General features: G+C 44.8%; 12 protein-coding genes across 24 annotated transcripts; 5 read left to right on the top strand and 7 right to left on the bottom strand.

The window, feature by feature from the left end:
• Window positions 1-23456: 23456 nt before the first annotated feature.
• Window positions 23457-31330, bottom strand: meox2b (mesenchyme homeobox 2b). The gene is made up of 3 exons (XM_062445719.1): window positions 30407-31330; window positions 27175-27347; window positions 23457-24276 (listed from the first exon to the last, which is right to left on the bottom strand). The coding sequence occupies exons 1-3, from the start codon at window positions 30879-30881 to the stop codon at window positions 24052-24054; spliced, it is 873 nt and encodes a 290-aa protein (XP_062301703.1). The 5' UTR covers window positions 30882-31330; the 3' UTR covers window positions 23457-24051.
• Window positions 31331-47742: 16412 nt separating this feature from the next.
• Window positions 47743-49414, bottom strand: sostdc1b (sclerostin domain containing 1b). Its single transcript, XM_062487067.1, has 2 exons — window positions 49061-49414; window positions 47743-48747 (listed from the first exon to the last, which is right to left on the bottom strand). Exons 1-2 carry the CDS (start codon window positions 49251-49253, stop codon window positions 48296-48298), a joined length of 645 nt encoding a protein of 214 aa, XP_062343051.1. The 5' UTR covers window positions 49254-49414; the 3' UTR covers window positions 47743-48295.
• Window positions 49415-51128: 1714 nt separating this feature from the next.
• LOC134041076 (ankyrin repeat and MYND domain-containing protein 2-like) lies at window positions 51129-57344 on the bottom strand. The gene is made up of 10 exons (XM_062487320.1): window positions 57216-57344; window positions 56741-56805; window positions 55709-55847; window positions 55482-55580; window positions 54944-55104; window positions 53263-53477; window positions 52882-53017; window positions 52588-52716; window positions 52266-52389; window positions 51129-52073 (listed from the first exon to the last, which is right to left on the bottom strand). Exons 1-10 carry the CDS (start codon window positions 57280-57282, stop codon window positions 51889-51891), a joined length of 1320 nt encoding a protein of 439 aa, XP_062343304.1. The 5' UTR covers window positions 57283-57344; the 3' UTR covers window positions 51129-51888.
• Window positions 57345-57641: 297 nt separating this feature from the next.
• On the top strand, window positions 57642-66823 carry bzw2 (basic leucine zipper and W2 domains 2). Its single transcript, XM_062486817.1, has 12 exons — window positions 57642-57766; window positions 60845-60915; window positions 61781-61957; window positions 63991-64094; window positions 64257-64322; window positions 64410-64545; window positions 64707-64816; window positions 65152-65322; window positions 65490-65636; window positions 65888-66026; window positions 66173-66295; window positions 66424-66823. The coding sequence occupies exons 2-12, from the start codon at window positions 60852-60854 to the stop codon at window positions 66450-66452; spliced, it is 1266 nt and encodes a 421-aa protein (XP_062342801.1). The 5' UTR covers window positions 57642-57766; window positions 60845-60851; the 3' UTR covers window positions 66453-66823.
• A 476-nt stretch (window positions 66824-67299) lies between these two features.
• tspan13b (tetraspanin 13b) lies at window positions 67300-71613 on the top strand. Its single transcript, XM_062486815.1, has 6 exons — window positions 67300-67770; window positions 68894-69061; window positions 69898-69978; window positions 70458-70571; window positions 70688-70798; window positions 70984-71613. The coding sequence occupies exons 1-6, from the start codon at window positions 67708-67710 to the stop codon at window positions 71056-71058; spliced, it is 612 nt and encodes a 203-aa protein (XP_062342799.1). The 5' UTR covers window positions 67300-67707; the 3' UTR covers window positions 71059-71613.
• An 810-nt stretch (window positions 71614-72423) lies between these two features.
• Window positions 72424-74736, bottom strand: agr2 (anterior gradient 2). Its single transcript, XM_062486816.1, has 8 exons — window positions 74595-74736; window positions 74221-74353; window positions 73921-73984; window positions 73739-73791; window positions 73283-73359; window positions 73076-73139; window positions 72889-72972; window positions 72424-72728 (listed from the first exon to the last, which is right to left on the bottom strand). The coding sequence occupies exons 2-8, from the start codon at window positions 74336-74338 to the stop codon at window positions 72679-72681; spliced, it is 510 nt and encodes a 169-aa protein (XP_062342800.1). The 5' UTR covers window positions 74339-74353; window positions 74595-74736; the 3' UTR covers window positions 72424-72678.
• A 1909-nt stretch (window positions 74737-76645) lies between these two features.
• Window positions 76646-87784, bottom strand: ppp1r10 (protein phosphatase 1, regulatory subunit 10). Of its 7 annotated transcripts, none has more exons than XR_009927970.1 (20): window positions 87720-87784; window positions 85691-87550; window positions 83508-83616; window positions 83173-83259; window positions 82581-82716; window positions 82217-82268; window positions 81975-82064; window positions 81725-81862; window positions 81515-81620; window positions 81290-81393; window positions 81084-81193; window positions 80809-80968; window positions 80523-80678; window positions 80162-80408; window positions 79946-80021; window positions 79644-79862; window positions 79414-79543; window positions 78904-79290; window positions 77019-78813; window positions 76646-76983 (listed from the first exon to the last, which is right to left on the bottom strand). XR_009927970.1 is itself a non-coding variant. In XM_062445813.1 (20 exons), exons 4-20 carry the CDS (start codon window positions 83612-83614, stop codon window positions 78644-78646), a joined length of 2475 nt encoding a protein of 824 aa, XP_062301797.1. In that variant the 5' UTR covers window positions 83615-83616; window positions 85691-85774; window positions 87256-87550; window positions 87720-87784; the 3' UTR covers window positions 76646-78643. The 7 variants fall into 7 exon arrangements, 6 of the variants coding, with proteins under 6 accessions (XP_062301797.1, XP_062301795.1, XP_062301801.1 ...); XM_062445813.1 differs by having other exon boundaries at window positions 76646-78813; window positions 85691-85774; window positions 87256-87550; XM_062445811.1 differs by having other exon boundaries at window positions 76646-78813.
• A 129-nt stretch (window positions 87785-87913) lies between these two features.
• mrps18b (mitochondrial ribosomal protein S18B) lies at window positions 87914-90280 on the top strand. Of its 2 annotated transcripts, XM_062445819.1 has the most exons (8): window positions 87914-87932; window positions 88449-88534; window positions 88804-88966; window positions 89052-89149; window positions 89255-89323; window positions 89499-89565; window positions 89674-89733; window positions 89881-90280. In XM_062445819.1, the coding sequence occupies exons 2-8, from the start codon at window positions 88454-88456 to the stop codon at window positions 90075-90077; spliced, it is 735 nt and encodes a 244-aa protein (XP_062301803.1). In that variant the 5' UTR covers window positions 87914-87932; window positions 88449-88453; the 3' UTR covers window positions 90078-90280. The 2 variants fall into 2 exon arrangements, with proteins under 2 accessions (XP_062301803.1, XP_062301802.1); XM_062445818.1 differs by lacking the exon at window positions 87914-87932 and having other exon boundaries at window positions 88028-88534.
• Window positions 90281-90353: 73 nt separating this feature from the next.
• On the bottom strand, window positions 90354-97904 carry abcf1 (ATP-binding cassette, sub-family F (GCN20), member 1). Of its 3 annotated transcripts, none has more exons than XM_062445808.1 (27): window positions 97674-97904; window positions 96966-97015; window positions 96765-96842; window positions 96449-96581; window positions 96237-96271; window positions 96044-96136; window positions 95481-95540; window positions 95052-95147; window positions 94901-94957; window positions 94642-94725; window positions 94278-94376; window positions 94063-94185; window positions 93872-93972; window positions 93682-93767; window positions 93451-93590; window positions 93127-93275; window positions 92866-92949; window positions 92655-92779; window positions 92419-92531; window positions 92141-92315; window positions 91953-92027; window positions 91788-91858; window positions 91670-91702; window positions 91397-91565; window positions 91205-91269; window positions 91049-91121; window positions 90354-90820 (listed from the first exon to the last, which is right to left on the bottom strand). In XM_062445808.1, the coding sequence occupies exons 1-27, from the start codon at window positions 97732-97734 to the stop codon at window positions 90648-90650; spliced, it is 2601 nt and encodes an 866-aa protein (XP_062301792.1). In that variant the 5' UTR covers window positions 97735-97904; the 3' UTR covers window positions 90354-90647. The 3 variants fall into 3 exon arrangements, with proteins under 3 accessions (XP_062301792.1, XP_062301794.1, XP_062301793.1); XM_062445810.1 differs by having other exon boundaries at window positions 94901-94948; XM_062445809.1 differs by having other exon boundaries at window positions 96966-97012.
• Window positions 97905-98273: 369 nt separating this feature from the next.
• On the top strand, window positions 98274-100418 carry rpl14 (ribosomal protein L14). The gene is made up of 6 exons (XM_062445904.1): window positions 98274-98399; window positions 99226-99327; window positions 99447-99541; window positions 99682-99781; window positions 100103-100156; window positions 100322-100418. Exons 1-6 carry the CDS (start codon window positions 98397-98399, stop codon window positions 100382-100384), a joined length of 417 nt encoding a protein of 138 aa, XP_062301888.1. The 5' UTR covers window positions 98274-98396; the 3' UTR covers window positions 100385-100418.
• A 2821-nt stretch (window positions 100419-103239) lies between these two features.
• On the top strand, window positions 103240-114286 carry LOC134040826 (SNF-related serine/threonine-protein kinase-like). Of its 4 annotated transcripts, none has more exons than XM_062486950.1 (9): window positions 103285-103388; window positions 103765-103858; window positions 105192-105532; window positions 105636-105854; window positions 105976-106222; window positions 109455-109596; window positions 110139-110351; window positions 110838-110972; window positions 111501-114286. In XM_062486950.1, the coding sequence occupies exons 3-9, from the start codon at window positions 105410-105412 to the stop codon at window positions 112927-112929; spliced, it is 2508 nt and encodes an 835-aa protein (XP_062342934.1). In that variant the 5' UTR covers window positions 103285-103388; window positions 103765-103858; window positions 105192-105409; the 3' UTR covers window positions 112930-114286. The 4 variants fall into 4 exon arrangements, with proteins under 4 accessions (XP_062342932.1, XP_062342934.1, XP_062342933.1 ...); XM_062486949.1 differs by having other exon boundaries at window positions 103765-103862; XM_062486948.1 differs by lacking the exon at window positions 103765-103858 and having other exon boundaries at window positions 103240-103388.
• Window positions 114287-118687: 4401 nt separating this feature from the next.
• On the bottom strand, window positions 118688-121656 carry LOC134006902 (1-acylglycerol-3-phosphate O-acyltransferase ABHD5-like). The gene is made up of 8 exons (XM_062446018.1): window positions 121494-121656; window positions 121221-121306; window positions 120665-120750; window positions 120097-120511; window positions 119829-119983; window positions 119625-119736; window positions 119212-119392; window positions 118688-118977 (listed from the first exon to the last, which is right to left on the bottom strand). The coding sequence occupies exons 2-8, from the start codon at window positions 121259-121261 to the stop codon at window positions 118888-118890; spliced, it is 1080 nt and encodes a 359-aa protein (XP_062302002.1). The 5' UTR covers window positions 121262-121306; window positions 121494-121656; the 3' UTR covers window positions 118688-118887.
• Window positions 121657-135856: the final 14200 nt, after the last annotated feature.

The raw sequence follows: 135856 nt of genomic DNA, 5'->3' as shown, positions 1-135856 counted from the left end.
GCTCAACAGAAACGTGTGTGGAAAAGCAACTTGGCTCTCCAGGCCTCATCGTATCTCAGTGTCTCTGCTAACGTCCTGATGGTGCTAGGCCTTTGATCCTGACCGGGTCTCTGGGGAAGGTCGGGGGGGGGGGGGGGGGGGGGGGGGGCTGGGCATAGAGGCATATTTCACACGTCCGCCCCTCTCTACGTCAAGACCTATGCTGACTCCTTTCCTGTTTGGGCGCTGGGCCCTTTCCCCGGGCACGCGCTCTGACAGGACCCCTCCTGGCCGTCCTGACTGGGACCCTGCTCCGATGTCTGACACAGCTCTGGATGTCCCGCCCCCCCCCCCCCCCCCCCCAAAGATGCTGCCCCTTACGTCTGTGAGGGGGGGGGGGGGCGAGTGGGTGGGTGGGTGCGGGGGGATGGTGGGGTGAGTCAGGGCGAGTGTCATGGGGGGGGGGGGGGGGGTGTTTGTGTCTGGGACCACATCCTGTGCTGCTTCCCTCTCCCTCACAACACAGAAACACGGAGCGTTAACCCTCTCCAGCTGCTTGCTGTGGCACCACAAGTACACACAAAGACTCGCATTCACACAGTGGCTGAGGATTTCAATACACTCAATGGGATCGCGATTGAAATTGTGATAAGTGATCATGTCTCTGTTCGCTGACACAGTGGCCTTGTGCTCCACTAGTCGCCAGTCAGGATGCTCGGTCTCAGTCCACACCACTTTACAATGAGAAGCCTGGTGTGTGGAGTGATGGTGACCTGGCATGCGACGGTTATCTCTGCTCTGAGTTTAAGCCACACTGGGGCCCACTTGCATAACCTGCTTTCATATAATGGACTCCCCTACAACAGTCATATGTATGCTTCCAAGGTTAAGCCTTTCAGACAATGTTAGGATTTACTTTCAGCACGGGCTTAAGGCAGCCTGGAGATACAAGCTTGGAAGGCTGTAGGTTAGTATCATTTAGTTTTTCTGGAGGTCCATTTTATTTCGTATGCTGTAGGTTTGTATAGTGTGATGGGGAGGGGAGGGCGTGTGGAGTGTGTGGCTTTCTGCCCCAGACAGTACAGACACAGTTCTCCTTACACTCCATGGATGCTATTGTACATTTGATCTTTTTTTAAAATAATTTTCTGTGTTTTATTGATCCAAGTGCTCTCACACGGTGTGACACAGTGTAGCTCAGCACCTGGCGAGCTGCTGACCATGTGATTCAGCGTGATGTTGGCGGGGCGAAGGGGGGGGGTGGATTAGGCAGGGGAATGTAAACATCTGAGAGAAAGAGGGAGAGAGAGAGATGAGAGATGAGAGAGAGAGAGAGAGAGAGAGAGAGAGAGAGAGAGAGAGAGAGAGAGAGAGAGAGAGAGAGAGAGAGAGAGAGAGAGGAGAGAGAGAGAGAGAGAGAGAGAAAGAGAGAAAAAAAGGAGAACAATTGATTTAAAAATTGGAGAGAAACAGTCAGTGAGAGACTCACACAGAGTGTGTATGTTTGTGTGTGTATCTGTTGGATAAGTGGATGGGGGATACAACCAGGGGTAGGCCTGTCTGTCAGAACCCCAGTCTCAGTGCAACAACCTCGGGGAGAGAAAAACAACAGATGGGGGGAGGGGGGAAGAGTGTACGGAGGGTAGTCTGATATGCTGCAGTGCATGATGGGAAGGTCTCTGGGACCTGGGAGGCCTTTGACGTGCTCGCTCTGAGTTTGTTTTTGGTGATTGCTTGCTGATTCTTCCTTGTTCAGTCTGGCTCGTCCTCAATGGCTCTGTCTCCCACCAGAATAAATTGCATGGAGTGAATCCATGATATGCATGCAGGGTTGGATAAAGCAGATATCAAAGCTAGGGTTGCTTTCTTTCAGGAGGCACAGTGTAGGTGTGACAGACTCACGGTGATCCCTGTTGCTTCCTGCCATTTTAGAAAACACTTCTTATGCCAGTCACACACCCGTATCCACATAACACTCTCAGAGTATTTGATTTTATATTTGTTATTTGGGAGAGCTTTGAGAAAAAAATCTAAACCATGTACAAACAGTGCATGTAGCAAGTGCAGCATATAATCGGACCAGAAGTTCACAGTTGTAACAATATTTCAATGGTTAGTGTTAAGGATTATTTTGTATTTTCACTAGTCCTTGTTTGCTCGATACCACACTGGCTAAAATATCATCATGCAGGAAGAAACTTAATGGAGTTACCATTAAAAGTTATCGTGACAAATCAACAATAATCATCCACAACACTTCAGCTGCTGGTTACTCGTCTTTTCCAGCTCTTCTGGGCTTTTCCAGGTAGGTTTCCCACGACATGCGATTCCTCTCTTCGATGTTGACTTCCCACTCAGGTGAGAGTGACTTTACAGCTTCACCTCTGAGGTAAAAAAAATGATGCCCTGTCAAAACACACTGATACCCCCCCATACCCCCTGTCTTAGCACCTGGGGCCCCCTGACTGATATTTCGACCATCATGTGAATCACTATACATACTTTCTGCATGTGTGTATTTCCTTCATCCCTCCCTCACTTCCTGTTTCCTCGTATGCCAGGCTCAGAGTGCACAAACCTGTGACAGGGCGCCATAGGTTCTCTCGACCTGAAGCTCAGCTAGACCTCTCTCACCACCTTGCCGTGAATTTCACACGTGTTCTACATCTGTCTCAGATCCGATGTGCTCACAGGTCTTCAACGCCGGGATCTGGCCGGGCCTGGGGGGATGGGCGAGAGGGTATTGGAGGGGAGTGAGGGGGAGTGGAAGAGAGGTATAAGACAGCAGAGCAAGAAGGAGAGGAGAGGGGAGAGGCGGATGGAGGACAGGACAGGAGAGCACAGTGAGGTTAAAGGCTTATCACTAACAGATGATTTAAGGAGCGCTGGGTGACTCAATGTGCCAGTAAACACACGCAGTATGTCTACTGGAAAGCAAGGCGGAATTCCACTCGAGTGATGTTGAAACATCACAACATGTTTTGATTTGGCTTCTTCACATTTGTTGACATCATGCCATCTTCCCATCATGCAATAAAGGACCCTCAGACTGCATCGCACCCACATAGTAGATCTGAGGGAATATGGATGGAAGATTTTCTTCTTTCGTCTTCAAAACATCCAATTATATTAGGCCTCAACCAGTTTGTTACCGCATCTCAGACTTCCTCCTCCTTAGACATTTCCTGTCCTTCCCTCTCCAGGAGTCCGGAATCTTCCTCGGGTCACACATCCAGACAGAACGGACACACAGGGAACAGAGAGGATCCCTCCAATCGTATGGGAGGCCTCTATCCGATATGAAAACACAATGTCTCACTTTTCATAAAAGGAGATGAAAGCGGCGTGGAAGGGTCTATCTGAATCGAGCTTAAAGACCCATTTCCCAGCAAGGCCCCAGGGCGAAAAAGCTCTTTTTGTTTGACCCAATCATTTCAAAGCTCTTCGCTAGGCTTCAATGGTGAACACAGAGATTACGCAAAATGGATCTTTTTAAATAATTCTCACTGGTGTGGGCAGCCACAATGAGCTTTCAGAGATCTTTCAAAGGGACGGCTTGAGTGAGTAATCTCAGCACTAAGTACTAGAAGCTCTAAATATATGTGAGTATTATCTTGGAGGACGGAGAGAGGGAGAAAAAGTACAATATAGACATCCAGGCAGCACGCTTTGAGGATGCTCCATGTAGTCTCTTGAGCTCAAACTGGAAGATAAGTACAACTCCACACATTCAGAGACTATTGTAGACTAGTAGTTAGTAGAATATTGTAGCCAGGAAGCAGTCATGGCCAAGTGTGCAACTGAGGGCCATTTTGTCCAGTTCCATGGTTACACCGCCATCTAGTGGATACAAATACACAACGTTGAGTACAAAGTTAACGTAAACTTGACAAACTGTAACACCCAGGCATGATAAAGCCCTCTATAGCTGTATAACTTACAATATACCTTTGTGTGATCATATATTTATCAGTTATTGATTACCGTTTCCCCCCCCCCCCCCCACACTTAAGATGTGGTTCTCAAGTTACCACATGGGGGTGCTGTCACTTCAGGAAATGGTAGACTGTTGATATGCTCATTTCAGCCCTGGGTGCTCGAGTACTGATTTTGAGCACTAATGCAAAAGATAACCTACCTGGTGAATTTAAGATGACATACAAGTTAAATAACATGCTGTAGTATCTTTATACTGTTTCATGACTGCTTGTTATGTTCAACCTGATGCTGTGATTGTTTTAACAATAGTTACATGATGTGCTACAGATGGTTACACAACCACGGCTATCGAAACTCAGAGGAACTAAACGTCAAGTCGTTTCGGTCATTCTTAAACATTGACGGTTCTTGAATTCCTTGTATGGACTCAAGTCATTTTTCCATCTCAGAAGGGGATGACAAAAATTGTACCATTAATATTTCCCAAAACATACAAACGCACATACAAAAGCAGATTCTGCTGAAGGGCGGTCTACGTGTGCGCTTTTGGAAGACTCAAATGAGATCTTCTTTCTCACAGCTCAGTCTGAAAGTACAGTATTCCTACCAAGCATAACAAAGCCCTACAAAGCCAGAGACCCGGAGCGGAGGAAAACCCAAAATAGGCCGAACCCGGGACCCAGCGAGCCAGGAGTCATGTTAGATTTTCCCAGATGAAGAACAGTGGTCCTCCCTGGGTTGTCTCTCCGGGCTCCTCAGGCCTGGTTCCTCACCAGCTGCCAAGTTCGCTCACATGCAGGACACCCCGGAGACCCAGAGGGTGGGTGTGTGCTGTGGTGTGGGTGTCTGTGTGAGTAGGAAGTGTGAAAAGCATGTGTGTGCGTGGATGCGTGTGAGAGGTGTGTGTGTGTGGAATACAATGAACCTCATCCAGAAAACTACAGGCTTCCTGTCTCTTCTAGTGATGGTGACCTAGACGTAAAGTTAGGGTCATCATAATCATGAGAAAGTTTTCCATCTTGCATGTTTTAGATCAATCACATTTAGATGAATTAAAGGGTTTGGAATCAGGAAAGGCCAGTTGATTCAGCTATGCTCCACTAGTCTGAACTTGTCAATATCTTCTTTTTTCTTCAAAAAATTGAAAGATTTATTTCAGTTTCCTGCCCGCCCTGTGGTCCCAGGAGGGAGATAAGGATGGTTTAGTATTTCAGCAAAGGTATCATTTGACATCTTTATGTGGCATGCTACATTTCTGAATTTTGTCCTGTTTCGTTCCACCGTCCGCCTCTGAATGAGCACTGATGGAGTCGTCTTCTGGGGATGACTTGCAGCAGTTCCAAAGGCATTGTGGGATAGTAAAACTTGGACCAGCGCGTGGGTTAGAAGTATGAGACCTCCTCCACTTTCTTCCTCTCCACCATCTCGCCCCCTCTCATGCTGCTCCATCATGTCTCCCTCCCTTCTTCCTCTCCTTTTCTCCTCCTCCTACCTCTTCTCCCTCATCCTCTTCTTCCCCCATTCCCTTTCCTCCCCTCCATATTCACTGTTTCCTCCTCCCTCTAGGTTCTGATGCAGACTAGTGTTCCCACACATGATCACTCCTGGACTCCAGCACTCCGATTGTATTTCATTCACTTCAATTCCCTCTTTAGAAAATATAAACAATCAGAGAGAGAGAGAGAGACAAACAGAGACGATAGAGAGACTGGGCAGACAGAGGAAGAGCGTGAGACAGAGAGAAACAGAGACAAACTAGGTAGAGAGATTGAAACAAAGAGAGAGAGAAAAAAAAAGTCACAGAGAGAGAAAGGGAGAAACAGAGAGAGGCCGGATGGCTCACATGCAGTAGGTTCTGAGGAAGTGTCCCATGGTATCCGTAAAAACATTCCCTTGGTCAGACGCTTCTGTAGAGGATGAGGGAAAAAACAAGAGAAAATCTCCAAACTCCGACAAACGTCCATGTAGTGAACTATGGAATGAAATGCTAATATTGGATGAATAGTTGGTGGAGGAGCACCGTTTCAGCTAGATAACCTGTAAAAGTGAGATTTCCCAAACCCACTTTGACAAGCAGGTGTCGTCCTGGTACTTTGAGGACGGCGAGTCAGGCTGAGGGGGAGATGGTGTGGCCGGTAAGGGGTTAAGCGGCCAGGGTCTGGGTGCAGCTGCACTCGTGACTGAAATCAAAACAGGCCGGAATGGGGCCTGTCAGGCCTCTGATGTACGACTTGTAATGGGATGTTTCCAAACCCTCCTGTCCATATGGCTGCCGACACGTTCAGCAACACCCACCGCCTACAGAGCGAGGGACTCTCACTGCTCCACATCTGGTAGACAGGCACGCACATACACACACACGCGCGCGCGCACACACACATATGCATGCAGAGACACACACACAGCATAACGCGTAGCACATAAATGTGAGCATGACACTTAAACGTGCTTACGCACACACAAGGACATGGTCACACACAAGGACAGGGTCACACACAAGGACAGGGTCACACACAAGGACATGGTCACACACAAGGACAGGCTCACACACAAGGACAGGGTCACACACAAGGACAGGGTCACACACACACAGACGCCACTGATACTGGTGCAGTCGCCCTCTAGTGGGTTTGAGCGATCCACTCCACAAGACCGAAGGTATTGGGGTGTGTGCACTCACGTCGCTGTGTGCGTGAGAGAGAGCGTGTGTCAAGATTTATGGGAAAAATACATGGGAAATATTGATATGTGTTTACAGAGAATGTGAACGTAGAGGAGGGAGCAGACAGCAGCATCTCCATCCTCGGTGTGTTGTCCCGGTAACCCCCCTGCAGCCCCTGTGTCACAACAGGATCCCACCCTGGAGGGGAGAAAGCGGCCCCTCCCCCTCCCTCCCTCCCTCCCCCCTCCCCCCAACCATAACACCTCCAGCCCTCACTGCTTCTCCAGCCTGGGATACATCAACACCGACACACCCGGCTGTCCATGACCACATCCTCTCTCAGCCTAATGGGCCCTCACAGCATGTTCCCCTCAAGGACCCCACCACTACAGGCAACCCCCTGGGAGGGCTGCCCAGAGAGCTGCCTGCTAGGTACACAAACAAGGTGTTAGTCTCCCCGCTTGCCCAGATGAACTAAATAAACCTGATCCTGGGATATAAATAAAAGGGTTGTAGATGAAATTCCGATGTTCTAATTTATTTTTAATTTAATCTTTCTTGTTATTCTTTAACCAGGAGATATCCGCCGAGACTCTTTCAGGGTAGTATCGTGCATCCATTTCTTCCACAGTGTGGGCCGGCAGCGGGCCACCTCAGCAGGATCACACAGGTCAACTCCAATCCAGGACACAGACCCAGGGCTATATTTCCTCCTCACTGCCTCCTTCAGTGACCCCAGGCATTAAAGCACTAAACACCCTTTGAGACCAGGGATGACCTGACCCCCTTCCATCCACACACACACGCCCACTCACACATCCACACAAGGGCATGCGCTACACACACACACACATGCCCATTCACACACACGTACACACACACGCACACACACCACACACACACACAAGGGCTCGAAATAGCCTCAGATGGGGTGCTCCTCCCCTCAGCTCTGTGAGGATGGGAGAGAACACCAACGCAGAAGACGAATGTTCCCCCTCAAAATATGATTTTTCCTGGAGAGGAAAGTCAAATGTTAATTGCGGTCCAACATTTTTAGAGCTGCAATTAAACAGTGGTGATACATTAGCTCCAGAGCCATGGAATAAGCAATAAAAAGTTGATTTAATATGGAAGCAGCTCCAACCCTCCAGTTCCGTTCTTCTTCATACTTAACACAGTCACCACACGAGATGTTTACACAATTGTCTCTACTGACCTGGGAATGTCTTTACTGTGTCTCTACCGACCTGGAAATGTCAGCCACGTGATAAAACGGGTGTCTGTTTCCAGCTGACCTCCAACTGAGACCGAGCCTGAGCGCTCAGTCATGTGACCTGTGACTGTGGCGCACCGCTGCCGTGTCCCCCTCCATGGCTGGCCTCGCAGGGCTGGGCAGGTGGGTTTTTATTGGCTGTCCTCTACTCTGGCTATGAGCTCATTGGTGGGAGCGGGCCAGATGCCATCACACAGATTTGCTAGGTAATTACTACAGGACGTGCTCAGCCTTCGAATGTCTCACACCGGGCCAGGTGTTACATCATTACAGACCAATCAGACACACTCGCACGGGCACACACACACTGATAGTTCCCTTATAAAATGACTGGAGGCTCCATTACAATTCAAAATGATTCCTGTTCATACTGTACATATAGATGTACTGTATATTTAACGCTGGAGAGACATTTAATTTGCCCCGCCACTCTCACAGCGAAAGAGCAGATGTGTGTGTGTGTGTGTGCGTCTTTCCAGTCCAGACTCAAGGCTCGGCCAGGGAGAACCCCTGCTTCACCTTAACTAGCGGTGTTACTTCTGAAAGAAGCTGTAGATCACACGGGCATGGCATTCATTCACTGCCACGCTCTGGTCTACACTTTACGTTTTCTAGAAGAAAGAATGCAATTAAAGTCTCCCCCACCCCCACCCCCCCCCACCTCCACCCATAAGTCCTTGGTCTTTGCCACAGTTAATCGACTGGCACAGCTTCAAAAACGCCTTCCTTGAAGTTGTGGCCACGGCCAGTCACCATCAGGGCCCGACATATTATGGGATATTATATGTCGTTAACGTCTTATTCCAACCTTGGGAACGGTGGCTGGTTCTGTTAGACGAAAAAAATCATTATAGCTTTATAAGTACATTTTCTAGCGGGGGCTGACAGTCTCGTGCTTTTTAACAAGGCTTCACCATATCACTGTTGAAGAGAAAAACTCTTAAGTTCTCAACCAGCAATCGCACATTTATAGATAAACTGTATTCCTTCATCTGTGTCGATCGATTGGCCCCATAAATCAGAAGGAATTTATGTCTTGTGCTCGAATTGTCTCACAGAATTTTTCTTACAGACAGTTACAATCGCTTCTCATTCATAACCTGCTTGTGAGTGACCGTGGCTGTGATAGGTGTGTGTGAGTGTGTAAACCCTACAGGGAGGATCTTCTCAAGGGGCTTTTCCACCTGAGCCTGCAGACGTGCACTAACACAATAAAAGACGCCCCTCGGACGCACGTGGGAATCCCATCAGGCCCCTCTCGTTAGCGCCAGACATGTCTAATTGATTCCAGATGCGGGATGGCAGGGGAGGAAGCCGAGTAATGAGAGGTCGCTCGCTCGCCGTTCACGACTCGCCGTTGCCACCACGGCTACAGAAAAGCGCTGCAATTTTATGGTCAATTGGTCCCTTCGTCTGGGTCCATACATCACGCAGCCTCTACGGTGGGAATCTGAACCCAGCTTCAGCTATGACACACACTTGCTCTGACACACACTTGCTCTGACACACACTTGCTCTGACACACACTTGCTCAAGGGCGCACGCACGCACAGACACGGACACACACACTGCACGCATGCACACACACACGCAGACAGACACAAAGACATTCTTTTGAAATGTAATTCTGCAGTGTCAGCTCGTGTGAGATTACTTTGATTTGTACGCATAAGAATGATAGATTTGACAACATGGTTGAACTTTGAAATGTTCCACCCGGAGCATAATTGAATTCTTTCATCTCTTGTAAGTGAACCTCACCACAATCAATGGAAACTGGCTTTGAGGGGGCAAAGGAGTCCATGTCATCTCATTCTAACTGTCATTCCAACAAACTCCTGAGTGTATTCATTAGATGGAAATCTGCGTGTCTTTTTCCTTACATAGACAAACTGCCATATAGTCCTGTCACCAGGCCCCTCAGACAAACTGCCATACAGTCCTGTCACCAGGCCCCTCAGACAAACTGGTATACAGTCCTGTCACCAGGCCCCTAAGAGCTGGTCCTCTGTTCACTGGAACTCAGAGGAAATAGCGCAGAATGAGTTGGAGTGATGCAATCCATGTGTGCTAAAATTAGATGATTTTGAGAGGAAAATCCCAGCTGCAACTTCTAACACTCTGCGGGCTAGGACTCGTTTCTGGTTCCCTTTATATCTCTGCTTGGGACGGTCGTAGTGCGACGCTGGCGCGATGATGTCATGTAAACAGCACACAGGATTACTCAATGTATATATACTTTTTATAGCCCGTTGGCCCCCGTCCTTTAGAAACGTACCAACGCCTACGTCGTTGACCACCGAAAAAATAATAAACAGATGAGGCTCGCCGCTGCCGGCTGTGTGGCCAAACTCTCCACGGCAGCCATGTTGGTTCAGAAATGCTGTGATTGATGTGTCCTGGAGATAATTTGGACAGGAAATGGTTTGCCTTAGCACGCAGATATTTTCATCTTTCTCGCTGACCACCATGGGCCTTGTTCCATAGGTTGTGTTGCATCAGTAGAACCAGGAGGAGGTCTTAAGGAGATTCAGTAGATAAGGCCAGGGTCATCTGCTAGTAATATTAGTACTCTCCAGTGTTTACAACCCCTTCACATGAGCTAGAGTTGGGGCCCCATGACTATCAATGAACAAAGTATTTATTGCATCTTGAAAATATTAGGCTACAGCAGCACACACTTTTGCACTGTGGTGATAAAAAATGATACAGTCAAAGGCGTTTATCTGGAATTTCCGCCAACTTTCCTATCAATTTACAACCAGTTACCTAAAAAAATACAAATAATCACTGTTGAATGAGTAGGGAAAAGGAGTTGAATGCATTGCTACTGCACTGGTTTGTTTTCAATAACATTAGATTCGAAAGGGTTTCTCTTCTGGATGGACAGGAAAGCATAAATTAGAACCAATAAAGCTTCTCAGCTTTCTTTAGTTATGATTAATCTGATGAAAAGCATCCTGTCTGATAAAGCCAGAGCTGTAAATTCCAAGCAGCTCCCCTGACTCGCCAACAAACTGCAAAAACAGATACACACACCCACTCCAATGAAAGAGTACACTGCCGCTTCTCACTGCAACAATAAAAGGCTTATTGTTTTCGTGTTACTGGAGACACCAGTCTGAATGTAGCTCAGTGGCCATTAAGACTCCCACCAGAAGCTTGCAGGAGGATAGCTGCGGCTCCTGCCAGAATCTCAAGTCCCCTCAGATGAACAGGAAATGTCTATTGGATATTCTACTCCAGTCAAAGGCTTCTGGTGGATTATCATACCCCAGTGTCCAGAAACGACTCGGTTATTCATTGGATCTCCAGTGTCCCAACAGGATGATCCGATGTTTATTTAGGGCTGTGAAGGGGGATTTAAATGACAACCATCTTGTCTAATCATCACCTAATCCCTATCTATTGAGTGTTCATTTGAGATGCCTGTTTCAAGCTATAATTTTGGTTAATATTATGGCTGTTGGCTGAAAATCTGTGAGAATTTGCATGGAGACCCATCAGTCTGCTCCAGTCAAGTTGGTCTGACCTCCCGTTGGACTCAATCTGGGGTCATCTGGCCAGGAGGCAGCCTATGTTCAGCTGGACCTCCTACTCTGCTCTCTGCCAGGGGATGGTCCGCTCAGTCGCACCCCAACAATGCTGGCTGCTACGCTCCCAGAACAGAACAGACGGATGACATCCCTCAGGGGACATCCAAGTTACAGTCTCACTAATGCACAAAAAACTATCCTGTCATAAATGTCAAGTGTTCTGGGCCAGAACAGAATAATCGGCAAATGAAACATTATTATTTCACAGAAAGGGAAGTAAATCATTTTTGGTTTGTCAGATTTGTGGCAGCACAACGATAGCATAATATGTGTGCTTTAACCCGCGCCAGCTTGTCACTGTTGCGTCTTGAACTTAAGTTCTGCTCTGACAACAACTCCAGCTACAGCTAGCTAGCAGGACTCAGTCTCTGAGCAGCGTCAACGGCAAGTCTAAAGCCCTCTGGCTGAATCCAGGTTTTTGTGAAGTGAGAGTTTTTTACAGACTACTTCTCATTTCGGCCCAGCATGAGCCAGGATTATGGGAAGCCATGATGAGCGCCTTGTAAAGTGAGCTCTCGCTCCCGCAGATGGCGAGCAGACCGTCGTAACACAAAATTCAGAGGACTACATCCTTCTTCCATGTTGTGATAATGGCAGTGTGTCCCCTCCGCCCCTACCCCGGCTCCTCAGCCCCGTGGCGTGCCTCTTCCTGTGCTGGGTTGATGATATGGCCGCTGAGTTTCAGAGGGCTCTTGAGCCGTCTCTGCGTCGACCACCCATCCGACCCTCTCTAGGCGCTCTGGCAGCATAGCAGTCCTGCACAGGCGCCTCCAAGACTGGTCTAACCCCTTGCTCTTGGGAGAACCACAAAAACGATGACAGGTTATCTCTTTCTGCGAGGCCACACAATATGTTCAAAAGTGCTTTTTTTGCTGTATGGCCAACATACTTCTTATCAACATATAATAAATAGTCCTACTTTCCTAGTAGAGATTGTCATTGTTAGAGTTATTTCACTTTTTACACAAGGTATTTCCAGCCTGTGAACTGGATGGGATTTTTGTGCCAAGCGAAATACACAGGCAGGCCTTGCCAACCAAACAGAGCAGCATAAGCTGAAAGGGCTTTTGAAATGTGTTTACAGTGTACTGTATGAGCTGGCTGCCTTTCCGTTTTTCGGGAAGCTGGAAAATCGGAAAATGTTGAATAGTCCGTACGGTCGTTTTACAACTCTGGTTACTGAAGTGTTGTTGTTTTAATGAGATAACAAGTTGCTGCTGAGGTACCACTGAGAGTTCTTCCTGAATGATCAGACAGTTGTTGATTTCCAATGATTCCACAACAAATGTGTCTGCATAAATAAACCCCCACTACCCAGCCTCAAACACCAGTGACTGAGAGCTGAAAGATGAGTGTTGACTCCTTCCAGTTCTCTTTCCCTGGACAGTTTCTGATGGAAGATTGATGTGAGGTGTCATTGCAGGGTTGACCAGGCCAGACCAGACTTCTATGCATGAGACTGCCTTTGCTCCTTTACGCAGCGGGGCACAGAGAGAGAGAGAGAGCAGAAGGGGAGAGAGGGAGGCAGGGAGGGAGGGATAGGGGAACGCAGACATCAGAGAGAATGGCACAGGAACTCTTTCAGAAAAGAAAAAAGCTGAGTTTCAAATCACTTGTTGCCAGGACCCTGTCGCTTCACTCGTAGCTTAGGAACACTGACTTATGTGCAAGGAGAGGAATGTGAGCCTGTACACACACACACACACATACACACACATACACACACATACACACACACACACACACACACACACACACACACACACACACACACACACACACACATACACACACATACACACACAAACTCCACACTTTGTTTCACAAAGAACAGATCTGATCCATATATTGTCAAAGCAGTGAATTGGAGAAATGACCTCTGCGTTGTAATCACGTAAATATGCAGTTGCCGTGTAGTCACCAGTGGCATTAAACGAGCCATTGATTTGCAATCTGCTGAGTGATTGGATTCCTCGTCATTCATGTTATCAATGGGGTGTGAGAGCTTTTGGTATTTGACACATGAGATATCCTCAGTCAGAGAGCCAACCCAAACAACAGCTTCAGCCCCAGGACACTGGACAAACCGTTCTCTGTCATCGCAATACTTCACGCTGTCTCCGCCGCTCTCCGGCCAAAAATACGCAGTGCACATTATGTGGAAGTCAAAGACTCTCCTCACTAACTGCCACAAACAAAACCGCTCCGTCAAAAAAGAAAAGCGGAGCTGGAGCTGGAAATGGAGGTAGACAGGGATTTGCTTTATTAATCCGTATAATAGGCCATTGACATGTCTCATAAGAGGGAGAAGAAAAATAAACCTAGTGCCGGGTTTGGAAGGAGAGTAAATGGTCCTACGCATGGTTAAGACTGAAGTTCTCCCACTGCTTTGCTGAAGCAGTTCGAAAAGGTGATCTACTGTGTGTTAACTGGGAGTATTTTCCACAATCTCAGCAATTACTTTTGGTCATGATAATATAGTGGTGGGGCTGTATTCAGTGTCGTTTCTAACCTTGTTATTCCTCAACAGATCTCTGTGACACAGCCTTTTCATCTGTTTTATGCAAGGAAGTTTATAGTGTGTGTGACTGTGTGTGTCTGTTTGTGACTGTGTGCGCGTGTGTGCGGGTGCGTGTTGAGGCTGGTCTATTTTGTGTTTGTCTTCTCAAAAGCTCTCTCTCTCGTATTCCCATGAGAGAACACACGAGGGCAGTCTAACCTCTGGGAGCAGGGTTAGCCAGGGGGCTTGCTACTGCCCCAGCAGGCCAAGTCCTCCAATTCCCCTTCCCAGGGGACCTTCCCAACCCAACACAGACACAACACACACACACACACACACACCCTCACAAACGGTGTCTGTATATAACAACTCTGTTGACCTAGAAATTAGCGCATCTGTCCCCACCCTGCACCCGTCTGCACAAGACGAGACCCTCCTCAATTGCGACCGTGCCGTCCACACATGTCATGCGACCCCCCGTGACCCCAACCGGCGCGAGCCGCCCGGAGCTCTGTTGATGTTGTTTCACGGCCCCTTGGGCGCCGCTGCAGCGCTGTTCCCCCACATCCTGAGCGCAGCTTTGGTGTTTTTGACCGCCCTCCAACCTGCTCGGCCAGGAACTTCCAGTCACGGAGAAGATTTATGAAGCCCTCACTGTCGGGGGGCGAGCCCCCCCAGCACCGGGCCCATGGGTTTGTTCTTTAAACAATAACATCCAGCCACAGCCTCGCCATCACTGCTCTTTATAGTTGGTTTGTACAGAGAAGAGCTCTGGACTAGGCGTGGTTAGGATGGGCTAGGTGGGGGTAGGATCGGGCTTGGATGGTCTAGGCTGGACTACTCTTGGTTAGGATGGGCTAGGCAGGGGTAGGATCAGGCTGGGCTAGGCGTGGTTAGGGTGGGATAGGTGGGGGAAAAGGGCAACGGGGTCATGCTCTGTTTGTCCTCTCATCCACAAGTGTGCTTCTGGCAGCCTGGGCTGTCACACAGCGACCACACCCAGCGTTCGTGACCAAGCAGGCAGCACTAAGCACAACACACCGTGGGCCAGTTTATAGCCATATTGATCCTGGCGGTGTAATAGAGAGTTCACGTTGAGTGTACAATTCAGACTGAGTTTACCAATGGAGGCTTGGAGATGTTTGTTTTATTTTGTTCTGTGTTATATGTGCTTTTCCTCCCCACCTCCCACTCCTGGTTCTGTCTGCTTGTGCCTCCCACCCCCCTCCCCTTCATTTCCCTCTCTCTCTTTCTTTCTTTCTTTCTCTTTTTCATGCTCTCTCTCTCCCTCTGTTCCGGACAGTTTAACACATGCCAGACCTCTCCAGAAATGTGTGTGTGTGGGGGTAGTGGGAGTGATGAAAGACCAGTCAAAACATGTGCGAGAGACTGCCATTAGCACATGGGTTTCTTTCATACATGTCATATTTCATATTTGGGTTTTCATGATATGGGTTTGAAATGAATAGCTTTCGTTTATTTTGCAACCAATAATTGCTATTGATGGAAGAGAGGCGTGGGATCAAGATCCTAGCAGGTGTGGAGATCTTTGTATCAGCGTGCTTTTCGACAGGCGAGCTCGGTGGATGGTGCTCGGAAGCGCCAGTGATTTGTTTGAATAAACCCAGGGTCACGGGGTGAAAGGTCACTCTCACTCAGACACATGAGGAGGTGTTAAAGGAATGAGAATGAGATGGAAAGAGAATAGGAGCGGTGTACATGAACTGTCAATACACTCAGGGCTAAGTGGCTAACTAAGGGTCTAAAAACATGTCTTGCTTCCTCCTGCAGGTGCAGAAACCAAGTACCATCTTTGGCACAGTCAACACACATGAGTTAACGATGTGGATTCAGTAGCGCAAGCCTATTTTTCAAGTGCAGTTCTATTTTCAACTTGAAGTCAACTAAAGTTGGCCATCAGTATTCAAGGTCAAATGAAAGACAAGTTATTCAATAAATGTCAAATATCGTGAAATAGTCTGTTGGACTGGTGATATGTCCTTCTCTAGAGAATACCTTTTCTGAAGACTCATCTGGGCTCCCCAGGCTATCCTAGCTGCACTGTCTCCACCAAGCCTGTAAAGTGCTTACGGCTCCACAGCCACAAAGAAAGCCCTGGTCACTCACGCTATATCTCCCATGGTATTTGTTTATAGTCTCCCACCTCAACCTTACCCACCTCGGTTTTGCGGCTCCCTTCGCTACTCCAAACTGTGCCCTCTTCAAATGCCTGCGCCCCTCCCCATACCCCCCTTTCCTTCCACATCCCCTATCCCTCTCAATCTCACACGTTGGTCGCAACTGGTCGCACTCAGACCATGGAGCTGCATAAAACTACAGTCCTCAGGCACACCTTCTGTTGAACCCCTATTGCTGTGACTGTCTTCATTCTTACCCCATGCTTAAACTGCAGCCATAGACTATTTTGCGGTAGAATGTTAGTTTTACTTGCGTTTAATCTGTGATCTGACTGACAGGCTTTGAGCATCTTGAGGCCCACCATGAGCACGAGATTGGTCAGAATGGCAGTTTTTTTCTAGCCTCAGACAGCCTACACCAGCCAGACTTTCCCTGAGCAGGGAGCCCCAGTAGTGGGATGGTTTGTCTGTCAACAACCTGCTCTCTTTCACTTCCCTCCCCCCCTCCTCCCTCCCCTCCCTCCCTCCCTCCCTCCGGTCTCAGGCTTTATTTAGTCCCCAAGGACCAACCGCTGGCCCACCGCAAGTCTGCACTTCACCAAATCCCCTTTATTTAGGCCTCCACTCTCCCTCCACCACCCCTCCTCCTGTCTGCACCCTCTGGATTGTATTTTTTCGATCTGCCTTCCAAGCCCCTATGCATTGTCCCTCTACAACTACGAGCATGAGCGCGTCTCATTATTTTTGACCTTGTGCCCTGTGTTGAGAAGAGGAAGCAAAACCCTTCTGGACCGTTAGAGACCTTTCCAGAACCTTCACCAGAGCACCGGGCACGCCAACCACTGGTTCCGTGTCAGGAACTGGCGGTCGGAAAAGCCAGCAGGGCAGTGACAGCATGCGGCCCTCTGGCTCTGGCAGCTGGGAAGACGGGATCAGAACCGGCAGAACGTCTTGATGACTGGAAAAGCAAACCCTGGAAAATTGCGGCATGACTGGGAAGCACGCGCTAAGATGAGAGAAGGATGGTGAGCGGAGAAAAAGGGGAAATAGAGCCTGGAAGGGAGACACTGGAAATCCCCAGTAAAAAAAAAAAAAACGGAAAAAAAGAGAACTCCTATCTTAAATGCAATGTGGGTGACACGGTAGTCTATGACTGTGTCATAGGTCAGTGAAATGACACCGATTCACTGAAACAGGTCAGTTCCTAGATACTGCTTTCAATATCAAGTGACATAGCATATTGTTCGTTTGATAGTACAGCAGCCTAAAACCTATAACTGAACTGTAGCTTCCGGGGGGACAAAAAACCCTGCATAAGGGCTTTGAAGAATGTTGGGATGTAAATCACTGCTGGAGCTCTGATAGATGTCACAAGATAAACCAGATACAACGTTTATGTCCATCCTTTGATTGGGCAGAAAATTGACTTTCTGTCCAGACATAAATTTCGAGGAAGTTTTGCTAGAACAGTTTTCCTGCTTGATAGGATTATCAGGCCTCCGTTTCGCACAGACTGAGACCAAAAGTTGGCAGTGCAGACTGAGCCTGGGTAAGTCAGTCACCATCCCTGTGGCGTTATCGTTAACATCTCAACTATTTATGTTGTTTTTGTGCAAAGGTGCAGGTATAGGACAATCCGCCCAGCAAAAAGCCTCACTGTGCAACATCTGGACCTTCCAGAGCCATCTGGAGAGGGGCTGTAAATCTCAGTTTCCTTTTGTAAATCCACTTAAACATTTGTGCGCATTTTTATTTTGGAGCATAGCCCCCCCCCCCCCCCCCTCCCACCATCTACCCCACTCCCACAGACTACGGCTCACTGACCAATCAGATCTGTCATTTGCCACCAGGCTCCCACTGCAGGTTATAAATCCAATCACAGGGGTGAGTGGGGGGTGAAGGGAATGGGAATTGTCTGAGTTTTTTGGTCATCCATGCTATGTATGGGCATACATTTCAGCACTGTATACAGTCTGCCGACGCTGTGTAGCCAAAACTAGAACCGCAAGTCAGCATCTGAGTCCAGAACAGCATCATTCCAATCTACATCACGGCCCTCACCGCATTCCCACTGTCCTCTTGATGAGGGCACTCCAGCTTTGCTTTCCAAACCCAATCGCAGCGCAAGAATGGTGTTTCCAAATAGACTGTCTGTGGGATGAAGAATTTGAGCCCCAGGACACAAACAGTCCTCGTTTCAGTGTTGCAGTTGGCCACCATTTTCATGAAAGCCACGGATGAGAGCAAACGTAAACCTGGGAGCCTGCTGTTCTCTCACTTCATCTGGCCAGGATCTCCCTCTTGGTCACCAACAGCACACCAGGGTCTGTGTTGATTTCATCAGATGCTGGAGCTACAGTAAATCATTTGATGTTCAAGCAAATAAAAAGTGATGTTATTGTTAAGTATAATTTTGAAAAAACTGACCTATTTGGTGGCACCGATTGATTCAGTTGTCAGAGCCCATACAGTCACACAGCGGCTGTTGGCTAAATAACATTCCTGTGTTGAATAATATACTGTATGTCCTACAGTGCGGTGTGGTACTTTGAGGATAATATAGATCTCAGTCTACGCTGCGGCCCGACAGCCAGATGCTGCATTCTGCTTTCTCTGTTCTCTCTGTGGAGACAAGAGAGGGAAAGGATCTTACACAAACGTGTTATTAAACAGCCCTTCACTGGACTGCTCAGTTGACAGGAGACCCAGCCAGTCCCACAATGCAGGTGCACATCACAGCACCCAGCCCAAGGAGGGAGGGCGGGAGGCGGGGCAGAGGAAGGTTGGAGTGAGGGTACAAAGGAACGTAGGAGGGAGACAGGGAGACAGGGAAGGAGGGAAGTTGGAATAGAGGGAATGAGAGAGGGAAGGAGGGATGGAGGGAGGGAAGGATTGTGGGAGGGTGGGAGGGAGGGAGGGAAGGAGGGAGGGAGGGAGGGAGGGAGGGAAGGAGGGAGGGAAGGAGGGAAGCAGGGAAGGAGGGAAGGAGGGAAGGAGGGAAGGAGGGAAGTAGGGAAGGAGGGAAGGCAGGGAGGATGAATTGGAAGGTGGGAGGAAGGGATGAAGGGATCATCATGTACAGTACGGCTCAGACTTGACAGCAAACTATAGTCGGATCACAGTGTTCTCTAAACGTCGCTGGGATGTTGTGTAACAAAGTAGAAAATATGCAACAGCAGGCTTCTCTCCTTCACTCTCTCTCCTAAATTAACCACACGAACTACCAACCACTGTCAGTTTGGAAAGCTTCTTCCGCGTGATGCCTATCCAGACATCAATCATCACTGTGCAGAGGTTTATGTTCATGCCAGAAATGGGTTTTCCTGAGGGGTGTGTATCATTTCATTTCACAGCAGTACGCACACATACAGTATTCCAACAACTGCAGATCATCTTTCACCGGGACCGATTGCTAAATAAATATCATATAAGTTACAAAATCACAGAAAATAATTTTGTTGTTGCAAACCGACAAGCCAATTCCCTAAGACAGCTCACAGTTTACCTCAACGGCTTGGCTGTGGCCAGTCATGCTAAAGTAGAAGCCTACCTTCCACAGCCAATGGTATTTCTCCCTAGTATGCTAGGAAAACGGAATGCCTTTGCATAGTGCCTTGTTTCCCCTCTAATGTTCCCAAGAGCCTTAGCTGTTTGCTTTGGGATCAAACAGGGTTTTAAATAACACAATAAAGATGGATCAGGTCCCAAGTCAGGAGGTCTACTGTACAATAGAAACAGCTTTATCATCCTATCAAGACTGACAATGACTCAACATCTAGTCACTTTTTAAACACACATTTGATTTAATTTTGATTGGTTTCATGTGTTTCAGATTACAGACAGTGTATATTTAGCGACACTACAGCTTGTTTGATTGTAGGGTAAAACTATGGCTTTATGTTTCTATGTACAATTCTTATCACTGTACATTCTCTTCTTCTCAAACATTTCATGGCCGTATTTTCGAACTCATTTACAACATCTGTAAAAAGAAATTTTGATCACTCTTTTTTTTAATCATGTATTTTACTGTTGACACCATACAGAACACACATGCTATTTGAGTGTAGTGAGTTTTCTGTTTTCACTGTGTTAAACGAGAACAGGAGAGGCAGAGAGAGTGTCTGAAATGCCCTGTGTGAGGGACAGAGCTCTGAGTGGATCTACAGGTGGGTCCAGCGGGGGCCACCTGGGAGGTCTCGGGCTCTGGAGAGACCCAGGTCACCTGACATGGGTCTGCTTGCATGGTGGAGAGACCCAGGTCACCTGACATGGGTCTGCTTGCATGGTAGAGAGACCCAGGTCACCTGACATGGGACTGCTTGCATGGTGGAGAGTGGCAGCCGGATGTCAGACCTTCCACCCATTGTCATTTCTTCAAATTCAAACATACTTGTTTGGAGACTGTATGAATAGGGTTGTGGCGTACAAATAAGAATCCTAAGTGTTTGTCTTCTTCTGCCTTCTGCCTCAATGCAAATGCAAGCACAACATCAGCTTGCTGTGGTTAAATAGCTAATGTTGTTTAATTACATTTTCACAGAAGATTAATCTTGTACTTTATAACAAAGCCACTGAACCTCATATATTGGCTGTTAAGTTGGTGCCAAATGTTAAGACAGATGTTGTTTCATTAAATCTACAGGGTCTGGGCTCACATCTTGCATGGAAAATGGCAGCAGTTGCTAAGCAGATGTTTGTGTTTTCTGTTGTAGTGGAGTCTGGCAGGTCAGACAATGAATGTGAACTATGCTCTTGAGTAAAAAACACTCAGAAATGTAGATTTAAATGATCAAATGTGGGGAGGGATGGACTGGTGATGTAAATATAATTGCTGTTTGACATTAATCAATATAACATTATTTTAGCTTTGTTTTTACAGTATTTATAATGTTTGTGTAAATACAATAGTATCTGAAATGATAACCTGTTGATGTAAAATAATAATTTAATTTTGTTGTTGTTGAATGCATCGTATTCTGTTTGGCTTCACTATGACATGCGTGACTCAATGCTTTATCGCTCCAGGTGTGAAGTCACATTTTGCTCTTACCTTCACTTTGTGGTCCAGGCTGACAATTTCTCCTGACCAACTATTGTAAAAGTGGCTTTTATGCCAATAAATAAAGTTCTAAATGGCTAAAACAGCTGTCACTCATGGTCCCCAGCCAGTTTATTGGAGGACTTGCGGTTTCCTGCATTTCGTCATCCAATATCATCCGGCCATAATCTTCAGATTCGGAACAATTTCCTGAGCACGAGTCAACTCCTCAGGTTCTCATATTCTGTTCGTAGCATGCCATAACACTCACAAAGGTTATCAATATATTATAACGCAAATTTATTTGTTATTATTTAAACTGCAACATAATTGACAAATTTGATAATATTACAAGAGTAACTGAGTTTCAGTTTGGCAAAGTAGAGTTTGATTTATTTAATCCAGGTACATTCAGATGATACGTGAACATGTTTACCTTCAAATTTCAAGAATGTGTTGTACAGTACATCAGGCAGAATGACTGTGATCTGACCTGATCTCACAGTTCTGCCTAATTATTTGAATAAACATGTAGCAGTTTTTCACAGATGGCTTTTTTAATCTTTCCCAGATGACCCATGTCCTGGAAAACGTCCCAAAGTGTCTGTAAAAACTGTGAGAAATTCAATGCAGGCATATCCACAGGCAGCGTTAGACTAGTTAGACTGAAACTTGGTTAGAAAAATACCAATATTTCAGTATCGGTTTCATTATGTTGGTGAAGGTCTTGGATTCTGACACTTGCACCAAGCCCATCAGATATCAGACTATAATTTTACTATTCACAATAGTTTAGGTTATTCTAGTTCACCGGTCATCACCTATCAACACTTAGGCTATGCTGAGAATGACACTAAATCATTTTGTTGGAAAAGCAACATAGACGCTCAAATTCAATGTGGAAAAGTATTTAACTGACTGTGTTGTTTTTGGCCAGGCAGATTGTAATGACAACATTAGCCTTCCTGTAAGAGGAAAGCTGCTCCCTAAGGGGTCAAGGTAGAGGGTTCATCCAAGATCAAAAGTTACTCAGGCCAGAGGTATTCCCAAACAACTAACTTCTTCTAATCCCACTCTCACAATGAAAAAAAGATTTCTGATGAGGTAACTCAGCAGGAATAATGGACGCTATTTTAAACATTTATGAAAAAATAATAATTATGATTAGCAATATGAACATCTGAATTCTTAGTTAGGTTAATTTACATGTATGCAAATGTTCAATTGTAGCCATCATATACTGGTGGAGCAACCGGTAGATCAAATAACTCTTGGTCTTTTTACCATCTGAGACCATTCATATCCCCTGTAGTGTACACTGGTGTTTGCAATCAAACTGCCCATTGTATTTGTTTCTTTTGTTCATTTGAGAGGACATCCTGGGCTTTTTTATATTGTCACAAATGTGAACAAACTCAGGATTTGTTGTATAATTCTAGTTAGTAAATAAAGATAAATAACCATAACAAATATGAAGAATTCATTGTGACACTTACTTTGCTTAAAATCTGTTTAGATAACTTCTTCTGTTGTGGAAAATGTAAACATTTTAAAAGCAAAGGCTCGGTAAAGCTGTACTGTATGAGTTTAGTTTTTTGTTTTTTATGTAAAATGTAAAATGTTTTTTATGTTTTGCATTAAGTTAGGGTACTTATTTACTTGATATCTATTCTCTTGAGAGAGCTGAATCAGACTTGGTTAGGTTGGAGTTTTCACAATCTGTTTATACAGTTTCTCAAAGCTAGACCTTTGGCACAGACTTACAACTCTAACGAACGCTGTGTGCACGTCTCCAATGTATTCTCTCACAGCAAAGAGCCATTTCACCGAGAGAGAGGGCTCTGTGCTGAGCTCTGATCAAAGCATGTCACATATTCAAACATCTAAATCGGACGTCTGATCAAAAACATCTTCCATGAAGAGAAAGCAGAGTTTCACCACAACTGCGTACAAACGCGCTTTTGTCCAAGTAGTGCCTGGGAGAACTGGAAAGCCACAAATCAGCTCACTCTAAACTTGAGAAGTTATTGGATAAGCAGCTGCCTATGAGAAAGAGACTACAGCTCTGATGCCAGGACCCCGCTCCAGGAATTAGAATGCACACTCATACAGAAGTCTGAAAACTGCTGAGGCTAAATGACTTCATATGGCTTTGAAAACACACACATTCATATTACAGTTTTGCAATAGGTGATTTTTCACATAGCAAGAAAAATATGTTTATTTATATAAATATAAAATATGTTTGTCTGTTTAACAGTTTATAGAGCACAATAGTTCTGAGGGCACATTATTATGGTTGTATTCAAGAATCCTCACAGAGACAAATTGTAATTAGTTTCATTTTATTAGCTTTGGAGTTCACTCTTTTCCAGCTTTTCCAAGTAAACTTTGAAGATGTAAAGGAAGCCAAATACAAAAACCAATAGATGAACAGACTATATATTTTGATAAGAATCATTAGGTTGTGTAGTTAGACACACATGCAGGAACGAGGGATTGTATGTTGGTGGTTCCTTGCCTCTATACGCTTCAATTCCACAGCATGTTCACTTTTAAGTTAATTGTACACGCCTTTTTGAGTTAATACAGTAGAATTTGACGTAAGCAAATTCTCTACAGTGCAAAATCCAAGCCAGTTTTTCAATGCAAAGCATCTGTGGAATGTTCACAAAATCTGATTTTATCCCAATGTACAGTCTCGGGGTGGCTTTGCTCAAATCAAGAATAATATATTTTTGACACGTCTGTTCAACACATCTTGCTGCACACAACAAGTCGTTCATCTTCTCTTCCACGTCGGCGTCCGTCTCCGGTCACTCTTTGTTGATGATCAAACAGTGATCCTGAAGAGCTCCTGTAGCTGATTCCTGAGAGAGGAGGAGGCGGTGCCTCTGGCAGGTGGGCGTGGCCAGAAGAGGGGTCATAAGTGGGCGTGCTCAGAGCTCTGGTCACTGTCGTGACTGTCCTCGTTTGCGGGCGAGCTGGCTAGTGGCGAGTGATGCAATCCCACCATGCCGGAGAACTCAGACGGCAGCAACGTTCCTTTTTTCACGTTCACCAGTTCCTTCTCGCGAGCCGCAGCCCCTTGCTGACCACCCTTCACTCTCTTCCACTTCATCCTCCTGTTCTGGAACCACACCTTGACCTGAGGAGGGGGCAGCGGGCAGGAGGAAGGGGGAAGGGGGCAGCGGGCAGGAGGAAGGGGGAAGGGGGCAGCGGGCAGGAGGAAGGGGGAAGGGGGCAGCGGGCAGGAGGAAGGGGGAAGGGGGCAGCGGGCAGGAGGAAGGGGGAAGGGGGCAGCGGGCAGGAGGAAGGGGGAAGGGGGCAGCGGGCAGGAGGAAGGGGGAAGGGGGCAGCGGGCAGGAGGAAGGGGGAAGGGGGAAGGGGGCAGGAGGAAGGGGGCATGGGGCAGGGGGCAGCGGGCAGGCCAGAGAAGAGGAATATCAACAGGATGACATGTACAACATGTGATCAGGAGTACCACTCTGCAAGACAATACTAATGTTTTTAAAGCCTATTCATCGGTAGATTTTTAAAAATGTAACCCACTTGAACTACAATGAGAAAGATTGGATTTGTTTCAAGTGCTTCCTAACTTAATGACCTTCAGGTCTTCTGGTCTCAATTTGCTAGGCTGAGGATGGAGGGTGAGACCAGTGGTAACTTGAAGCCATTGTGAGAAACGTCTGCTGTGAAATTGTTATATCTTTTTTTTTCTGGTTTCTCAGTGTGGAGAAAACCTCAGTAAAACTCTACCGCCCCCTGTGCGTCAGGAAACCTCACGTCCTAACTCTGTTCGTGTGAACCCTCTTCTATCAGTGTGTGTGACTGAGAGATTTACCGGGCTAAGTGAAACAGACCTCTGCCAGCACAGCACCGGCTCTCCCACCTCTCCACTCACACGCCATGGGGCTTACATAAACCCCCCCCCACACACACACACACTCACACACAACACACACACGCACATTCACACACACACACACACACACACACACACCCTGCGACACCTCAGCTGAAACCACTGGCGTAAAAGTGGGAGATCATTATCTTTAATATCATTCCTAGTTAGAACTCCAGATTGGGGACAAACAGACAGTGTGGAAGGACAGACAGTGGAAGGGTGTCCAGATGGACAGAGAAAAGGGGAAACGGAAAGGGACTGACAGACAAACAGATATAGAGACAGACAGGCGTCTCTGAGGTTGGTTGTCTTTTGGTGGGGGTAACTGTGTGAGATAGCCAGCAGGCAGGCGAACGGCGTGGGCGTTGAGGTTGGGTTGGTGTTGGGGCATCTTATTTCCACATGGTCAGGTATGTGCTGATGCGTGGGTGACGGCGGCTCTCTGGCTCTCGTCCCCAGCCTTCTTTCCCTGACTCGACAGCTTGTTTAGTATTTGCGTCTCCCACAGTGATGATTAAGCTGCTGCCTAAAACGGCCCGCGTAGATCTGGACCAATCAACAACCCCTGTGCCCCCACCTCGTCCCCCTCGACACCCCCGGCTGCTCCCTCTTACCTCCCATCCCCTAAAGCCTCGTACCTCTCACCCCCTCTCGTCCTCTCTCTTACCACCCCCCCACCTCAGGCCCCCCCTGTCCGCCCCCAGGAGTGACCTGCTTTCTCACAGTAACCCCTATCCTGTCGGATTTATTTTAGGAAGCGCTGCATAGTGGCCCTGCCACTCAAAGACGGGGGGTTAAGTTAGCAGAGTAAACACGCGCATGTGTGGCTCGTTTTCTAATGAACGCCTCAGCCCGCACCAACTCGTATAACTAACTCTCCCGTACCGTGTTTGAGTGCTCACTGTCATTCGCAGGTCCAAACGCCAGACCTCAAGTGTGAGCCGCTCGGACTTCTGTACTGCGCAAAATAATCCCCCCACTCTGTACGTGACCTTGTAGCCAACCCCGGTTGCTCCGTCTCTTTTTGTAAAACTGTACAGTAGTGAAGGTAACAGGAGGTGTAAGACAATAGTGAGGAGGATGTTGAAATGGTTGAGATCTAGAATCAACCCCCACACACACAGATTTATTGGAGCTGTATTGGAAATGTTTGGAGAGGCAGCCAATATGAGGGGGAGTGGTGAGGGACCAGGCCCCAGGCAGGAAGATCAAAATCCTGGGTGGGTTTAGTTGGCTTCAGCCTGAGCCAAGACACTTTGATTGGATTTATACAACAGATCTCCGAAAGTACTTGTGGGTGTGCTGAGTTTGTAGGTTGCTCTTGGATTACAAAACTGCTACAAACAGTGCGATCATTGAGACCCACACAGAGAAAATAAAGGCACCGTTTTAGACTTTTATTTTAGTTACCGAGTGCCAGAAGTTGCCTTTATTCCTGCCTTTATCAGCAATCAGTAATAGTTATTGCAATACTGTGTCTATCATTCTATGGCACGATTGCCTCTTTGCTTGGCAGGTATCTATTTGCAATTGCTTACACAGCATCCCCCTCAGATTTCAACATGTTTTCGAATGCAGACAGCTGTCTTGTCCATGTCATAAATATATTTTCGACCAAAAACTTGAAGTTTCTTTTGTCTCTCGTGTTTGGTGTCAGCATCTGAAGGGAATAACAGGCACATCTGGAGCGTGACACATGCTATCTGAGACACCCAGAGCAGCAGTGTGGGGATATCAAAGAACCTCAGCAGTTTGGAATCGATTAGCCTCAGAGCATTAGTACGACATGTCTAACCGTTTGCTAATGTCAAAACACAGAGGGCTTTTTAACTCGTGACGCCTGTGTAGGTCTTAATAGAAACCACACCAACTGCTGTCACACTGTGATGTGCGGCTAAGGCTACAGGACCAAGGATCTTTGAATTATGTTGAAGAATCTTTCAGCAAAAATGGCTGTGGATGATTATAGTCATTGTGGTATTAATTCTATCATGTTGATTCCTGAGAAAATTACAGACAAGGAGCCAGAGTTGTTTTGGGCCAAATTATTGGCTAAAAAACCATTGTTCTAAGACAATGGGTTAGATATATGTGTAAATCAAGTGTGTTGTTTTGAGCAAGACTTAACAGGTAACATACTTGTCTTTCTGTTAGGTCCAGGTTGACAGCTATCTCATAGCGCCTCAGTCGTGTCAGATAGTTGTGGTGTGCAAACTCGGACTCCAGTTCCCGGATCTGTTCCTTGGTGAACGCCGTGCGCTCCTTCCTGGGTTTGCTGTTCACGTCTGACTTATAGCTCCCGTCTTGGGAATCTGAAATGAAAAACAGAACATTTTCCAGCCACAGTTAAGTCGCCAAAAAAAGAAAGAGAGAGAAAAAGGGGTGAAAAAACGGGGCTTGTGTGATAAACTGCAGGGTCCCGTCTGAAACAAAAAATAAAATGAAAGCAAAACAATTAGGAATGCCAATCACCGTTTATGATAGGGATATTGGTCATGCACAGTGCACGTGTCTAGGATGGCCTGAGAAAGCCCTGGCAGAGAACGGGTTCCCAGAGTCGGATGGCCCTGGGCTTTTTCCAACGCAGACAGAATGAGATCTCTTTCATTAATGTGTTGCAACACTTTCTGACGAAAGATGAGCCTGTGGAGTGATTCATTTTTCGGCTGTCTGTTTTTTTTTCAAATTGAAGACAAATAACATTTGTGTGATATCATTGTATCTTTCATCCAAGTTCAGGATTGTGTGTGTGTTGTGTGTCTTTGTGTGAAATCAATACAAAAGCTACCTCCTTTACAGAAGTACTTTTTCTGTCCATATTGTTTTACAACAAATTTGAGCATACATTATACAGAATGCATCCATGTTTAAATACTGAAGATTCAATGAGCAGAGATTTCTGACCATCACATTTAAAGGCGAGAAAAGACAGTTGAGAGTTGTGACATAGACACTGTTCTACAGTCCACAACACATAAATTCACGACACATTAATCCTGTTGACATTCCATTAGTTATCCAATGAATGCTAGATGTGCTCACAAATCACATAAACCAGGAAAGATGCACTGTCGCATCACTGGGACCAAACACACAGCCTCCCTATACAGCACATCAATTTATGGGGATTCCGTGTGGGACAATGAAATAAAGTAATGACACAGAAAAAAAATTAAACATAAACAAAATCTCAGTAATGGTTCATTTAAGGAATTGTATTTAATTGCTAATGAAAAAACAAGTGGGAAACCTGTTTTAGAAGATATGTGGGGTTTGAAGCGTGTATAATCTCTCTTGGTAATTTAATCAAAACCAGCTTTATTGATTTCTCCACAACTTTTCAAGATGGTCCATACACTGACTGTACTTCATGAAGCAGGAAATATTTCCCCCAAAATGTTTGCCACAAACTTTTGTGGCATCTCTCAGTGCCAACGAAGTTAACTTTAGGAAATTGGATTTGGGTTCTTAAAGACTGTGGATGTTTCTGGACATCCATCAGAGGGCTCCACCAGACATACTGAATTTGGACATTGGCACCCCTGACATAAAAATCCATTGGAAATGGAACACTCAGTTCATGGCAGTGCCACACTTCTAGTTCTTGTGAACACAGCTCAGTGAGGAGAATATCAAAGATACATCCAACGTGATCCTATAGGAGGAAAATGTTGTTGTTTTTTAATCTACAGTGAACAACAGTTCAGGCTCCAATGGTGTGAACTTACACCAACGAGGGTAGCCAGTGTTTGTCGCTTAAATCAAATCATAGACGTCAGCCACCACGGCAGTGACATATAAAGGCCTCAGGTGGCCGTGACACGTGCCGCGGGGCATTGCTCTGTGGCGTCTGCTCTGCTCTGGCCATTGCTGTACAGATTTAGCCGTCCACCATTTTACCAATGAGACCATTTTACCAATGACACAGAAAAAAACCTTAATTTTGTTGTTCAAATCTTAGACCACTCCTAAGAAGCACCATACCAGAATCTGCACAGAGAATAATTAGTCTTTATTGTTACTTTATGTTTGTACTATGTTTGTTCTAGTTATTTACCATACTCTCGTGATTTCTCATTCTATTTCAGGCTGACATACAATTTGATGGTGTATGTTATTGATTATTTCTCCTCTGGAGTCCTGAGCCTGGTTCTGAGCCCAGCTGTGCCCTGATAGGTGAGCTCTGTCTTTGAGGTCATAAACTCTGCCTATGGTCCAGCCTATGAAAAGGACCAGGTGGACAGCCATTGTAACAGTTTTTAAAAGCAGGCTTCACAAGGATTACACCTGTAGGCCATTAATGCCTTGAGGGGAAAACGTCTCAGCCAATTACAGCTCAGAGGCTGAGGAGACAGACAAAGAAACACCCGTCTACGGCAGGTCGGCCTATAAAACAACACATTATAAGAAACACTCACCGGTACTTGATTGGCATTTGTTTGAAATATCACAGGATTTGGGTGTCACTTTGAAGCTGGTATAATCAAATACGTAAAAAAAATTATGTGTTACAATATTGTTGCAATATATTATAAAAGCTATCATAATTGTGGAGATTTCGCCAACAATGAGTCCACTGACAAAGCAAGTGGAGGCGGAGATGTAGTGAGCAGCTACCTAGTTGACTGCACAAAATAGCCTCTCACATTAATACATTTAACTGAAAAGTACAAAATGTAGAATAATATTATTTAGACAAAGGTAAAGTTCCATCCTCTTTTAAACTGTACTTTTTATTGTCATCGTAAATCTTGCAGTCTAAAAATTGCAGTACTGTTTTGTTAAAATCAATCTAATGTAAAACAATAAATATCAGGGGGTTAGTTAATGCACATTTTGTATGAAAGGTATTCAATAAGGAATTTTTTATCACTGTAGGTTGTTTTGGAAATGAAACCTTTTTCCCTTGTACAGCCAAGGCATACATAATGTAAAAACAGAACTTCTCTTTTATATTTATATCAATAGCTGTGTGATTTTACCTTGACAGATTTTAGTGTACTTTTGCCTTGATAAAACTAGACTTAAATAATCTGCACATTGCTATTAAAATAACTAAATAGAAAATACAGAATGTGAAGTTTGGTGGAATAACTTCCCTTACAGTTTCGTCAAAGGATAAAAGATGCTGTGTAAATATGTACATGAACGCTAAAACAACTAAATGAAAAAGCGATGCTATCAGACCCTTTGTTTACTTCATCTGTCCCCCAGAATTGAGAGAAAATTAGCTCCAAATGGTGTGAATTTTTTCATTCAATCCTTTTCAGGCCTCATTGCATTAACATATACCTTTACATTTTAAAGAAACCAAACCAGTAATTAATTGCAAAGTTGAAACCTTTGATGGGTCAGGAAGTTTCCGTCTTACCTGAGCTATCACTCTTCCCTTTACTGTTCCGCCTGTCCGAATGCTCTGGAGATACCGTCTGGCGACCATAGTCCCCGGACACACACGCCACCCCCACGGAGTCACTGCTCCCAAGGCTGGGGTTGTTGCTGCCGCAGAGATTGGCCGGTCCCGCACAGAGTTCCTGGGCGGAGGTGTCGGGCGGTGGCAGGCAGAGGGCGTGCCTGCCGTTGGGCGAGGGCATCTGCGGCACATGCCATCCAGACTGGTGCTGCGGGTGGTGGGGATGCTGCTGGGGCAGGTGCCCTCGGTGGTGTGGAGCTCCATACACGTCCTCCCCCGGGTAGCCGCAGGTGGGCGAGGAGCCAGGCAGGTCTGGGTAGGAGACGTGGTCAGAGCGCCCGTGCAGGGTGAGGGGCGACTGCGTGAAGGCGGGGTGCAGGCCCTGTGTGGGGGCATGAGGGCTGCGCAGACAGCCGAACAGAGAGTGATCCATCGTTCGCGGTATCCACCCGGCCCTGTCCGCCTGGCTGGACCAAAGCTTCCCAAGTCAACACGAGTGAGAGCACCACCGAGAGGGAGAAAGAGGGAGCGAGAGAGTGAGAGAGCGGGGAGCAAAGAGAAAAGGGGGTGAAAGAGAGAGCACGGAGGAACGGTTGGGGAGGCGGGAAGCCTAAATCACAGCACTCCTCCACGGCCCCACTCAACTCGCACCTCCAGCCCTGTATTTCCCAGAGAATCGGGCTGCAGGAAGGCAGAGACGCTGGCGTTGAAAGGCAGGGCCTCCGATAATCCTGAGCATGCGGACGGTTGCCAGGCGGCGCGCGGGTAAACACAGGGAGACTGAGGAGGAGCTCGGGTGACAGGAGAGACGGCCGGGGCCAGTGTGGACAAGGAAGGTGGTTCCAGGGAAGTTGTGTGAGAGAGGGAAAGAGAGAGGAAGCAAGAGCGAGAGAGCGCAAGGGAGGGTAGGAGGAGGAGGCCAAGGGGGGATGTTATATATAGGGCGTAACGTGAGAGGGAGGCTGGGTCACTGGCTCACTGCGACTGACCACATGCATACGATCTTCCTCCAAAACGCAACGCACAATAAATCTGCACCATTCCGATGCTGTTGCCTCAGAAAAAGTGGCCAATTTATTTTGGACCTGAGCTATCTGACCCCTACCAACACTTTTTTTAAGGCCTGTGTTGCGTCATAGCTCAGGTTTTGGATTCGGAGGGTTCGACACATTATTAGCTGTGCGTGTATTTATGGTGCGTTGCAAGGTGAATATATTCAGTCAGGTGATTGAGTCGACTGTCCGTGGCCTGACAGCTGATATTATTTTGTGTTTTGCAATGCATTTCTCAGGCTGGTAACACAAAACACATCTCAGCAAGTATCTAACCAGTTTTTAACCAGAACTTACTATTCATGAAAGAGAGTTTCACAGTCTTCTTACTGTGAGTTTGTGTGATTTTGTGTTTTGAAACTCATATGTAAGCATCACACTCTGTGTGTAGAATACTTAACAGCAAGACACGGTTTAAATCCAATAGTTTACTCAACTAAGTTTATTTAAATGCCACACTGTAAACACACAATGGGAAAATGACAGGAGTGTTGGGGAAATACAACAGATTGAGAACATTTTATTCAGCACAATTAAATGCGTTGTTGTTGGTGAGAGTGATTTATTCTACTTTGGGTTTTTAGTATGGTTATCTGGCTGAATTGACGTATTTTTATTTTGTCCACCACGGGGAAAATTTATTTTGTGGCTAGGGAAAACGTGCAAGTATGCCTAAGGGTATGGTGTTGGGTTATGGTGGAAGTAAAATGAGTATTATATGTTTTATCACATTAGGTTTCCATACAAAAACTGGAAAGAATATCATATCAGTGTCCAGTAGTCATATTTAGTTACATTTATTTTCATTTCAGATTACTTCAATTTATTATTTCAAACATTGTTTGAAAGATGCCAAATAACTTTTTTTATAAATAAATTAAATGAAGGGTAATGTGTCTTTTAATTATTGTTTTTTTCACAGTCTATAACTATTTACATTTTCAGTCTGCTTTCAGTATGTGTTCACTACACTGCTAATTTAAAAAGGAACCTTGGAAAATTGAATCCTTTTATTTAAATATTGTTTAAATAAATGTAACATAAAAAAATGCCCACCATTTGATTTCCTATATTACCTCAATTCCATTATTTTAATAACTTTATTGTGCTGTATGATGAAAATATAAAAAAATATCTGTCTTCTTACAGGGATCTATTGATATTCCCGTGCCCTGGTTTGGACCTATAGGCTACGGCAGTGGGTAAACCACACATATGAAGTCTGGAACAGGGAGGAAATTAGATTCATTTTGTAGGAAATTGCTTTAACAGACCACCAAAAGCCTTGACGGCTGTTAGTGTTCTCTCAGTCCTGTACGAGGAGAGCGCCACATCCGGTGGTCCCGTGTTTAAGGTCCAGAAGAAAAACACTCTGTTTACCTAACAAATTAGGGCAATTAGTAGTTATGTAAAGGAATCCGTCGCTGCTGGCCCAGGGTGTGTATTAATGCTCATATGGTTTCATTTTGGCTGGGCCAGGAAAGCAATGCCAAGGCAGTACCCCCAGGGCTTGTCGTGGTGCTTCTGAACCCAGTCCTGTGAGCCCTCCCTGGGCAGGGCAGCCCCTCTTGCTCCGACAAAGACCTAAGTCTCAGTAATACTGCACCGCTAATTTGACTGCTCCCAGAGGGAGGAGGAATTTTCTGCAGGTGAGTCTTTTCACAGCGTAGTCTTTTGCAGGTGTGTATTTGTGAGTTTGTGTGTGTGTGTGCTTCTTATGTCTGGATATTTTTTAAGTCTGTGAAGAGGTGAATATGATGCTTGAGTTTAACTTACAGCTCTACAGGCATCCATCAGCAACCTGGCATTGTCAATCAGGTATACTGTAAGGTAACGCAAGCCTAGGCACAACTTACTGAACCCATGACACGTTTTCTAAAGGGACTCACATGCCCCAGCCTATTTTGTAGAAGTTGTGGTTTGTAAAATAACAATTTAAATGCATCTTTTAAACTCTTAATCGGAATACCAAAGGGTTTTCAAAATAAAGTTAATATTTGATATTGGATATTCATTTTAAAATTAATGAGATGTATTGGTTAGTCCTTAGCTTCCCATTCTGTAGATTTCTGAAATATAATTCTCTATTGAAATAAAAAATCAACAATGCCTTTAAGAGTTCATGAAGTTTTGTTATGAGCTTTTGGCTTTCTTTTAAACTGAGTTACTTTCAACTTACAGTTCAGCGCTGTCTTTTATGACTTTTTATTACTTTAACGAGTGTTAAAATGCAAACTTTCCAAATGAAGAATAGTAATGAAAAGCTAACTCTGTTATGTCTTTTCTCTTTCTTGTGGTCCGTTTACTGGTGTGTTTCAAAGCCGGTTCCACTGGGCCGTTTTTCAGTGAATTGGAATTGAAGCCTGTTGTTGTGTGAGTAGAAGAGACAGGGTAGGCGGGTGTGTAACTTCATAACATTACTGTCTTAACTCCATCTGAGATCTGAAATATATCCACAGCTACGGGAGCAAATTGATTTTACAGCAGTGTGTCTTCCATTTCCATGAGATGGAGATAATGCAATTTTAAACGTGTTAAGGTGTTCAGAGAGTTCTACGTACGACATGAAATTCATAGTATAGTCCAGCAGCTGCCTTTTGTATGGAAGGATGTGATGTCATAGGGCTTACCTTTGTGCTTGACGTATCTTTTGTGATGGAAGAGGAAGTCTCGAAAATAATCATGGATATCTGAGAGTTTCATACATTCGTCCTGCAAATACTGATGATAAATGTGAAAATACTGTGTGTGTGCGACAGACCGATGCAGTGTCTTTTTAATGTAACCATATACTGTATTTACTGTGCATTATCATATTATTCCGGGATGTGTGGTATCAAATAATAGTATTTTGAGTGAGTGCACAGGCATACAAACGTAGAGCACAGTTCATTGAGATCAACTGAGATTTTAGAATGCAAAGTACAGTTTGTACATTTTGGATACTCTATGCTATGTCTCAAGGAAAAACATCTTTTTTTTAAGTGAACGTGTCCACCAAACCCAGACACACAGCCTGTACTGATTTTAAATGAGTGGGGGAAAAGCCCTTGTCTTTCCAAGCTATACTTCACAATACCTCCAGCACACCATGCTGTTCTAATATTAGCAATATTTCAGAAAAGTAAAGTTGACATCTTATGGTTTAATGACTTCCTTCTCTTCTTAAATTATCCAGGCTCTGGCCAAGTTCCTGCATGGTCTTTTGTTCTGCCAGCACATTAGTTCTCTTGTAGTACTGTTGCCCACATAGATCTAAGCCTAATGATTTTAGTTATATTATTGTACCAGTTGTTGCTCAGCTTTATTTCTGGCAACGGAATCCGACCTATCAATTCTTTCTGAAAATATGCCACACGCATTCTGTTCAGTTGTGGCTGTAAAATCTGATCGTTAGTGTTTTGATCGTTTATTTCTCGGTTTTAACGTTTCCCTGTGGCTTGTTAAGGGTCAGTGCTCACAAACCAGTCATCTGTCTCTCACATTTTCCAGATCTGGACATACTATGGCAGGGCTTGTAGACTAACACACAAATTAGTTCCAGAGATTAGAAATGATGATGATCATATACATGATCAGATGTCAAAATAAAATGCCTGTTTCTGACCTCTAATACAGTTTTCTCAGCGCCCTTGACAATCAATGGAAAACAAACAAAGCAAGCAGGAAAAACTATATTATTGCAGCAATTTTGGGGTTCTAGGGATTTCTTCTTCCTCAAGCTACTCCTGATCTAAGATCAGACATGACAAAGAGGCAGGTGACTGGGTCACAACCTGATGCTTTAACAAGGTGCTGATGTGGGATTGTATGGCCATGCTGCCCTCTGCTGATACGGAGGAATACTACAGTAATAGAGATTTTAGAGTAACACCACCTGCATTTTGCATTGTTTTTGCAGAACAGAATCCTTTAGCAATTCCTAATTCTTAAGTAATTTTAAGATGAGTTTTATTCAAGAAGGTTCTGCTAGGACCATCAGTATCATTAGTTCAGGAACCCTTGTTCCAAAAATGGTTTTTACTATGGAAGCAGCACTGCACTTGAAGTTCATTCCCTGTTCAACATCGGTGACGACCTTTCAGAGAAGTCTACAGTGCAGGAGACAAAAACAGAAGGATTGCTGGCAGGGACACAACTCAACGTTTTCTCACGCATTGAGTACAAGGTGTGGAATCTTTCATGTTTATACATGAGGTTTTTCAAATCAGCTCTTTTAAACAACAAACCAGTAAAAACAGACTAAATGCTTAATTCAGCCTGTTAATCATGGCGTCCTCCTTCCCACATGTTCGGGCCCCTTGGTTCTGTAATCAGGACTCAATTTCCTATTTTTGCCTGTGGAACACTAATCCAGCAGGAGGATGAACAGTAAACAGTGTGAGCGGACTAGGCTGTGCCACCGTGCTCGCTGCGGGCCTTGTGGGTAAATAACACTCGTTCCTACAGAGCCCACAATCAAACGACCCAGAATGCACCATTTTCTTTGCAAATGGGCCATGTCGCACCGCCATGCCATGTTTACATTGAACAAGATTAACCTCTTTACGGGGGAATGATTCATCAGAAAAGGACTGATTATAACTTTTTTTGGTTTGTTTAACACACACTCTCTTCTTCCCTCTCTCTCTCTCTTTCTCTCTCTCTCTCTTTCTCTCTCTCTCCATTCTTCAGTCAATGCTCACCTAAACATGTGTCTACACACGCACATACCATGACCTACACACACACCCTCATACATATGCTGTATCCCTTGACTCCGTTTCAACCAACAATGTGTTTATGTCACTAAATCACAGCTTGATTGATCTGAGATCATCCTCTTCAGCCCAGAGGCTCAGACATAGATGAAAGTTTAATAGGTTGTAAATCTCGATTGTGTCTATGATCACTCTCCCATAAACAGATCTCTAGACGTGAGCGTGCGCTGCTCCTACGACACTGAGCAGAGAACTCATCCCGTCCCCGACTCCAAATGAAAACAGTGTCCTTGGATTTGTTCACTGTGAATGGGAACACTCAGAGCTGTCGTTCTAATTAGAAACTCGCATACTGCCAGATTGATGCAGAGCCAATACACACACTGAATGGTCACAGGTGTTGCTCCGTACAGACTCCCTCTCTCACTCCTAACTCAAAGTCCTTGTGACATGACATTTGGTTCTGTATGATCATTCACAGCGTCATGAAAAGTTTTGAGTGCAGCAATTGAGTGGTGAAGCAGCATCCCCTGTCTCATCACAATGATGGCTGATACAAAACTGTATTTAATCTACAGGAAGTTTGGGGTGTCATTTACAGTGTACAATTTCCCATGAATTATGTTTTTCTTTAGTCTTTTTTTTTCTTTTCTTTTTTTCTTTTTTCTTTCACCAGAAAGCACCTTTTTATGTCTTGGTTCCAGTACATTGTCTCCTTCCATTTCTTTATAATTTATATTTAGATACATTGAAATTCATATATTTTTTTATATCAGTCAAGTATATGAGGGACTTCATTTCAATCATTAAAACGCATTTGGAAAGAATATAAATGAATGTGTTGGGATAAAGAGTTAAGATCATTTGTTGGGCCTGAACAAGAGGAAGCACTTTAACTGGTCTCTTTCTCTCCAGGCTTGTCTTGCCTCCATGAATTAGGCAGAGTTAGAGAAGAAGAATATCAATCATTCTGATGTCAGCTTCCAGCCCCAGATCAATCTAGCCTCTTGGATCTGACGTTGGAAAACGGCTCAGCTTGTTTGACGTTGTTCTCTCTTCTTCTCTTCTTACACTCTTTCTGTCACTCTCTCTTTCTAGAGTTTGCGGTGATGCATTCTATAGACAGCCTTTCTCTCTCTCTATTTCACTGTCTTTCTGTCTCTCTTTTTCACTCTCTCTCTCTCCATCCCTCTAGTCCCATCCATCATGTCCATAGATGGGAGTTCCAGAGGACCTTCCAGGGGCCTCTTTCCTTCCTAAATCTGTAATTAGAATGGTGGTCCAACTAGACTGCACTCCTCCTTTCTCCTCCTCCTCCTCCTCGACCCCCCCCCCCCACACACACACACACACACACACACACACACGCCCCTCCCTTAGATCCCACAGCAAATAATATCAGGGCCCAAAATGAGGAAATGACATCATCCGTGGTTAGATGGTGGACAAAATCACTTGTGTGATGTAGACATGCACTAATGTGGAGCGGAGGCCGTGGATCTATGGCTAGGCTCACGCGACCAAAAGTCTGCGGCCGCACCAACATTCTGGGCCCCCGCCGAGACACACCACTTGTCTGGGTTGGTTCCCAAACATCCAATCACAAGCCAGAGGACACACACGGCTGCCTATCACAAGCGAGAGTACACGCAGGATTTATTAGCAGGCCCCATGCCTGGCTCAGGGCTATAATAGGCAGTTGGTGCTTGGTCACTAATCTTGGAACTGTGGTATATCACTGCTGTGTGTGTGTGTGTGTGTGTGTGTGTGTGTGTGTGTGTGTGTGTGTGTGAGTGAGAGAGAGAGAGAGAGAGAGAGAGAGAGAGAGAGAGAGAGAGAGAGAGAGAGAGAGAGAGAGAGAGAAAGAGAGCAAGAGAGAGAGAGAGAGAGAGAGAGAGAGAGAGAGAGAGAGAGAGAGAGAGAGAGAGAGAGAGAGAGAGAGAGAGAGAGAGAGAGAGAGTGTGGGGTAAACATGGCATCCCTTGGCCGTAATTACATGCTTTTTTTAGACTGAAGACTTTCCTGGTTTTCCACCCAGTATCATTCATTCAATAACAATCTGGCAGACAAACATGACACATTAGTCTTGTCTTCAATTAGCACAATATGATTACATATAGACCCAGCCAGTAGTGGTAGACCTCTAGTTCAATATATCTTTAGCATGTCATATAGGACTACACATAGGACTGTTTATTCTTTCTACAGTAGCACCCAAACATATTCTATAGAGCTGGGTAGCTACTTCCAGCAGTCCCTCTGTGTGCAATGCTATTTGGGGTCTTCAAAAAATAGAGTAAATATTGTTGATTTTCTTGAGGTTTTGTTGATGTTCATGTCTTTCTAGCAATAGATATTCTAAGGCATTTACTTTGCATTGCTAAAATTCAACAGCTTCCATAGTGTGACACACACACACACACATAAAGATATGCAAAACATTTTCAGAACTCAGAAACTTTCAAAATGCTTTATAGGAAAAATGGGAGTAAAAGGGATAGCCCGACATCGTGCCCATGGCCAGATTCACACACTGCAAATTCATTTCACAGATATTGTGTTGACAGAGTACAGAGAGCATGTAAAACCTCTGGAACGCCATTTTCCATCCCAAATAGGACTATTTATGCCATGGCAGAGAATTCACTGTTCAGGATCTATTTTTTCACTTAATGAAAATGTATTTATCTTGACAAAAGCTGCAACCAAATCACCCAAGTCTCTCAAGCACAGAGCTCCTCGGTATAGATTTGTTACCAGACGAGAAGACTTCTCAGAACAAAATCACCTAAACATGTCACCATGCATGCTCGACTTTTCCACTCTGCCTTTTACAGTAGGCTCCATAATTCAATCAACATGAGCTATACTGGGAGTGGAAATGGTTTCAGTCGACCCAAGGCTAAATACACTGGCTCTAAAATAAGGATTTGGGCAATACAAAGAGCAAAGCATTTACCCCACTAGATCATTTGAGAAATATGAATATGAAATACTTATTTATTCACATATCTGTATATATTTGTAGATTGCATGTCGCAATACTAGTTTTCATATGAATCACACATTCCTCCTCACAATATCATTGCACATTATTGACATGTAATCCAAGGGGTGAACACATAGCATTTTCATTGGCAGCTAGAAGACTCGTACAAACAGGAAATTGCTGTTGTAATGAGTGATTTCTTGGCCCATTTCGTTTTATGTGTTTTTGGATTGTATATTTTGAAAAGCAAATTACAGAACTGCATTGGCATATTTCTATCATCAGTCCTCCTTGGCCTCAGAGCAATATTTGTGTTTCTTTTCTAACCAGAGAGGTCGATAGGAACAGCAGAGGGTTCTGGGACGGTTAGTTTCTGTTGTTCTATGTCGGTCCACAGCCTTGTGGTCAAAACTCTCTACGTTAGCTGTATGTGACTTCTCCCCGACCCCTGTCCACTAAATCCCATGACTGGACACTGGGGTCCCAGTGCATCATTACCCAGATACACTAACATCAGCTTCTTCCACCCACTGTGGGTTCTGGTAAGACCCAACCATTTTAAACAAAAATCACTTGTGGTTAAAGATGCTGATAACCAGAACAGTGTTTTGTTTATCTTCAGCCGCAAGTGTGTGGTTTTATTTTGGCATGTAAGTAAATTGTTGCACGGCCATCTACTGGGCCAATGTCTCCTTCTTCTTGAAGCAGTTGATTTTTAACCACTAGGTGGCATTGTGATCCAATAGATTGTACCACAAAAGCCAAAAATAAATAATAATTAAAACACATTTTGAGCAATTTAACTCATAACAAACATGACGTGTAAGTGCAATAAAAATATGCCAACTGCATGGTGAATTGGTCTATTTGACATCCAATTCCAACATGAAATATCCGTTTTACTAACAATTAGATTTTAACATTTCAATGAAAAATGTGAATGCTGTGATGAATATTTAAAAAAAAATGATATGCACACTTTTATGACACCCATTCCATTGTTATGGAAGTGGCACACAGTACTGTATGATTTGTTCCAGGTAAGGGCATGCACAGGTAATTCAGTGTTTTGTATCTACCATGATCCACACCCACATACATGCATACATAAACGCAACTAAATCCAAATCTTATTTCTAACACCTCTATCCTGAATGGGAAATCCTTTCCTCGTCTATAGTGGCAGGTCAGAGAAAACTGAAAGCAGAGGTTTGATCAGAGAATGAGCAGACATTTCAGTGAGCAGATTCCTGAGCTCCCATTCAATGAAGAGTTTACACATTGCCATTTCACGTGCCAATGTGTTAAAATTCAGTTTTAAACGTCCACAATACAAAATAGATAGTCTCCGAAAGGCACTGTGTTACAAATGATTGCTTGACAAATTATTATATTGTGACAATATACTTTGATATATTTTTGCCACATATACAGTACATAGTCTAGACAATGTGGCACCGCCAGCAGAAATACTTTCAGAGAATTGGGGCGGATAGATTGTTAACAAGCGAGTGTAAATGTGTCTGTGACGTTTTAATACTGTGGGTCCTCTTCAGTGAGTCCAAGTGACACAAACAGATGTAGCCTAGTGCAGTCTGCAGACTTCACACACCCCACTAACACCTTGGTCCCGAGAAGAATGATGCATGCAGTGATTTGACGGATGACTCCCTGGAAGAGTGTTGTCTCTGAGTTTCTAATTGGTATCTTATGCCCATATGGGAGTTTCATACAGGGCCAACCCCTCTGCAGCGTATTTGACTAAAGTCAAACTTTGTATAACTCAAAACAGATTTTGAGAGCTGCAGTCATATTTTGTCATGGATAAAATATGCTGTCCATGGTCTTCATGTCTCCTATTCAACATTCTCCAGGATATTTTTCCATTACCAACTACCCAACTACTCATGCCCATTTCCAAATGCACTCCTGTACACACACACCAGCCACAGGCCAACTCTGGGGTTTGTCCATCATCCTCTCAGCGATATCTTGTTTCCACTTGTATTTGACCAAAGCATGGCATTAGCCCTCCTCATGAGCATTCACACAGCATCTTCTACAAACTCAACCCCAATCATGTTTCCCTTAGGGAACCACAAATTGGTTTTACAGGCCATGTCAAATTTTTATATACAAAATTAGATTATTCACAGTTAAGAGGCTTAAATAATTATTATTACATTTGTTAAATCTCTGGAAAATATAAACTTTTCTTAGAAATACAAAATGTTTTGAGAATTTACTGTAGGACAAACCTGTAACGGGCAGCAGTGACAGTAAATCTATTCTATTTTATTTTCATTTTCTGATTCAGGGTTCCATCCTTAATGGCTCTGTTATGCCTTTCATCTCCTAACAACTTCCTTTTTGACCAGGAGGATGTGTTTTGTGTGTAAACACCTGGATGTTTCACCCCAAGGATTAGAAAACAAATCCATACATCATTGTGACAAGCCTCCATTCAACCAACACTAACAGGCAGCCAGGTTCAACGCAAGCCAGCAGGATCTCATGTCACCTCCACTTGCCATGGCAACCATTGATAAGGGATTTTTTAGGGGAAGTCACTCCACAGCTGTTATAGAAGACAGGGTCATGTTACTGCTGTGAATCCAGCCAAAAAGGCTTGATGCAGTTCCTCTATACACATACACAACACCGGTAGCACTTAACAGTGCTTTTTCTCAGTAACATCAGAGCTCGGTGCAATGTAACGCGTGAAGTTTTTGTCAAAGGCGCATATCCAAAAACATGAGCTCATCGTGTGAGGAACAAGCGTATCGGGTGGTTTCTGAGCATTCAGTTGTGTCACACAATCCTCAACTAGGTACAAATGGCCGAGCTCTCCTCGTTTCCTGTCTCTCAGGATCGGGTGCCCGTCACAATGAGGCGGTCTCGTGGACAGGAAACTCTGTAGGCTTCATGTGAGCGCAGGCAGACTCCTCTAACAGTTTCATCATCAGTCGAGAGCCCTGAGATCACTCCGCTATAGTGACATCAATTGGTTTCACAGAGAACTTGTGTGCCACCATGCAGGAAATGCACATAATTACCATTATCACCATGATTACAATAGTTATGATACTTTTGATACAATGACTAATGTTGTTTACGTTTTTCTCCATCAGTATTTACTTTGTAGCCCAGATAATGAATTGGGTCCTGCTCCATTTAACTAACAGATGCTGTGATGTTTATAACATGTTAAAGACTTAAACAGACATAACTTTAGTACACTAATTTGATTAGAGGGATTCAATTAGTTGGCATATTCGTTTGCCACGAAATTCATAATATCTCCCTCACCCTCTCTCTCTCTTTCTCTTTCTCGTTTACTTTCTCTCTGATACACTTTCACTCTCTCTCTCTCACTCTCACTTTTCCTGAAGCTATCATCTGTCAATCCATCCATCAGTCTCTTGTAACTTGTAAACCATGACCCACGTAGCAATTTGTTCAGTCACATTTAGCCGCAGTCGGAGACAACCCCCAAAAACTGTGTTTAATCAGATTACAGTGTTCTCTCTGATTAAGAGGATCTCTGCCAGGAAGCCTACTGCTGCAGGCCTTGCTTCTCCCAGGAACGCTTTGTTGATTTGTAATCAAACTATTACCAAGGGTGAAACGGTTACTCTCACATGTAGAGATTACATTTCTTTCCTTTGAGTTTTCTTTGTGTGATCAGGCTACTTTGTAAACATAAAGGTATCAGTCATACAGATTCTTGTTTTTGATTTTGAATGTGTTTGATCTTGTAAAGTTTGGCGTCAAGAAAAGTCTCAGAAACCTTGATTTGGATCTTTAACCGACGAGTGATCTGACCATAATAGAACGACCTTAAGTCTCCACATTCTAAGTATTGATAAGGATTTATTTTTCTGCAATTGGCATGTGTGTGTGTGTGTATATTCAACTCAACTTGTAATGGCTTCCAATCCAACCCTCTGCATGAAGCACAGCCAGAACACGATTTTCCACACAACAAATGACAAACAAACTTCCTCCGTTGCTTGAACATTCAATGTAAATACAGAGCTATTGGACAGATGTTACCTTTATATGTTCTGGCTGTCTGAGAAACACTAGGATACACATCTGCTGTTCTTCAGACCGGCTGAGGAGCAGAAAGAGAGACTGAGCAGAAAGAGATACTCTGCGCCTCTGACTTTAATGTAAGTTGCAAAATGCATTCCCGCCAAAAGTTAATCATGATCCTTCACTGAGGGAGGAAGGAGTTCAGACAGAGAGAGAGAGAGAGAGAGAGAGAGAGAGAGAGAGAGAGAGAGAGAGAGAGAGAGAGAGAGAGAGAGAGAGAGAGAGAGAGAGAGAGAGAGAGAGAGAGAGAGAGACAGTAGGGCCAGTGAGACTCACCAGCAGTCCCCTGGACAGGCTCAGCTAGCTGTCTGGCTGCAGATATCCTCCTCATCCGGCCCACCCAAGTAGAACTTTACTGATCTCCCGTGGCGATGAGTGCTGATGTCATCAGGGCGCCCACCATCACGGCAGAGAGGAAGAGGCTTATCAAGGCTCTGGCAACAAAGTGAAGTGACACACTCCACCCTTCACAGATGAATAACCTGGACTTCATGCACACCTGTGATAATACAGGCCCTCCAACTGAAGAAGCTGGAGACCATTTTCTCCAAGCAAACCAGAAATTACATTCAAAAATCAACAACTCTCAGTTTGGACTCTCTAAATATGGCAAGATTCTTTTTGTTTTGTTTTTTAGAAAGTTTTAACAGAATATAATTGTACAAGATACAAATGGCCCCAACCAGGAGATATTGGAGGGGTTTGTGATTCACTAGAATCAAAGTAAACCCCTACTTCTATCGATACATGTCTGTAATGGAGTCTTCTCTTGATCACCTCAGCTCCACAAAGAGTCAGAATGGAAATGCTCATGGACACAGTTTGAACTTTGGTGGCCCACTTCACATGCAGTAGCCTGTTGATGTGTGTTTGCATACACACCAAGATTGTCTTGGCCTTGGTCAACCGCAAACTTCTGTTCAAGGCTAAGGCTCATTATTCCTGTTTGATTGACAGGTCATGTCAATCAAACAGGAATACTCTCATACAGTGAGGAAGGGAAGATAGGGTCTCGAACATAAATAAAAACAAATATTAGTTTCATAACAGTATTGCCGGGAAAACAAAGCCTGTGATATATACACAGTATGTGGTTTGCAAGCCTGTCCTCGGGTTATGGGAATGCGAATGGTCGTTCGGCCTTTATTTGTTCCATCATAAGAGAATCTCAGGTATCTCTTTGTGTCTGTGTCAGTCGGCTTAGAGCAGTAGTGGTGTGACATGCAAACTCAGGATCATCCAGCCATTGTTGGGGTCTCCATCTCTCTCTCTCTATGTCCTGAAGGGTTTGGCTGACAGATACTCTCAGCTCTCTGTCAGCCAAAAGAAAGGAGATCAGTGATCTGAGCACGAGCATGGCCCCTGGATCCACGCACAAGTTCACATTAACTCACCAGATTGACTGGGGCCAAACTAACACCATATTATCATGCATGGAACATTTCTTTCTCTCAGTGTAGCTGCCAGTTTCTGTGCCATGTCATTAACGAAGTGAAAAATGCCCGGCTTTTCGGATGAAGTGACAAACGCAACACTTCTCACTAATGAGGGAAAAATCCTGCAGGTGCCAGAGCGGAGAAGGACTCCAAATAAATGATAGCTCCAACTGCACGATTGACAGTGCTTTCCAGATACAGTGTAGACGTGAAGCTGTAAGGATCATAAACACAAACTCTATGATGAAGATAAACACTTCGTCACATAATGGGGGTTTATAATTACATCGCATAGGTCGGTCTGATCAACTTTGAAGTCACTGATAAGCCCTGTATGTGAGTGAATTCATTAGTTTGAATACCCCTTGCTCCATTTGGCCATGAATATGATTAATGAATTATTGTGATGATGGGAAATCACAAGGATAATCATACAAATCCTATTATGACTACATCGGTGTAAGCATTGAGGCGAGAGAGTGTATAAAGACTCTGAGAGGGTTAAACGTGTACTTATCTCAGTGATCAGTCTCTGTGATCAGGCCAGAGGCAACGATGCCAGACTGACAGGCAGTGAGATGAAACCGGAGAGACAGACAGATGAAGTAGAGAAGGTCTGGACTCGGGGTAGGGGGTCTTGGTAGCAGCAGAGGCACGTGTAGGACATTAAAACACAGTCCAGTTCCAGTAATAAGTACACTGCTGTTATCACATTTCACCACATGATGTCTGTTAACCACGTCTTCCCTTATGCAGGAAAGGTAAAGACAAACGAAAAAACACTCAACTCACCGATTTTTATCCACTGGTTTCAAATGACTTAATACCCTGGCTTCTCCTTACACTTCGAACCTGAGCTCAACAGCTAATGCCTACTCTGTTCATTTGATGGACTCAACAGCCATGTGAAGTGAAATTACAGTTTCATTTCCATAATTGGATATATTAGAAGCGCCGACCGCAGGGGCAGCTCTGTGCTGTCTGTGTAACACAGAGCGTCTTTGTTCTCCGAGGAAGAGAGAGCGAGATTCATGGGCTCAGGAACACAGAGGGACACCCCTCGTCCAGGAGGAATGAGAAACAGGTGTGTCTGAAGAAGACCAAAGGACTGAACTCCCTCTCCTGTGAGCATTAAGGAACAGAAGCCTCCATTACACACTGGCTATCGATTTCAGAACACCAATGAAGACATACATGCTGTTGTACCGAGGGCTGTCCAAAACAGAGGTTCCAAACATCTGATCTTCAAATTAAACGGATCCATCCTGTCCTGTGCTACACCTTGATCATTATATATAGATAGACTGATGGAGTGTTTTTTATGGGATCGATTTTCTCCCTATTATTTTCTCCTTTGTGTCAGACATGGTGAGCAGCTACCTCATGTATCATGGCAACAAAAGGGGAAGACCTGGAGCCGCATTGGCTCCATGAGAGGTTTGGCAGGCCGCCTGGTGTTGGCTGAATATTACGGCAAGAAATTAACTGAGGTTAATTACACTGTGAATTGCTACCACATGGAGGAAGGCAGCTTAGGCACCCAGTTCAGCAGGTCAATACCCCACCAAAACCCATCGCTTACCCATAAGCACCCTGTTCTTAGGTGCAAGCCCTGTGCAGGTAGAAGTGGGTTACAGTTTATGGGAGAGTGTCAGTCCTCTATCTCTGCATGTCAGTGGGGAAGGGCAGGATGTGAAGTCTGTCAAAAGAAAGCAGTACAAGGCAATGCCTTAAAAGTGCTTCCATAAGCATGTAATTATGAGATTTCATCTATAAAAACAAGCCAGGGTTCAAGAGAGAAAGAGGTGGGGTTTTACAGTGTCAGGCTCTGGAGTGTTGACAGGCTAAGTAACAAATTACACATTGCTGGAGTAAAGATGTGGAGACACAACCGGCCTTAGGGCCCAAATACTGTTCCTCCAGTATCAGGAGCCGGGGTTTTAAGTGATTGAAAGTTAATGCAGATGATTTCTCAAGAAATGTACACACAAGTTACACACAAAAGGCCCGGCTGGAAAGTGATACTGTTTGCTAGACTGTGACGCCCGGCCTTTTTTTCTTGCCCTGCAGTAGGCCTACACAGACAACGAACACAAGCTAATAACCGTTACTTGTCCATCGCAGTTTATGGAGCAACAGTAAATAATCTATACATTTTTTATGCGCAAGAATAACTGTCATTCAAAGAAGTGTATGTGCATTTATTCTTGGTGTTTGGAAAGGTCCTTCCCTCCAAACTTGCTTCTGCAATGAGTTTACAGCAAAACGGCATCAAACAAAAGCAAACAGGACTTGGACTTTGGCTCGGGAGACAGGGTTGCTTGGAGTGTCTTTCTCTCAGAGGAGGTTTTAGTTGAGCCCATAAATAAAGGTAGGTGGTCCTCCTATCCCGCCTACTCAGGAGGGAATCTGTTGTCAGAGATAATTACAGAGACGGGAGGTTAGACTAGATCTTGCAGCTAGAGTGACATAAGACCTGCTCTAAGATTTCCTGCCTGTCCATAAACAGTTCGTTTTTTTACTGGTACAGAAACAAAATGGTGCCATGTTGTTCTATTAGATGTTAGACAGGGTTTAGCTGCAACACTTTTAAATTCATCCAGTTTGTACAGTTAGGTCTCTGGCCTAGATTGTAAAACCTGTCAGCCCTTAGCTCAAACCATTGAACTCCAATAAGGAAGTTAAAAATTCCCACATCTGTCTGAGGAAGTGCTGTATTACTCATAGTAGACCCACTTCAACTACTAAATACTTAGCTTTCACTGTGGGTCAATGAAAGGATATGTGATACAATGAAGCAACATAACATGTCGCCGCTGCTGGAATAGCCGCAGTAGCCTGAAGGGGAGGGTATCAGGGTTTCTACTGTTGAAAGGGAGATTTCATCACTGACTAATACCCCTGTTGTCATTGAGTTCCTGTTTGCTGTGAAGCTACCCATCACAGACTCCAGCATGATCCAAAGAGAACGTAAGGATTACAATATAGAAAAATAACCTGAATCACACCAATCATTTCTAATGCACTATTTATTCAGTTGGAAAACATTGAGACAGTGATTACATTTTACCTAGCAAATGTTTTAGAAAGTACTTGTTTCTAAGTTCAACTATACCAGTAGAAAAATATATTACATCATCATAGCATTCCTTTAAAGATAAAAATGGAGTCCCCTTAAACTTACAATTATTGTATTTACATGCACACTACAATATAAAATATGTCTTTTGTGCTTCTGTGATTTCATCGTTTGATCAACATTTTGATAAGTTGTGGCTTTCATCTCATATAACTTTTGCAATTGCAAACACACATCCAAAAGCCACACAATGTCAATTACAGAAAGATGTACATAACCTTCATAGTCACTCATTCTTGCTCAGCGGTCAGTTTCTGTCTAGCTGGCCTTTTTACCTTGATATCAACGCATTATTTCTAGCATAGACATCATAGACAGAACATAACAACAGTCTGGTGGACCTCATACTACCAGCCACACAGTTGGAGATGGGCGGTGGGCAAACGGAGATCTTCCTTCTCTCTCAGGGTGGCACACCTAGTCACCCCTGACCTCAGTTGTTTTTGGGCTGCTCCTCGGGCTGCTCCTCGGGCCAGTCCTCAGACAGCCTGCTCCTCCGCTGGTCCTTCCTCCTCCTGGAGACTTGGGGGTCCTGCTCCTTGGCCTGGGCCTCGGACTTGTGCCCAGAGTCGTTGTGTTGCCTGGAGTAGCGCTTGCACTTGCAAGAGGTCACCACGGTGATCTTGTAGGTCCGCGAGCTGCCATCCTGACACTGCAGCCTGATGCGCTGTGTCCGAGTCCGGTCGATGACGCAGCGCCACTCCTGGGTCTGCCGCCGGCTCCAGTACTTCCCAGGTTGCCCTCCGCCAATCCAGTTGGGCAGGAGGTGGGCGGGCAGGCACTCCCCAGCGCACACCAGCTCCTTCACGGGGTTGAGGCTGGTGCACTGTCCATCAGAGATGTACTTGGTGGATCTTAGCTCCCTGCAGCCCATCTCACTCTGCTCTGTAACCAGTAGACATGGAGATCAAAACGTTAATAAGGTTATTACAGCTATAAGCTGTATGTACAACTTGCATTACTTTGTTGGGGCAATTACACAGCATTATAAAAGACAATTGGACAGCCTGTAATTGTTTTTAGGGCAGATTTGTTATAGCAGAGAGGACAGTTTGACGTTAAAAGATACACATTCACATTGTCCGGCAGAGTTCAATCCAATTTCCTTCTACTTTTTTTACCTAAAGACTTCAACCACCGAAAAAAACTTTTTTTTTTTCAATTATTAGAAATAAATAAATAGCAAGATTGCGCCCACCTTTGCGCGGAGCGCTACCCTGTTGTCTCCCTCCGTTACGCGCTTGATTCATCGATATATTGCTTGGAGTATCCGGTGCCAGATCGATGACTTGAGCGTTTACATTTTCCGTTGCGTCGTTTTTAACAGCTGGACAGTTCCTTATCATGAGACAGAGAGCGAAGATGTGGTACCAAAGACAAGAAAGAAGCATCGCTGCACCTTTCTTCGGCAGAAGTTTGTGATTTTGTGATCTCTGAATTTGTGATGTTCAGTTACAAATGGCAACCCTATGTGCACCACATAGATATGTTGTCGTTACTATGTTACCTTAGCTTTAGTTAAACCACTTATATACCTGTCCCCTTGTTTTGGCAACAACGTCAGCGCGGCTGGTTTCTGAATGAACTTATTACGCACGACCACGCCCACAAGGATTTTTCTTTGCTTTTTTTTTTCTTTACATATTGTGTGCTCATCTGTTAAAGAGCAGTTCACACATTTAAATATATAGCCACACATTCGTGCAATGCGATAAATGGTCAGTAAAAGACCCTAACGTCAAGAGATACACTTATTTCTAAATGTACTCTATTTCAAGTTTCATAAATGGAATATTACATTACAGAACTGATGGAAAAAAAAAACTTAAATAACTCCTAGGCAGACTTCCATAAGGAAGTGGACCATGCCAGAAACTTGGGATCAAACGATGGAACCCGATGGGAAACAAATTGTGTTGCTGTATGAATCCCATCTGCTATGTATGAGCTCACCAATATGATGTATGTTCAAAATCTAAATTGCACAGTGGCAACACAAAGAGCCCTCTCCTTCTTCATCCTGAAGAAACTTCGCCTATAAGAATTAGGTGTCCTCTTTCACCCGTTTCCCAGGGCTCTGACAATGAAGTTACCCGGACTCTCTGAGGCTATGTGTCCCTTTTGATACGGGTGAAAATAAATCCACTCTCTAACTGTCCAGCTCATGCCACTATTGTTCACGCGAAAGTTTTTTTTTTTTTTCAAAAAAAAATTTCCTTCTAAAAAGCCTTGCTGTCAAAATGATCTCTTGTTACCCCAAAAAGCTGTGTTAGTCATATTGAAGAGGAGCAGAAGCAGGGTGAGGAAAGCGGAGGGGAGGGGGGGGGGGTGAGGTGAACCTTGGGGGCTTGAAAGAAGACTATCAGTTATATGAGCCGTCACAGCGTTCGCTAATTTTTACATCTCAGAAAAACGGAAACTTGAGCTCCACCTTTTATGCCCCCCTGAAGCCTTGAGTGAGTCTGACATATGGGCAAGAAGTGAGGGAGATAATGGAGGGAGGGGGTGGAAGGATGGAGGGGGGTGAATTATGAGTCTATTGACAGGCAACATGACGGGGGGCCATGCTCATTAGTTGGTCTGTGGGCAAGAAGGTCCAGGGTTCCTCCCCATGGGATAAGAGAGTACATTCGGTACATGAAGAATGAAATCTCCCGGGAAGCAGAGCTGTATAGAAGAGAAGAGCATCGCCGTAGGATTCGCTGCGCGTCTGTGACAAGGTCTGAACACTGAGCATTGAAGTCTCCTGTTCCTCCTGGTGTGTAACCAGATCAGGATGACATTGAAGATGCACCTTAATGGGCACACATTAAGGTGTGCACATTTTAAATGTATTTAGTCATTTGGTGAAACAACATGAAGGCTCAATCAGGGCATTACGTCTACAATGTGTTCATTTCTGTTTCAGTTTAATCCGCCAGGTGACTGTTTCCAGTGTGACTGAAAATGTAATCATTTAAATAGGCAGTGATAAGGAATTATGAAAGGAGCACTACTGTACAAGTGTAGAGAGGGACATTGATATCACCATTTCATAATGTCATCCCCCGCGGAGCTATTGGGACGTACTGTACCTGTAATGTACACATACCCATTAAGTATCTGTGGATGAATATTGAAAAGAGAACTGCTGCCCCCTAGTGTCAGAGCAGTGTGAGAAAATAGCGCACAATCTTGAAATCAATAGAAATGTGGGTAACGCAAAGCTAAGACGTCGTCATTTAAGAATAGCACTCTTTATTGACAGAAGAATGAAGAATAGGCACTTTACAATTTAAGACAAGCAATTTAGAGAGGTTTTCCAACCGATAAGGAAATAGCACCAACAAGGTTAGAATGTCATTGGTGGATTGCTTGACCTTCTGAAAACTAAATAACACACAATTAAGATAAAGCATGATACACAAATTATCAACTTAAAAACATCTACATATAACACATACAATATACTTAATTTGACAAACAGCACACAATTTGGCTATGAATGTAGTTTTCTTTCCTTTTTATATTAAAGGCTCAAATTAAGCACTCATTAGTGACATTGCAGATTCACAGGAATGTTTGAAGACTTTCCACAGAGAATATGGCACAAATATTTGTGGTTTCACAATAACCATGTAAGGCATACACTGTAAGACCAAGAGAGAGAAACAAACAGCAGGTCCTACAGAATAGATACACTCAGTGCCTCTACATACATCATATACAAGTCTAAACTCCATCGTCTTTTCCTTCATGGCACTTCTATGGCTGTGAAATCTCAACTCAGCACCCACAATTCTGAAAAACCGACTTGTTTCCTCTTCTGCAAGCATGCCGCTCCACCATTGGTGCAAACACACTGGGTGTGTGTGGCACCCGGCTGTCCCTCTAGACTACTGAACCAATGAGGGCCCCAGGGGGCCCATAGCACAGACCCCATAGCTCAGCCGATAGGCTGGTAAAACCGAAAGATCGATCCCTAACGGCCTTGAGGTCACATGTGGATGAGGGGAGGGGCTAAGAATGTGCCAGGGCTCCTCCCTCTCAGTCCTGGGAGTAGGTGGGGCCTGGGGCAGCAGCGGAGGAGGAGGGAGGGGGGGTGGTAGAGGAGGTGGAGGGGCATCCTAGTAGCTCAGCGGGGCAGCTTGCAGCCGCGACCTCCTCTGCTCTCACACACAGCTCCTGGAGGAAGTTGGCAGTCTCCTTCACCAGGTCGTTCTCATCCTCCACTAAAACACAATCAGAGAACAGAACATAAGAGTAGAGCAGAGTACATTACATTTAGTCATTTAGCAGACGCCATCTGACTCCAGAGTAGAGTATAGTAGAGTAAAGCAGACCAAAGCAGAGTAGAATATAGTAGAATATAATAGAGTAAAGTAGAGCAATGCTGTCCCCCATTGATGATTAGAAGCAGTCACCATTGAGTTCTCTCAGCCGGGGTGTGTCTCTCTCAGGGCCCATCTCTTGAGCTTGCAGAGCTCTGCAGATCATTTTATGGGTGAACCAGTGGAGCTTCTGACACGACAGGCTGCAGTAAATCAGCTGGAAGACAGGTAGGATGAGGTTAAGATGAGGTAGGAGTTGAAAAAGTTGCTCTTGTCTACGTACTTGTGCGTGATTGACATATTTGACTAAGAGGAGAGGTCTGTGGCTATGAAGAGTCTAACAGGGATTTAGGTACAGAGAGAAGGACAGAAAGAAAGAGAGAGAGAAAGAGAGAGATCTAATCTTTAGCCTTACCGTTTTGCAGAGCGAGCACCGCTTATCCGCCCCCCTCTCCCCACATGTAGCGCAGTAATCAGCGTCCACAAAGGCCATCTTGCCCGTCAGAGCTTGGGTTAGCACCGAGAAGGCTGTGGGGTCGTTGCCCTGGAAACAGAAAAAGTGTTGATTGATGATGGGGCAAAAAGTAGCCACTTTAAAATGACAAACAAATAGCACACAAACAAATTGCAGCAAAGGGTGGAGAGCCAGAGTTTCTACAGAGAGAACAGAACCATGCAGCATCAACCTGTTGTCTAGAAGTTTACTTACAATCTCCACAGGGGCGATGCTCCTAACGAGCTGCTGAAGAAGCGTAGCCTCACAGTATGGAAACTTCCGGATGCAGTCCCGAATGAACTTCTCCTGGTTCTGTGGGAAGCCATCGCAATCCCTCCCTTTCAACAAGCTTGCATAAAACATTGAAGGAATAAGAGGATAAGTACTTCTCGAGATACTGTAACAACCTTAAAGCAATTTGGTTTTTAAGTATCAGTGGGTGTTCTCTGGGATGTTAACGGCATAAACATAATCTAAACATACACTAATCTGAGATATGTAGATGTTTACAAGTCATCATTTCAGTCATGCCAATGTGCATGCTTCCAGTCACCCAATCTTTAGCCAGACTCCGCCCCCTCGGGCTCCACCCACCTCTTGACAAGAGCGTCCAGCTTGTCGTCGCGCTCCAGGAGGAAGGCGAGGCATTTCTGCAGAACGCAGCTGATGTAGTGCATCTTCATGGCCAGCACTTCATTCATTTGTTGTTGCTTGACACACTGTTCACACAGCAGGTCCATAACACGGTAGCACTTCTCGAGAGCGCCAACATCCACCATCAACGGGTTCTCTTTCACTAACATCACCATCTGCGAGAGAGGACAAGGCGCAGAGGGAGGAAGGAGTCAAAGAGAGGGAGAGGAGAGAGAAAGAGAGAGAGAGATAGGAGAGAGAAAGAGTAAGTGGAGAGAGGGAAGGAGATGGGGGGAAAAAATTACTAAGAGAAACGACTTACAGAAGGTAGAGCAGAGCTATCCAGTTACTGCCCAAATGCCATTCAAATGTCAAAGTAAGTAAGTAAGTGACAGAAAGCAGAAAGAAAGTGTTAAAAAGAGGAGAGGATGCTCAACTCATCCTAAGATCTTGTTCACAGTTTATATCTCTGAACAAGACTGTTTATATCACACCCTATCCTTTGTTCTGCTCTGGTACGGCTTGGTGTGTTTGATAGGAAGCAGATGTAATCATCATGGTTCACATTTCAAAGTGGGCAAAGTCAAACAAAACATTTTAAGTGAAACGAATGACGATTTTCCAATGTTTCCAAATGCATTGCTTTCTCCTTCAGACATACACATGTGGACCAGATTATAGCTTTTGTTACTCATCACGGCGGCTAAACAAGCTACTATGACTTAATGGGTGTTTAAGTACAGTTTCCATGCCTTTGTGACAGTCACAAACTGTGCTTTTTGTGATTTTGGCAGCCAGCCAAAAAACAAAGGAGCACACCATCAGCCTTACATGCTTGAAAAGACAATAGAAAAGTTGTATTTGTATACAAGCTGAACAAAGAAGAATATGATACTTAAATGAATCAAATAATTCATAAATTCCAATTAATTCATGGACTTGCTATGTTACTGTGCAGTGTCAGTCTGTCCTGTGTACATTCCCAGTTAGTCAGATATATATAGACGATCCCGAAGAAGTCAGGATGCCAGTGGCCTGTGTCTGAGCCAACATGAATCATGTGGGTCTCATGGAATCTAAAGGGCTCAAGGCTGTCAAGGCCCAGCTATGAAATGAATTCTCCAACTCATGTTCCACTATGAGCATGTAGTAGCCGTGTACCCCCTGTTGTCAGTCAACATATCTACTTTACATCCAATCTGATGGATTTTACGTACTGCCGACCATTTATTGCCAACTAAGCTGCCTAAAAATGTTTTGGTCCCTGAGAGAACTTTTTTTTTTAAATACTTTATAATGTACAATTTGATCTCCTATGCAGTAGCAATAGAAAGTCTCTATCTCTTGCAAATGAGCTTTACTATCTCCTAGAAGGCTTTATACTGAAAATCCTAACTTCCATATAAAAACAAACAAACATTAAAGCACTTAAGAAGCTGTGATTGCTATGTACATGATTTACAGTACATTAGATCTGGAATAAAACAAAGCATAATAGACAACTCATTGATTCAACTAAATCTGTTCATTATTTACTCCACCTGTTGTATATGGAAAAAGGATTAGCTGTTAACTCCCTCAAAAAACATCATAGTGACTGTATCCTATCAGGTGTGGCATCGGAATCGAAACAGTCCAGTACCTTGACTGGGTTGAGGTTGGTGGTCATGATGATCTTGTAGAGTGGCCCAGCCAGTTTGGGGGGCAGTTTGGGTTCCCTCTCCAGCCCCTGGGGCCTGGTGAAGTACTCGAGCCTCGCTAGCGAGAAGAAGTTGTTGATCACTGTCACACAGTCATGCTGGCCTGAATAAGCAGAGGAAGAGGTGGACTGATAAAGGGACCCTCAGACAGGTTAGATCATATGCAGGAGTTGGGCTGTACTAACTTAATGAGGTGTGTTTTAAGTTTGAGTTGAGTTTATGTGCAGTTTGCGACAAGTACAGGTAATAAGTACACAAGTGCAGGTACAAGTACACAAGTGCAGGTACAAGTACACAAGTACAGTTAATAAGTACACAAGTGCAGGTACAAGTACACAAGTACAGGTAATAAGTAAACAAGTGCAGGTACAAGTACACAAGTGCAGGTAATAAGTACACAAGTGCAGGTAATAAGTACACAAGTGCAGGTACAAGTACAGGTTTTAGGGTCAGATCTTGGCATCAAAGTGCGCTTCTCACCCACAAAGGCAGCCATCTGTGCAGCTGTGCGGCCCACAGAGTTGACCAGGTCAGTCTCTGCTCCTGCGTCCAGGATCATGATGGTGATGTCTGTATTTCCTGTTGAGACAGGAACCACACATACAGGGGTATACGTAAAATGGGAAATCCCACCCATAGACCCCAGTTTCTCTTTTTAGGTCTTGTTTTGTTAGAAGTCAACTCCACATAAAGGTGCACTGACTGACCTGAAAGGCCTGCGAACATCAGTGCGGTGTAGCCATAATCATGCTCGTTGCAGTTGACATCTGCCCCGTGCTGCAGCAGCAGCCGACACATTTCAGCCTTGCCCTTGTATGCTGCATGCATTAAAGGAGTCATGCCATACTGAGAGGAGAGGAGGGGAGGAAGGAGAGGAGGAGAGGGACGACAGGAGGGGAGGAGGATAGGGACAATAGGAGGAGGAGAGAGAGGAGAGAGAGAGGAGAGACAGAGAGAGGGAGGGATGGTTAGAGATTAGACACTTGGTGGTAAGAGCTTTGTGCTATGAGAGTTAGTTTTTTAGTTAATCAGATTTTAAAATGAGTGTCTGACTAATCTCATTCACAAATTATAGCAGTGCCAGTCTGAATTATTTATGCATTAAGTGCTGCCGTAGCAACAACATGTGAAAACGTGGAGAAACACGTCAGACCTGCTATGATATAAATCCACCCGACAGTTACTGTGTCGTTAATGATGTCAAAGTCTGCTGTCACATCTGATCTTGACAGACCAGAAACACTTGCTGTTTTAAACCCACCCCCTACTCCCGGAGACAAAGGCCACTGAAGGAGTCTGAGTGGTGCATCTAGTGGCATGATGCTATTACACAATACCATGGAGAAGTGCATCCGGCCCTTAAGAGTCTTCTCCATATGTCTTCATAACAATGACTAACAGATGCTGCTTATGCGTCCCCATCAAGGTATCACAGTTGTATAAAGACAGCTAAAGTAGCAGCAACATAATTCTACTCACTGTCCCAAATATCATGAATGTCAATCAATTCTCAGTGCTCAATTATTTGTGTTTAACTGAAGTGGAAGATGTGAACAATTTTGGAGATACTTTAACTGATTTAAGTATCACTGTTTCTATTGAATTCCTCAATTATTTGCGATTTGAGGAATTTTTGTTTTGTTTTATTGTTTATTAGCAAACAACAAAGGTACCCAATCCTACCACAGCCTTCTCAGGGAAGATTGTGGACTCGTATAATAGTATTTACCATCCCATACCTCATCCAAACAGTTCACCCGGACATCATTGCTTCCAAGCAGCCTTGCAACTTCTTGTTCATCGCCTTTGTAAAAAAGAGGACAACACAAAACATTGATACAGTATATATAAATTATGTATCTTTTTACACTGAATATATAATATTCATCCCAAGGGGAAATGGCATAATTTCCTCACTCCACATTCAATCCATTAGGTTCTGGAAACAGATACTACATAATCATTGTTTTGATCATAAAAAGCTATTGACAGTAAACCTTTTTATTCATGACTGAATGAGAACCTACATTGACTCAAAATAACTTTGACCACGAACCCAAATTGACAACTAGACAAGGTGCGGTTATCATGCCATAATTTTAAATAAAGAAAAATATCGATAAAGTTATAAAGTTGTTACATAATTGAAAGGTTTGAAAAGGTAACTGTTTTCTTAAATAATTCGATATCTAACATTAAGAACATACTCCTTACCTGCGGCAATAACCTGTAATAGTTCCCTCTCTGCCGCTGAAAGATCCCCCTTTTTTGGAGCTGCCATTGTTTTACTGCAATATTCTTGTGCCAAACTGGTGCACAATCTCTTGCCGAAGATGCTCGTTATGCTAGACAGGTTACACCCTCTGCAAGACTTAGGTGTGGGCTGAGGGCTAGAGTAAGCGACTCCACCAATTTATAACAGTCACTAAACTGTTAGATAAACCTTGGAATACACCACAGAGAAGCAAAGAGGGGTGCCTTAGATTTGTCTCTGATTGAAAACGGAAATAAACCCGTATTTGTCTTAATGTATTGCGAATGATCCGTTCAAGACCAATTACTACTTGCCAGTTTTAATATTTATCACTTTGCGGAGTCATATTTGAAATTGTTGCTTTATCACTCTGTGAGGACGCCCCTATTTTAGGTACATAGGATTTTGCCGGGCTGCATATTACCGGACTGCCACTCGATGTACGTTGATGTGTATCTGAGTTCCTTTGCCTCTCGTCCACCACATCAACTTGCTAGTCACCCACTGTCAGGTAAGTCACAATTGTTCTGTTATCCTAGTAACATTCATTAGAATTGCTATATCTCAATTCAATTTCATGTCATAAAAACTTACAAGATTTAACATTTGTTGTCATATAAAAATGTGCCTATTGTTGATGATTCAGGGGCAATTAGTCCTACTCACACTAGTAGACTAAACATTAAGAGCTGACTGTATCCGTTTTTATAGACTGCAATTTAGGCCATGATATGTATTTTTGTTATTTTTTTAGCTGACTAATTTAGAATCTGAGACTGACAAAACATCACAACTCTAGTGCCACAGGTGCGCGATATTGTTCAATAACAAATTGAAGAAATGTTTGTTTAATTCGTCAAAGTGTGGACAGAAGAGGATTAATTTGAAGGGTGGATTGCTTTCCTCCTTTTCTGTTGCTCATTACAACACGCTGAGAAAAGGATTTTGGAAATTAATAAAGCACAGCATATGCACGTGTACAGATTATCACTTATCTTGAATTGACAGGTTGTCTGGGTGAAATATTTCAAAGGCATTCCTGGAATGCTGCGATTGTGTTTATAGAAAAGTGGCGCACTTCAGGCTACCGTTACTCCCTACAATTAATCGGTTGTAGTGTTCCGGTGGACCTATCTCGCCGGCGGCCAAATACAGTGCTTTAAAAGGCTCGATGTAGCTGACAGTTTTGTGCTTCCTGTTCGACCGAACTGGTAGGTATCTAGTCGAGCTCATCTTGTACAGGCCTCGTCCTTTTATTCGAGGATATAACTTCGTTGGACTCATCGTGCATTATTCACGGAAGTGGTAGTAGGGTGTGGAGGTGAGAATGAAAATCCTTCATCCTGTCTTATCTCTCCAGGCCTTCTCATCACCCTCTTGAGGGGGCACCTACATAGCCTATCAGACCACTTCAGATACTTTCCAATAGTTTGCTTGTCTCTCACTCTGGTCAATGTTTTCTGCCATGTTGGCTTTGCTTCCTGGAATTTAATGAGGAGAACATTATTTTGGGAATGGGGTGTCAACTTGGAATACAGCCCACACACCCCTGGGGGGGGGTGGATGAGGGGGGTGGATGAGGGGGTTGGAGGGCTGGGACATGACAAGTCTTTTTGATAATGCCCATGACGTATTCTCCGCACACTGTGTTATAGACTGGGGACTGTGGTGACAAACAATTTATTTGGCATGGCCATGACATATTCAAAATTCAACTGCCCATGAAATAAAAGCTCAAAATGGAGAAGAAACCTGTCAAATATGCAGAAGTGTGTGGCAGTGAGGTGTTGAGATGAACAAAGAGCTGTTCCTCATATACTCCCCTCTCAGGTAACACAATAATGTTTGTAAGATAGGATCTCTGAACAGCTGCACTATTTCTGCACAAATCACACATTTAAACTGACATGAACTCATCTATCTTTTCCTCTTCTTCTACATCCCTCTGTCTTGTTCACTCATACACATAAACACATAATTATACACAAAACCACAAACATGTACACAAACACAAACATACACACACATACAAATACAAACACACACCACTGTGAAATTCATCCATGGGTCCCAAGAGTAGACATGCTGGTGCTTAGCCCAGCTACCTCTGCTCTCCTTGGGGTGAAGAAGTGGCTCTGAGTGGGTCCCTTGGTGCTCCTTCAGGGCCTCTCCTCAGAACACTGTGTACATCAGCTGCTGTTAGACAGATCAATAGAACAAAGTGACACACACACACCAAACGGTTGTTGTGTACAAGGACAGGTGAAACATCATGGAAACGTGGCTTACAAACACGCATTTAAATTCCCTGAAATACATTTTGTTTTATTTTCCAAGTTGTCATAGTGCAAATTCAGATAATGTATTCATTTTTCAATAACTGCAGCTGTAACATTGTCAAAATGCTCTGTCAGTGGGAGCCTGTAATGGTGCTTATCTGTGTGAGTGGAGAACACTAAACCACCCACACGGTTCAAAAGAGAGAGAAAAAACATAGATTTGTACATACAAGTGTTTAACAGTGTGTCATGTACATTAGGTGATCCAGAGCTAGGCCTATACATAAAGCAATTGAAGGAACCACTGGTTTTAAGTTCTAGCATCTCTATAACAGAACCGAGGAATCTTTCAAGCCAATGTGACCGCGGTGAACCAGACAGCTTTCCTTGGAATCTGTTGACTACAGTATCCATTCAGTGGGGATAGGAGTTGTAGATTAGAACGCGCTGTAATCCTTCCCCGACCAGTTTCCTGGGGCTCTCCAAAGTAAGAGTTTGCCTGCCACAAAAATGGCTGCCCTCTCATTGAGTTTTCTGATTTGGACCAGCTGTTGGAAAGAAGTGTGCACTGCATGTGCGTTGTTGTTTGTGTGTGTGTGTGCATGTAGCATTGCAAGGGATGTCCTAGCCCAGAGAGAGACAGAAAGAAAGAGAGTGAAAGGGGGCATGTGTGTGTGTTTGGGGATGGGTAAGGGGGGGTTGGAGAGAGTCTGAAGCTCACTATATTTAGCACAGAGCACAAGGTTGGCAAGCAGGACAACTCTTCAACAGTTACACTCAGGCCGGCACTGTTACTAAGAGGAACTCACAGCTGGTTAGCGAAGGGCGGAGACCTTGAACATTGAGGCTTACAGGGTGTTCTTCAGTGGTTAGACTGAGGAAGTATAAAACCTAGGGTGATAAGATACATTTACATTTAGCAGGCGCTCTTATCCAGAGCAACTTACAGTAAGTACAGGGACATTCCCCCCGAGCCAAGTAGGGTGAAGTGCCTTGCCAAAGGACACGTCATATTGTGCGGCCGGGAATTGAACTGGCAACCTACTGATTAATAGCCCGACTCCCTAACCGCTCAGCCATCTGACCCCCATATGTTATCGGAGAACCATGTAAGCTTTGCCTAACCACTATTCAAATGTATCAAATCATTTGTATATATCATGTACTTAACAGAAAGGTTACTAATTAAACCATATCTTTATATAAAACACAAAAGGGGTTACTGGTTGGACCTTGTGTGTGTTTGTGCATGTGTGCGTTAGATGATGAAAAAGTGTTTAGTGCTAAGAAGTATTGTGTTTCCTCTTCAGGACTTTTATGAATACCGGTAAGCAGCAGAAGCCAGTGCTTACAGGCCAGAGGTTTAAGACCAGGAAAAGGGGTAAGTACCTCAGACAGCTGTCCGTGGCCGCATGCTAGCTCTTTACCAGACACGTTGGCAAGGAAACAAATGTTGTGTTGTTGTGTTGCATTGCAATGTTGCAAAGGTACTGAATGTTCTTTGCAAAGTCTTGTTACTATGAACACGTTTAGAAATATACTCCTTCAATTGTAATACAAGGTGTAAATAAACAGCAGACGATTTGTTTGATGACAGTTTATTAGTGACCAAATCCCTGGAACCTCAAGATATTTTTTGCTACAGACAAAATGTGTTGAATGTTTCACCAGTGACAAGGTCCCTCTCAACCTCTTCTGTTGGTATTCTCAATATTAGCTGGTCTGTCGACTCAATACTCCAACAGCCTACAAGCACATAGTGTACTCACACTCTTCACATATTCTCACTCCCATACAGTAAACACTTGAAGCCCTTCCCTAGATTTGACTGAGTTGCAAGGCCTGCCTGCAGTGTTAACAGGTTGTTGTTGGCATTCTCTGGCTCTTACACAAAACCTCTACACAAAACCCTGCTTGCAGGCTGGTTTGCTGGCCAGATACCCGACTAGTTGGAAGGTTGTTTTTTTGGGGTTGGCTAGATGGTTATCGGCTGGGAGGCTGGTTTATTGACCAACTGGTTGGTTGGCTGCCTAGTTTGCTGACTGGCTCTAGTTATTGACATATTCGTAGGATGTCCAAACTGCCCCAAACCCAGTGTGGCCACCTCTAGGTTATGATATTTAGATTTTTGTGAAGACACAGACAGGATTAACTGTCTCAACTGTGTTGCAAATGACAACACCTATGAACAGTAGATGTTAGTAGACATCCCCGTCCTAACCCTCTCCCTCTGCCTTCCCTCCCAGATGAAAAGGAGAAGTTTGAGCCCACAGTTTTCCGAGACACGATCGTTCTGGGCCTCAACGAAGCAGGCGGGGACCTAGATGCTTTGGCCAAGTTCCTCGATGTCACGGGCTCACGACTCGACTACCGTCGCTATGCCGACACCCTCTTTGACATCCTCATCACAGGGAGCATGCTTGGTGAGTGTGCTCTGGATGTCTGGGATGCATTAGGAAACCCTTCACAGTAGCATTCTGTCACCGGAAATGTAATCTGTTGCGATCATGAATAGATTCAAACCAATATTGTTTTCATGTCTAAGTCTAAGTGGTTTACCTCCCTAGATGGTTAGATTGTCAACAATACCTTATTAGACACGTTTCATGAAGGGTGTTAGATTAGCATAACATCACGTTAGAAAACCCCACCCCCAGGATCCATTTAGCTCGGCGACAAAGAGAGGAGCACGTGCAGACAGCTACAGTGGACCAGTGACCAGCTGGGTGCAGGGTTGTGCTCGCTCGCCCAGGCAAGGACAAAGTGATCACTGCTGGCTTTGTCAGATTAACACAGTAATGCCCCATGATCAAAGAGATCCTCTCCTCATCACCCATTACAGAGACTCTCTCTTGGAGTGTGCCTGCTTCTGTCTGTGTAAGGCTCAGGAATCTGTGCGGCTCCTAAAATGTCACCAGCACGACGTTTTACAGACTTTGACAATTAATTTGACTCTTAAGTTTTCCACATTTAATCGGATTTCCCATGTACAAGCCTGAACAATGGAAAAGGAGCTGGGCTTTAATAATCAAATATATTATAACATCAGAGCACAGGAGCAGTACAGAACAGTTATTGTGGGAAACGTAGTGGAGTTTGAGGCATTGCACAATGTATTATGTCTGTAGCTAAGCTCAGTGTGTCTGTAGCTGTAAGATTTTGAACTTCAGTGACCTGTAGGCCTAAGCTGCCCAACCCCCCCCCCCCCCCCCCCCCCCCCACACACACACACACACACACACACAGGCAATTAGATTAACACACATAAACCCAGAGTTAAATATGCACACACAAACTCACACAGACTCGTACACATACACACAGGCCCACACATGACACACACACACTCATGCTTGCATGCACCACAGACACCAAGAGGACCTTAACACACATGAACCCACAATACACACACTCATTCACATCCTGTCCCTTTAATCTGTCTCAAATTAGTTCATTTTACTTCCAGGTCTGAATCTAGGATGAAGCACTCTCTGTCAAACCAATTAGAGCTAAAAGGTTTACTTGCGTTCTATAAAAGGGACACAGTACTACAAGCTGTGGACACACAAGAAACCAGCCTCTTGAATCCTGTTACTCTGACAATGAGTGCGTAGATTATTTAAGACAATGGAGTTTGCGCATCAGATGTGATGTGATTATTTTCCTACATAATATCACATAGGGTATTCTGTTTTCATTAAAATCCTTCTAACAGGACTATAAACCTGTCCAAAAATGTCAGTACAACAGGTCAACAATGGAGAGGTATTTTCCCTGGCAGGCAGCAGGTTTGTAAGCTCTCCTGTTGTCATTAATCTACAGGAGGAGATTAAATGTCATTGGCAGCCTGAAAAGTCACAGGACACAACAACCAGATCAATGCTGAATTAATGTATATATAGCCAGAAGAGTGAAGAGGGGAGGGGAGGGGAGGGGAGGGGAGGGGAGGGGAGGGGAGGGGAGGGGAGGGGAGGGGAGGGGAGGGGGGGGGGGGAGGGGAGGGGAGGGGAGGGGAGGAAGTTATTGGGATCAGACATTTGTCAGGGAGTTTCCCAACAGAAGTGGATGGGGCTGTTAGGCATTGCGATAATGTTGTGTAATCTCATTAAAGACTGATTACCATACATCAAGCAGTGATGGGGCCAAGGGCAGAAACATCCCCACTAAGCCCCTCAGTCTCTTGTGGTTACACAGGGTTCCTAGCCAGTGCAACCCAGTTAACCACAATTTAGGATTGACCAAAAATAGTTTCAAAATGGTGTTGTTGGCATAATTAGATAAGGTAGTAGAGCATGGTTTTATCATTGTTGTGTCCGAATGCATGTATTAAATATCAGTTTAAGGCCCTGCCCATTGTTGTGACTTGTGGATATCTGGTATGGTAGGATATTCTGAGCTGTGGAATAAAAGGGTTAACAGAATTCTTTGACCTTTGATCCTGCTTTCGCTGACTCAGCTCCCGGAGGGACGCGCATTGATGAGGGTGACAAGACCAAGGTGACGGCACACTGCGTGTTCACTATCGAAGAAAATCACTCCGCCCTCAAACGCTATGCTCAGGTATGTTTCAGCAACCCCTCCCCCCCATTTATACACATGAAGTGCTCCATATTGGCACTTAGACTTTTAGGCCATGGATTATACCAGGGTGAATATAATTCACCCTGTCCACATCCTCCAGGATTGAACATTACTCTCTCACTCTCTCTCTCTCTCTCTCAGGTTTTTAATAAGCTCATTAGGAGATACAAATACCTAGAGAAGGGCTTTGAAGAGGAGATCAAAAAGGTAAAATGCTGTGATGTCATCTTTCTCATCTCATCAGTTGATGTCAGAGGACCTCATCATCCTGTCTTGTGTCACTTCCTGTTGCAGCTGTTGCTCTTCCTGAAAGCCTTCAGTGAGTCTGAGCAGACCAAGCTGGCCATGCTGACCGGCATCCTCCTGGCCAACGGAACACTGCCCCCCCCGATCCTCACCAGCCTCTTCAGTGACAATGTTGTCAAGGAAGGTGTGTATGTGTGTGTATGTGGTGTGTGATTGTTTCTCTGTGGAAGGGGAATGTTCGTGTGTGAAGTGGTGCATGTCTGTGGTCGTGGAGTTTTGTGTGTATAAATGTATTGTTGTACATGCAATGAGCTATATAACACTAATTTGAACTGTATTTTGCAGGCATCTCTGCATCCTTTGCAGTAAAGATGTTTAAGGCGTGGATAGCCGAGAAAGATGCCAATTCAGTTACTTCTGCCTTGAGAAAGGCCAGCCTCGATAAAAGACTGCTGGTGAGGATTGAGGAAGCGTAACATGTTATTTTACTCTCTCCGGAACACTCTGAGTGTTAGTGTCTGGAGACTGTCTCCATGGAGATGGTGTTCACTTGTCAGGTGCAGACTTGTGTTGTCATACATGCACTATAATTATGAAGAAGAGATGGGAGGGGGGGGGGAGTCAGTCTGTTGTCATGCTCATTGCCTCTTTTGTCAACATATAGTTGCTTTTACACCAGAGCTGCAGCTCAATAACTACATTTGCATTTTTCTTAGAATTGTCAATATTTTGTAAATGTTTCCATATGCCTCCTAGTTATGTTTATGGATTATCAATCTGATCGTTCCAGGAGTTGTTTCCTGTCAACAAGCAGAACGTGGAGCATTTCTCTGTGTACTTCAACGAAGCGGGGCTGAAGGAGTTATCAGACTTCCTGCGCGTGCAGCAGAGCCTGGGAACCCGCAAGGAGCTTCAGAAGGAACTGCAAGAGCGCCTGTCTCAGGAGTGCCCCATCCGAGAGGTAGCACGCCTCTCTCAGTGGGAGGGTGGAGTTAGAACGTCTCTCTCAGTGGGGAGGGTGGAGGTAGCACGTCTCTCTCAGTGGGGAGGGTGGAGATAGCAAAAAAAGTGTGTGTATGTACTGTATGTGTACTCTTTATCTTGTCTGTCTTCTCCATCTTGTGGTAGATGGTGGTATATGTAAAGGAGGAGATGAAGAGGAATGAGCTTCAGGAGCAGGCTGTGATTGGTCTGTTGTGGACGTGCCTCATGAACGCTATGGAGTGGAACAAGAAGGAGGAGCTGGTCACCGAGCAGGCTCTCAAACATCTTAAGGTACAGCTACACCACCTCCACCACATGCAGGAACATCACCTCCATCCACCACTATCCTAACTGTACTAGACCACAAATAAGGTGTTTCCAGCAACTGGCAAACATGTTGCAGTGCTGTAGCAATGCTGGTCTACTGTATTACTGTCCTTAATAGTGATTTTTTAAATAACCCTTGACTGTGTCCTCTCTCTCACACACTCTCTCCCTCTCCCTCTCTCTCTCCTCCCCTCTCTCTCCCTCTCTCTCTGAAGTACTATGCCCCTCTGCTGGCTGTGTTCAGCACCCAGGGCCAGTCAGAGCTGGTCCTGCTGCTGAAGATCCAGGAATACTGCTACGACAATATCCACTTCATGAAGTCCTTCTGCAAGATTGTGATGCTCTTCTATAAAGGTGGGTTTCCACAAATAATCATGTCCTGGTGTGATAATGGCCTCTTTTAGGTTCAGGTAGATTCGGGGTGACTCGGTGTACTGTGACTTGGAGTGGGTATGTGATGCTCTGTGTGCCTCTCTTGGAATGTTCACCCCCACCCACAGCTGACGTACTGAGCGAGGAAGCCATCATGAGGTGGTACAAAGATGGACACGCTACCAAAGGGAAGAGTGTCTTTCTGGAACAGATGAAGAAGTTTGTCGAGTGGCTGCAGAACGCTGAAGAAGGTAACTGAACGACTGCAGCTATCAGACGTACAACTGTCCAACACAAGCATAAACACGAGAACCGAAAACGGTTATTTCGACCACTAGAGGCCGCTAATGAGTCTTGATGTCATTGCTTCCCCCCACAGAGTCCGAGTCTGAGGGAGAGGAGGACTAACCACTGGAAAGACAGGAGTCACTCTCTACATCCTATGGCCTGTATCCTGTGTCCGTGCCCCTGTAGTCCCCACTTTGCATTTAGTGTCCAGTCACTCCTGTTCTCTTGGGCCCAGACCACAGGCCCTAGGTAGCCAAGCACATCACCAGGGCATATACCACTTGACACCTCAGCAGAAGGAGACATGTCAACCTTTCCACAAGGTCTCACACTCTGGCATAAAAAAAACTCCCTTTAACAATGTTGTTCAGGTATAGCGATAAGGACCTCATAATATGCTGTCGATTTTGAAACTTGATTTATGAAACTCGCACATATGGAACTTGGCAATGCTTTGATCTTTTTATGAATAAAGTGTTTTGTATGTATTATTTTGCTTTGTCTGATTTGAAACCAGAATACAAAACAACTTCACACACGTTTTGTGGTTAAGTAACTCAACCAGAAAATTACCTGAAATGGAAGTACCCTAAGTCCAACCAATCATTATGTTACTTCACCTTGAACATGTCTGCAAAGATAAATAGGAATGCTGGGCAGCTCCTGTGACCTCTACACACGGTCATGGAAACAGCTTTAAATGGCCTTGAGTCATGCCGTTTATATTCAAAGGTTCAACTCCCCAATTCCCGCATCAGGTAATACATCAACAACTGTAGGAAATTAAAAACTGTTTCACCTGTGGACGTGGTCGGTTACAGTATGTCCACTGGAGCCGGTGCTTTAGTTTCAGTATGTTGACGAATGCATGCAGGTCAGAGTAGGGCATTGTGGCATTCATGCTGACATCAGTTTCAAGTTGAGTCCAGAGAGGAGTAACTCACTTCGTCTCAATTGTCACACGGTTATACAATGAGGGACTTTACTTAGACTAGAGAGTTGCGTAAACTATTTTATATGATAAGTAAGTTTAGGCCATCAGACGACTGATGGAACGATGAATTTCTGACGTCATTTAAGCGGACGGCGCTCAGCTCTCATCCACCCAACTGCCAGCGTCTCCCGCAATGATTTGCATACAAATGACATACATTCTGCTTTCGCCAATCAGAGGACAAGTATCTTCGGAGAGCCCTCCCCTGCTAGTCATATGTTTGCCAGCGCCCTCCCAGTTAGACATGCAATTAGATGATCAGCCTTTATAGTGGGAAATCCTTATTTATGACTTCAGGGTGAATCGATTTTATATCAGTGATCGTTGTGAGGAGATTTTTGATCTTACTGTCATATTTTCGAGTCATCAGAATACGCCAAAATGGGCTGCGCCGGTTTCACCTGCTCCAAACATTCTCTCTGCGCGCTCAACATCCTCTATGTGGTGAGTGTTGTCAGAATGTACCATATGGATCATCCTGCCAGCTTTTGGGCGTAAGCTTTATGTTTATTCCCTGTAATGTTTTTAATGTTTGGTTAGAAAACATTGTTGCACATTGTAAACAATTCACCGGGTCGGCACAACTCAGCTTTGATCAATTATTCAGGCTGATGCATTGTCTGGAATTAGGTCTGCGTGTAGGCTACATGGATACACAATTGCAACCTCAGCTCGTAAAAATATTATACATGTACTGAAAATCTATTTTTTCTGTCTTCCCTTGACGTTTCCTTTTCCCTTCCTTCTCTAATTTATCCCTGGCACATCCTGTCATTGTTAATGGCTTCCATTCCTGATATGTGTTATCAAGTGGGTTACTTACTAAATGCAAAATTATTCAACAAATTGTGAAGCTTTGTCTCTGCCAACCCCAAAACAATATTGCGCTTTTCTTCACGTCCTAGACATGCCCACTACCAAAATGCCTCTCTGAACATACTTGATGACGAAAAGGTGACCTACATAGAAGCTGCCAAATGAGAATTCTTGAACACATAAAAGAGGGGTCATAAGTTGTATTCCAGTGACCATGTTTTCGGACGTTTGTTTGTTTTAATGGTTTAATAAGTTATAAACGTAGTTACCTGTGGCATATGTTTTAAATAGAAACCGGTTAAACCCATTGCTTCACGTTTTTATTTTATTGCGTGCCATATCGCGTATCTGATAGTGTGTGGTCAACGTCCGCTTAAAGTTACACCGTTGTTACTTTGGAAGAACAGCCTTCTGACATAATGACGAGGTAGTCAAATAATAATATGCTTAAACAGCAAATTTTCCCTTAAAACATAGAGGACATTATATAGTACTTATAAATATCTGATTTAATACTATATTTAGGTCTGCAAAAACAACATTGGGTAAATGTTTTCAAGCTGCCAGTAATGTGATTCTCAAAACCAAGGACATTGTTTTTATGTCATGTGACAATGCTCACTTACTCATAGAGGGAGGAGAAGGGCAAAATTCCTGCATCTTGTAATAGGCTTGATCTGTGTGACTGCCAATGGATAGCTAGTCTAGGGGCCTCTCACCAAATTATTCTTCACCCATACCTCTCTCTCAGATGGTGAGTCTTCTGATGATTGGCATCGCAGCGTGGGGGAAGTGGTTTGGCCTGGTGTCTAGTTTCCAGGTGGTGGGGGGAATCATCGGAGTGGGGGTCTTCCTTTTCTTCGTGGCCCTGGCCGGGCTCATCGGAGCCATGAAGCACCACCAGGTCCTCCTTTTCTTCGTATCCTTCCCCAAGTCTGTGTGTGTGGCCGTCAGTGGGCTCTGAACCAGCTGCATGGTAAGGGGTCAGATGGCTGAGCGGTTAGGGAATCGGGATACTAATCAGAAGTTTGCCGGTTCGATTCCGGGCCGTGCGAAATGACGTTGTGTCCCTGGGCAAGGCACTTCACCCTACTTGCCTTGGGGGAATGTCCCTGTACTTACTGTAAGTCGCTTTGGATAAGAGCATCTGCTAAATGACTAAATGTAATGTAAATAACCTCACACAGCTCTAGATCCTCATACAGGTCCATGTTACACAGTTAATCATACTTGGCTGGTTGTGTGATGATTTTTAGTTGTTGGTTGATCATAAAGTAGGAATGGATGCATGGTTGGCCTAACAATTCCTCCAGGAACTATAATGAATTACCTTTGCCTTTCAAAAAAACAAAAGTGAAATGAGTGTGAATAGTGATTGTTTTCCTGGCTGGACTCTCAACTGAATGTTTTGGAAAATCCACGTTGCTTGTCCATTCATGCATGCATATAAGCAACAAGATCTGGGAGCCGAGCATCCTGTTTCACTCTGTATTCAGGCTTAGCAGATACTGCTGATCGTTATGTTCCCAAGGACCATGACACAATACAACACAGACATAATTAACCCTTATCTATTCAGTCTGGAATATTCCACATTATCCATTTAGAAGCCAAGTTCAGCCCTGGTATATTTCTATTTGGGAAAAGCCCATGTACTAAGAGCTGGTCTCAAAATTAGCTTTTTTCTTCCATACTGTCATTGAGAATGTACTGGATGTGCTCCTTGGTCTGTTATTCCTTCACAGTGGAGCCCAGTACATGATCATACTGTTCATGGTTTTCATCGTCCAGTTCTCCGTCTCCAGTGCCTGTCTGGCTATCAACAAAGACCAGCAGGTAGGAACAAACATCACCCTCACAGGACATCAAAAGCTAATATTGCTACTACATCCCAGCTAAAAACTAGGTGTGATACACCCAATTTGTGAGTAAAAACTTAAATCAAACTGACCAGTAATTACACTGAAGAAACACAGCGTTCCTCACAGCTTTCACTTCCTGTTGTAGCTTACTAGGTGTCTCTAATGAAATGTGGGTTGTTTGTGGCCAGTGTAAAGAGCCTGTGGCAGACCAGAGAGGCTTTTAACTTGTCTCTTAGGCGGGTCTGCCGCAGTCTGGTCTGTTTACTAAACCCCCAGCATGAGAAAGTATATTTAGAAGCTCTCTGCCATTGAGTCAAAATCACTGACTTATTCAGGCAGGACTTTCTTTGCATTCAGCATTGGGGTGAGGGAATGTTAGAATAAAATTGGTCTGGTTCTATCGTGATACAGGGGTAGTTTGTTATATGGTGTGTGGTGTGCCTTGTTTTGCAGGAGCATCTGCTGGAGGTGGGATGGAACAATTCTCAAGCCACGCAGGGAGATGTGGAGAAGAATCTTAACTGCTGCGGCTTCCGACATGTGGAGGTCAACATGACCTGTGATGCGGTAAGATTCCCCTCCTTGCGTCTCAGTCCTCTCCATAGATGGTAAATCTTGTCTGGTTTAGTCATTCTGTGATCTTGTGTGTGTGTGTGTATGGTTGTGTGTGTTGCCCCCTGCAGGCGTGTTTCCCTAACCACTCCTGCACACCCTGCGGTGATAAGATCCAGAAGCATGCTGGGGAGGTGCTCCGCTTCGTAGGAGGGATCGGCCTCTTCTTCAGCTTCACTGAGGTGATCTCTCTCGGTCTTGTTCTTATCTTTGCTCTTTTAATGTCGCCATTTCTCTATTTCTTGCTCTCTCTTTGCCCCTGTCCTGTGGAAGAAAGTTCACTCTCTCTCTCTCTCTCTCTCTCTCTCTCTCTCTCTCTCTCTCTCTCTCTCTCTCTCTCTCTCTCTCTCTCTCTCTCTCGTTCCAGATCCTGGGGGTGTGGCAGACGTACAGGTACAGGAACCAGAAAGACCCACGCGCAAACCCCAGTGCTTTCCTGTAACCGCGAGCAATCTTGTTTTGTCCCTTTGCACTGTCACCTCCCACCTTCTGGATGTTCTAGAGGATACGTTTGTAAATAAAAAGGCCGTCGGGACGGACGTGGTCCGTTTTTTAAGCATTCAACTTTTTTTAAGGCGTGTGAGACTATTCCTCTGCTACGTGAAGGGTGTGTGTGTGTAAACACTCTAAGGACATATTCCCTTAAGGAATCTACGTCTTCAATCAATATGGCTAATGTCGTATGATGAAGAACCGATGTGGTTTCGTTGGCATGTGGACCGATGAGTTGAAGTATGTGTATATTTGATTTGATACTCAACTGCAGACTGTTTGTCAGTAATCGTATGCTGTATATTCTCTACTACTATTTATGCATTTTGTTTTGCTTGCTGGTATTGAACCTTACTGCCTAGATTTGCATAATGTTTTGTTAGTTTCCTGTATAACATTTGTATTCAAATATTCTTAATTTGAAATTTGCAAAAAAAAATGTCAGTGCTTCTGTTAATGCAATAATCCAAAGCCTCAAGCTGCTGTTGTACAGTGGAACTATGGACTAGAACATGTGGGGGAAATTGAGGACCACTGAAGTGTGAAAAACAATGATATCAAACTTTTCTGATTGTTGAAGCCCTGGTGATAGTTTATCTACAGTCAGGTGTGTGTGCGCGCGTCTTTCGATTTGCTCACTGGTGTTTCAACCCTAAGAGCATCATTTTGACTGTGTGCTGTGTGTTTGGCCTCTTGCATGAATTCTCTGCTGGTGTGTGCCACAGCCACTGCACGGACAGTTCTGTGAACTATTTACCTGAGCCTTTGTACTGTAAATCACAATAAAAGCAACAATGTCAATTTCTCTCCTGTCCTTTTTAATTAATTTGAAAACAGCCATTGTATTCCTGAATTGTCTGACATTTTACCCTGTCTTAAAGTTGAGGGCTCTACATATTCCTTTACTTATCTTCATAGCGATGTATAAATCCTGGAATCATATGGAGAAATCTCCGGAACTTTCGTGAACTGACAATAAGATGCACAAAAGAATGATTTAATTTGCATTCATGAGTAACATTGGCACACAATCCCGCCCAACACAAGTGTGTGTCCCCCTCAACCCCTGACCAACCAGCATCTGCCACGGCTGCTGTGCACACGGAACTTGTTACAGAACAATGGCTTCAGTTGGGGTTCTGTAACCATAGCAACCCTGTGACTCAGGAAAAGGTCTTTCAGCTCTTGTGGTCCCGCCCATCCAGGATGTGAGCCGGAGGTCGATTCAGCAATCGTGTGTAGGTTTTTTTTCTTCGCTTCTCACACAATCCTTGAGATGGGGTTTTTTTTGTACAAAAACAATGAGATTGGGCCATTGTTTGGGGCATTGAACAGCACAAAATTTATTAAAAAGACATGTCAAATGTACGGCAATACATTACAAAGACAATACAGGTAGGAAACGAGAAGTAACAGAGTACAAGAGAAGAATTGTGTTGTTTTTTCCCAAGTAAAGTAGAGATTCATTCACTCCAGTGCTTGGTATGATTATGATGACAGCAGGATGTTAACTCTTCAGCTGTAGAACAAGAGATCTTTTCATCATCGGCTGCCAGTCGTGTCACCGAGCTTACAGCTCAGTCTTCAGAAGCTTCTTGGCCTTGTCCATGTTGGACAGCACTATAGACAGAGAAAACAAATTAACTTCACATGGTGCAAAAGAGCATTTTGTTCTCTCCTGTATCTAGACAGATGAGTCTATATTAGGTTTTTGCATGTATATGCTCTGTCAGTGTCAGACAATATTGTCTGTTCAGTCAACCTGCATTAAGGTACTCACAGAGTTTGATGTCAGATGGCTCATAGGCATACATGCGGTTGGAGTAACGTCCCGTGATGTCAGCTCTCACTGTCATGGAAGGATCTGGAACAAGATAAGAAGAGAGAACAGCATTATTCAAATGGCAAAGGTTCCAAGTATTTTGCATGATTGATGGATGACCTGAGGCATTCGAGATCAGACTCACCGACAAAGATGATTCTGGGTACGTACTGCCCGTCTGGGGAGAGATGCTTGTCGGTGGTTTCATACTGGAACCAGGGAGAACAATTTGTTTGATCAGTGGGTTTAATGAAACACGAAGAATTCAGCTCATGAATAACTTTCGGAAACAAAATTTGAGTCATGTCCACCATTGAACTTTTTAGTTGGTGGCTCCTGAAGGTAAACGTACCACAAGATTGAGGACGATGAGGTCCTCATCAGCAACCTTTTGGATGTCCTTGTCCTCGGCGAAGGATTTCTTCATAGCTGACACATGAAAGCAATGTCACATTTACACCAGAGACCAAGCATTCATTGATGGAACCATTCAACTAAAGCCCCCCTCCCCTCCCTCCCCATCCCTCCCCCCCCCCATCCCCCCCCCATCCCTCCCCCCCCCATCCCTCCCCCCAATCCTAGTGCCAGGATGTACAACGAACAAACTGAGCAAACAAATGTGTGTTTGCTTTCCAACAAGTTGGATGACGCTCCCAAACTGTTTGAACAATCAACAAGATCAACAGAACTTCAGTATTCAGGATATGACTACTGAAGAGAAACAGAAAGACTCCTATTTTTTGTAACAAATCTGAAACTTTTCCCCAACGGTAGAGAGACAGCCTATTGGCTGGATGTGGAGCCTTACCGAGACTGTGGGGGCAGTCCTCTAGATGAAAGATGACCATGAGAGGCTTGTTCCTATAGAGACAATTGGTCAGTCAGTTTTTATTTTACATTTAGTTTCCTTATCTAACAAATATAACTTACTAACATTTCAAGATGTTAATAATAAACTTATTTACAAATGTTAAATATTAACTGACTTACTGCATCCTGGCCCAGTAGAGGCCTTCCTCATATGTCTGAGCCCAGATGAGCTGGTCACCCCATCCTGTAGAAACACCAGACAACATGGAAGTGAACTTCATATCTTTACATTCTCAAATGTTAAAAACACCAGGTTTGCAGACCACAATAAACCCCTCCAAAAACCTAAGCCGTGTTCATGTTGTAACAGATATATCAGAACCCCACAACTAGTCTATTCCTCAGCCAGGTTAATCATTTTGTGCTGCCTGAGAAGTTGAGCATTTGTAATGAGAAGAATGGAGGAGAGAAGGGTTGTACCTCTGGAGAGAGTCTGGGGGATCCTCTTCCCTCTCTTGGCGATGTTCTTCTCCGGCTTTCCCAGAGAAGAGGAGACGGCCACGAGGACCAACAGTACTGACAATAGTCCTTTGATCATGCTTGCTAGCTCTCTCTGGAAGCACACAAGCACCGCGGGCTTGTCACATAACAATCTCGGACTGGATGAATGAAGGATTGTGTCCTATGTAGGATTTCACATGATTATAAGCATTTGTGAGCAGCACTGAAGAGGACCTGGAGCGATTACAGCTGCCTTCTCCATAAAGGATAAGATCAGGAGATATCAGAGAGTGAAGAAAGACTGCTGATGGAGAGAAAAAAGGAGGTCTTTGACGACAGGCCAGATCTCTTACCTGGTATCACTGGTACCTTTGTGTGGGCTCCGTCTGCTGCTGCTGTGGGACCTGCTGTGTCACTCTGCTCTCACCTCTCATGCATTTATACACCTGCACACCAGGTGGACACGCCCCCTCTCACTCCCCTGCTGGAATGTCCTAAAGGCCAGTTCTACAACTCCACATTCTCCATCTTGGAATGCTCCCTTAGTTTTCTTTGACAGCGATTCTTTTAAGAAAGCAATTCATCTTGTTGACGTGTTTCATATTCCACCATGAAATTACAGTGTGGTTGTCAAATGAACAGGTTTGGCAGAGACAAAACACCTCTGGACATCTATCGAATGAGAATTTTTGGCTCAGGTCCAAGGACAAGTCAGCATATAGTTCAGGAATCTGATTTGACACTGGGGTGACTGGGATGATTGGTTCAAGTCAGATCCGTGAGATATTCTTCATGAATGTCCTTATGTAAGGTATGATTGAAACATTCAATGGAGATTAGGAGATCTGGATGCTTCGTTTTGTGATTACATATTTGATGTATACTGCTATATTTAATAAGACTTGCGCATGATGTCATGCACACCATGGGACTGTGCTGGCTGTGTTGTACTGCTTGCATATTAATTACATCTATAGCATTCTGCTGGGTTGAGTAGTCGATTGAACCACATCACAGGGTCACTATGACAAGGTTGTAAATGGTAAAATATGCACTAAATAAAAGCATACACAATAGCCTACTGCCAAGGCACCTCCACCTGCCTCCCCCCTCCACCTCCTTCTCCCGCACCAGTTCATCTGAGCAGGGGATAATGTGACCAGCCTGAGATCAATGAAAGCTTTGTTCTGGACTCTACCAGGGCCTCTCTGACAACTTATTTCGAGCAAGAATCACCAGTCCCTCTATATTGTTGTCTCACACACAGATCGGCTCAATTCCGATTATTTTTTTCCAAATGTATATAAATCTAATTTGATAAACATTCTTGATTTATCTTTAACATCTTTTAAGCAATATAATTACTAATATATCTGTAGAGCACGGAGGCAGAAGAAAAGATTTTTATCAGACAGGAACTTTAGTTAAAAGGAAAAAGTTCCTTATTGACACATATCATCAGTAACTGTCTGTTGCATGGGTTGGCTGTTTGCCAACAGTAATTGTAATGATTTAGCATGAGCTCCTCCACTTGTCTCTACTGAACAAACTGCCCAACCATTCTCAAAGGAACCCACTAAAGGTGGTTAATGAGTGAGGCCACTGATACAGAACTACCCTTGTGCAGTCTTCCAATGATAATGTAATAATAATAATAAGACTTTATTTATATAGCACATTTCATACAAGAATTGCAGCTCAAAGTGCTTTGATGACCACTAAGATCAACGAAAGACTTGACACATTGACGTACACACTGAGGCAACTTTGGTATGAAACGCGTGAATGGATGGTGGACCAGCAGAATGCTGAGGTGTCCCTAAACTCTGGGCCATGTACACATCCTTTCACTCTCTCCCTCTCCCTTTCTCTGGCTGGGTTTCTGATGTGTGTCATAGCACCTGGTCAATATTTGAACGATTGGGCAGGGTGGAAAGCCACTCCTGATCACACATTGCGTCGACCATCTGGGCTCAGCACACGGATCTCACCGGCTACACCAGGCCTTCTGCCATTGGCTGGGCTGTCCTTTATCCTGATTGGCTGAACAGGATGCAGCTGAGTTTGGACAAGGATAGTTTGAATGACTGTATTATGGGAGTATACAGCCCTATTTAAACCCATTAGAGAGATATTACTTACTCTGCTGAGGTCATAAATAATATATGTCAAACTGAACAATCCTCTACTGAATGAGGACATTCTTAACAGGTACATTTTTACGACAGCTTGATCGACTAGCTTATAATGAAAGCAATTTTTATTTCATAGGTCTTAACATTATTAATAGCTTTCAGTTTTCATCGATACCTTACCGATAATCTTCATTTATCTTACTATTTTCATCTTGAAAGAGAAACCTGACAAACAACAACCCCCAATAAGACACTAAAAGACACAACGAACTAATTTTATAACATTTATTACTTCATGTACAAAATACTTATACTGTATGTGTATGAATGTGTGTGTACGCATTTACACAACCACATCGATACAAACATCTCAAAACAAAAAACTGGACTTCGCCCGGAGCGAGATCAAAATCAGCATTGTATCAAAATAAAAACAGAAGAAACTGAATGAAACTGAAAATAAAAAGGAGACAACATTATTACAGTCCCACAAGAGACATGAAGGCCACTGTTTTCACAGAAAACACTTGAAATTGTTGACCCAGAGAATAATTGATTTCAATTGAGCTTCGTGTAACAATGAAGAAGCCCTCGGTGACCCGATGCCCTCGGTGACCCGATGCCCATGCACGCAGGTCCAACAGAGCAGGTGAAGGAGCAGAGACAAGAAGCAAGGCGCAGTGGGGAAAGTGGATGCCGACAGGAATCAAGGACTTTTAACCTTCATGATTGTCACATGTGATACTGCTGCCAAGTCATAAGGGAGGATCAGGAGGCCCTCACGACGACGGGCCTTGGGGAAACCAGGAAGTGTGCGGTTAGGCCGTCTCCGGCAGAATGACAACTGACAGTCTGATACATGCCTTACCAGTCACTGCAAGGCAAAGTAGCACTTCCACAAAGGCCCTCAGGTCAGTCAAATAAAACATATATACATTTTTCAGAAGCCATTCGTCTGGGTTGGTCAATTACATAAATTAAAGACTATGGTATGATCGATTATCTTGGGGAAACATTCGAGGCATTAGGCCTTTCTTACAGAATATGTAGCATGGGAAAGCCAATGAAGACTAAAGGCTAGGTCATTAGTGGGCAGGGTAGTCTTATCCAAGCTAGAACCCTAAGGGAGGCATGGGATTGGCTCAAATTTTTCTAGCACTAATGCTAATGCCATTTTTCAAAGTGCTTCCTAGCTTTGATGGAGAAAGAAAGAAAAATATATATATCTCTATGGTCTCTCTGTGTATCTGAGTGAGCAGAGCATCTGACCCAGTGATCCAAGCAGCCCTGGGAGAAGAGAGCTGGCTTACTAAATCACACGTTCCTACATCACTGCCTAGGAAATATTTGGTGAATACGACATTCATTTCAATGGAAGCCACCTAACTATAAGATGGGCTTCTAGAAGCTTTTCATATGACAAACAGGACCACAATTGGAAACAGTGCAAGATTTTCCACCTGGGACTTAAACTGGACCTGTCTGCCCAGGGCTCATGTCCTGGTGAGCTGTCTCTGCTAATCTTTACAGGTTAATGGTGGGGACAGTTAAGGGTGTTTATGCCCATTGGTGATTGGACTAAACCAAGTGAAACCATGGAGGAGTCTGTATTTGATCCCATAAGCCCAGCTGGCCTGGAGCGCTGCGGCGGGGCAGGAAGCGGGGCAGATACAGTGAGAGGCGTGCAAACCCCCCCCTCCATAAATAGTGGTCATTACTCTGGGAACAACTGTGGTGTTAAAAATGATCACAATAAAATATCTGTACACCTATAATCCTGGATCATATTCATCTCACAGCTACCCTTTCCCTATGTGTTACCAGAGGGGGGGGGGGTAGAAAGAAAGCAAGAGGGGGAGATAGAGAGGGAGAAAGAGGGTGTGTTTGTGTGTACTGTGCCCTGGGGTGGGGGCGCTCAGTTTTCAGCTAATGCAGGCTCTGTTCTTCAGGTGTGACTGGCATGAGGCGTTTCCAGCTCAGTGTGTTCTTAAGGAAGAACTTGAGTCCAAAAAAAAGGCGTACTTGCACCCTCTTCACTTTGTGTTTCCCCAGGCTTGTGTCTTCATGACAATTCCCACCACAGCCTAGGACAACCATAGTGGTAGCATTGGGGGGGGGGGGGGGTCCTGTAAAAGCTCTTTAGTTTGAGTCTTTGACTGCTGCAGGACGAAGCTGGGCAAGTCTCTCAGGAAGCCCTGGTTCTGGTTGCTGGTACCGGATGCCGGCCACCTAGTGGAGAAGAGAGTGTGTGTGGGGAGTTGTCACATCTAGTGTCCATGTTGGGGGTGGGGGGGGTGCTGGCTGTGCTGATTGTTGGCCGGGTGATTGGGGGGCAGCGGGGGCCCGTTCACTCCAGGGTGGTAGAAAGCACAGTTGCTCTCGTAGCGGCAGTTACCCTTCATCATGAAATGGCGACACACAGGTCTCTTGGACATGTCTGAGAAGGAGAACAGAGAGGCGCGTTAGAACCAGGAACTCCACCGGTATCTGTCAGACGGTCCAGTGATTTGAGCCACGGGTGACTTACCTCCCATGTTGTTGAGACCTCCTCTAGGACCCCCTCGTCCACGACCTCTGAACCCCTGCTCCCCTCCCCTGCCTCGGCCGCGGTGGAAGTGTCCTCCCCCGCCGCCCCCCCGGTGGGGCCCGCCCCTCATGGAGTCATCTCCCCAGTAGTTGCCGTTGTCTACGCCTCGCCCCTGGCCCGGCGGGGGCCCCATCATGCGGGGGCCGCCCCCGGCATTGAAGGGGGGCCCGTGGTTGTGCGGGGGCGGGGGGTGGTTAAAGTGCGGGGGGGCGCCTGGGGGCTTGTTGGGAGGGTAGCCTCCGTTCATGGGCATCTGCATGCCCATGTTCATGTTGCCCATGTTCATGTTGTTCATGCCTGGGCCGTGTCCGAGCAAGCCCTGGTTCACTGTGGAGACAGAACACACACAGAAAGTTAGTAAATCAGAAAGGTCGAGCGACCAGTATCTCATGTAGGGTGTTGTGTGTGGGGGTGGGGGGCGTGTTCAGTATAAGGTGGTGCTGTAGCTACCTCCGGGGGGGGGTCCGATGGGGGGGGTCTGGTTCTGGGTCTGCTGCAGAGAGCCCAGCAGCTGCTTGATCTTGTCCGAGAAGTCGGGCTGCTTGATCAGGTCCTCGGTGGACTGGGTGCCCTGGGCGCCCTGGGGGGAGAGGAAGGGAGAAAGAGCCGTCAGGGTCGGGGGAACCACCCAGGGAGCCGGCGGAGCGCCTGAACACAGAGTCTCTGCCCACCCCGCTCACCATGATGGAGGACAGGAGCTCCTGGACGTTGACGGAGGGCGGCACCACGGGGCCGCCGGGCGTGCCCACTGCCTGGGGGATGGGCCCGCTGGTGCCCAACTTGATGAGGTTGGCCAGGACAGGGGGCAGCTTGGAGCCCTCGATGGGGACCCCGGCGGGGCCTGGCTGGGGAGTGGTGTCCATGGGCTCTGTGTAGCTGTCATCCATCATGGTAGAGTCCTGAGAGTGAGGAGCGGATGGGGGTTAGAGAGGTGTGCACCGTGAAGGCAGGGTGTGTGCGTGTGTGTGTGAGAGACACCTACCTCGTCGAGCGGAATGAGGCGTGGAGGCATGGGCTCATAGGGCTCTGGGTCGGGCTCATGTGGACAGTCAGGCACACTGCAGGGGGGGGGGGGGGGGGGGAACACCAGGCATTAGAAGATGCCACTCGAACGCGCTCCCATTTCGGAGCGCGTCTTAGGTCCAAGGACGAACACACAAACGGAAAAAACCCGCGAGCGCCTTGATGTGCACCGTACCTCTCTTTGGTGAGGAAGATCTCCTGCAGGATGCCCATTTCCCGCTCTCTCTGGGCCAGCTTCTCCGTGCTGTTGGCCCCCGAGGCGGCCAGGGAGCCGGTGAGGGTGAGGGGCCGGGGGGGCGTCCAGGGGACCCTCTCCTCCATGGCGTCGTGGGAGAGCCGGCGGGACATCTCGAACGTGTGCCGGTCCATCATCAGCTCGCGCTTGGCCGCCTCGCCAAAGTCCTTGACCTTGTTGACGTTGACTGCAAGGGGGGAGAGAGAGAGAGACGAGGATGTTTAGATGAGCCGCGTCACATGCAGGGATCTCCGAGGTGCCGTTTACTGGACGAGGAAACATGTTCAAATGCACTGCGTACTCATCCCCTGACCTCTCTCCGTCTCGTCCAGGTCAAAGTAGAAGTACTCCTTCAGCTGCTCCTCCTCCGCCCAGCGGACGCTCTTCTTCTTCTTGCCTTTCTTGGTGAGAGTCTCCTCCTCGCCCCGGGGCTCCGCCAGGGCGTTGGGCTTGTCTCCTGAGAGAGAGAGACCGACAGAGAGGGAGGGAGAGACACGGTTAAGCAGAGATACAAGGGGGGGGGGGGGAGTAGGAGCACAAATTAAGTGGCCAAAGGGGGGGAGGGGGTCCTGGAGAAGGTTCCTTACCGTTCTCGGCGGCCTCGGGGTCGTCGGCAGGCACAGGGGTGCCGGGCTGTTCCAGCTCCTGGGGCTCGTGGGGGGGCGAGGCGGAGGCAGGGGCATCCGGGGACGAGGGCCTGCCCTGGGACGACGGGTAGGAAGACGCTTTGCCGTCAAACGGACTCGGCTGCAGAGACAGAGAGAGGCGAGACAGTGAGTGTCAAACTTAACATGTCCACGTTCCAGAAGGCCCCCCGAGTATGAAGGGGGTGTGGCGTCTCAAAGGCGTCAGGGGTCTTCACCTTATTGGACGTTGGCGAGACCGCCTTGGCGTTGAGCTTCTTCTTCTTGATCTTGTGGCCGACCACCGGCGCAGAGTTGAGCGCGTCCAGGAACCCTGTGCACTCGATAGCTGTGGAGGTGGAAATCGAGGGGTTAGCATCAAAGCTAACAGGAGTAATGCAGCAGTGCTACTGACAGGGACACACTCCTGGGCACTGGGACTCACGTTGCGCAGGGATGATCTTGACTTTAATCTCTTTGGTGGAGTTGGTGGACATGTTGAGTGGTTTGTATTTCTTCTCTACCGGGGGGGCATCTCCTGGACCCGAGCTGTGAGGGAGAGAAAAAGACACCTGTCAGAAGGACACAAGTGAAGTCCACTAGAAACGCAGTACGGCATCACGGCCAGGAGGGGGCGCTGAAGTGCTAAGAATACGCAAAATCGCATTACCTGGGTCTCTTGAGGAGAGCGGGCTTGATGTTGTACTTGTCCCCCAGCTGGGGGGCCACGGGGGGCTTCTTGATGGGGACAGGAGTGGGGGTGTCCATCTCAAGTCCTGTGAGGAAACAAATATGTACACACGAGAGCAGGTTTAAAACACCTGTATGGGAATATTGAGGTGGTACGGTGGTGAAAGGAAGAGCGTGGAGGAGGCCCTACCTATGGAGCGGATCTTGGCGTGGCTCGGAGCGTGAGCCTTGGGCTTCTCCTTCTTCTTCTCCTCCTCTGCCACCTTTGCCGCTTCGATCTTTGGGTCCCGCGTCAGCACCTTGCCCTCCTCCTTCTTTCGTTTCTTATCTGGGGAGGGAACGTCGACATGGCGGGGGAGGTTATGGAAAGATAAGAGGTAGGGACAGTGTAAGTTAAGAGTGTACAGACTGTGTGTGTATAGGGGTTGTGGGGGGCGTACCTGCGGGAGAAACCCCGCTGGCGGACACGCTCTGGGAGCGGATGATGGCCATCCAGCCTTCCACCAGCACGGCAGCCAGCTTCCTCAGCTCTGAAGGAGAAGAGACATTGTTACAAACACACCACGGACACCAGGAAATGGCCATTCGCCAAATGAAAGTCATTAAACGTGGGTCCGCCCTGTAATTGTGGCTATTGAGTATTTTAAATAACCACAGGCATGTGATAGTTCATCAAACTCACCTTCTGTCTCTCCAGACTTGCTCAGTTGCTTCACCAGCTTAGCTGTGTTGTTCTAGTAAAATAGAACAGACCAGATGGTTAGATCAGAGGGTTAGATCAGAGAGTTAGCCCAGAGGGTTAGCCCAGAGGGTTAGATCAGAGAGTTAGCCCAGAGGGTTAGATCAGAGAGTTAGCCCAGAGGGTTAGACCAGAGGGTTAGACCAGAGAGTTAGCCCAGAGGGTTAGCCCAGGCGGTTAGACCAGAGAGTTAGGACTACCAGACAACCATCATCCAACAGGACAAGGGTTCACTGAATGATGTTAGCTCCTAAAGAGGTACAGCATGTATGCAGAGAGCGTGTGTGGGGCTGGGGCTGTGCTCTACCTGTTTGAGGTGGTCCACCTTGAGGGGCAGCTTCTGCAGGGTGAGCAGGATCAGCTGCAGCAGAGGAGTGTTGGTGGTGCTCTTGGCGTAGGTGAGCCATGCGTTGAGCAGCTTGTAGCCCCCGACACGGATAAACCTGAACACAAGGAAGGACGAGACATTACAAACTGTCCCGGCGACAAACCATGAAACCGATATCCGTGGAACTGTGAATGACGTGCTTGATAGTTCCAGATAGTTAAAAACTCCCCCTTCCCCCTGAAGGTGGAGTTTAGCTCTTGCCTAGAAGGTATAGAGTTTCCACCCACTGAACAAAAAGACTTGGGGACTTTTGTTTGTTTTGCTATTGGGAGGCTAAATTTGCATAAATGAATGGCACCTAGTATTCATTGATGGAACTTATTTCTGGGTTTCAACATGAAGTGATCCTTGTACTGTACTGTGTTGTGTTGCTGTCTCTGTGTGGTGTCAGGTATGCTGTTTATGTAGTATTTATGATGGATTTAATGTGTTTTAATACCTGTCTACAAACACATTTCCCCTAGTGGGATAAATCAAATGGATTTGACAAAAGAGAAGTGGTTTAACTCACCTGTTGAGCACATCATGGGATTTGGTCTGCAATAAGATGTTCAGGTACATACATCTGCTGACCATCTTGTGTGAGGCTTTCATCAGACTGGGGGACAAACAAGGGAACAAAACGGGAAGAATTGTCAAGTTAATATTCTCAACATTGTTATTTTGTTACAGGGGAAAAACCAAACAAATTGAAGTTTAATTTAAAAAATGTATTCCCGGGTGAAACATTCTGTCAGGTTTGGTCCCAAGTTAAACATGGGTGAGATACTGCAATAATGAACCAGCCATTTCACCACCTATCAACAGTTGATAGTTACTGGGCTCCAGTAATCTTCAGATCCTCACCTGAACACTTTGGGGACTCCTTCCAGGCTGCGCAGCTCTCCATCCTTCCCCAGAAGCGCCTCCACACCCTTCAGGATCTCTCTGGGGTCCACCGGGCCCACTGCCATCTCTGAAACAAACACACCCAACAAACACATTTAATACAAACAAGCAGGATATTTGCTGGACATGATTTATCGTTCATCTGGAAGGTTAGATATGCAAAACGTAATATTTGTTCAACAAACACGCTTCTGGGCCTGTCAGTCTAACTTCCTATATCGAGAGCTCCATGGAACAAACACAGGCCAGATCTCATCTGGAACGGTCTAGAACAGGGTCAACGTGCGCACTCCAAACCACACTAGAAACATTTCCTATTCCGGTCTCCAACTGAAATCCAATATCCTGGTCACTTGAATATTTTACAACCCGAGGCTTAAGAACAGCACTGCAATGACCAGAGGTCTGCATCAAGTCCTGGTCACACAACACCAGACACACCAGCCACATGTTCCGCTGGAACCTCATAAAATAGGTGTTGTTCTGACACTCCACAATCTGCAACTTCTCATGCCTCACTTGTTTGAACGCACAACTCAATCATTTGCATACATTTTTGGCCTGTTTTTTTTTTTTTTTTTTTGCTACAACAGAGGGGCGGGACAGGGCGTTGCCAGTTCTTCTCCATGGGATATAGGATTAAACAGAGACTATACACACCCTGTCCAGTTAATTTACTTTCAGGGTCCTGTGTTCTGCACTGAGAGTGTCTGAAGGACAAACAAATATCCTGTTGTTTTAAGTTTGACCAATGAGGAAGTAGAGGTGAAATGAGTCAGTTTAGCAGGTAATGGCATACAATGACAACACTGAACTAGCACAGTATATGTTCATGTCGACTATTCAAATCACTATGCTTTATTCATTTCTTTTTTTTGTACTATTACAAATGAATAAACAAAATAAAACATTAGTGGTTCTTTGTCTTCGTAAACAAATCTGGAAAAAAGGATGACAAAGGCTTAGTAATAAGATTAGGAGAAATGAGAAACTGCCCACTCTATGGGGAAGATCTTGTGAAGATGAAAATAAATTGATAGTTTCTTCCCATTGTGTACAATGTAATCCATTTCCAAAAGCTTCCCTTTAAACATTTAATAAAAATTCACTGGACCACCAACAGGTTTCTTAAATCGAGAAAAATGTTTAACTGCCCCCAAAAAGGTAAGATTCCATTTTAGATATTTAAGACCCAAAGTTAAATTTGGTAAACATGTCTGTAGCGTTTTCTCAGATACACAAACATAGGTGACAAATGATATGAAAATGTTGGTAAATATACATATAATAGTTACACTTTGCAAATTATATTACCCTAAAACGTTACGTCTCATAAAGACACTACATTGGGATTAAGAAATATGCCTACAGTAAATGCAGATTTGGGCATATGCTGCCATCACATGGTAAAATATGGTATGACAAGCTCTATTGGTAATTGTAGTCCAATGTTATCTAACAAAATATACAGATTTACAACCATCTAATCACCTTGGTTAGGGTTAAGCAGTTGAATACAATAAACATTTATGTATAAATATTCGATAACAAAACTCTGATCAAATCATTATTATTCTTAAGACACTACAGTATTTTATTCATTTTGGTAGGCAGTAAATGTATTGAAATGGATGCCCTAACTAGTCGGTTGAGTTTCATTTCGGTGAAAAAAAATATACCACAAATGATAACCACAAAATAATATACTATCCGATGTGCTGTAGCACACATTCTATGCAAAGAAATAAAATACTGCTGGAAAATTGTAAACCAATAGATCAGACTGCAGTTAATTAAGAAAGTATTTTGAGATCACTTCAAAACTATTTAATCTGCATGGTTGGGCAACTATTAGAACATGGGACCATTACAACATAAATCTGCCTGTTTGGAATTTGTGTTCATCCTGTCAGCAAACCTCACCCCTCCATCTATGGGCCTATCTGACACTGGGTGGGGTGAGGACTGCATGCATTTTCTTATTCAATCCCTAGATGTAGTTCATTTTAGACTATTTTTAATTGCTTGTTATAGCAACACAATCTCTTAGTACATTACCAGGTGTTTGGAATTATTCTCCCCAGGTAATGGATCTGTATGTATAAATTGAAGTATCATGTGAGAAATCAGTTTGGTCTTACCCGTTAAACTGTTGTAGTAGAAGTTTTATATAGTCTCAGAACTCCACAACACGGGATAACAACACACAACTCCTGCAAATGCCACTGTTACACAAGTAGACAAAACCAATACAGAATTGTTAGACATGGTCCTAATTGCAAGTTCATGGAACGGAAAGTCATAGTGGGTGTTCACATTTTTACATGTCAATGGAAAAGTAGGGTTAAGTATCCCACCCAGTTTCTATCTATACAAAGAAACATCTCTCTAGGGTTAATATTTTTTTAAATTCTGTTAATGAGATGGGTTTTAAATTAAAAAGCAATGTTATTAAAAGTACTCGTTTGCTTATTTTTGTAATCTATCACCATCCTAAATTATCCTTGGCGGTTTAGTGAACATACATTGTTCTTGATTAAACTAATTTAATATGTAAATAAGTAAAACATAAAAGTAAATAAGTCAATGGTTGTCGCCGTGTTTAAATCGCCTGGCATATGGCCAAAACCAATATTAGTTGCGCAAGATTTCAACATTCTTTGTAAAACATACGGTAAAAAAAAGGACATCTGTCATATTCGCTGTTACGCGGCTTCAATGAGGTCGAGGGGAGTGTGTATTAGGGAGGGAGAACCCCGTGATCCACCGAAAATATCGAAGCCCTGCCCTCTTTCGTTAACCACTTCGTTGTAGCCACGGATAGCAGAAGAACAATGGCTCTGACACCAGAGTAACTAGTTAAGGCACTCCATGAGGACACATGTACCAAAATCTCCAGCCGAAACTAACACTAGAAACAAACGGAAGTAAATGGACTGAACTGCAAAGCGGTTGTTGGATAAACATCCTGGGTTTCACTCCCAACCGTCTTTCCGAAGCACGATGAAGCCATAATAGTCCCTAGTGTTCTCTTTGGACAAAACGACAACCAGTCCACCATGTTGTTGCAATTCCAGCCAAACGTGTTCTGACCCTAGGAAGAATATTTCCCCTGAGCATTTCAATCCTGCAATCTTTATCCTCAGATTGCCATGTACAAATATCGGGCACATGGACAAAGTGCTAGCTAACAATATCGACAACAATAAGAGGTAGGTCGGTATCAAAGCACAGAATATCAAATTATGACGAATTTACGAAAGGACCCATTTCCCCGTACAACATAAATCCGACATCCTCAAACTAAGCAATCTTTATGTATAGATTGCGTTGGGTGTTTGTTCCAAGGAGCTCCCCTAGATTCAATTTAGCAGGCAAAAATCCAAATAAAAAATATCCCTGGCTTTGCCTACGGCAATCTTTATGAATAGATTGCTTATGGTTAATTTACGACTCAGCTAACTGAAAATTTCATCGTTAACATAGTTCCGTAAAATAAGTCTCACACACAAAGAAACGGACCGTTTTGGCTCCGTAGACTTTCCTGTGTGAGCTCATAAACTAGCTTAGCTACCGTTGACGTAGCGTTCGTCTGATGTTGCTAGCTATATGCTGCTAAGCCTCGTTACGGAGGCTAGCCAGATTCCTTTCTCTAAGCTTGATTTCATGAATTTCGGATCAAATTCGTTTGAAAATAAACACTTACTATAAATACCTCTCCTCAGCGTCTCGGGTACTTAATATTATATTGTGCTTTACAGCAACATCTATTCCTTAATTCATCAGTTTTATAACGTAAACCGTCATGGTTTTATAACAAACTTAATGGCTGAAAAACTGCTTTTATGGGCGGGGTAGTGGAGGTTAAAAGCTATCTTTTCCTTCTTGAACAAACTGGAGGCAAAAATAGTAATCAAATGTCCATTACTTGAAGAAAAAAATGATTTTTGAGTTAGGTTGTTCAAAGTCCTCGACGCCCAATCTTCGAGACAAAGTCAGACCTGAAAGAGACAACGAAAGCCATTTAAAATAAATCCCCAAATCGTTTTTTTCCGTCGTCGGTCAAACGTTAATTTTTGCTGATGTGTCAAAATGTACAGCATGAAAATATGTATTACTGCGTAGTATTTTTGTTTAAAATTGCCACGTCTTCTTTACGACGTTACTCACCTCAGAACAAATCCAGGAATGACAGAAAAGGGGTGGGATTTATTTATATACTCCTGACGTTTTTGACGTCAAACGCGTCGTAGTTATGGTGACAAAATGGCGTTTTCTGTCACGCGCTTTTGTGGAATGACCTTCATTGTTAACTGAAGGACAGAGAAATGGCTTGGTGAACGTTATTGGTGTAGTCCTTTGACCAAGTTCGATTTTTGTCACGTATGCTACAAAAATTCAACGATTTATCCTTTCAGACGATATAATAATGGGGTTGTAAAAGTTCATAATCTGTATTTTTGATATAAATGACTACGCAATTATTTTACAAAATGGCTGCTGAGCATCGAAACACGGCCAAATTCCAATAGTGTAGATGTGTTTCCTTATCTTGTCTCCTTCTCGCCTTTAGTAGCGTACTATCATATAGTTTTGCTAGATATAATCAAACTATCCAAACTAGCTGGGATTTATTTCCTGTTTATAAACATGAGTAACGTTTGGTTAAATTTGTGAAGACATCATGGAAGGAAAGGTCTCAAACTATTGAGATTCGTTCAACTCCTCCTTAATACTAACATTAAAATCACAACTTTAAAACATGTACTGTTCTTAAAACATTAACAAAAATATAACATGAAAATTCTAAACTACGTGATCATATTCTAGTAATAAAAAAGCAAATAATCCCCCCCCCCCCAACTTCTACCTTTGACCCTTCAATTTACATCCTGAAAGGCAAAATGGCAGCATCCGTAAGAGGCATTGGAAGGATTTTGAGTCGTGTTTCTCCCTTGTTTATACTGAAAAGTCAGCATTCTAAGGTATTTAGTGATTTTATACAAACGCGCAACTTATTGAAAAAACAACCTCTGCTTATCATTCTCTGCAAGTGAGGTGCTGTTAGTACATAATGACCAAGTTAGCTACAGTGTATGCTAAATAGATTTGAGCTGAAGCCACTCTAGCCAAGCCTAACTCTGGGCAATCATACATTGCAGCAGATGGATTGTAGGTTTATTGTTAACAGCAAGTCCTAGGATTAGCGTTGTAACTGTGCCGGTGGTTCATCTGTGCTTTCCTTATTTTCCAGAAGTTTCCTGTCAGGATATGGTTTCAGGCAGTGTCTCCATTTTTGCAGCCAGGCCATTATATGTGCACTAAACCATCTCTAGAAGGTGATAACAATGCTGTAAATGTATCTGAAACTCAAGTCCGCTTCAAGGACAGACCCTGGGATTACCTCGAGAGTGAAGGTATGGCGGGTATTGATGGTGTTGATGTGTACATACGTGTCTTAGCCCTAGGTTGTCCCCATTGATGAAGTCTGTTCTGTTTCAGAGTACATTGAACGCTATGGAAGCAGTCCCGTATGGGCAGACTACAGGAGAAACCACAAAGGAGGAATTCCCCCCCAGAAAACACGAAAGACGTGCATTGTACGCAGGCAACTCATTGGGATTTAAACCAATGTGATTCATCATAGAAAGACTCCTTGTTTGTATGGCACTTGTCAACACTTGTTACCTTTTTTTTGTTTTCAGAGAGGAAGCAAGATATGTGGCAACGCCTGCCCAATCTGTCGAGATCCCAACGTCATCATCCATTACCAGGTCCAATAAGGCTCCACTCATAACACAATGATATGTTCCAGCCAGTTGACATTTACCCCCACATTCTTTTAATTAATTTGCTACCATGGAGCGTTACATTGTGGTCTTTAAATGTAGACTACCATGTAATTACTTGACTTCAAACAGGCTGACATTTGTTAATATCTCCTTGCAGAATGTGAAGTTGTTGCAACAGTTTATCAGTCCCTACACTGGTATAGTGTATGACCCGACACGAACAGGTAAAAGCTACCTGAAGAAGTATATCAGTAAAATAGCAAAAAAAAATCCTGTGTAATGTTAACTGTAAAACCAATATATCCTATAAACAATTGTTTTCCCTCTTTAAGGGGTGTGCATGAAACAGCAGAAGCAGTTACAAATAGCAATCAACACAGCACAAGACCATGGTGAGCTGTTTCTAAATCTATTCAAAGTTGAATCTATTTCAGCATCCATTTGTCTTCCTTGCATGTATGTCCTTGAAGGGCAACCCGTCAGTCCTTGTCGTGACCTCAATCAGTCCTCTTGAAACTTGAATATGGTTTGTCTTCTAGGGTTGATACCCTTCCAGGTTCCTTACGTTGACTTCACAGGAGAGGATTACTCCAACTCCCATGATGCAGTGGGATGCACCTCCACTTCTTCAGCCTTGGCCAAAGGTGAAGCTTGGTACAAGTGGTATCACAGAATGGAGCCAGATGAAAAAGAACTGTCTAAAATCAAGAGACTCTACAAGGCGTATCTCAAATAGATGACAGGATACCATTTGTGGATCAGTGAAACAACTTATTCAGTTGTTCATGTCTTTTGTCATCAGTAAATAATTATTGATGAAATGTAGATATTTGTCAACCCTGGTGTCTGAAGTAACAAATACACCCTCTTCAAGTTCACAGTGACCCAATGAGACAATGCTTCTGTATATCTAATTACACAATAAATTATAACATGTAAGATGCAATATTCATTTATTTTGTCTTTGCTTGTGTTGTCTTTTGCAGGTAACATATATCAATTAGCCCAGACATTTGTTGTGTCAATTAGAGCTTTATTGTCTACATTTATAGGGCCAGTGTTAATGTATTGTCATTTCCTCTTGATATGTAATACGGTTGATGAAAACACTAGCATCCTGCCGCTTCCATGTGTGCCGTTTGACACATCCCAACCTGTCCAGATGGCGTGTAGGTCTTCATTCAGTATGTGGAGAGGACACCACAGCACATCAGCACTGAAGATGATGGTCCTGCTGGCTGGATAGCATTTGTTCTTTTAATAGTGTGGTTCCTTCTGTGGTCATTCCTCAAAGGGGTGTCTGTGACTAGGGGTTTTCTTTGACTTTGTTGATCAGGGTCTCTCCCAGGGCCTCCAACACCTCCCGTTTGTAGTCCTCAAAGTCCCCGTCGATCTGGTTGACAGCCTTGTCCTCCACTACCCACATCTGACACTGGGTCTCTGTGATCAGCCTGGCGTCGTGGCTCACAATGATCACAGCTGGAGGTGGTGAAGATCAATATATAATCATATTATGACATATATGACACAACCAGTCAGATAAAGATGGATGAATACTGATGATCAATCCCAAAACTTGTTAAAGCGTCTGCTAAATGAATAAATGTACTTAAAGAATGCCATGTCCTTTATTTGCTTCACATACAAATAAATGCATGTATTCATCTTAACTGAAAGGGTACATTGTTATGTTATTGTGGCCCTTACCTCCTTTGTACTCATTGATGGCTTCAGATAAGGCGTCGATCGACTCAATGTCCAGGTTGTTGGTAGGCTCATCCTGGTGGGGCAAATCGACAAAGTAAGACATTTGGTGTGGTTCTTCAGACGACACAGACTGAATACAGAGAGAGCACTACTGACCAGGATCAGCACATCAGGCTGCCGGCAGGAGAGCTCAGCGAACACCACTCTGGCCTTCTGACCCCCTGAAGAGGAAGAGGAAATCAGTCATTTGGACATAGATCACCAACGGTCTCCGCTCCAACAACGGCCATGAGCGATGCTACTGTAGACAAACAGTGGACCAACGAAAGGTTTTAGCAGTGCTGCTACCTGACAGTTTGGAGATCTGGATGGTGTGGGCGTGGCTCTCCAAGCCAAAGCGTCCCAGGCACTTCCTGCTGTCTTGGTAGGGCAGGTTGAAGTTCCTCTGCAGATACTCGGTTGCTGCCTCGTCCATGTTCAGCTGGTCGGCATACTGCTGGTTGAAGAAGCCCACTTTCTGGAAAGAGACACAAAGACAGACACCACAGATTTGAGTGGCCACAGACAAACATGTCTTCACATCTTTCAAGAGGGCCAAAATGCATAAGAAAGATTACTGACCAGACGATGATTCTTCCTCATTTCTCCCTTGGTCTGGAAAGACAAAACAAGGCTTATTAGAATCACGATACCACTAATGAGCAGAGATTCTGTGTCTTTTCCTACAATGTACACTCACCGGTTCTAATCTGCCAGTGAGGAGAAGGAGCAGAGTACTCTTCCCAACACCATTGGGTCCAACAATGCAAACTAAACAAGGAAGCCAAGCGCATCAGACACTGAAGAAATATGGAGCAAAAGTGAATCCTTTTCCCATTTGAAGGATTTGAAAATCCCTACTTACTCCTAGACTCCATGTCAATACCAAAGTCCACGTTCTTGAAAAGAGGCTTCTGACCGTCATAGCCGTAGTCCACAGCTGAGTTAGGAGACACATGGTAAAGGAATGTGACAACCTGGTCTGCAAGTGGCACAGATGGGCAATGTGTGGCCCATAAGGAACAGACGAACAGGAGGAACAGGGCGACTCACAGTGCAGCCCCAGTATGGGTGGTGAGAGAGGGGGCGGGTTGGGGAAGGTGAACTTGACTGTGTACTCCTTGGGCCTCTTCAGTAGATCCTGGGTCTCATGGCTCTCCTCCTCCAACCCTCCCTTCTTCTTGCCCTTCTGCTGCTTTCTTGTGAGGGCCTCCTTGGTCTGCTTCTCCTGGGAGGGAAAGAGATAGAAAGAATGAGTGAGCGGGGATAAAGGAATGTCTGAACCCTATGAGAGAGATGGGCTAGTCAGCTGAGGAGCAAGTCCCACTCACAGCCTGTTTGGTCGACTTGCCACCAGCCTTCAGGTCCTTGAGCTTTTTCTCCTGCTTGTCGTACTGCTTCTGGAGCTCCTTCTGTTTCTGCACATACATCTTCTTGAAGGTCACTGGGGGGGGACAGGCAGGGCAAGGCTTTAAATGCTCTACTTGCTCAACTTACCAATTCTTCTCCATTTACCTCCGACCTCAGCATAGTTTATCAGATCCAATATCCTTGGCTGTTTACTTACAGTAGTTTCCCCTGTAGTAGAAGAGTTTCTGGTAGTCCAGGTGAACAATGTCCGTACACACCTCATCAAGGAAACTCTGGTCGTGAGAGACAATGAGAAGTGTCTTCTTCCAGCCTTGAAGGTAACTGTAGAGGACCCAAAAAAAGCATTATGTTGATTGTATTCGTTATTTTCCCACAGATCGCCAGTTAAAAGCCTGACTGCTTCGTACTTGTTGAGCCAGATGACGGCGTTCAGATCCAGGTGGTTGGTGGGCTCGTCCAGCATCAACAGGGTTGGCTCCATGAACAAAGCCCTGGGAAAAAGAAAGGCACAATAAAACAAGACAAACTTGGTAGGTTGTGTACATTTCCCTAAAGCATAGCTACTTGTTACTCAGTTATAGATAGCACTTGGTACTTAGAACAAAGTGACTCCCCAGATACGTTGTCAATCCATGCTTGAAGGAGCAAACTGGTGATGCTTTTGGTACCTGGCTAGAGAGACTCTCATTCTCCAGCCTCCGGAGAACTTCTTTGTGGCTCTGTTCTGCATCTCTGTGGTGAAAGACAGTCCAGCCAGAATTCGACGGGCTTTGGCCTCTGCTGCAGCAGCTCCGATAATCCTCAACTCCTCGTACACCTAGGAGATCAGGAGTTGCAGCTTCAACTGTGCTACTCCCAAAGTCAGACAAGAACCTCTTACGGCAGAGGTAAAGCACTGTGAAGCACGTCCACCATTTAAATATTACCATGAGTCATATGCTGCCCACCAAAGCTCTACTTCACATCCCCTGTCGGAGTAGGGTTCCCCTCACCTTCTCCAGCCTCTCCCCCACGCTGTCCTCTCCCTTATCTAGCAGGGCCTGCAGCTGCTTCTCCTCCTCCAGCAGCTTCAGGCGCTTGGTGTCGGCCTTCAGAACCGCCTGGACGGCCGGAGTGTCGTCAGCGATCACCTCTGTGGATACACAGCGCACACAGGCAAGAGGGTGAGCGTGGGAGGGAGTGAGGGGCAGAAATGTCCCTTTTTAAGGGGGCAGGTTGTTTACCTTGTTCACACAGCAGCACATCAATGTTGGGAGGAATACTGAGTGCTCTGTTGGCAATATGTTTCAGTAAGGTGGTCTTCCCTTTGCTAAAAAAGGAAGTAGATAACAACATTAGTGTCCGCCCAATCCTATTGACGCTTAATTCAATTTTTAAAAGGAATATACAAACCTATAAAGAATGACTGCTTACCCGTTTGGCCCAACCAAACCATATCGTCGCCCCGCCACAATCAATAGGTCGGCGTTGACAAAGAGCTCCTTTCCGTGGGCGGATATGCTAAACCTCTCCAGCTAAGGGAGAACAAGTGCATGGAATTACACAGCCAAAGAATACGTACTTTTTTCAGGAGTTAAAAGAAAGCAGGACTTAGGAGTCCTCACCTTAATATCTGAGGCGTTCTCCAGCATGGCCTGCCTGGACGACATCTCAGCCTGGGACACAGAGAAGTCCCCCTCGATGGCGTTCTGAGCGCGCACGCTCGCCACCTGCTTCTCGTACTCCATCTGCCGTCAAACACACAAGCAAGGTCAGAGGTTATTTCTCTCTTTCATTTTTCTACTGTCATTCGCATGGTGGGTTTAGTCTGCTGGATTACCATTTTCTTCTTCTTCTTCTTCTCCTTTTTGCTGAGGTTAGCGAAGGGGTCATCGTCATCCTTTCCCTTAGCCTGCTCTGCAATGACATCCTCAGCACACTGGTAGTTGAGGGAGAAATGGAGAGATCGACTTTGAGGGATTGAACCTTCAAACTTTCATGATGCTGATATTCCAGTTAGTACAGAAAAACAGAATTCAAATAAGAATATGTGCAAAACGGTGTTAATTTAGCAGACAATTGAATCCAAAGCGTGTTCATTCATCAAATGTTCATTACGGAGGGTGGGGGGGGGGATTTTAATCTGACACCTGATCTGCAGTCAAGTGCTCTAACCACTGAGCTATACCCTCCCCTATAGTCACCATCATAGTGTCCTCTCCGTCGCTGTTATCCTCCTCATCCTCATCTTCATCATCACTGGGTGGTGGACGATTGGGTTTACCTTTCTAGATTGGCAATGTACAATTAAAATAACATTATGACACCATTAAGTCAAAGCCTGATGAGTGCAGCACACACCGTGCAAGACCACTAAGTATTCCATAACACACTCTCCAAGAAAACCTTTTCCCCATTTTTGTCACCAATTACCTCGATAAAGTTTAATCCATCTTAAATTACCTTGGGCTGTTCTTTCTTTGGCTGGGGCTTCTCTTCCTTCTCATCTTCCTCAGGTGCCTGGAGAGACACAGAGGTGAGTTTTCATTTTTATCACTGGTCCTCATCAGTCCAGAGAGACAGACACTCAAAACATCAGAGTAACCCGTCTCACCTTCGCTGGTGCCTTGGCTTCTGTTTTCTTGTTCTTCAAAGCCGTCTTCTCATCCTCGTCTTTCTTTTCAGCCTCCTCTTCGTCATAAGACGGAGGCTGCTCCCGTTTTAGGAAATAAGTACATGTGAGAAACAGAATTTTGGAGGGACAGAAGGCAGGCTCGTAGCATGAGGTGGGGTTAGAGCAGCAAGCAGATGAGCTGTACATTTCAACATGGAGAAAAGTCAGAGGGTGGGTCAGAGTGACATGTTAAAAAAGCGGCAAAGAAAGAATATAAAGGCTTTTTGTTTCCTTCCCATCGTGATTAGACACCTTTTAGCAAGAAAGAATGAGTGAAAGCAGACAGGTGGAGGGAGAGGGGTGATTTAGAGTGCTGCAGTGATGGTTGAGGTAAAGATAATAAAAGCGGTAGCACATTCCGGCACCCACCTTGACCTTCTTGGGTTTAGGTTTATCTTTTTTCTTGCCCTTAGGCACCTTCTCAACCTCCTGTATTAAAGATGACCAGACACACATAGAGATTTCTTTTCATGAGAACTTGAGGACTTTCTGAAAGTGAAAAATGTAATTGTCTAAACTCCAACATATACCGACACATACACAGGGACAGGTGACATTCCAGGATGAAAAACACAGAACTAACTTATATGGAGTGTACATAGTAGTGAAATGGTTATTGGTCAGACAGAGAGGATTTGAAGAATTGGCCAGATGCCAGATTGAGGACAGGATTGGAGAAGTAGAAGACGATGGATTAGATTAGTATGTGAGGCACAAACACACGACACAGACTTTGAAATGAGGTTAGTATCATTACTAACTACATCCTATAGCATCACTAACAGTATCATTCTTAGAACTAAACATTTAACAATCTCCAACAGATAGACAGAGAGAAACTAACAAAACATCTATTTTAGAAATAAACTGAGTAAAATAGTTAAGTGTTTCTTTCTGGATACAAGTATAGAGATGGACAGTTAACTACACACCTTTTTCACTGGTGTATCATCTTCATCATCCCCTCCTGCGTCACCATCCTCATCACTGTGACTCTGACTAAGAGCAGCAAAAATGTTCCCACCCTGAAAGAGAACCGCCATACTTAACCACAGAAACAAAGTATATCTAGTCAATGTTAACAATATTTATATATAAAAGCATACATTTGCAGGAAACACTTGCCTTATTTTTCTTGCCTCCTTTCATGGGGGCCACAACTGTGGGAATAAAACTTGATGAGAAACCAAAACCAGTACATTCCATTTCATTTACATCCATATAAATAAACTAAGTAGTGTATAGCAAACTGTCCCTTCTATTGTCTTAAGAAATACATGCAGCTGATGAATAATTTTGTTTGTGTTTCTCTGACCAGTGGACACGTATCAACCTACTTAGGTCTTCTTCCTCCTCTTCATCATCACTGGGCTGCACAGACAGCTTTTTAAGTCTCTCCATGATCTCCTCATCATCCTCATCTCCCTCTCCACCTCTGCCTTTCCGCCGGTCTTTCTTTTTTTTCTGGGGCTTAAAGAACAAAACTATTCAACAGCTAGGCATACATTATTTTTTGAAAACATTCCCTAAATCAAGATCAAGTTGCAACTTGACATCTAAAGGCCACATTGATACGAATTATAGAAAGTTACATTGATCATACATCACAGGCTTCTAGGTCACCTCATAGTGTCACTTTCAGAGTACAGCTACCTGCTTTCCCTGTGCCTCCTTCACGGCAGTTTCCTCCTCTTTCTCGGCTGTGTTGTCTGTAGCAAGCTCCTCAAAGAACTGTGAGAGTGGATGACATGTGCCTGAGCATTACTACCTTCATACATTAGGATTTAATGCTGAAACATTATTTATTCATAGATAATCAATGGGAAAAGAAATGTAGCTTTAACATAAACTTACACTCTTTTTCCCCTTCTTGTCTTTTTTTCCTTTCTTTACCGATTTCTCTGCTAAGAAGTGAAAGGTAAATAAATTAGTCTGTGTAATACATTGCAGACAAAACAAACTGTCTTTCTCAACAAATTTAAATTACAAAGACAGAAACCACATGACTCAAGCGGGTGCAAAAAGGTGCATTTTGACAACACAGCAATCCGTTCCAGCAAGCTGAACAAAACATTTAGCTAGTTTGCGAGCAAGACTACCTAGTCTGGACCAGCCAACACACTGACACTGGTTAGCTACGATGATAGGCAATTCTTAGACAACGATTAACACTGACGACAACAATTTGTGACAGTTGTCATCTAGAGCCAACACATTCATGATGTAGTTAGTTGTTTAAAATGATGTAGTGCTCTATTACATTGGCATTACATCATTCGATACAGCTAACTGTTACTGATAGCTAATATCTAGCATCGATCACTTTCAGATGGCCAGATAACTAACTAGCTCTATTAGTCAAATTAAACTGTTCCTACATAACAGTGGGGCATGCTCAGTTAACTGAGCTAAAAGTATGTGGCAACGATGAAACAAGTGACCAACGTTAACTGTTGCAAATACATTTCTGACACAGTATGCAGTTAGCCAGCAGGCACAATTTTAGCCTAGCATCGTTGCTAGTAGTACTAGCAGCAGGCTAGTAGGGGTATGCTGCATTACCTGCCGCTGGTGCCGCCTCGTCTCCTTCCCATTCTGCCTCTTCTTTCGATTTCTTCGGCATTTTGACTATATATTTCTAGGATTATAAACAAACCAAAGGTTTGGTTTGTATTTTTAAAATAACTACTGCTTCAACACTGATTACTGTCAAGTCACTATCAAGGATGTATTGTCAGACGCACACATGCGGCCTGAAGTTTCCCACTATGATGATGCTGGCTGCTGCAGCAGTTCAGCCGGCTGACAACTGACTGTCCATTTTTCTCACAGCGCCATCGTTAGATTTGCCACAGCTATTGCACCCAATCAAAAATAAAATACAAAAATACATTTGTGTAACGAGCCCTTTACATACACACTCACATTAAATGAGTAGTCAGTCAAAGGGGAGAGATTTATGAAGGAAATGACCGTTTTCTATTTCTGTTGTTTGTAGATGTTATCTATAACATGTAGATTTGTATTACAAGGGTTTTGTCTATCATACGAATCCCGGTATATAAGCTGTTTGAAATGTCAATTTAAAACGTTGACTAAATTTACTCTGTTACTTTGGTACGATGTGAACTTAATCAGAGAATGTATAATATGCCTCCTTTAGACAAGCTCTGAGTTAATGTTCCAAACCAATGCAACATCACACGCGCATGTGCACATACAGAGCGGAAAGAGTATGTGCCACGAACGGAAATGTTACGGCCTTTCTGATCGCTGACTGCCATCATGGTGAGTTCGCCATGAAGCTTCTGGAATTTAGAAATATGAATACATAGGTTACTTTTATTCAAAATGATCGACTAATGATGTATTTTCATACATTATATATCGTTACGTTAGTTTTCGTTACGTTTTGTAAGTTGATTACAACAGTATCCCATGTTTATATATTTTCGAAATGTCGTGCCCACTGCCTGTAAAACTACAACGTGGTCCTTAACGGGCCGCCTAACCGAGCGGTAGCTCTGTAACAAGGTCTAACAAGCATGTGCAAAATGAAGAGCAGAACGAGCAAACCTGTGTGGATACATTATTGTCTGCTTCGGAAGCGTTGGTTTTTAGTTTGCTGACTCAATTGTAGTGTGGTACTGCTGCTGTTCAGATAGAAGCGGTGTTGAAGCTAATCCATTTGAAGCTAACTAGCTAGCTTCATGGTTCTGTCACACATGCTACTGCCATATGAGAGCCAGTTTTTAGTTGCTTTAAAAAAGTCAGTGTGCCCCTTGATCAATTATGTTGTATGCACGCATAATACACATCTCAGCTACTCAAATGTACGTAGGTAGACAACGGCAAGCAGCCTACGTTAGCCACAGAGAGCCAAGCCAAATAAAGTTGACTCAAACACAGGTAGTGATGTTAGCTGACTACTGGTTATCAACTTGTGAAAGGTTACTTTTTTTTTGGGGGGGGGGGGGGGGGGCGTAGGTAATTTGGATAGTTATTGTAGACTGCTAACTGGATCCAATGCTTGTCAAATTCCAACGTCTGTAGGGATCTGACAATGTTAATAGTATCACCCCCAGTACATGTATAACTCATGTCTTCCCCTCAGGTCTTCAAGCGCTACGTTGAGATTGGCAGAGTCGCCTTTGTGTCTTTCGGACCCCACGAGGGCAAGCTGGTGGCCATTGTAGATGTCATTGACCAAAACAGGGTGAGTACCCTATCATTTTCATCCAGAGCTCCAAATGCACCTGATGTCTGATGGTAAAACCAAAAGGCAATACCTCCAATGTGCTGAATACTCTGGCTGACTGATTTTGGTTTTCTCAGGCCTTGGTGGATGGACCTTGCACAGGGGTGAAGAGGCAGTCTATGCCCTTCAAGTGCATGCAGCTTACTGACTACGTGATCAAAGTACCACACAGGTAAATGTTGCCCCCTTCCCTAACTAAGCCCTGTGCCTCAACTCCCTTGACTCTTTCCATTTGACAGTTGGCACAGTTGAACTCAGACATTGTCATGCTCACTCCAGTGTTTAATCCCTGAGGTGTTTTTTTATTCCCAGCGCCCGCATGAAGTTTGTGAAGCGCGCCTGGGAAAAGGCCGAGGTAAACAAGAAGTGGGCAGAAAGCAGCTGGGCCAAGAAGATCGAGGCCAGACAAAAGGTGTGAGGATGCAGCTGTTGCTAATGGCAACAATGCCAAGAACCTGATGTACTTCAGTATTATTGTCTGTAAATGTTATTGTGACCTAGATTTTGTTCGAGTTTTGTTATTGGGGGACAAGCCTTTGTTTGAACATGAGGGTAAAACCAACTTTAAAGTATGGAATTGGAGCTCCACACGCAGTTCTGTGATGACATTATAAAATGTCGTTCTTGATATTTTTAATCATTGGTTTGATTTGTTTTAAATTGAGAAAAAAAAAAGAATTAGAATCCAGTTGGTGTGGTCACTCATTTAGTTATGTGTTCTTTCTCTTTGCAGAGGTCCCAAATGACTGACTTTGACCGTTACAAGGTGATGAAGGCCAAGAAGATGGTGAGTAAAAAAAAATCTGATTTGTGCACTTTAGCAGGTCCAGATCAAAGGACCTATACAAGACAATTAACTAATGTGTTGGTCTTCTGTACCTTTAAAACCTTTTTTCTGGAAGCATGTGTTTCTGCTGTTTGCCTGACCTTTACCCTCGTCTCCTGTCCTCAGAGGAACAAGATCATCAAGCACGAGGTGAAGAAGCTGCAGAAGGAGGCCACAAAGAAGGCATAATCTGTCCCCAAATAAACCATCTTGTTCAATTGTTCTCCTGTGTATCTCCAAGTCTGTTTACATCTCCAGTCTTGTTTTAGAAAGCTTGTATGCTTATGGTACACCGCCCATGCAATGGTGGATGGCTCATGTGACCAAGTACCAGTGTGGGAAAAAAGGTAAAAATGTGTTAAATAGACAATTTGTTCTTTATTGGCTCATTATTGGAAAAACTATAAAGATATGGGATCTGTGGACATCTGTTGCAAAACGATATATTCCCAGGGTTATACCCCTACACTACATTCATCATGCCAATTCAAATCTGTATGCAGGATGTTACAACCTGATGTTTTATGGAAAATTCATTGGAATATCAAATGGCAAGCATTTGCCAGACGGATTAGGATTAGTAGTACCTGTCATTCTCCCCCAAAAACACTAGAAGGCAGCAAAAGGTTAATATTCGTGCTATGACAGCTTTGATGTCAACTGTTGTACAGATTGGAAATGACAGAATTAAAGACTACCAGAAAGTATGTGATTTTACAACTGCAATCACAATGTCATGGGTATTCATGACAGTACGTGATTATCTTTTTATTAAAGCACAAAGGCTTAAGTTGTATATATGTTTGACATTGAATACTGGAGAAGTTGCACTGAAAACTACTACTGTAAAGCACGTCTTTGGTTTAGGTTCACCTTAACTGGGTAGGACTTCATTGTATGGGTCTCGATGGGCCTCCCTTGACAAACAGGTTCCACACTATGAAGTGCTTACAGTTAGGTCCATAAATATTTGGACATTGACACCATTTTCATCATTTTGGCTCTGTATACCACCACAATGGATTTGAAATGAAACAATCAAGATGTGCTTTAAGTGCAGACTTTCAGCTTTAATTTCAGGGTATTTACATCCAAATCAGGTGAACAGTGTAGGAATTACAACACATTTGATATGTGCCCCCCCCCTTTTTAAGGGACCAAAAGTAATTGGACAATTGGCTGCTCAGCTGTTCCATGGCCAGGTGTATGTTATTCCTTCATGAGAGTTTGTTATTTCATTGACAAGGAGCAGATAAAAGGTCTAGAGTTCATTTCAAGTATGGTATTTGTGTTTGGAATCTGTTGCTGTCAACTCTCAATATGAAGTCCAAACAGCTGTCACCATCAGTGAAGCAAGCCATCGTTAGGCTGAAAAATCAAAACAAACCTATCAGAGAGATAGCAAAAACATTAGGTGTGGCCAAATCAACTGTTTGGTACATTCTTAAAAAGAAAGAACGCACTGGTGAGCTCAGCAACACCAAAAGACCCGGACAGTTGGCCAGATCAAGAACACTCCAGGAGGTAGGCGTATCTGTGTCAAAGTCAACAATTAAGAGAAGACTTCACCAGAGTAAATACAGAGGGTTCACCACAAGATGTAAATCATTGGTGAGTCTCAAAAACAGGAAGACCAGATTAGAGTTTGCCAAAAAACATCTAAAAGCCTGTACAGTTCTGGAACAACATCCTATGGACAGATGAGACCAAGATCAACTTGTACCAGAATGATGGGAAGAGAAGAGTATGGAGAAGGGAAGGAACTGCTCATGATCCAAAGCATACCACCTCATCAGTGAAGCATGGTGGAGGTAGTGTTATGGCGTGGGCATGTATGGCTGCCAATGGAACTGGTTCCCTTGTATTTATCGATGATGTGACTGCTGACAAAAGCAGTATGAATTCTGAAGTGTTTCGGGCAATATTATCTGCTCAGATTCAGCCAAATGCTTCAGAACTCATAGGATGGCGCTTCACAGTGCAGATGGACAATGACCCGAAGCATACTGCGAAAGCAACCAAAGAGTTTTTTAAGGCAAAGAAGTGGAATGTTCTGCAATGGCCAAGTCAATCACCTGACCTAAATCCAATTGAGCATGCATTTCACTTGCTAAAGACAAAACTGAAGGGAAAATGCCCCAAGAACAAGCAGGAACTGAAGACAGTTGCAGTAGAGGCCTGGCAGAGCATCACCAGGGACGAAACCCAGCGTCTGGTGATGTCTATGGGTTCCAGACTTCAGGCTGTCATTGACTGCAAAGGATTTGCAACCAAGTATTAAAAGTGACAATTAGATTTATGATTATGTTAGTTTGTCCAATTATTTTTGGTCCCTTAAAAAGGGGGGGGCCACATATAAAATGTGTTGTAATTCCTACACCGTTCACCTGATTTGGATGTAAATACCCTGAAATTAAAGCTGAAAGTCTGCACTTAAAGCACATCTTGATTGTTTCATTTCAAATCCATTGTGGTGGTATACAGAGCCAAAATGATGAAAATTGTGTCAATGTCCAAATATTTATGGACCTAACTGTATATTACTGAACTGAACATTGCCCTTGCCTTGGTTCAGTGATGAGAACAGATAATGGGTAACCACTGAGTTGTAATCGCTATCAACTTATGTGGATGTCAGATACAAACTACTTTATTAGTTAGATGAGAACATCTAGCCTACACACAGATTGGTTGTGTCAACGTGAGAATGGGGAACAAAGATGAAAGATCCATCCATGCGTGTTCTGTAGAAATGTATTCTATTATCATGGATAATGAGGATCTCAAGTGGAATCATGGTTGAGGATGGCATGTCGCTGTCTTTCTCATAGATCTCCAGCTGACATGACACCTCTCCCCCACACTGCAATGCAAATAGTTAAATTACGCAATCACATTGTTGTAGGGTTGGCCAAGACCATGAGGTACATGTAAGATAATATATTTTTAAATGTATTCTTGTTTATTGAGATTATAAAAAACGCTGGCAGTTGACTCATGTAGCAGTAAGATATGAATAAACATTTTTTTTTTATACAGAAATAAACATGCTTTGTGGTGTGCGTACATCTGACGTCAGAGATGAATGAGACCGAGCAAGTATGCGCAGTGTGGCTTCGAGCGCTTGATAGAGTTGGCAGATTCACTGATGTTGGACGTTTTTTATCGTGAGGTGCTGTTATTTGCTGCAGTGGTAAGTTCCATAACCGACTAATCTTGTCAGCCTGATATTTATGATTGTAAAATCAGCAAATGGTGATATAACAACCGTAAATAACCGAAAGGACGTATAGCCAACATTAGACGCTCTAGAATAGGAGCTTTCACCTGAGCGACTATTGACCAGGCAGGTAATGTGCAGCGCTTCACAGCACATGTACACGGTTTCTTCGAGCTTTGTCCAGTTTTGTGCCATGTCTTTTTTCACTGTATGCCTCGAGGTGTAAGCCAAATATTGAGCCATGCATGTTTGATTATATATGCGCATGCAGGTTGAATTTGAGCTGTTTCCATTGTGGTCGCTGCTTTGCTTAATGTAATAATAGAGCGTTTCTTATTGGCTTCGTCAGCATGTATCCCGTCATATTTTGAATCAGTGAGAACTTGGATGCAGTCCTGGGTATATTGACACGGACAACACAGAAAGGTCTCCAAAGAGCAGAAGTAGGTAGGCTATGTTTTTTTGATGCAGCTTTTTCAGTCATCATTTTGATATCGTTGTTGTTCATTTTCAGGCACTAGGCCCAAATGTTTATATAATAATACAAATATATTGAAAAGTAGAGATACTACTACTAATAATAACAATAATACAAATAATAATAATAATAGCAACACCAATAATAATAATAGTAAATAATTATATGTATTCATTTCTAAAAGGAGTTTGCATTTCTGGGATTCATGTGACAGTCATTTTGATTGACAGCTTTGGGCCTCCTCAGTGCTGTCATGCTGTCAAATTCCTGTTGTGAAGATTGCTGAATGAAATGTCTACGGGTATTAGACCTTGACCCAGCCTTTACAGTGAACCATGTACAATGTCCATTAACAAGAAAATCAATAGAGTACTTGCAAATGGTACAGTTACACAACATGTCTTTATACATCTGATTTGAATTTGCACCCATTTTAGCGGTGTCCACTCCGGGTACATTTTCTGTCTGGTTTGTGGCCCAGTTAGCTGCATGCAGTCTGTGGCTGACTCTCTCCATCTCATTTATCTGCAGAGCTTAGAGCTCACAATCACACAGGCACACACACATACACTCACGTACACACACCTACAGTTGTTGCCAGCTGGTGGGATTTCTGAAGGTGATTGTCAGTACGAGGCTTATCAGATCACTCAACCCTCCACCCTGAACAACATAATCCTATTAGCCTGGTCTGGGTTCTGATGTGGCCTGGTTGGACTAGGACAGCTCAGTGTGGCTTGCTTTGATCCTTCTGCTCTGTGTTGTTGGGTGGGAAGGTGGAGGGGGGTAAGTGCTGTGGTTGGTCTGATGCGCCCACGGCGGCTGTTGTCAAGAAGGTAAAAAGTTTGTTTACAAGAGAGAATGAATTAAACCAAAATGGGATTGTCCACATCTACTGAAAGAGAAAGAGAAAAGAAAGAAACCAGAGACTGAGAGAAGCGTATTTGTTGATGTTTGTCCTAGAAACAGGATGTCTTGTTCATAGTAATGTTGTATTATTGTTTTGTATAAGTCATGTTAGATACAATCAGCGTAACTATGATGACCTGTATCCTAGAGAAAATTACACACCTTTGTGAGAATCACCTGTCAGGAATGTTCCTAAACACAGACTGTGCGTGCTTGGCTCAGTGGTACTGGAATGTCATGCATAGTTGGCAATTCACAATGAGGTGTGTGTAAGGTGTGTGGACACGAATAAGTAACCTTCTCTGCTGCACGCCTATACGAGAATAATGCTTGATATCTGATCAAATACTATTATCTCTGTCTGTCTTTCTCTCCATCTTCTCCTACAGGATCTGAGAAGTATATCTGAGTGCATTTACCCTCCCAACCTCCAGGGGTCTTAACATCTTGTCCACCAACCTGCCCCTGGTTAGAAGGTGTCCACAGGAAGTGATCTAGAACAAACTGAATTTCGCCTCTGTTCCCGTCCTGGACCAGTGACCAGGATGATGGACGGCTGACCTCAGATCAGGGCACAGCAGCATTGTCCTCTTACTCCCCAGGGACCATGGCGGGGTTCAAACGAGGTCACGATGGCAAGATTGCCGGCCTGTATGACCTGGACAAGACGCTGGGGCGTGGCCACTTTGCCGTGGTCAAGCTGGCACGCCATGTCTTCACGGGGGAGAAGGTGCTGTTAATCATTTCTCCACTATGTCGATGAAGACGACGACAATAATAATGTCATCGTCAACATTTCTTGATTGGTGCTGTGTCATGTGTGTCCGTCACAGGTGGCTGTGAAGGTGATCGATAAGACCAAGCTGGACCCCGTTGCCAGGGGACACCTGTTCCAGGAAGTGCGCTGTATGAAGCTGGTGCAGCACCCCAACGTGGTGCGCCTGTACGAGGTCATCGACACAGCAACCAAACTCTACCTCATCCTGGAGCTCGGAGATGGCGGAGACATGTACGACTGCATCATGAAGCACGAGGGAGGCCTGAGTGAAGAGGTGTGTGTGTGTGTGTGCTCGCTTGTGTGTCTTTTTCCTGCTGGAAGAAAAACTAACAAATTGTATTGAATCAATACCTAATTTTATTTGATCAATTATACCTAATTTTCCCCTCTGGAAGGTGGCCAAGTGTTACTTTGCCCAGATCGTTCACGCCATCTCCTATTGCCATCGACTGCATGTGGTGCACCGGGACCTGAAGCCGGAGAATGTGGTGTTCTTTGAAAAGCAGGGCCTGGTCAAACTCACTGACTTTGGCTTCAGTAACAAGTTCCAGCCCGGGAAGACCCTCAACACCTCCTGTGGCTCCTTGGCATATTCTGCTCCTGAGATACTGCTAGGCGACGAATACGATGCTCCCGCTGTAGGTGGGTAGGTGTGTGTGTGTGTGTGTATGTTTTCTTGAGATATGGCACGTACTCATTCTATCTTTAGTGCAAATAGATTGTGACACGATGCCTTTGCTGTGAGTATACAAAGTGTTTTTAATGTGTCTGTGTGGATTTGCATTGTGTGCTGGGTTTATTCTAACAGAGGCCATAGTCCACAGTGTGTGTAGTTCTTTTTCTGGAACATTACGTCCTTTTATCTCATGTCCTGTATCTGATATGTCTTAAGGCTGCCTATGCTAATGACCTACAGCTCCAGCAGCACCATGGCACCTTGTTTTTCTAGCCACTAGCAATGGTAGAGGTGGTTAAGTTCAGGCCACGTTTGGTCTAGAATGCTAACTGCCAAATATCCTGACACCTTTACCCTTACAATAGTTATGGCGTTTATTGTTGTTCTGCACCTTTCTAACAACTCACATAGGATTATATTATAATGTTACCTGTATAGATAATCACTTTGATAACCCACTGACCGACCATGGGTCAGTACATTTATAGAAACAACGTTTTTGCTCGCCCCATCACCTGACTAAGTGTGTGCACACTTTTAAAGCTTCAGTGCTTCTCTCTCTCCTGGCCAATTTAGAGGATTGTCAGGTTACTTTCACACCCCTGGCATCAGTGAAACATAAACCATCTCAGCCTAATAAGAAATTGAATATCAATTCAGATTGAAATTGGTCTCTCCGCACCTTAATTCATTTCAGTTGTTCTTGTGCACCCATCTCCCAATCCCCCCGTCAAAGCTTCTGGTTATCCCGGAGCCCGGTATCAAAAGGAGTAATTGAAAAAGTAATAGAAATGAAATGAAATGAAAAAGAAAGAGAAAGTATGAGAGAAAGAGAACAGGCATCAGTATTCACCCCCTCCACCCAGAGGCCTGTGCGTCCGACCAAAAGATAGAGGGCAAAAACATTTTTTTTCAATTTTTCTGACTGAGTGGGGAAACAGCGGCAATCTTCTCCAATTTTTCTCCCCTCTCTCTCTCTCTCTCTCTCTCTCTCTCTCTCTCTCTCTCTCTCTCTCTCTCTCTCTCTCTCTCTCTCTCTCTCTCTCTCTCTGCACATGCTCACACTTGCATGTGTGTGTGTGTACTGTGTGTGTCACTAGATTTAAACTAGTGGTAGGCTGCTAAGGCCTGCAGTCATTGGTTGGCTCTGTATTGGTCATTTGTCCCTTAACATCTTGTCTGAGTGTTTGACCCAGATTTCAGATGTGGTGTGTGCGTGGATCAGCATGCAAGTGTTTTTACAGTGTGTGTCATGGGCTTAGGTTTAATTTTGAAAACTGCAATTCTGTTGCCCCCACATTTGAAAACAAACCTATGCCCCTGGTGTGTGTGCTTGTTTGTAAACTGTTGATTTAGTCGTATAACGTGTCGTAGTATTGTTTGATCTCAGTTGGTAATGTAACATGTATGTTTTTGTGTAAAAGGTTTGACACGTGGACACAGCATGTTGAGACCTGGAGCGAAAAGGGCAAACGGTAGCCATTACCAAGGTGACATCTGCCGGTCAGGTGTGAGGGAGCCTGGCGGGCATGTGGCAGTTGGTTCTGAGCTCACGTGCTGAAGATTCAAAGGGATTGTCTTCACAGCTGCCTCTGAGAGCTGATAAGCAGAGATCTGAGCTCTGATTGGATGATAAGGATGCTTATCAGGTTTTTTCGAATGTGTTCACTTGGAACTGAGTCAAGAAAATGTCATGAATTGGAACAGTCTATTTGACAAGATTAGCATTGGCTTTCTACAGTAATAGTACCAATGCAATTCTGATGTCTTGCGTAACTATTTTAGTTGTGTTGAATGTACCATTGTCTAGAATATTGCATAATGTTGACTGGCAATGGGATATTGAATGAAGCCAAGATTGGCCCAGGGATAAGGAAATAGGAAATGAAGGGGTGCTGGCTGTTATAGAGAGAAGATTGTATCTTAGCACCGGGTTGTTGAAAGAGAGGTTCAGGGGGTGTTTAAACACATAACTAGCTGTCACTGCTAATAACCATGCTGTGTACGTTAATGACCGAGTTACTGTGACATGTTCTGTACTTCAAAGAAGTTCTCTAGAAAGCTTTCCATCTGATAGTTTATAAATAAAGTGATCCAGTGAGCTGTCAGCCTGCTGGTTTATAAATAAAGTTATCCAGGAAGTTGGTGGACCTCCGGCAGGGTAATGACAGACCTGGGGTCACTGTTGCTAGGATACGTAGGACCCCAAAGCGTGCCGATAACAAGGCTAGTTTTATCCACCAGTATGGTCTCCGTAGAAAATGGCCTTGACTATCCTTCAGGATTAAAAGTGTGATTTGAATTCAGCCATATATATCCATAAACCATACCACTGACAGCAAGTTTGACAGTACTATGACAAACTTGACGTGAAATCTAAAACATCCAATACTAATGCCATCAGTTCACCTAGTTGTGTTCCATACCAGTGGCATCGAGACAAGATAGATGAACTCACATTTAAGTTTCATGGTCTTGACCAAAAGCAGAGGACAGTGAAAACCGAGACCAGGGTTTGTTGAAGTGTTTTACAGTAGCTGTATTTTTTTGCCTCTGCAGAATGTGTGTCATTGGACCAGGGGAGGCATGGGTGGGAGGAGGGTTGGAGGGCATGGATGCTCAGCTGAACTCCTACTTAGACAGACAGTTCTTCCCATTTCTTCAAACATGTGAGGGGCTGTGAAGGATGGGTGAACACACTGACCCAATTTCCTGTGAGCACATTTGCAATCACCCGTGGTCGTGTGTGATCAGTACATGTAAAATTTTGCGTGCTGATGCGTGTGCATGCGTATGTGAACGCTCGTCCCTGCGAGCATGTGCCTCTTCACAGGCGTGTGACAGTGAGTGTGTTTGGGTATTTGTGAGTGCAAACACCCAGGAGCAGTCCCGGCCGCGCTTGCGTATTTATGCAGATGTCCTGGTCAAATATGATTCATGCTTCATTTGAATGGGAACACGCATACGTTATGTAGGTCACTGAGGATGCTCATGATGCGTAAAAAAACCCTCAACCTTTTCTCTCCTTGTCTTTCTCCCATCTGTCTGCCTGCTGCCATCCTTTCCTAACGAGGGTTTTCCACAATCTGTTTAGTCCAAATTACTTTGAGGTGTTGTTTGAGATGACATTGTGTGCTGTGATGAACACTGTATACACAGTACATGTAAGCCAATTTCTCTCTCTCTGTGTGTGTGTAGATATCTGGAGTCTGGGTGTGATTCTCTTCATGCTGGTGTGCGGCCAGCCCCCCTTCCAGGAGACCAACGACAGCGAGACCCTCACTATGATCATGGACTGCAAATACACAGTGCCGCAACACATCTCCCACGCTTGCAGAGAGTGAGTAATACAGACAGACACACACACACACACACAGTTGGAAGGTACTCTGCAGGTGCTGCATATTTCATGGTTGTAGACGTGTGAAGAGGGAGAGTGGTAGGGACAGCGAAGGAGGGATGGAGAGAGAGAGAGAGGCCTCACACAGCATCTCTTTAACTTGTGCTCTCAGTCTCTATCTCTCTATCTCTCCCCACCCCCCCTCTCTCTCGCTCTGTTCAGCTTCCTACTCTGCTGCGGCCCCCTGTACTACCAGCGCTGTGGCACCGTGTTGAGTGGATCTAATGCATCCATTAAACTCTAGCCTCTATTTATAACTAGGTGCTGTTGTGAGCTTACACTGGAGCATAACTCTCTGTAGGATAAACCACTTAACCAGGCTCCTGTCAAACCAAATGCTCTTGTATAGAGAACATATACAGTATGCTACAGAGTGTGTGTGTCTGTATCTTGTATCTGCTGAATGCCCAAGGCATGTTTGTGTCCATGGTTGGATTTCATGTTGCACCTTGTCGTCATGTGGTCTCTCTCTTTCTCACCAGCTTGATAGGTCATATGCTCCAGAGGGACCCCAAGAAGCGCGCCTCTCTGGGGCTGATTGAGGCGCACGATTGGCTTCAAGGCATTGACCCCTCCCCTGCCACCAAGCTGACCACACCCCTCGTGTCCTACCGCAGCCTATCAGAGGAGGAGCACAGTAGCATCATCCAACGCATGGTTCTGGGCGGCATTGCGGACCGCGACACCGTCACAGAGTGAGACATGTGAACACACACACACTCACACACCAATAAGAACCTGTCATTAGTAGGTAATGAATCCGCTTCATCAGTCTTAATAACTGTCTTTTTGCCACATCTTTGGATATCTGTCACTATGCATCAGGACAGCTGGTGCCACACTTAATTGCCCCCCCCTTCCCCCCATCATCCATTTATTTGTCATTAGCACCCTGGCCACAAGTGCCTGGTCCTCAGCTGGTGTCACGCTAAATGGATTCCCAACCCTTCTCTCCTAATCTTGAGCCGCAGTTGGACTTTGCCGTCAGGGCTTTGATCAGCTTGTTCATGTATTTACATGTTCATGAGCTTGTGTTTTGTAGGGTAGACATTCATCATTCGAATGTTTTCGAAGTATTATTCTCACAGTGTAGTATAGAAACGCGCCGATAATATCAGGACACCATGTACCAGCATTTTCTTAATTATGGCACTTATTTTCTCTCTCTTTCTTTCCCCTAGGGCCCTGGAGTCTGACAAGTACAACCACATCACAGCCACCTACTTCCTGCTGGCAGAGAGGACACTGAGGGAGAGGCAGGAGAGAGAGCAGCACAGCCAGATACGCTCAGCCAGCCCCAGCAAAGCCCAGTTCAGGTACACACACACACACACATGTGCAAGCACACACAAACCCCCCCTCCCCACACACACACACGTGCATATTCACATGCACACTGTGCAAAAAACACACACAAACAGACGTACTATGTGGGAGAATATGTGGCAGCAAGTATATGAGGACAGATAAACACTGTATGACTATGTTTAGCCTGTGTTCTGCTCCTCTCTCCCACCAACCGTCTCTGGAGGAGGGGATCCCTCTCTGAATTGCTCCTCCCAAGGTTTCTTCCATTTTTTTTCTCCTGTTGAGAGAGTTTTTTGGGAGTTTTTCCTTGTCTTCCTTGAGGGTTTAGGTTGGTTGAGGGGCAGTTCTATGGGCATATGTGAAGCCCTCTGTGACATGCTTGCGTGTAAAAAGGGCTATACAAATCAATTTGATTTGATTTGATTTGAGATAAAGAATGGAGAGAGAAAGACAGCATTGCAGTGGTCAGAGAAAATGTTTTTTTCTGCTTAGTTCCTAACCTCTCCGCCTCACCCTCCCGGTGTGGCCGCTTACAGGCAGTCGTGGCCCACCAGGGTGGACGTGCATCAAGACATTGGGGACAGTCTTGGAGGGTCCTCCATCTCCCACCCCGGAGGCCCCCAGTCCCCTGCCCGCAGTGCCGAGAGCCTCCACAACGGCCCTCGTCCAAAAACGGCTCTACTGGACCTGAACCAGCGACGACAGAACGACTCAAACGCACCTCCCTCAGCAGAGCCCTCTCTGCCACTGCAGCCTGGCATACAGAACCAGGGGAGGGGGCTCTGGCCCCAGGGCAAGCCCCACACCAACCACCTCCGGCTGGGCTCTTTGGCACCCTCCGCCCCCTCCAAGCCACGGAGCCCCAGCCTGTTCAGCGTGGAGGAGGATGAGGAGGAGGACTCCTGTTCCCCCTCGGCCCTCCCTGCTCAGGTGGTACTTCGATGCAAAGCCCCCTCCTTATCCTCCTCTCCCAACAACCGCCTGGCGTCCCGGAAGAGTGCACCGATCCTCAATCAGATACACGAAGAGGAGAGGGAGGAGGAGGAGGAGAGAAAGGAGGAGTGTGGTTCGAAGCGGGCGCCTGCCCCCCCAACCAAACCCACCCTGCTCCTCTGTACCAACATGAACAACAGGATGTCGTCTTTGCTGGAGTCGCCCCCGGCAGCCACCGTTGCCATGACATCTCCTGGCTCGGAGACAAGCGGCGACGACGGCGACGACTCGGAAAGCCACTGGAAGAGACAGCTGGAGAAGGGCATGGTACGTGTCGCCGACGGCAACAGACGTGGCAGGAGTCCCTCGGAAGGGGGGGAGGGGGAAGGGGGAGCAGGAGGGAGGAGGGATGCAGGGCATGGTAGTCCCTCCAGTGGGGGAGACGGGGAAGAGAAGGGGCTTGAGAAAGGGGGAGACGGGGGAGGAGACAAAGGGTTAGACAGGGTGGTAACGGGACAGGGCAGCCCCCCCAGCTGTGCTAGTCCAGGGGGAGGCGCGGGTCAAAGTATGGGCTCGGCCAAGCCCAGCAGTGGATTGGTGGAAAGCCTGAAGCTCATGAGCCTATGTCTGAGCTCCCAGTTCCACAGCCTGACGAGTGGAGGAGGAGGGGGTGGAGGAGGGGGTGGCGGCGGCGTAGGGGAGCCCCAGGACCGGCCCATGTGGCGGATGTGCATGGGGGGCTCCACCGGCAGCCTGGATAAGGTCTCCCTACTGGGTGGTCCGTCGCCCAGAGGGAACCTCCACCACCAAACCCCCCTGGACCCCCTGGCCGACCCCCTACTGGAGGGCCCTTGTTCGGGCACCCTGAGGTTGGGAGAGCTGGACCTGGCCAGGGAGAACCACCACAATCTGAAGAACCGCGTGATGCAGATGCCTCTGACCGACAAAACTCTCTCAGTCAACATCCACAGGAGCCCCAAAGAGGGTCTCCTCTGCACCCCCACCCCACACAGCTGCTGCCAGGTCATCTAGAACCCCCCCCCTCCCTCACCACCACCACCATCACCATTATCCTGTGTTCTCCCCCTTCTCTTTCACTCCTCTCCTCCTAACTCTTTCTCTCCTCCCCTCCTCTAACCATCCCATGTGATGCCAGAAATCATTTTTTGGCTTTAAGTTTTCACTCCACTGTCATGTGACTTTGTCTGTGTGTGTGTGTGTGTGTGTGTGTGGACAACTGGTTTATTTATTTATTTTCTACCTCTTGAAGCACTTTGGGGAAAACGCTGTGTCACTCCACACACAGTCTGGTCTGGCAAGTTCAGAGTGGGCACAAATTGAAGTAGAGGAGACAGCAGCTGGCTGAATGGTCAGGGTGGGGTTATGTGCACTCTGAGATTTCTAGATGCTACTGCATTGTTACTTGATGTTGCACAATGACAATCTTTTGTTTGTTAATCACTTCCATGTCCCTCCTCTCTCCCTTGTCTCTCTAAAATGTTTCAGAATATGTTTTAATTTGCCCTGTTGTTTATATTGTTTTATGCTTTTTTTTTAAAGGCCAGTTCTTTTTTAACCCATGTTTTTAGACAATCATGTCAAACTTTTTTTATGCTGACTGAAATGGATTGAGATAGGACCATGATTTGACTGACGTTTGAATAGAGAAGAAGGCATTATAAATGCTACATATTGGGGGTACAAAGTGTTATCTGATAGTTTCTCACACTTAGTTTTGTACTTCTATGGGCTGTCATGGACGGATCATACACATACTTCTCAGTCACTGATAACTCACTGACTTGTACATATGTGGAAATAAACTGTAGTATTTAGAGAACTTGTAAGTATTTAATAAAGTATGTTTAGCTCTATTTAAAGCCTTTCCCATAGACCTGTGTTCTCTGCTCCTGGTCCTGGAGATGTACTAATGGTAGAGGGTTATGTAACACACACACACACACATGCACTGTATCTCTCGAGGACCATGGCTGTTGACCACAACTGTAGCGTGTACCAATACAAAAGCAACAGAGGGGGCAAAAACCACATGTTCCCCAGCCTCCTTTAGCCAGCCCTCCTATTTCATGTGTTGGTGTGTGTTGATGGTGGTAGGATATATACCTGACAGTGCATGTGTTTTTGCCGTCGCTACTTTACTCCCCATCAAGGCCTTTCAGCCAGAGAACAGCACCTGTCCATCGGACTTCTGGGTCCTAGCTCCCAGCTAAGTAACTTTCTGTAGCCTCACAGCAATACCAACGACTGCAAACAAAATGTACAACAAAATGGATGTGCCATAAAATTCTTGTCTTGAGCATAACATACTGTATGTATATGATATAAAAGTGTACAAAAATAATTAAAAAGTTGTGAATAAAGTATGGTCTGGGACCATTTGTTTTGAACAGGAAGTGAATGTTTAAGGTTGCACACCAGTTATACATTAGTCGTGTTTGTGTGGGAGAGAGAATGATCTATGAGCTTTACTGAAAGGCCTCTAATCTTCACATCAGCAAGTTCTGGAGCATTCTAATCCGACTTAACATCTGGACGTCCTACAACAGATCAGGGCACAAATAATGTTGTCATTTTTAGGCTAGTGAACTATTGACCTACAGCCTTTAGCATCGCACACATATAACAACACTCAGACACACACACCGAGAGGCAAACAGTTGACAGAAATTCTTACAAAAAACCTGACTGAACCCACACACCTCTATTCATAAACGCAGCTTACAGACAGAGCAGAGCTACAATGGGAAAACCCAATTACAGAGTGATTATCCCTATGGTCCCTCACACACACCGCCGAGCAAGGTACATGGTCCCTGACTATTCAGAGAAGTGATGAGCCCAACAGCTATTAAAAAGTAGCTGTGTGTGCATTTGAGGGTAGATGTGGTTTTGTGTGTCTAAACGTGTGTGTGTGTGTTTGCTCGTGTGCATGTTTGTGTGTGGTTGTGTGTGAGCGGTGTGTATGCTTAGTGATGTAAGCGAAAGCGAGGGAGGCTCGTGTTTGTTCAGTTTTGCTGCTAAAATGGTCTGTTTACCCGTTTTCCACTCACTGTGGTGCCAAGGAAACGGCAGTGTCTGATTTGATTCAGCTTACTTTCATGTACAGTATGCGTGTGTGTTTGTACATGTCTCAGAGACTATGCCATCTGAAACTTCAGCCCTGAGTCTGTAGAAGAAAAACAAGGGAGTCAGATGGCTGAGCGGTGAGGGAGTCGGGCTAGTAATCTGAAGGTTTCCAGTTCGATTCCCAGCTGTGCCAAATGACGTTGTGTCCTTGGGCAAGGCACTTCACCCTACTTGCCTCGGGGGGAATGTCCCTGTACTTACAGTAAGTCGCTCTGGATAAGTGCGTCTGCTAAATGAATGCTAAATGTAAGTCCTGATCTATTGTGTCTCCTCTATTCTGTCTCTTCAGTTTTGAAGAGAAAAAATAAGTGTCAGGCATGTTTTCTGAAGTTGGCAAAGCCTTACTGCTGTATGTTTTCCCAAATGCAACGCGTCAGTCCAACACCGTCAGAATTAAAAGCTGCAATCATTAGGACCTGTCACTCCATGAGAAGCAAGAGGAAGGAGAGAGTGAGCGAGAGAGTGCAATTCACCAGCCATTTTGATTGAATGAGAAGTGAGGAGCTTATTGCAAATCTCAGTTATAATTCTCTTTAGGCTTTGCAAGCAGTTCAATTCATGAAAAAGAATTTCATGCATTGCATTTTCATCCAATTTTGGAAAAGACAAATAGAGTGCATTATGCTGAATCCTAATAAAACAATCATTTAAATATGACCTCACAAAGGGTAGAGATCTAAACCCTTTTATGACATTAAACTCTAATCTAAACTGCTGCTTTAATGATGTCACAAAAGGTGTCCGAATAAACAGACACTATTGTGACACCATAATGGGTTTACAAAATGACCAGATACTTTGGTGACATCATAATGTCAGTTGTTAGAAATATACCATGGATGCCATCTGCATGTGGGTCCACTGTCTATCAATGATTGATTATACAACTATGGAACGGTGGAGTAACTATGGAAATGTCGATGCGTAACATTCGTTCTTACTGGAAGCGATCTATGAGATCAATGAGATGTAGTTCAGACAGATCGGTTAAACCTTATAAGGTCAGGACTGGCAAGCACTGGCAAATTACCCAAACTATGATTATTACTATCGAATTAACACTAAACAACCGATTTAACTGAACAACCTGCCTGGTTGCTCATCTCCAGGGAACACCATGCCTCATCCATCACAACCATTTCATCCAAACCCAGGTTAAATTTGCAGGACTTGACAATAAAGGCCAGGTTTGCTTGAGTGATGAATGAGACTCATTATGTTAGTCTTTGTCCGCCCTGCAAATGAACACACTCTGCTCTTGTCGTTCGATACAAAAGACACTTTGTTCCTTTGCCTGTCTAGTTTGGTTGGTTGCAGCTCTGCACTCGTAACCACGTAGCCTTTCTGCACAAATGGACTGAGGAGGGATGCGATTATGCAAAGTTAGAGAGAAGCTTCATGTTTGTGGTTACTTAAATATAATCTGATTGGAGAGAGGATCACTTCAGCTGGCTTCCTGCTGATACAGAGAAAGTTGTCTGTCAGGGCCGTCAACTTAACCTTTAAAACTGCAACTGTGTCTGTGTTGGGTTGTGCAAGAGGTTTAGAATTGTTAGGTTGTATAACACCTTGCAAAGAGGAGACAGTCACTATATGTGGCGTTGCTGTTGACTATTGATAAGACAGCAAGGCCCCAGGACCTTGTTTTGAGCTCTCGCCTCTGATAAGAAAGCGGCTAGGTGGGCTGCCATTTCCAGAGCTTACACACAGTATATGTGAATTAGGGGTGTGTGCATCTGTGTGTATGTGTGTCCACGTTTGTTTGTGCGTGTGTATCGCTGGCACTGCAGACCAATTCCCTGTGTTTCAGAAATTCAATTATGGCCAACCTCAGCTCATGTCACTCGCCTGTCACTGAGTTTCAGCTTGTGATGAAATGAGATTGGTGTGTCTGTGTGTGTCTCAGTACGTGTGTGTGCATTCATACGGAGGGGAGGGGGAGGGGGTGTTTGCTATCTTTCATGTACAGACACCGTAGTAGGTTCTGTAGACATAAGCCACATCCAAAGCTGTGTTCATATATATATCCGTGTATGGTGTCTGTGTATGGTGTCTGTGTATGGTGTCTGTGTATGGTGGCTGTGTATGGTGTCTGTGTATGGTGGCTGTGTATGGTGTCTGTGTATGGTGGCTGTGTATGGTGGCTGTGTATGGTGGCTGTGTATGGTGTCCATCCTTAAGTAAATAAACAACCCATGATTCCCCTGTCAGGACATACATGCATCACTTCCTATATTTTTGCTGGTTCCAAAGAAGTCTTTGGTCTCCGTGGCTACCCTGTTGCCAGGAAACAGCTTTGGGGGCGAGGGTTGGGAGGAGGACTTGGCAAAGATGTCACTGCTAAAAACAAGGTGACAGATAAGAAGTGTTTGTGAAGTGGCACTTTTAAATACCAGGTGCTGAGCAGACATGGATCCACAGAACTTAAACCACTCTCCCTCTCACTGGAAGAGAGAGCACAAGCCGTCTTCGGTGGCCTCCAGACCTCAAACGTACCAAGCAAACTTTAAAACGTAAAAGTAACAGAATGTAAGGCTGTGCAGAAACGGAGAGATGATGCAGTCTTTCTGCCCTAGGTGGAGCTCATTCTTAAGATGCCTTTGATGACGACTAGTCAAAGTGGTTGGAATAAGCTATTCTTTGTGTTATTAACACATTCCCACTGCTCTCATCATGGCCTGTCAGGTAGCACCTACTGAGGTTTCGATAGAAGAAATACTTGAAAACTTCACTTCACGCTTATGCTTTTCTATCTAAACACCCTGTACTCCAGTCTCTGAAACTGAAGGTTGTGATCCCCAGATTAGGCCTGGGGGGTGGGGTGCATCGAGGGAAGTGGAGGGGTGGGCGGGGATGCAGGAGATAAGGACAGAAGTATTTCGAAAGAGGATGTCACTATTAAATAAAACTCCCACGCGCGAACACACATGAACTGACCTTTGACCCCTATTATGTCATGGTGCTGTAGCTGAGAGTTCACACAGACTGCAGGGTGTTCCACTGCATCACTGCCCTAGTCTCCTAAGCAGATGCACAAGTGTGTGTATGTGTGTCACTTCCCATAGCAGCCGGACATGATGTGATGACACTATCGCCCTCTGCTGGTCTTGTTTGTCAGAAGTTTACTCGAGAGTAAACAAAAAAGTGTTGTGCATTTTTTTGGAAAAGGAAAACAACTCAATTTCAAAACTCAATGAAGGTGAAAGGTAAAACCAACATGATAGCTTTTGGTCTAGTTAGACAGAGTCCCATATTCCCCTTTGGGACAAACTACTACTCCTTTAAACATCTGGCAGAAACTTGCTCAATTATTTCTGAGAACATTCTGTTCCATTTTAGAAGTTTTTGTTATCAGGATCTTTAGGGCACACTGACCTGTATACAGCAAAGCCTGCTAATGAATAAGCAAAACTAAAACTGCAGGGAACATCCTGTACTGTATGTTTATTTACAACTGTTATTTACATCCCATTTGACACACCTGTACCGGACCATCCTTTGACAACAACTGTACATGTTACTACAAGTTCTTTTTATCCCTACTAATTTAGCAAATTCTTCGAAAGAAAGATTAAATAATATTAGCATGACTCACTGAGTATAGTGTGGAGACACATAAGACTTTTGTGAAGGACACAATTAATTAGCATAACTGCCATCTTTACTGCTCTCATCATCCTCATGATGGAATCACAGATAGTCAACTCTGTACTCGGTCTGTACATGTGTGTGAGTTAAATGCTGTCAGTGGTGGTGGTCATCTGGGTCCTTCTTCTTCCTGATTCCTTCCGTCTTGACCCCCCGCCTCTCTTCCTGCTAGTCTCTCTCCTCCAGTTCCTTCCTCTAATCCATGTCTGCTAGGATCTTGAGGAGGGTCTGGTTAAAGTCACCTGGCTGATCGGCGAAGACATAGTGACCTGCTCCCCTAATCACCTGGGATATATATATATATATATAGAGAGAGAGAGAGAGAGAGAGAGAGAGGGAGAGAGAGAGAGAGAGAGGGAGAGAGAAATGAAGAAAAAGTGTGAGAGAAAGCAAGGGAGAAAAATAAAGACAGAAAGAAATGAGTGAGAGCAAAATAAAAACAAGATCGAGAGAAAGTGAATTTCTAAATCTATTACTCCTCGCTGACACAACTGCTATTTATTGGCAGATAATTCTCACATTGATTTCCACATCTGGCCTGGTTTTCCGGATGGTGTATCCGGAGTTACTGTCGATGCTGGAGCGGGATCCGTAGATGAAGGACATGGGAATGTCAGCTCTGATATGTCCGATTCTCTCCAGCATGGGTCTCTTGGCCCAACCATAAGGAATGGTCATATTTCTAAATCCAGTCTCTCCACTGCAGAGTGGGGGAGAAGCTTAGCACTCTGTGTGTGTAGGGAGTTTGAGTGTGTCTGTGTACATGTGTGTAGGGTGAAAAGATTATTCCTTGACTCTGACGGCACTTCTGATCCTTGATCATCTCCATTTTCCTTTTATATTCACTATTTGTATGTCGTTGTGGATAACAGCATCTGCTAAATTAATAAAATGTACAAAATGTAAACGTATGTGTGTGTGTGTGTACAAACCTAGGAGTCTGTACATTCAGATGATAGATGTAGTCAGACACAGTGTTGTCATCAAACATGGACAAATACTTCTGTTTAAAATCCGATCTGATCATCTGGACAAGCGATGGCCCTAGAGGAGAATAAATAAACCAAATCAGCACCTTAAAAAAAAACCCAGTTTGGTCCTGTTAGAGAGGTACTGGGTGTTGGGCGCTGGCTAACCCAGTGGTCCAGCCAGTCGGAGGCCAGCCAGGGGGTTGAAGGGGCTCCACACGGCCCCCATGGCTCTGATCCACACCGGGATGCTGCTCTCGTGATCGGTCTTCTCTGGACGGGGGGGGAAACCCCACGGCTCCACCAAGATCAGATGCTTCACCCTGCATAAACACACAAACACACAGAGACACACACATTATGACAACCTTTCTTATCTACGGTATATACCCACACGCACAAACACCTTTTCTCTCTCTCTCTCAGGCTCCGCTACCTGTGTGGGTATGCCAGTGTGTAGGCTGCAGATAGGTATCCCCCCAGGTTGTGTCCCAGCAACACAATCTGCTCCAGAGCCACCTTCTCCCTCCACTCCTCCAGGGAGGCCACAAACCGCTCCTCCACCTGCTGGGGGTCATTGCCAAACCGGGGCCGGCTACTCCGGCCGAAGCCCAGAAGATCCACGGCATACACAGCTCCGAAGTCTGAGAGAGCATCCAGGTTATGGACCCATAGCGCCAAGCCACCCCCAAAACCATGGAGTAGGACCAGGGGAGGCTTGGGCCGAGGCTGGGCTTGGTGTTTGGGCTGGGCCCGGTGTAGAGATCGCTGTTGAGAGGTAAAGGCTAAGGTCCAAAGGTAGTTTCCATCTGATATACGCACATACTGCCTGGAAAATGGGTTTCTCACACCTGATTATAGAGGGAGATGGTGGAGGATGGTTCAAGGGGAGAAAGATGGAGGGAGAAAGAGAGAGATGGAGGAAGGATGAAAGATATGAGAAAGATGTGACTGGATGCACACATTAGAGGAGAGTAGGGGATACTGTACTCAATCTTTCTTACAGGTAAGCATTTTTTCTTCTGCATCCTTGAGCTTTGAGACCGAGGTGGGACACCAAGAAGGAAGCCAACTAGAAATCCACCATGAACTGCAAACACACACACACACACACACATACACACACACATACACACAAACACATTGCGTAAACTGTTCTTTTGAGAAAACTCATAAACCTCATGACTCACTGAACTTTGACCTATAATCAGACCGTTTATCAATACGCCTGTCAAATCGCTTACGATGTTTTGAAGGAATTCGTTCTTTCACCACTACAAAATATTTAAAGGCTTTATTATTTTCACACTTCAATTATGGTCAAATGGATAACTGAATCTACAAATTAAGACAAAGGCGTATGATTGTATATTTAGTGCAAGGTGACATCAAGATGACCGTTTAGCGTAGTAAACGACAGCAAGAATACACGTTGAAAGTTGCCCGGGATATATAAACGTGTAGCCTACGTTAAACACTTGATTAAAAAGGTGTTGGCATATCAAAAAAGGTGTCAGTGTCTATGTAATGCCTCACAGAAAGTTGTTTATATGCACTTACCTCGGCTCCGTGGGTTGCACTTCCTCCGCCATCCTCCGCATACTGAACAGTGACGGCTCCTCTCCCTTGACTCCATCTGATCATCTCTACATCACAGTGATGGTAATGACAAGTCGGAGTTGAGTAACGCCAACTTGAAATTTAGTAACGCATGTTCTTATCGGTCTATTAACAACATAACTGCGGCTATAAAGGAACAATTTCACTTTAAAACAGGGAAGTTGAGGATGCCACGATGACATCGTAAACAGCATGATTAGTTTGACCTTTCACCACCTGTAGTCTTGTGGGCTGCATTGTTTGAATATTCTCTTGATTCTCTTGTTGTAAATGTGAACTTCGTGACAGTGCTTGGATACTGGTCTGCGTTTAAATGGAGAATAACCTACTAATGAGGCAAAGTAAATCCATGCGTGTGTGTGTGTCTGTGGCTCGATTATCTCGATAACTGAGCATTGTATGAAGTTGAAATGTGGCAGGTGTATTGCTCAAGAACCAAGGACGTGAAGTGGTGCTTGTGAAGTGGTTTAGGCATGCTTTACGACAAATAAATATAAATGTGTTCCAGCTGTCCTAGGCCAGCTGTGTTCCAAGCTTTCGTCACCTAGCTAGTGTTCGGCTCACAGACATTGTACTAGCTATGAAAACAACGAGACTAGAAAGAAGTTATTGCATATGGAACGGACAAGAAACTAACTATGCAACCGTCTCTGGCAACAGTTGGACCAGAGAATCATGGATAGCTAGGTAGGATCCTGCAGGCCTACTATCCTACACTGTTGTGATAAAACCATATATCAGGGTTATATTCACCTTTCGCTTTAAATCATGGGTTGTGTTTATATCCATTCCCCACATCGTTAGCTACCTCTGGCTTAAATTTCAGCAGTAAACGTTTGCTAGCTTGCTGACAAATTGCTGGCTGCACTAAGCGATGGAGCCATGGATCAACCACACGTGTACAGAGTCATGTTTCTCTATGGCCACAAGGTGGCACACTTGGGTTGAGAACCAATTTGTCAATTGTATTGTCGAATGCCAAATAATCTGCTGGGGAATGTAGACTTTAGTCTATATCTAAAAATATATTTTGTGGAATGCGTAAAATTGGTCTATTATCTAAAAATCTCTACTGTGCAATGTAGACTTCTTGTTTATCAAATAATCTTCTATGTGGAATGTAGCATACTATATATCCAAGTGATTGATGTGATGGTTCCAGTGAATGCTGAGTTGTTGGTGTTTTCCATTAACTTAATGACAAAACAAATTCTGTGTTAACTGGAAGCGTGCTCTAGGTATAATGATGCCATCAGTACTAGCAATATAAACGTAAAACACAGTTTTATCTCTGGTTGGCACTCTCATCCCTGGATGCCATAAGGTTGTTCTAGTGCTAATATCTGGGAGATTGATAAATTTATCAGACTGACTGGAAGTATACACACACATTCTCTCTCTTTTTCTAGCTGCCTCTTTATATGAACTCTCTTTCTCTCTCTTCCACACACAGACACACACACACACACACACAATCTCACACACAATTTCCCTCTGACTCCCTCTAATGCCACCCACACTTAGTGGCTCTCAGACTCTGAGCAGACAATGTGAGTGGTTACAAATGCACCTAGACCACTCTCACTCAGATCCTCCAATCCTTCCACCCCCCCCCCCCCACACCCACACATACACGCACACACACACAGCAGCAAAGGCACATACTCACAGACCCACACACACACAGTATATACATTTATACACACGCACAGCAGACACACAGACGTAAACCCACACATACAATACACACACACACAACTCAACTGTCCTATCCTCCTCCATCCACAAGCCTCATGTCACCCTCTTTGTCACCCAGCTCAAAGTGCACACAAACCCTCACCCCACTCCTTTTGCTGCTGAGTGCCCCAAATCACACACGAGCACACAAGTGCCAGACCACTGAACAGTAGGTGAACGCAGAGACAAACGTCGGAATGATAAAACCTTAGTAGTCTGGAGACCGCTAAATAACTGGGTATTATTGAGTTGGCCAATGTCATAAACCACCAGGTGGAAGTTGTCTGAGTTCGAAGCACGCTGCTAATTCACATAATTAGATGTAGTGCTTTGAAATGTATTTTTTGGGGGATGGCTTTAGTCTATAAAGGCTCAAATCAAAGTTGCTTAAACTATTACTGTGATGTATAGAGCCAACATGTTCTCAAAGGGCCAAAAGGGGTCAAGTCTTAACTCACCACATTCAACACCTACAGAATATCTGTCAGCTTCAACATACACAGCGGCCATTTTGTGCCTCTGCTCTAGAGGCTGCTATTATTCTAAAGTGCCTAGCGGTTTACAAAGAGGATGAGAATGGACGACTCTTTAATCAGGTTTTCAGCAACTGTAGAGGACTTGGCTGCCGGGGTTGATGGTGACAGAGCGTCGTGTGGCATGAATGACGAGAATTTCCAGACTTTCGAGAGAGGGAGGTTTGAGGAGGGGGTGGGTAGGAGAGGGCAGGCGTGGGGGGGGGGGGGGTACTGTCTGGTTGCTAGGATACATGGCTGGCGCCAGTGTTGGATATGATTTATAAAGGCCAGTCTCTCTGTCTCTCCTTCACCGTTCCTCGTCCTGATTCCTCTCCTCCATTCCTCTCCTTCCTCCCTCTCTTTTCCACTGGCTCACTCTTTTCCTTATTGCCCGTTCCCTTGTTCCTGTTTCTCTTTCCGATTTTGTGAATGGGAGGCCATGCTACTTAAGGTAACAGAGATGCTGCCACTAGTGTCCTGTGTGTGTGTGTGTGTGTGTGTGTGTGTGTGAGAGAGAGAGAGAGAGAGAGAGAGAGAGAGAGAGAGAGAGAGAGAGAGAGAGAGAGAGAGAGAGAGAGAGAGAGAGAGAGAGAGAGAGAAAGAGGGAGAGAGAGATGGAGAGAGTGTTTAATCTACACACAGATGAATGGATGATATTGATCTGCAGAGACTTGATCTACCTCGGGATTCAAAAAACCCTCAGGGACAAATGTCAGAGAAAGAGAGAGAGACAGGAAGAGAGTTGGGGAGGAAAGAGAGATGGAGAGAGAGAAAGGTATAGAGGGACAAAGAGAGAAAAGAAAAGGACAGAGTGAGAGAGAAAGAGAGAGGGAATGAGAGGGAGAAAGACCGAAACAGAGAGAGGAAAGACAAAGTGTACAGGATAAACAGAGAGGTGATGTGTATATACATTCATTTCAATGAAGCAGAGAGGAAGAGGACAGAGGATGATATTTGTCTCCTACTACATGACAAGCAATGTGAATGTATTGTGTTTAGTCCCAAATTCTACTTCTATTTCACTTCTTAAATGTGTAAACATACCCATTTGCATGAAGGCAACCAACCAATACTCTGCTTTGCAGCAGGTTAAATGGTTAAACGTATAGTTACCACTCTATTTCTTCATATCTCTAGCTATTTCTTCCTCCGCGCTCTCTCTCTCTCTCTCTCCTTGCACACGGATGCAGTATTGGCAGCTTTCTCCCGGTCAAGTGTCTTCTGGTAAATTGAGGTTAATTTTAGAGCCATAACAAACCCACAGGAAGCAAGGAGAGCACAGACACATACACACACATACACACACACACACACACACACACACACACATACACATACACATACACATACACATACACATACACATACACATACACACACACATTCACACACACTAAGATGGCTCCTCTCTCACTGTAGCCCCTGCTGACCTCACAGGATCTACGGCACTGAGGTCTGTCACTGCTGAGTATGCGGCTTCTACACACACACACACACACACAAACGCGCGCACACACACAAACACACACTTTGACTAATAGACCTAATGCTTCCTGAGGTGGACCCAGTTTTGCATTAGCTGCGGATGTGGGATTGATTTAGAAACTGAGAGTCAGAGTGATGGCCGCCCGCCCGCCTGACCATCCTCTGCTACAGTGTCTTCAAGCTCTATTCTCTTGCATTCACACACACGCACGCACACACACACAAACACACACACACACACACAAACTGGAGAGGATGAGAATACAAGAGGGAGGAGATAAGACAAAGAGAGGAGAAGTAGAGCGAAAAGGAGAAGATACAGAATGGTATAGGAACGAGTTAAAATGAGAGGAGAGCTGAAAGGATGAGATGGCCTGGGGGAGATAAGAGATAGAGTGAGAGAGAGAGGGGGGGAGAGAGAGGTGGGGGTTGAGAGAAAGAGGATGGGAAGAATAGCAGACGTGGAGGATGTAGGAAATTGATGAAGCAGAAAGCTGGGTTATTCCTGCTGTGTGTGTTTGTGTGTATGTCTGCCTATGCGTATTTATGTGTCTATGTGCATCTTAAATGTGAATGCATGCTTTATCTTGCTGTGTGTGTGTGTGTGTGTGTGTGTGTGTGTGTGTGTGTGTGAGAGAGAGAGTATGAATAGCTGGCTTTGGTAGTAAATGAAACTGTTTGTAGGATCAATATGGCCATCATCTCCCAGATGACTGTGGCCGCCACTGAAGAACAATCATAAATCACAACCAATATGGAGCACAAAGATCTATACTGGCTTTGAGGAGGTTTGTGTGTGTGTGTGTGTGTGTATTCAGTGTCCATGTTTCTTCCTGACAAAGTCATATTTGTCACGCTCCTATCATTGTCCATGTGGTGACAGAGACAGAAGACTTGGGGAAGCGCCAGGGACGAGAGACCACACCTTAGAGAGACACACTCGCTGGGTTAGCAACAGCGCTAGCTCTCTAGGCTCAGGAAAGAAGACCACTTACTTAAAAAGGCACCAGATACCTGTCTTTGCTTTGATATCAGTCCATGACAGTAAGCTCCCCCTCTCTGAATAATGTCTCTTTCCGATATCAGTGACAAGAGCATGGAGCCTTAAAATAGCACCTCCAGCTCCGTTAAATATAGAAGGTAATTAAATTGAGAGCAGGAGAGAGAGAGCACCATGAAAGAGGGGGATCTATTTAATGCGTTGGTACGAAACACACAGCTTTTTTGATATGAGCACATGCGCCAGTTATCAGCTTTGAATGTAGATGCAGAGAAAGATTCCACGAGTGCTTTCAATGTGCTAGCAGGCACTCATTGGTCCAGCTGACTATAAAATAGAATGTAACGCATTGACCTATTTCTAACCGCAGTGTAGAAGTACAGTATTGTATTGATGTTGGAGGCAAACGCAGAAGATTTTGAGGAGGTTTGAATTTTCCAGAAGATGAGGGAGACAGAACGAAAGTAGGATGCGAGAGATATGGACACATCTCTGCTTACACACGCACACACACACACACGCTGCAAGTGAGTTTGTTTGTCCGTACTGCCAGTGGCAGAGTGAGTCAGCAGGATTTCTTTTGTGTTCCCTTGAGACACCAGGGTGTGAGCTTTCCCTGTCGCCTGCCTCGTGCCACTCTCTTTGTGTGTGGGTGTGTATGTGTGTGTATGCATGTGTGTGTGTCCTCAACTCCAGGCAGAACTCCCATCTTCCTCTCTCTCTTCAGTGTCTCTTGTACAGCAGTTGTCAATCGCGGGTCTGTACCTATTCTTAAGCTCAGTTCTTAAGATCAAGTTTAATCAATCCAATACAGCGAAGAGAGACCCGAGAACATCAGTCCTGCATATGTTTAAATACAATAACATGTGTTTGTGGGGGTGAATGGGGGGAGGGGGTGGTGAATGGGGGAGTGGGGGTTGGGGGTGGGTGGGTGGATGTCAGTCAATTGGGACATCTTGACACGCTTTCCCTGTGGAACCCAGCACAACATCTTGTGACATGTTACATGTGTGAGTGTGTCACTGACAGAAACTTGTCCCTCGCAGATATCCCATAAGACATGATGAAGGCGCCCTGACCATGATGATATCTCTCCCACACAGACACACACACACACAATGAGAGTCTCTATACTGTCTCTAACACACTGTTCTAAAAAGCCACTACCATATGTGCTGCACCAGCAGAAATGGAACAATACACTGTCGCCGGTGGTGCACTGCTCACACATGCATGATGCTTGTACTCTTTCTCTCTTTCGATCTCTTGCTCTCTCGCACACGCACACACACACACACACACACATGTAAACTCATAGTTGTACTATCAGTTGTCTTGGAATTTTACATTTGACATTTTAGTGAAGTAAGAAGCACATCCTCCAATCAGAGAATCATGGAGCTGGGAGAAACCATGTCTGTGCAGACGGAGGGGTGAAATATCATTCCTCCAGAGAGTATGAGTGGTAGAAGATAAGGTTTTCCCTTCAAATCCTCCTCATCTATGGAGAGAGAATGGTACGATCTGCCTTCTCCATAAGGCTCCTCCTCTATGACTCCCACTGTTCTGTCAGTGGTAGGGTGCAGCTACTGATCCCACACTAGGGCAGGGAGAGGAAGAAAGAGAAAAAGGGATGGAGAGAGAGAGAGAGTGGTAAAAAGAGACAAGAGAGAGAGAGAAGGGAGTGAAGCAATGAAGAGATAGAGAGAGGGATGGAGGAGAAAGAGAGAAAGAAAGAAAGGAAGAGAATGAAAGAAAGAAAGAAAGAGAGAGGGAGAGAAAGTGAGAGGTAGAAGAGAGTGAAAGAGGAAGAGCAGAGAGAGACAGAGAGAGAGAGATAGAGAGAGAGAAAGAGAGAGGGAGAGAAAGAGGGTGAAAGAGAGAGAGAATAAAGGGGACATCAGGTGCCAGCGCACTGCAAACCCCAGAGGAAGCTGCATCACCACGACAACCAGCTCCAGGGGACCGCCAGGTGAGTCTGAGGATACACACTTTCTCTCTCACACACACACACACACGCAAACACACACATGCATACACACTTACACACATGCACACCCGAGCAAGCACATATATGTCTGCAGATCTCACAAATGTGCAAATGTTAACAAATATTTGCTTACTATTTATAGATTCAACATAGATTACTAACATAGATTCAACATAGTTGTGGACTCATTGAATTTCCCATAAGCAATCAAGGAAGGTATATGTACGCACTACGCACATCCAAACACACACACAGACACACATTATTTTCGTATAGGCGTTGTCACATCCTATGTTCAGCTGGAGTGCATGCCATTATAGGGTGTGTGTGTGTGTTTCACCCGGCATGTAAAGTGTATGTGAGTTAAGTGCGTGTGTGTGTGTGCATGCTTCCCCCCCCCCCCCCCCCCCTGCCTGGGTGAGGTGGGAGACAAAGGCTCCCCTATGTCTGCCACTGTAGCTCTGGTCTTCTAGACATGGCTGGGTGGGAAAGTTCACCCCCCTCCCCCCCCCCCCCCCCCCCCCGCCCCCCCCCCCCCCCCCCCCCCCCCCCCCCCCCCCCCCCCCCCGCCGCACACACACACACACACACACCCCACACACACACCCCTCCTCTTTATCTCTCACTCTCCTTCCCAGTAGCTCGTCGAACACGCTTCCACCACGGTGGGCTTACTACCCTGTCAAACGGGCTCACCGTCAACATTTCTGCTCCTTATCATGTTCTACTAATGCCGTGTCTCCTCCCTCTGTAAAGGCTTTCTGAGGCTACAGTGGAGGGAGGGGGCAGAGGGGGGGGGGGGGGTGCACGTGTAACAGTTTCGACATTGGGTGGAGAGAGAGGGGGGGACCTATATGTAGCATGTCGGTCTTACATGGCTCATGATTTTCCGGAGGGGCTTCTGCATGTCTGATTGAACTGCTAGTAGCCATGCAGTTCAGAAAGACAAAGAGCTGTTTTATATCAGCTGATCGGCTCTGTGTGTGTGTGTGTGTGTGTGCATGTGTGTGAGAGTGAAAGACACAGAACAAGAGGTTAGAAAGACAGAGGAGGCGTACTGACATTAAATGTGAGTGTGTGTTTCCAAAATGTGCACTGCTCTCCACGATGTCCTCCATATTCCCCTCACGAGTCTCGACGCCCTTACTCAACCCCTGAGTCTTATGACACCGCTCAACCCCTTCCATGTGCAGCGGGACCTAACCCCATTGTGCTACTGTAGAGCCTTTCTTAAGCCCATCCACATGACTGTGGAGTCATATTGAGCCTTATTCCGCCATGTTTGCCACAAGATCCTTACATAACTTATGTATTCATGTGACCCTGTGTTCTTACTGTGATGGATCTTTAAACCAACCTTAAAACAAACCTGTGTGTTAATACATGTCATCCATTCTTGCTCATGTCTAGCTCCTCATTTTAACCTGGTCCTCACGAAACGTTATCAGGAACTTTTGTGCAATTGGACAGGCTTGCGTGCCTAATGCCTTGCATTGTGCATGCATGTTCTGATAGGAGCGTGTGGTGGAGCGCTTTTCAGACGGTATTCAGGGAGGTTTTCTGTTCTGTGAGGGGGTGTGTCCTATGTTCTATGTTGAGATGTCCAATGTTTGAAAGGGAGGGGGGGGGGGGTGGGTTCTGTAATCAGATGGTGGGGTTTAGTAGGGGCGGGTTCTATAAATTAGGCGGGGTGGGGGGTGCCGTGCTGTATTCTATGTTCAGCTGGCAGGCGTTGTCCTATGTTGGGGAAGAGAGGCATGTTCTACGTTCTACATTCAGGTGGTGGTGGTGGTGGGGGGATGGGGGTCCTATGTTCTACAGGGAGTCTAGCGGTCCCTCCAGCTGAGATAAGGGCTACGCTGCAGTCGCAGTCTCTGTCTGAAGACGGAGGGCCAAAAAGAACAAGCTATGCGTTTCTTTCCTTCCTTGCTCCCATTTTGCCCTTTCTGCTTCCTCCCTTTTTCCTGCACATCCTCCTCTTTCTCTGTCCTCCCTCCCTCCATCTCCTTCTTCACATGTGGGATGAAGAGGGAACGCCCTCGTGCACGGCCAGACGCACTCATATTTTCGAAACGTGCACTTAAACAACACGCTCGTGATTGCACGATCACACACGTATGTCGTGTTTAAGCACACGTTCTCTGGGAGGCTCCTCTGACTCTAGGCTGAACAAAAAGAACCTTCTTTCATATTCCTGAAGCTCCCATAAGTGGACTGTAATTCTGGCGTGATTGAATTGATACATTGTTTGCGTACACGAGGCTAGAAACACAGAGAACTGTCCTCGTAAGCAGCAATTATCCTAATTGAACATTCCAGAACATCCACACAAAATGGCTGCCGCGCTGGCACACGGCCTGTAATGGCGGACAGGAGTGCGTATGTCTGTGTGAGCCGCTGTGCATATATATGCGTGCACTCACATGAAGGAAGTCTGATAGCCAGAGTAAGACTGCCGGGGTTCTGTCTGTCTGCTGAGTGTTTCCCCCTCTGAAATGTTGAACTATTTTAAACCAGGTGCACATATAGTAGGCCACACTAGCCAGGGCAGTTTAAGCAGTTTTAGAATTTGGCATGTTGAAGCATCAAGATTCTAGATCTGCCAACATTCTACATTCTATTCTTTATATATATTCTCATATGGTGCGTGCGAAATGCTGAAACCGTTATTGCTTATATGAATACGTGTCGGTCCATGGGAAGTGCTCAGACACCTGCGTTAGTCCTAGCTACCCTCCAGACTGAGGGCTGCTGTTTCGATGAAACTGTGTGCTGAGTGTGTCTGCCGAACTAGCTGACCTTGCCGTTTTCTCGACAGCTCTCCACACCCCGTGCCCGGGCCTGTGCCGTGCCGCGCCCTCCAGACCAACCCCCCCCACCCCCCCCACCCCCCTCCCCTATAACCGCCCCACAAGCCTTGGCACCTAAGGGAGTCATCACAGTTAGTGCTCCACTGGCACGCCTTGCTTGCCAGCTCCCGGCATCGGTACACCGGCAATTTATGCCCGGCCCTTTTCTACATATCTACTTTTACACAAAGATGTTCTGCATCCAATACACTCATGTAGACGTGTGTGTGTGTGTGCGCCAGTGCGTGTGTGTGATGCAGGGGGGGGGGGTGGGGTCTGGGACACGGGGTTGCTACCCATAAAACATTGCTGCCATTTCTGATTTACAACAGTTGATAAAACAAGTATAAGGGCTTTCACCAATAAAAAGGCGGCTCCATTGTCACTACCAAGCAATATTTTACTGCACTCCTGAAGGAGATGATGACTGCCTGCTTCTGTGAAGTCTGATTTATGCTACATCTCTGTACCATTTGTAGAGCCTAAAGAATTTCAAACGGAGAACCTAGCTTTCATTATCAGAATCTGTCACTATGCTAATCATTAGCTTTGAAAGTGAAGGCGTTCTCCTGAGAATAGACCAATAGACACACATGTACGAGCACACACATATACGCTTTTTCACACGTACATTTCGTCCCGAGATAAGGACCGTTGTCTAATTTATGTATACGTTTTTTTCGTTCCATTCTCATTAGGCTACCATCTATGCACAGCCCAGATTTCAAGCATGGCTGAATGCAGTCAGGGATGAGCCATCTCACTAATAACGCAAGTAAAGCAAGCTGGGCCTTTTCAGACACCAGTTCATCAGGAAAACACTGTTTAGAGACAAAGCCGACAAAATGACTTCTAGCATAGCCTTTATCAAAGTGTGAGTGGGTGTGTGTTTTTTTCCTTCTGTGTGTGTGTCTGTGCGTGTTTCCCAGCTCTTAACACAACTGCCACTGCCTAAAGCACCGCTCGCAAACAAACATCTTCCACGCATGTGTGTATGTGTGTGTGTATGTGTGTGTATGTATGTATGTGTGTGTATGCACCGACTGCGACAGACGGGTTTCCCATTTACACATCGACATCTCTCTCCCACGTCAAAATGCTTTGTTCAGGCTGGCCCGGGATGGAATGGATGAATAAATGAGATGGTAGGTCTACAGAAGAGACACATTGAGGCAGGATAACAGTAAACTCTGTTGTGCTTCATTGGACTTTTACTGCAAGATAATATGTTTATGTTGGTCTGTGTGTCACTGTATGTTATTTTGAGAACTAAAAGAGATGCTTTTGCTATTGATTAGACCCTTTTCCTTCCAGAGGTTTCTCTGTCACTCTCTTTCACTCTCTCATGATTCTGCCGATATGACTCTGTGTCCCTGACTATAATGGAGCCATTAGTTGAGTGTCTAGTTATACGTGCAGCCCAGGGCCCAAGGCGTGAATCCTAACTATTCCTCCTTTCATTCCTCTCCAGATAATGAGCCAAGTCAAAGACAAAAAGCTAATGTTGTTTTATAGGCATACAGGGCTGATGTACACCAATAGGCAGTAGGACACACTGAAAACACGGGAGTACTTCTTGTGCAGACAGGCCACTGTGCGTCCCTCTCTGACCTCGGCACACTGACCACAGCGGGACAGATAGGGGTGGGGCAGAGACAGGAACAGAAGGAAGGAGGAATAATGATGATGAAAAAGAGAGTCTTTTTTGGTACGTCTCAATTCTGTGCTCTCTCTCTTCTCTCTATCTCTCCTTGTCTGCAGTATTTCTGTTTCTTTTATCCTCTCTCTCTCTCTCTCTCTCTCTCTGTCTCTCTCTCTCTCTCAATATCTAACAGAGGGTAACGGGTTCATGGACAGTTGTCTGACAGGCGACATGAGGACAGCAGGGATACAGTCATGGTTGGAGGTAGACTATCAATCCACAATCCAAGATGTCTGTGTGTGCGTGTATGCGCGCACATAACTGTCAGGTAGGAGTCAGGTGGCTGAGCGGTGAGGTTGCCAGTTCGATTCCCGGTCATGCCAACTGACGTTGTGTCCTTGGGCAAGGCACTTCACCCTACTTGCCTCGGGGGAATGTCCCTGTACTTACTGTAAGTCGCTCTGGATAAGAGCGTCTGCTAAATGACTAAATGTAAATAACTCAGAGAACACTTTCGCTGAGAGTGAAGAAAAAAAACAGTTTTAGGAAAGGGAAGCTTTTGCATAGGCTCAGACAGCACCCTAATCCACAACACACACAGACAATAACATTCATAACACTGAGTAGAGATAAAGGGAGTGTACGAAAGCAGACAATAAGACAGGAGAAAGCTGTCTGGCTTGAGGTAACACTGTAAAGGAAAAGGGCTTCTGACATGCAGAGGTCTGTTGTGTTGATTAATATGGCTGTTTTAAAACACATGAGATTTCTCCCCCACCAAAGGCCCTCTTAGGTCTCTGGCTCCAATCACATGTGCAGACAACACGCATCCTCATTTTCCAACTCAATTTACAGGTGCATTAGTGGATACTGAGGCGTGCCCTGCTCTCTCAAATGCAGTTACTGAATCTGCGTGTATTCTGGAGAAAATTGAAAGCTTAGTCTTATGTAGTTGCCTTTCCTTGCCCTCTCATTAAGGGTACTGATGATAAAGCAAGCAAGTGTTTATATCAAAGGAAAAGGGGATTGGATTAGACTGTTTGGCCCTAGAACGACAGCTTAAGCTTTGCCCCTCCTGAGACCTTAGAAAGCCAGCCAAGGTTAGTGATTTTGCCTTGTTCGGCAATGCACTTCCAGTGCCAAACGAGGCAATATTTTATTACAAAAACTCACTCTTCACTCAGTCTCTGAACAAGAAATTAATCTTATTAAAACTTTCTGAATGGAATTTTGGCATTAACTCAAAGAGGAAAAACTGCTCTGACAAACAAAATGGCCGCAGGCTTGTTTTCTGATCAAGACTCTCCCTCTCTCTCTAATTAGATTTGACACCTACAAGTCTCATAACCATTTCTGAGAATGTGGATATAGCATAAGTACATACACACGCTCACACACACACTCACACATACAGTCTCCTGATTAACTTCAACCCCATACATATCCCTATAAGCTTACATTGCTCATTGCTTTTTTTTACCTTTCTTTTCCTTGAACAGAGGACAAACATGTGACTGAAAAAAAGTGGAAAGCGGATAAGAGAAGATGGTGAGAGGGAGGGAGGGCTGGAGAAGAGAAGATGGTGAGAGGGAGGGATGGCTGGAGAAGAGAAGATGGTGAGAGAGGGAGGGAGGGCTGGAGAAGAGAAGACGGGGGCTATTCGATGAACACAAGGAAGGAAACATTCAGAGATATTTAGCTGCACTTACTGAAGGGCACCATCTTTTATGTTTCTGTCTTTTACCTCTGTTTCTAGTTTAAATGACCATCTCTCTCTTTGTTCCCTAACTGTCATTCTTAGATTTTTCATCCTATTCTACATAATACATGACAGATTCACACAACTACACACTGGTAAAATGATCACATTCATTAAACACTGTCTACATTTGTAAGCGGTAGTGCAGTGAATCGGTGTTCAGGTACGTTTCTCAAACCTTGAGGATGTTATCTCGAAGCTGGGGGCCGGATACCATGGCAACCATATGATGAGAAAGACAGGACTATTTAAAGGAATTCCACAGCAGCTGTTCATGTGCATTCCTGTCAGCTCCACACTGCGCCCCCAAAGCGGGTGAATGCAACCCAGCGCAGAGCAACGTTGCACATAATATACAAACACAATCACAGTTTATATATTATAAGAGATACAGAATCGAACCGGTACACACTCTCAGACATGCACACAGAACAAACTCTTCTTGTTGGTTTGAGGACATGGTTGGAGGTTAAGCAGGAGAGTTTTGACAGTTAATTTCCTACTGAGAGAAGTATTGTTAGCTGGCATCCTGTTATGGCTGTAGCCTCCCTTAACATGGCTAATGATGTCTTCCACTCTGTTCTGGCCTTGCTTTGAGCTCAGCTCATCTTGGGCACACTGCATTAAAATGCACCGTATAGAGATAGTTCTCTTTCACCATAAAAGTGACATAACATATATATTTATATGCACACATATATAGCAGCTGTCGATGCAAAAATCCCCCCTCATCACCTTCCTCTTTCTTTCCTTATGGATAAATCATACGGGTTCAGTTTGGGACAGAAGGGATGGCGGAGATTGTTAACCGGAAGAAACCTCCCCGATTCTGTTTCAGGGCACACAGGGTTTGAGATGTGATACTTCCTTTCTAGAAATACACACCCAACGGCACAACAGTCTTCATCAAGATGATACTGTTCATGCACCCTTCCCCGTCTCTCGTGTATGAGGTAATCACAGATGCAGTTGAGTCGGGAAAACCAAGCTGCCCACCGCAATGCTCACCCCAATCCCACTGGCACCAGATTTCTGACTGATGATAGCTGTAGAAATGACAGTCACCAAAGAATGCCTTTTTTCTTAATCTCTTTTACCTCATCCAATAAATGTAAATGCAGTTTAACAGTTTAAATGCCTTTGATGGAAGCTTTGGGATTAGAAATGGTGTATAAAACTACAGTTAAAGGGGAATATGAACGAGTGACCTCTGTCTTGATGCTCCTACTGTGCTCTTCATATGGCTCCCCTAGCTCACCTCTTTATCTCACACTAATCCCAAGTAATTTCATATGCAGAAGACAAGATTATATTCCTTTTAACCATACCTACACACACACACACACACACACACACACACACACACACCTTCCTTTCTGGTATAGCCTGATTATAAAATCTGCATAAAGAGCAGTGGGGGGCCTCTTTGTGATTGTGTTGGTGCAGGAACTAGAGGGTTTGTAATGCCTGGCAGTCAGAGAGGTAGGTCAGAAGCTCCCAGGATCCACTCTGCCTTCCTCTCTGCCTGTAGGATGAGGTGTCAGACCACCTGGGGAGAGAGGCTCAGGTCTCTCTCTCGCGCTCTCTCTTTCGTTTTCA

Source organism: Osmerus eperlanus, chromosome 20, assembly GCF_963692335.1.
Source record: "Osmerus eperlanus chromosome 20, fOsmEpe2.1, whole genome shotgun sequence".
In the NCBI taxonomy this organism is placed as follows: domain Eukaryota; kingdom Metazoa; phylum Chordata; class Actinopteri; order Osmeriformes; family Osmeridae; genus Osmerus; species Osmerus eperlanus.
Note: the sequence above shows the minus strand (reverse complement) of the source record. Positions and strands in the feature narration are given on the sequence as shown.

Coding starts and splice junctions, on each gene's coding strand:
- agr2 (XM_062486816.1), bottom strand. CDS start 74,338: ATGATCAAAGGACTATTGTCAGTACTGTTGGTCCTCGTGGCCGTCTCC. Junction 73,140..73,282: donor TCATCGTCCTCAATCTTGTG/GTACGTTTACCT, acceptor CCCTGGTTCCAG/TATGAAACCACCGACAAGCA. Junction 72,973..73,075: donor ACCCAGAATCATCTTTGTCG/GTGAGTCTGATC, acceptor ATCTTGTTCCAG/ATCCTTCCATGACAGTGAGA.
- sostdc1b (XM_062487067.1), bottom strand. CDS start 49,253: ATGCTTCTTTCTTGTCTTTGGTACCACATCTTCGCTCTCTGTCTCATG. Junction 48,748..49,060: donor GGGTAGCGCTCCGCGCAAAG/GTGGGCGCAATC, acceptor TACTGGTTACAG/AGCAGAGTGAGATGGGCTGC.
- bzw2 (XM_062486817.1), top strand. CDS start 60,852: ATGAATACCGGTAAGCAGCAGAAGCCAGTGCTTACAGGCCAGAGGTTT. Junction 61,958..63,990: donor CATCACAGGGAGCATGCTTG/GTGAGTGTGCTC, acceptor TCGCTGACTCAG/CTCCCGGAGGGACGCGCATT. Junction 65,323..65,489: donor AGGAGTGCCCCATCCGAGAG/GTAGCACGCCTC, acceptor ATCTTGTGGTAG/ATGGTGGTATATGTAAAGGA.
- meox2b (XM_062445719.1), bottom strand. CDS start 30,881: ATGGATCACTCTCTGTTCGGCTGTCTGCGCAGCCCTCATGCCCCCACA. Junction 27,348..30,406: donor AGGGAAGAGTGATAGCTCAG/GTAAGACGGAAA, acceptor TTTTCATTTCAG/ATTCCCAAGACGGGAGCTAT. Junction 24,277..27,174: donor TGGACCTAACAGAAAGACAA/GTATGTTACCTG, acceptor CCCCCTCCTCAG/GTCAAGGTGTGGTTCCAGAA.
- LOC134006902 (XM_062446018.1), bottom strand. CDS start 121,261: ATGCGGAGGATGGCGGAGGAAGTGCAACCCACGGAGCCGAG. Junction 120,512..120,664: donor AGAAGAAAAAATGCTTACCT/GTAAGAAAGATT, acceptor CTCTATAATCAG/GTGTGAGAAACCCATTTTCC. Junction 119,737..119,828: donor CCGACTGGCTGGACCACTGG/GTTAGCCAGCGC, acceptor ATTCTCCTCTAG/GGCCATCGCTTGTCCAGATG.
- tspan13b (XM_062486815.1), top strand. CDS start 67,708: ATGGGCTGCGCCGGTTTCACCTGCTCCAAACATTCTCTCTGCGCGCTC. Junction 69,979..70,457: donor CTATCAACAAAGACCAGCAG/GTAGGAACAAAC, acceptor CTTGTTTTGCAG/GAGCATCTGCTGGAGGTGGG. Junction 70,799..70,983: donor TCTTCTTCAGCTTCACTGAG/GTGATCTCTCTC, acceptor CTCTCGTTCCAG/ATCCTGGGGGTGTGGCAGAC.
- ppp1r10 (XM_062445811.1), bottom strand. CDS start 83,614: ATGGCAGTGGGCCCGGTGGACCCCAGAGAGATCCTGAAGGGTGTGGAG. Junction 82,269..82,580: donor AGGTGGACCACCTCAAACAG/GTAGAGCACAGC, acceptor CTATTTTACTAG/AACAACACAGCTAAGCTGGT. Junction 81,621..81,724: donor CGCCAAGATCCGCTCCATAG/GTAGGGCCTCCT, acceptor GTTTCCTCACAG/GACTTGAGATGGACACCCCC.
- rpl14 (XM_062445904.1), top strand. Junction 99,328..99,446: donor ATGTCATTGACCAAAACAGG/GTGAGTACCCTA, acceptor TGGTTTTCTCAG/GCCTTGGTGGATGGACCTTG. Junction 99,782..100,102: donor AGATCGAGGCCAGACAAAAG/GTGTGAGGATGC, acceptor TTCTCTTTGCAG/AGGTCCCAAATGACTGACTT.
- LOC134041076 (XM_062487320.1), bottom strand. CDS start 57,282: ATGGCAGCTCCAAAAAAGGGGGATCTTTCAGCGGCAGAGAGGGAACTA. Junction 55,581..55,708: donor GATGTTCGCAGGCCTTTCAG/GTCAGTCAGTGC, acceptor CTGTCTCAACAG/GAAATACAGACATCACCATC. Junction 52,074..52,265: donor CCGGCTGAGAGAACTCAATG/GTGACTGCTTCT, acceptor ATTGTGTTTTAG/TGGAGGATGAGAACGACCTG.
- LOC134040826 (XM_062486948.1), top strand. CDS start 105,410: ATGGCGGGGTTCAAACGAGGTCACGATGGCAAGATTGCCGGCCTGTAT. Junction 106,223..109,454: donor ATACGATGCTCCCGCTGTAG/GTGGGTAGGTGT, acceptor GTGTGTGTGTAG/ATATCTGGAGTCTGGGTGTG. Junction 110,352..110,837: donor GACCGCGACACCGTCACAGA/GTGAGACATGTG, acceptor TCTTTCCCCTAG/GGCCCTGGAGTCTGACAAGT.
- mrps18b (XM_062445819.1), top strand. CDS start 88,454: ATGGCAGCATCCGTAAGAGGCATTGGAAGGATTTTGAGTCGTGTTTCT. Junction 88,967..89,051: donor GGATTACCTCGAGAGTGAAG/GTATGGCGGGTA, acceptor GTTCTGTTTCAG/AGTACATTGAACGCTATGGA. Junction 89,150..89,254: donor AAACACGAAAGACGTGCATT/GTACGCAGGCAA, acceptor TTTTGTTTTCAG/AGAGGAAGCAAGATATGTGG.
- abcf1 (XM_062445808.1), bottom strand. CDS start 97,734: ATGCCGAAGAAATCGAAAGAAGAGGCAGAATGGGAAGGAGACGAGGCG. Junction 94,186..94,277: donor AGAAGAAGAAGAAGAAAATG/GTAATCCAGCAG, acceptor GTTTGACGGCAG/ATGGAGTACGAGAAGCAGGT. Junction 92,028..92,140: donor ACCCATACTGGGGCTGCACT/GTGAGTCGCCCT, acceptor CTCCTAACTCAG/CTGTGGACTACGGCTATGAC.